General features: G+C 40.9%; 1 protein-coding gene across 16 annotated transcripts; it reads left to right on the top strand.

The window, feature by feature from the left end:
* Positions 1-7364: 7364 nt before the first annotated feature.
* pleca (plectin a) lies at positions 7365-116033 on the top strand. 16 transcript variants are annotated; one of them, XM_034236010.1, is made up of 36 exons: positions 7365-7521; positions 12778-12991; positions 75959-76020; positions 79551-79640; positions 80095-80130; positions 81969-82046; positions 82188-82280; positions 85743-85909; positions 88091-88206; positions 88348-88454; positions 88839-88958; positions 89063-89158; positions 89697-89824; positions 90424-90517; positions 90614-90768; positions 91391-91793; positions 92277-92354; positions 92527-92688; positions 92777-92881; positions 93968-94063; positions 94253-94378; positions 94561-94713; positions 95800-95954; positions 96048-96174; positions 96907-97090; positions 97267-97287; positions 97881-98038; positions 98568-98746; positions 98865-99003; positions 99086-99442; positions 99830-99913; positions 99991-100095; positions 100268-100366; positions 104084-107431; positions 108047-115026; positions 115127-116033. In XM_034236010.1, the coding sequence occupies exons 1-35, from the start codon at positions 7507-7509 to the stop codon at positions 114248-114250; spliced, it is 13854 nt and encodes a 4617-aa protein (XP_034091901.1). In that variant the 5' UTR covers positions 7365-7506; the 3' UTR covers positions 114251-115026; positions 115127-116033. The 16 variants fall into 16 exon arrangements, with proteins under 16 accessions (XP_034091901.1, XP_034091903.1, XP_034091902.1 ...); XM_034236012.1 differs by lacking the exon at positions 80095-80130; XM_034236011.1 differs by lacking the exon at positions 97267-97287.
* Positions 116034-119180: the final 3147 nt, after the last annotated feature.

The following is a 119180-nucleotide window of genomic DNA, read 5'->3' as shown; positions in this document are numbered from 1 at the left end:
CAATACATTACGTTTTTATTCATTATTACTATACAATACATAGATTAAGAATAAATGAAACAAATAATACAACATTGACCTACAAAAACAGATTTTGCAACCCTGATCTCCTCAGGCAGGTCTCTGAGGGTCTCGGGGCGCAGGACGGGCATAGGGTTTATACAAGGTCACAAAGATATCTTAACATTCCAGCAATACCATTTAAGAATGGATTCTTAAAGCAATATAATCTTCTTTTCTTCTTACACCTAGCGCTCACCTTGAACAGTGGGCTTCTTGTTTACATTTTCCCCTGCACACTCAGAGGCAGGACATAAAAACACTCTTTTGCTATTTATTTTCATTTGGCAGCACATTTATACGACCAGAATTTTGCTTTGCATCTTTATATTATTTATTTTTCTCAGGTCATTTACTTTTGGTGAGATAACTAAAGTTTAGTTCATTTTACCCTGTCTATGGACTGATTCATTATTAGTTGTTACAAAACATACACAAGACGGCGGGTAGACAAACCAATATAGACCCCCCATACAAACAATCAGACAAACAAAACATGAACTCGCAATAAACACCAGCGCGACAGCAAAGCTCTTCAGCTCAAAATTAGTTCGGATTTAAGAGAGATCTTAGAGGGGGTGGGGAATTATCTCCAGTGGGGCGTCTTCTCACGCCTCACCCTTGTATACAAGTGATTTATCGGTGCCTGAAAGCCATCCAAGAGCGATAACTAGCTTATCCTCTTGCGACAACCACTAGGCTATTTGTTTCTAGTGGCGCTGTGCCCCCCCGATCGGAGCCCACAGACTTTTTCCCTGCCCTTTCTATCCAAACAACAGCTCAGTTGACTGTAGTCCGTACGACCAGCCTATATATACTTGCTATCGAGTTCACCTCAAGGTGAAACACAGTTTGCCTATGCTTACTTGCCACTACACACCTCTGATCAATTAGCCTATAATTTTATGTATGCACTCCTGACCGCCACCTGCTCCAGGGAACCGTGGCGCATCGGGTGATGCACGCACTTCGCGCTGGCCGGTCTTACTATGAGAAAGCGGTCCTAAACAACGAGTGCTTTTAGACCGTCCCGTTTGAAGGACGGCGGTGCCGTGAGTTAAAGCCTAGACAAAAAAAACTGTGATTTTCTCCCTCTCAGCTATACTGCCCCAGCTCCACAAACACGGGGGAGGTATTTTTACACGCACTCCCAAGGCTGCAGCCGGAGCCGTTTTTACAGAGAGGTGATAACAGTATGGTATCTCTGGCTGCTTATTTTCAACTGCTATGTTTGGCCGCTAAAATCCTCAGAATCCGGCGATTTGTCCAATACAAATCTTTTACATTGCTTTCAATTCACACAGAAGCTCCACTTCACTGATGCCTTTCTTTAAGGTATCTCTAAACATGAGCTGTGTATGCTTGTATGGCACTTCCGTCCCGAGCAGCACACACAGAGGAAATCAGCCAGGACTGAGTCCCCAGACACTGATTCCCTGGGTTTATTATCCCCAAATGTTCATTAACCAAAACGAAACACAGCTGCTCAGTTTCACAGGTAATTTTAGGATACCGTCAATCACAGATTCTGATAAGGCAATGTCCAAATGTAGATTTGAAAATCACACTTACCAGAATCTGAAGATTTATTGGCATCCTGCCGACAACGCCAATTTGTAGAGGAAACTTCTGTGTAGCTATGCTGTGGGAGTCACCGACTCAGGAAAGAGACACGGTAGGAGCAGTAGCTTTGATGTCAAACACTGATGGTTTATTTGGAGTTACGGCCGGAGGATTCACATCACAAGTCCAAGAGCCAGAGGTTCTGACTTCACGGTAGAGTTGCCACGTCAATTCTGGAGAGCCTCTCTCTTGCCAGCCCATTTAACTGGTTCCACAGAGAGTCATCAACATGTTTTGATAAGATAGCTTTAGATAGTTTGGGCACACTAAGTTACTAGCTTCCGCCACTTATGGCCTTGGATATGTCATGCCCTGGAGTCCTCAGACAACAGAGAAGGAAGTGTCCCAGTGTACCCACAATACAGACCATCTGTGACCCAGTATTGACCGGTCACAGAATGGGAACAATAACATTATTGGCTGAAACAGCCTGTGTCCTTAAAGGAGGTAAACAGACGTCAAGGTTTGTCCTGTATGTCACATCTTGGCGTCTATGATAATTATTTCCCTAACACCGAGAACCGACCCTTGAGGGATACCACAGGTGTTTGAAAGAGCAAACTTCACATATAGGAGTAGATGTATTTGTTGTTCTGATAAAAAGTATTTTATCGCAATGCCTTTTCTTGACAGATTTTTTTTAACTATCGTAATTTTAGGTCTAAACTGACCAGGAGCATCCTTTCTCTTCTTCTGATCTCCACTGTTCTCTGGCTTCATAAAGTACTTGGTTGATGAGATTGGTCCAAAGGGTACATAGCTGGCATGAAGGCTTGCATTCAGAAATGATGGCACGTATAATTTTGGCTCAGAATGAGTGAGCCCAGCCCCCAACTCATGTGTGCCCATTTGTTTATTCAACAAGTAGAGGGACTAATAATGTAGTAGGACCACATACACAAACAATCCATCTATCATTCATGGTGCTGTGATTATGTAATAGCTTAGCATGACACTTTTTAATTAGACTTGGTACAACTAGGCCACATTTGGAGAAAAGACAACACTTGAAAAACATGACAGGATAAACTAATTGCAAGGCAAAAAGAGAGTTACATGATAGTTCGGTTTATTTGCATTTTTATGACAAAGTGCAGACAAACATACGATGGCAGACATTGGCAAACATATGCATTACACAATAGATGTGATTAACTAAATGTTAGCATGACTCTAACAGCAATTTATCATATTCAGATTTACACAAGGGGTCAGTTCTGAACATTTTGGTGAGCCAAGTCTACTTGGGAGAACATTTTGGTTATTTGTTTTTATTCATCGTGATGACAGAATATTTTAATTGCAAAAATACATAAGGTCCAATGAAAGTGTTATTCCATAACTTTTACCCACATCTAATGGCCATTTTCAGTGGTTTGAGTTATGTAGTTGACTTAGAGAATTATTTATTTGTCTTTACTTTAGGTATAAACACAGTATTATTAGCTACTTACTATCAACTCAAACTTGGAATGAGACGCTTTGTCAGGATTTAAGGCATTGCTCCAAAACAAAAAGGCAAAATGTAGTCTATTGAACCCCAAAAGATACTTTAAATTGATAAATACTATGCTGTTCTACATCTGGAGATACTGAATCACTTGCCTGACTCTTAGGCTCTGTGACCGAGAGTTGACCGGTCATAAAATAAAAAATAAAAAAAGAGATAACAGAGTCAGGGTTGGTTATAAACGTCAACAGGCGAAAAGGTTATATATCTTAGGAGTAAAGACAGAATTATTCCCTAACAATTAGAACAAAATTAGGAAAAGGTGTAATCTTAAAATGCCAGCAAAAAAAGCCACTCCATTTAACTTTTTTTTTTTTTTTAAATCCCCACCTGTTCACATGTCAAATATTAACCAAAAACAGAATTCCCTGCTAAGAAATATGTAATTGAAATTGAAAGAAAAAAGTGGCAGAAAATGCATATGGTAAAACAAACAAAAAAGTTAAACAAGATAATAATATGTTTTATTTTATATTGTTATATGTTAAAAAAGCTAACTACACACATATTCCCCAAAATGTGTTTAAATACTGCTTGAATAACTGCCAATATTAAAGTTGTTGAGCCACCAGCAAGCTATACTGCGAAATGTAGTTTTATATTGTCCATTATTCCCCAACACTGTATGTAGGCCTAAGTGTATGAAATGTAGGCTATGTTTACTATGACAGCAGCCATCTGTTTCCACATACAGTCTATGCTTGCACATGCAGGACCAACACATCCTCACTCCCAGGTCGGCCTATGTTGACGTTATGTCAAGTCCCCTGTTGGCTTTTTCCAACGCAAGGGGGGGGGCCTTGGCGTCCATTTTCAACGCAAGGGGGGGGGGTCTTAGCGTCCATTTTCAGCTTTCCGGGATGTCCATATGCTTTTATGGACGCTCATGGAAGCACGGCATTCGTTTGTGTCGGCTGCCCTTAAAGGCAATGTGAGCGTCCATTCTCATTGGATAACGGAGAATTGTACACCCGGAAGTAAGTATTCCCCTTACTGTCGATTGATTTTACAGTGATATCTGCACTACTCATCGACTAAAAAACACCAGATTATCCTTGTTAATTACACAACATTGATTGGTTTAAATTGTGTGCAATGCTTTTGTATTTTTCCCCTTCGATTCGGAGAAACAAATGTTTTTTCGGAGTAAAGGATGGCAGAACACTACACTACCCAGAATCCCCAGCTATCGTTTGGACTACACCATGTGCTCTGTTTGACAAACCCCGTGATAGTCCTCAAGCTCTGTGATTGGAGAGTGTGCTCCGAGGGTTACGCCGAGCCTCGAACAGCACTTGAAATGGGATGGAATCACGGCAGACTGTACAAAACTGGATTTGAACGGGTCCACCGCGTCCCCCCTCCCCCCTCCCCCACCCTGTCCCCAGAACTACAAATGTATCTAATAATAATAATAAATAATAATAATAAATAATAATAAATCTATTCTGTTTCGCAACATGTTCTGTATCTATGGCACGTCTCTACTGGGAGTTGTAGTTTTAAAAGACGTTTTCGTATTTCCCATAATAAGAAGTTGCCAGTATTAAACTGTGTACATCCCTGGAGGTTTAGGGGATAGGAAACACTCACATTTAAAACATATAATTAATAAATGGGTGAAAATTGCTTGTGCCCATAATGGGCAGCATTAATATATATATACACACATGCCAGCTAAGGTCAGAAGAGCTTTATTTAACAGCTGGTCTTATGTTTGTGACCCCTGTTGTTAATTGATAACATTACATTACATTAATTGATAAGCCTGAAACATGCACTTGTTAAGGTTCAGAGGCACATTTAGCAAATATGGCAGTAGCCATCGATCAGCTTAAGATAAGATATACTTTATTGATCTCAAGTTGGAACATTTGCGTTACATCAGCATGTGTAACAGTTAAATATGCAGTGGTGTTTATTTGTAAATCATTTAGTATAATCACACAAATTCTGTGTTTTATATTCAACAATTCTGTGTTCTTTATTTATTGATTGTTCAATACCTGACAAGGTCGGAGATGAAATATCTACATACATCTTATAAGAGTATAATACATTATGTATAATATCAGTTAAAATAATTGCTTCAACATAGTTAACATTGCTGGAGGTACGCACAAATATTGATAGATGTCTTGTAATGCACTATTGAGGAACCTGCGACCCAAGTTTTTCATTCAATGCATAACTACACCATAGTTGTGTAGGCCTATATGATATGTCAATAAACCTTAGAAAATCTTGAAATGTTGAAAGGGATGTGCAAAATAGTCATTATATACAGTCTTTAATTAACTATTAGTAGAGAATAACGAGTAATTAATATACTTTATAGGGATCCTATTAATATCTAATAATAAAATAATGAAATGCAATAACATGCTTTAACCACTAGGTGTCCCTTTATATCAGCTGTGCACCTTTATGGTGTAAATACAGCCTATCTACCAATTGGATCAAATATAAAAGTCAGCCGAATTAGTGTTGATACTGCAAGGAGACGTATTGTGTGAAAAGAAATGTAAGATGTTGTTTAATGGCTGATATATTTATGATCCACGTCACGTTTTCAGTTCCTCATGTTTGTCTAGAAGTCTTCTCATCAGGGCTATATAAATACAGAACTACGGCAGATATGTAATATTTAATGCAGCCGAACCGTGTATTACCATGCCATTATGTGATGACTTCCAAAGAGAAAAGCAAGCACACTCGGAATAAAGTATTATTGTATTTTTTTTTAAAATGTTTTCGGTCTGTTTCCGTTATTTGTTAATGACGATGTGCTGTGAGATGTGAGACTGGAATTGCACAGGGGAAAATAACGTAGGCTATCTTTAGATGCGGATTTTGTTAAACTAATATGTTTGCGCTGTGGACCAACACTATACATTGACGGGGAAGGGGGTAGCAATAAAGATAACACCATTAAATAGTTACACAACATAACAGAAATAATATCGATAGCAGCGTCCCTAGCAACCACCTTGGTAACAATGAAAACGTTATGGACGCAATTTCCTGAAGTAATCTTCGTAATAACTAGCAAATTAATGATCATGTACATCCACTGTACACATAATCTGAAATAACAACTCATATTTCTCGTATCAAATGACATCAAACCGCATTTTAATGTCCAAACTAACTTTAAAATAGGCATTTTCCATCGAGAATAAAACGAAGTTCGGCCATGTTTTTTTTTTCTGCAGGGGAGAAATTTGAAGAACACGTGACGTCAAACAGAGCACATGGTGTAGTCCAAACGATAGCTGGGGATTCTGGGTAGTGTAGTGTCTTCTGCCATCCTTTACTCCGAAAACATATTTGTTTCTCCGAATCGAAGGGGAAAAATACAAAAGCATTGCACACAATTTAAACCAATCAATATTGTGTAATTAACAAGGATAATCTGGTGTTTCTTAGTCAATGAGTAGTGCAGATATCACTGTAAAATCAATCGACAGTAAGGGGAATACTTACTTCCGGGTGTACAATTCTCCGTTATCCAATGAGAATGGATGCTCACATTGCCTTTAAGGGCAGCCGACACAAACGAATGCCGTGCTTCCATGAGCGTCCATAGAAGCATATGGACATCCCGGAAAGCTGAAAATGGACGCTAAGGCCCCCCCCCCCCTTGCGTTGAAAATTGACGCTAAGCCCCCCCCCCCCTTGCGTTGGAAAAAGCCGACAGGGGACTTGACATAACGTCAACATAGGCCGACCTGGGAGTGAGGATGTGTTGGCAGGACATGCTGAACTCAGCAGTAATGTGCTGGCGCTGCAGCATCCTGAAGTGTGAAGTTCAAGGTCAGATTAGGCTTCAAAATATAATGGATTAACGATATGAGCTCCAACATGAGCACAAACGAAACGTAATAAGTTAGTAACACAGTTCAGAATGTCTCTCACAACATTTACATAATTTGGGTATAATGCGTGAAGAAACCTGTGCCTCCACTCTCTGCTGTCAGCCTGATCTGAGCTCTGTTTCCTTGCGCACCGAGCGTGCAATCAGATCTCTCCTCTCATCCTCTTCCTAATACGTGCCTGCTGTTTAGCGACAACTTCACCCGTGCTGTTGTACTAGTATCAGGGAGGAAAGCAGGCGGGAGGAGCAGCTCTGCAGCCCGGATCAGTGCAGGTCTGACAGCCGGGACACTGCAGGACGCAGGCGCGCCCCCGCTGAGCTCGGGATGCTGCTTCTCTAACTTTCAGCGAATGCAACCGGGACAAATCAACCGACAGCACCGCTGCTATAATTTGATTTGTATCGAGTGTTCACAGGGACTCAAACTGCAGTCATCATGGATATTTTAGACGTGAGTAAACCCGGAATACACATGATTCATAATGCATGTTTTGCCGCAGCGCCGATCGTGCTATTGACAGGACTGAGTGTCATTGAATACACTGCAGATTAATAAAAACATGATCTATAGGCACTATGAAAAACGCGATGGTGTAATTAAAGCATGTTTCTAACCTGTGTAACAGCAGGTGAACCTCAGGTCTTCCATCACTGCGGCTAAACAGCATGATGTCAGGTGCGGCATTGCAGTGTAGCCTAACTCGGTGCTATTTTGAGTTTTTTTGGGAAGAATCCAGACAATCTGTCAAGTGATGATCAACAGATCCAGTCCTAATGAAGTCCATCAGTCGTTCACAGTTAGGAGGGTGGAAGACAGGAGCTTCAGTCAGCTGTCAATGATTCAGCTGTCAGAGTCTCTTCATTCCTGCACACACCACTGAACTTTCTTCCATTTCCAAGTCCTGAGAGTTTCAGGAGCTCCTCAGGGTTGCCTGGTGACACGGATCAGCCTGATGCTTTCTGCTTGCTTGGGTGAAGGCCATACAAGAATGGAATGCCAGTCATAATAGTAATGTGTGTTAGACAGGAGGGTGGACAGAAGTAATGTTGTCATTGGAGATGTTTATTATGTAGTTTTTTCAATGTCAGAGCAGCAGATATTTGGGTGCTTAAATTGAATAACTGAATAGAGTTCTGCAGTACAGGCATGATTTACTCACACATTTCCCCTTCTTGACTGAGTTAAAGCATTCTGTATATTGAGGCTACAAAACTGATTGTGATAACATTCAGCGGCCCCTCAAGGCAAACCTATCTTCTGTGCGTAAGAGCTATTTTCAGAAGTTGTGAATTTTTAACATGTTATTTGTAGTGTATGTAGCTCCAGCCTTATATAACCCAGGCTGCATTTCCCTGAAGTTTCCATGCAATTTCTTGACATTTTATAAAATGCTTAATCATAGGAGCAGAGCTGAACAGCAGTATAACAGACAGGTCAAATGGTGGCTAGATGCCCATGTCTCCATTAAGATCAGTCAATACACTGCCACTGGAAATGTGTTAGTGTCCTACTTTCAGAGGCTAACACTGTTGAATGATGATGTGACATATTGAGGTACGGCGTGATAAAATGACTGACAAAACTTTTTTTGTCAAGTTTTCTGAAAAGAAAAGTTCCACACAGGTTGAGTTATCATATGTCACTTTCCTTTATTACTTAATAGAACTGAATTAGTGCAACACTATTGGTATTTAGGCAAAAGGTTATTTAAAAGCAATTACCCAGAATTACAGCTCAATCCTAACCTAAATGTGAACTGTATCTAATGCACATGTTTACACTACTCCTGGGACTTTGGTCCTTTGTGCATGCTGTCCAATCAGAGAGGCTGTGGCGGAGCAGCCAGCGCCCCTGTGGGGAGCATCCTGAGTGCTGGATGGTGACTCAGCTGAAAATAAGCGTGGTGACGTTGTACAGTTCATCCGCAGCACCTGCCGTTTCTCACAGCAGCTCTCTCACTGAGTCAGGTCTCAAGGATTTAGGTGAAAAATACTCTGTCTGATCACTTGGCTGCAACCTTGAGCTTTTGTCCTGGTTACTGCACATTAGGTCTACAGTACATATAGATGTTCCACATTTCGGACTGGGCAATATTTCAGTTTCATCATTTATTAATGTACTCTAGAATCATATTTTTGAGTGTATGACTGTGCAGTTTCTAATAGTTTCTCATATGGAACAGAGGATCATCTTAACTTGCCTTGAGCATCAATTCACATTATAGGCTAGTGGGATTTGGCAAGCATTACATTTTGATATATTTACACCCAAAAATATGTTATGAATATCATTGTATTGATTTCGACTGCCATTAATATTTAGTTAGGCTATAGATATGTATTAATCGATAACAAGTTTTTCTTCATAGTGATGTTTTTAAATGTCTCGTTTTGTCAGTCCGAAAGACAAAGATAGAGTTTAATATGATATAAGACATTTGTTTCAGTAAATTAGGTTATATATTGTCCCTTACAGCTCACACTAGTTTTGTATTATCACTATTCAAATTAAACATGTTCCAATATTGATAGGCCATACCAGTGTGAATATGATGTTTTTTTAATTCTGGAAATTATTAATAAAATAGTGGGGGTTATAACGGAGAACTAGATTTGTTACAACACAATTCACAATAACTGCTGATATTTTCTAACCCTTTTTCTGTTTACCATGGGTCAAGCTTTAGTGTGCTTGTTGCTTTAAGAGAATAGCGCGTGTTGTTTTTAGTCAGATGTTAAGCTAGCTTTTCACAGCAGGTGTTTCTAATTAGTAAAATAAACCAGCCCAAAAAACGTACTAGGATAACCTAGCTTGTCCCCTTTAATGATAAAAAGCTAACTTTTGCTGCCAGAAAGAAAAATATACTTTGAACGAGCCGAGTCCGAAGGTTTTAACCGCAAAATGGACTATAGAACTGTCTGTCAGGCGGCGAAGACAACTAGGCTATGTCACAGATAGTCATGGACGGTAAGCCAAAAACAGTAAGCAGTACAGTTAGCTAAATAACCGTAGGAGAAAATATTCGCGGTCCAACAACGTATTCCTTCTGTGTGAGAAAAAATGACAAAAAAACAGCATAACTGTTAAAAGTTAGAAACCCTGAAGCCATATTTAACTAAACACTTCGTTTCAACGTTAGCATGTTGACTAGATGGTTCAAGCATACACACAAAACATAACTTCTCAGAAGACCAGTAATTGCAGTCTGTAAACAATATTTTTGTGATTCTTTATTCCTGTTATTGAATTCTTATTTTCCAAGTTGTTAATAAAAAAAAATCGTAACTTTTAGAAGTTTGCTTTCATGAATGTGTCATGAAGTCAAGCAATTGTATTGCTGTAAACATATAACAGGCAATTTCCTTTCTTGTATGCTTGAAAATGTGCTAAACAGGAAAAGTTTTTCCTTTTTGTAATTTCTAGCAATTTAACCTGGCCTCGGTGGTCTGGTACCTACCTCTAATATTTGGTAGTTAAAGAGCCTGTGACAGCATCCCAACAACTGTTGTGCAATGAAATATTGGGCTACTAGTAATCTCGAACCGTCAGTTTAAAAAAGAAAAAGCGATACCGTTCCGTTAAATATCAATAATTTCGAACATCGCGGGAAATTCCTTCGACTCATTTTGAAGTTTTGGGGGAAGCCGGAAGTGACGTCAATGCGGGAACGCTTCACTGTGCGGCGAGAGAGCCAAACACGGACAAAGTGTGTTGTCATGCGTAGAAATTGTGAATTACTGAGTTTAGGCACGTTAATAACGTTTTAATGAAGTTGACTACAGTATATTCATATTTGTCAGTGCTTTCATGTCAATTCGGCGAACATAAACATAAATGATCGTGGTGAAGATGATGATTACATTAGGATTAAAAATCGGTAGTGAGAGCTGCTGAATTTCCTCCCGTAGGATGTGATATAAAAACAAATCGATTATTTTTGTAGTTGTAAACTCAAGTGGATGAAACTACATGAATTAGTGCTTTCATGTCAATTCGGCGAACATATGATACATTAAATGATCGTGAGAATGATGATTAAAAATCGTTTGTTTGAGCCGGTCTGCATTTCCTGATGAGAAAACAAACCGATGCTTTGTGTAGTTGTAGTACACCAACACAAACGTGTGTTTTTTTCACCACAATGTTGGAGAAATTAATGGATAAAATGCACGGATTATTATTATTATTATTCCCACTCCGATCGGGACACTAGGTCCACCGTTTCCCCGCAGCGAGGCTCCCTCCCCCCGTTGACAGTTTACGTGGGCTGGGTGCAGTGGCGGACTGGCCATCGGGACGAATCCCGATGGGCCGGTACCGAAGTGGGCCGGTACCGAAGTGGGCCGGTACCGAAGTGGGCCGGTACCGAAGTGGGCCGGTACCGAAGTGGGCCGGTCGGATAAATCACTAGCACATCCCCCATAGGCGGCGCGTGAGGCTCAGGTTTGGGAAGGCTAAATAACTTTTTTTACCTGACGCTGCCTGCCTCCGGCGTCTATAGAAAAGAGATCAACTCAGTGTGTGGAGTTTAAATCTCTCAAGTCATATTACAGGATAAAGGAAATACAGTTTAAACTGCCGTATGCAGAGAAGACGCCGACGTGTCGCACTTATCATTCATATCACATCATCAATCAGATCATCGATCATATAATATCATAATATATCATATATTTCCTTATCTGCCGTGTCTGGCCGTGCAACACTTACAGTGCCACATACTGTATGCAGAAGTATTATTTATATTATAACACATTATGTTGACGAAAACACTCGAGTCAAATGTAATTAAAGTCAGATCCACTCGTGTCTTAGACGTGAACGCGCTCTCAGCTGGTGAGAGAAATCCTGGCTTGATTTACCGAGTTGATAACCAGCGTCGTAGGACCGCTTAGCGAGATCTCGTTTGTTAGTTTGTTGTTATTAGTTAGTTTGTTACTCAAACATATCCAGGGTCTGTTGAACTGGCTTCGTAGTACAGGGCACAGGTGGCTGGCAGCGCTAATGTCAAAGACACACACATTGCATTATATTTGTATTTTACCAGGATGCAGTGACACAAATATTTACATATTTACATTTACTATCTACAGCACCCGCCGCCCCTGACATCCCCCACTCCCCCCGTTGACAACTTACTAGCGGTACCGAAGTGGGCCGGTCGAGAGTCCCGGGATGATTTTTAGTCCCATTCCACCACTGGCTACATGACCGTATGATCGCCCATATTGACGCACCTAATTCCTAAACTTCTAACAGATACAACATAAACCGATCCTTCAGCCTCATATGAGCTCTCAGACACGTTCAAAATGAAACTGTCTGAGCTGTCTGAGCTTGCTGCTGTGTGCGCCATCGTGCGTTTACATGCAGATGCTGGGATCCTGAACGGTGCAGCTGGAGCGCTGTGCCCGCAATGACGTCACACGTAATTTGGCGGGACTTGAAGAATCCCCGAGCAGATCCAGAAAATGGTCAACATTGAAGGGCAGATTAATGGTTATCAAAGTACAAATATCCAAAATCAGTTCAGTAACGGTTTTCAAGGGGACAATATTTACTCAAATTGATGGGTTTGGATGATGGGGGAAACTCGTGTCACAGGCTCTTTAAATTGCAATAACTTACAGGAACCTTCCTTTTGATCTGTTTTGAGAGGTTCTCTGACTCCATGTTCCTACTTTTCTTCTCTCCATGTCCATCCAGACCATGGAGGAGGTGAAGGACAGGCCCAAGAGGAGGCCTCTGGTCAGGGCTGCTTCTGAAGAGAGCTCCAGTGATGTGGGCGCATTAAGTTACACTCCGTCCCCCGGAGACACGCTGCCCTGGAACCTGCCCAAACACCATCGCATCAAGCGCTCCAAGTCGGCCTCTGAAAATGTGTTGGACCCAGCAGACAGGGCCGTCATCCGCATCGCAGGTACGATGTTCACGTTGAAGGGAAAAAGAGATCGCAATGTCTATTAAGGAGAGATCTTTATGTTTGTGCAGTAATTCCTGCTCAGCATGTACTGTAACACTGCTGCTGTAACCAACTGTTATGCTGCGACTATTCTCTTAGGAAGCTCTCCTCAACAGTCAATCGCATCCCTTTTTGTGGCGGCTTTGTTATAATACTGATAATTGTGATGGATCTGTGATCCTCACTGCAGCTGGTCGCATGTTTTAATTGTATTTCATCTACTCGCCATATCAACTGTTGTCTAAAATGTACACTTTAAGTTGGACCCTTGTTTTTTCTGTCAGTGCTGACTGCTATTGACTGACTGCTATTGACTGACTGCTTTACTTCTGAGGATGTGTTGCATATTATGCTGACAGTTTGTTTTTGTGTTCTAGGCAAGTGTTTTTGCTGTAGTCCTGCGTGATGGTCATATTCTGGTGTTAGCATTGCCAGAAGGTTTTGCTTTTATGCTTTAATGATATATTTACCTATTGGCAGCAATTGCATTGGCATTTGTGAAATTAGTAATTATAGTGGCAGACCAGAGTTTACCTTTGTTATTTTTGGCAGGTTAATTGGTGTGTATTGAGTTGAATTGGTGGTTAGGTGCTTCTGTCCACATTGATGGGCTCATGTGGTTAAGCAATGGTAACATGACACATTCATATTTATTTGTTCTGCTATCTGGGCTTCATTGCTTTTGTCACAAACAAAAGTGGTACCGACCCATTCACATATTCTCTGCACTATTTGTATGCAGTGAGGCAAAAGGGACATCTTTACTCTAATGTAATGGGTTCATGCGATTCATGTTTTGTGTTTTATACTACTGACATTTGCACTGCCAGCCTTAAATGTATACTAATTTACTGTTGATTTTTCTGTCACTTATTGACAACAAAACAATGTTTCATAAGATGATCAATCTGAATTCACAAGACATAGTGCCTGTAATGAGAATATCTACTATTGTGCTTTACACTACCTCAGAGAATCTTTGAAGCAGTTAAGAGACATATATTGCATAACACCTTTTCATTACCATGATCTCATTAAGCTTATTTACTCCTCATGGGGGGTTTCACACTGATCGTTCCACTGCTCCTCTATTCTCTATCTGAACACTGAGACACTCAGAAGACGTTACCTGCTGCTTCAGCACTTCCTGTGGTGGGTGTAGAGTCTGGTCTGCTAGGGTGGGGTACTGCAGCACAGTCCTGACTCCTGTGGCAGGGTGTTATTGTCTCTGCACACACAATAGCAGCAGCAGGATTGTATGACTTTCACTTCAATGTCCTTCTCATGACTTACTGTACGAGCCACAGCCCCCAGACGTGATGAAAATGCTGGGGTCTGATCAAATATCAGAGTAAGGCGTCTGTAACTATGTTGTCTCCTTGGATTGCTGCCGTAATGGCTCTAGTCTATGATTAACCTTGTGAGACACATGTAAACACGGTCGGAGCTGTAGCTTTATCTCACAACAAATGGAGACAGGATGACTTGTTATCAAGCTGCAGACACTTTGATAGGCAGACAGTGTTGGTTGATACGTTAAATAAGACGTCAGTAATGCTATATCAGGTAGGGGTCTATCGTGCTTGTTTATTGATCAAATAACTGTGAGTCTTCACAGTTGCTCTGTTGACATCAAGTCATGGTGATAAAAAATACAACACACAATGCTTATTAGAGAGAAACACTGTGATACTGTCAAGGTCAGAAGAATTGTAAAGAGGAGGGGGGTGAATGATCCTGGTTTAGCATGACCTTTATCCTAGCTGTTTCTCACCAGGGTACTGCTGTTCGCCTCCCATTTCAAACCCAAATCTGACATTCAGTTTTTGTTTTTTTACATCACTAAGTTAAAAAGGTAACACACTTGCTTATTTTGAGCCAAACCATGATGTTTTACTAAACCTAACCAGTTCTATAGTTACCTAAACCTAACCAGTTCTATAGTTACCTAAACCTAACCAGTTCTATAGTTACCTAAACCTAACCCTATAGTTACCTAAACCTAACCAGTTCTATAGTTACCTAAACCTAACCAGTTCTATAGTTACCTAAACCTAACCAGTTCTATAGTTACCTAAACCTAACCAGTTCTATAGTTACCTAAACCTAACCAGTTCTATAGTTACCTAAACCTAACTAGTTCTATAGTTACCTAAACCTAACCAGTTCTATAGTTACCTAAACCTAACCCTATAGTTACCTAAACCTAACCAGTTCTATAGTTACCTAAACCTAACTAGTTCTATAGTTTCCTAAACCTAACCAGTTCAATAGTTACCTAAACCTAACCAGTTCTATAGTTACCTAAACCTAACCAGTTCTATAGTTACCTAAACCTAACCAGTTCTATAGTTACCTAAACCTAACCAGTTCTATAGTTACCTAAACCTAACCAAGTTTTGTTGCGGTTTTCTTTTGTCCACATGTTTAAAACTGCAACTGTAATGATCTTAGCTGGGTTCAAATCTTAGTGAGATGATGGTTTTTAGCGATGCTAGCATCACGGCTCTTAAGATGACAATGACGATCTGTCTGTGCTCTTTAACCTGTTTGGAGGTGCAGGTAATTATCTGCCTTACGGGGTCAGAAGCATCAGCACATGTTTACAATGATATTAAGAACACACTGTTGCAAAAGGCTGGTTATATTTATGGAACTCTGATCTAGTTTCTTAGTGAGAGATAAACCATGACTCATGCTGTGTCAGGCTCCACAGTGTGGGAGAGGAGTGTAGAGTTATTGCAGTACCAGTGAATCTTTCAACATTTCATAGAGGAACATCGCTGAAGTTTAACTTCACTGAACACAGACCAAGATAAGGCTGAAGAGGAGGGCACAGAAACTTGGCTTTTTTCTGCTTTTCTGTATTAGTACTCCTTTTTGTTTTTGATGTAACTATTACACTTATCTGGTTCTTCTTGCTAAATTAACTACACAACTTACCCACACTTTTTTTTTCTTGACATAATTCAAGTTTATCTCAACGTTAGACAAAATGCTCAACTCTTCATTGAAGAGAAACATGTCTTAATGTCATGCTGTAGGTTCTAACTTTGTTCTGTTATTAAGGATCACTAACTGGACTTAATACTTTTTGTAGGGTCTTCTCACAACACATTCTGATAAAACAGCTTGTGGGGCTTTGTGCACTTTCTGTCAGAAAATAGATTTATGGATTCCATTGTACAGTCGTCACCATGACTACTTGGGGCCTAAGGATATCTTTGGGACCATTGTGCGACTGACCATTTGTGTCTTTCATTCAATAGTTTCTTGTTTCTTTCCAGAGGCTTGTCCTGTCACTTCCACCGAGCAGTTTCTAAATAATAAAGATATGTAGGAGATTTGTTCCTACACTTAATGCATACCCATTTCAAATGAGTGTCTTCAGTAACATGCTTGGTGCACTCTGATCAAACTCGGGCTCATGACCCAGGAAAGGAGAGAGGAGTTTGTGCAGTATACACTGTGGACACAAGAGGACAGTATACACAGAGAAAGTGCAGCAGAGCAATGCATACCTGTATATCCTTATTTCCTCCAGAATAGTATCTGTTTGTTCTAACTTTGTCAGTACATATATTTAAATGACTCACAACTAAATATCTTTTTAAATAAAGATACATGCAGTCTGTCTGTATGAATTCTTTACAACTTTGTTTACTTGATTGAACTTGTCTTGTAATGTCATGTTCACTAACATGAAATACTTTATTTTGAATGTGAACTTTAATGTAAATCATTAACCCCTTGTTTTCCTTTGGTTATATTATTTTTATTTCTTTTTTAAATGTAGGGCTATTTATGCATTCAATGTAAGTGCATAGACAAAAATACATGGATCTCATGGATAAGATCTATGAAGAGATTGACTAACACTAATTCCTGGCATTAGAACATTAATAATGCTAATGTGATGACAGTAATATATTACACACACTATAGCAACACTGACTGCATCACAATATGTGATAAGAATTCCGGGTGCCAACTTGTAACCAGGCAGGATCACACAATTCAGAGGATACACAAAAAGCATTCGATGACTAGTGAGGGGGCGTTCGGATCCTTCCTTAGATGTGTGGTTGTTTTCTTTTCCGTAAGCAGAGAACAGAAATGAGTGGCACAGAGTCTTCAGTTTGGTGATGTGTGGGACGGCTGCTTGGCCCTGCGCTCAGTCACTGCAGCCAGAGTAAGACCCGTACTACTGGGGCAGAGAGAGATCCATACATTTGCACTTCATACAACAATATCAGAGCCAACATGTTCTGTATGCTGTAAAAAAACAACTCACAGGATAAATAATCAGGCCCTCAGTGTTTAATTGGCTTAGTGTGTTTTACTTTATAATATCTTTGGAGTGTTTTGAACCTTTTCAGTAATTACAGGTTGACTTTCTGTAGACTGTCTTTTTTCAGAAATGTTCGTAGTGGCTGTCACTTAAGGTTCAAAGAGTTTCACCTTTTACTCCAAACAAGGCACTGCCGTTTTTTCCGCATTTTTCTGCATCAAAATCAAGATAATCATAATTGTATCGATAACATAGTTTTCTCCCTATAATATCGCTATTATAGTTTTTATCTGTGAAAATCTTAAAGATTTGTTTATATGAAAAATCCTATTTCTCCTAAAACATAGCGGATTAGGTAAGTGTTTATTATATTCAGTGGGTTAAACAATTATTGAATTTATACATATGTTCATGGTTTTATCATTTAATAACTCACTTGTTGAGAAACACTGCAATTAGTTTGGTGCCGCAAAGTTGCATACTGTAGCTTAAGCTTTACATGATTTCTCGGGTGACTGAGGATGTTGAAATATTTGACATTCCTGACGTGAAGGATTTGTTAATGTACATTTAGCAATTTTCAGTTTCATGAAATTCTTCTTTGACCCCTAATCCCTCTGAAGGCTGAGAAAACAAACTCCCAGCTGTATGAGAAAGTGATAACACACACACGTGCTCAGGCTGCGAGGATATCTGCAGTATGTTGTGTCTTACTCTGACTGGCCTGACTTCAAATGGTGCATTATGTCAAACATTGTTCATATTATATTTGTTAAGCAAGTAAAGATTTAAAAATGTTAACATTTTTTGTAACTTAATCTGTCCAAAGAGTGCTGCAGTGTTGACGTATGTCTGTAGGCAGACCCAGAAGTTAGTCACAACACATCGCTTTGCTTACAGAATCGCAATACTTCGCAAAAACTGAAATGGTTGAACCTCTGTCACTATACGTTTCATAAAATCATGTGCTTTCCAATACACACCCTGCTATCAACAGCAAATAAGCCCATCTATTTTCAGATGGCATTTGTCAATGCATGAGTAATTTTGTGTACAGAATTCATGCACTATAATAAGCCTTTTCTCAGGGCACGCATTGGAACATGATGCCTGGTGGTTGAGCTGCTTCAGAGTCTGGTCCTGGGACACAGCGCTCATTAATGTTATCTGTCCCATCTGCACTGCCCCTGTTATAGCAGGTCCAGAATCACTCTCTCATTGACTGTAGCGGCTAATCAAATACATTTGGCCCAAGTTGCGCCCAATGGCATGGCCAAAGGTGTGTGAATGTTAGCTTATTTGAGCAAGAAACATTGCCCCGTAAGAATGGGGTGTTCATGGGTAAATGAAGACTTGTAGAATGTAAGGCGCATTGAGGGGTCGTAAAGACTGGACAGAGCGCTATATAAACGCAGTCCATTTCCTATTTGAATGATTCAAAGTACATTTCCTCAGGAAAATCTCAAATGTTCCTGTCAGAAGTATGTACTCTGTGTTTCTTCCATGTGCATCCCGTTTTTCTTGGCATCCTGATGTGCTATTGTCACGGCTTCATCTGAGAGGCTCTGTGATCTCTCTGAATGTAACAGTAGATGTGTTTACTCCTTTCCTGGCACTTTACATCACACTGATTGAAGAGCGCGGCCGAAGAATCAGACTTTGTTCTGGTTCTTGCACAATATAAGAATAATATTAATTGTGACAGCTAACCCAAAACAAAAAAGAATATCCGGCAGTAGCTCAGTCAGTAGGGGCTTGGACCGGGAGCCGTAGGGTCACCGGTTCAAGTCCCCGAACAGACCTAAATATGGAGTGTGGCCTGCTACTTGGAGAGGTCCCAGTTCACCTCCCGCCCTGCCGTGGTGCCCTTGAGTAAGGCACCGGACAACCCCCCCCCCCCCCCCCCCCCTCACTCCCATTGCTCCCTGGGCGCTGTAGCTGCCCACTGCTCCTAGTACTAGACTCCTGGTACTAGGATGGGTTAAAAGCAGAGAACACATGTCACTGTGGGCTCTGCATGTGTGACCATTAAAGAGGGTTTCACCCCTCCCTATTCTATTCAGAGAAGGCCCGAACAAGTTGATTGATCTTGTCAGAGGATAAAACAAGTTCATTATATATTTGAATATAAGCAGTGCTGCATATAAGCTGCAAGTATTTTGAAGCAATCGTTATGTCATGTGACATTTGAGTTCACAACATATCTCTTTTTTTCTGAACGAATAAGAAGTTGGTTCAGAAAGTTTTAGCTTTAGTCTCTTTTCTGTGAATGTATTTTCTCACTTAAGGTTGTTTATCTCCAAGCTGCTCCATTGTTAAGAGCAGCACTGAAGAGGTGTGGTTCTCTGGCATTACACTTTCCATGCTGCCGTCATTCAGTTTAGGGAATATTACATTTTTAAAGCTCTGAGTCGTACAGGATCTTCTCGGCATGCCTTGCCCCAGTTTCTCCAGCAGCTGGAACTCAAATAACCCCATGCTGCTCCGTCATTTGTTTTTTCATCGAGGTAGCCATGTGTGTCTCTCTATCAGGGTTGTGGCGTGTGTGTGTGTGTGTGTGTGTGTGTGTGTGTGTGTGTGTGTGTGTGTGTGTGTGTGTGTGTGTGTGTGTGTGTGTGTGTGTTTAGGAACTGCTGTCTGCCTCAACTGGCATATATCTCTGACGTATGTGCTTGCCTCTGTGCCTTTAAGAGGAGGGTCTGATATCCGTGTGTGTGTGTGTGGGTATTTCTCAAGCTGAGGAGGGGAGTGGTGGTGGTCTGGAATGAAACCTACAGCTTTAGGGGGAACACTGTGACTGAGGAAGAAGGTGGGGACAGACAGATAGGTGGACACACAGCCAGGAGGGCTTTTCATCACCACTGAAGGGACACAGAGTCAAAGAGTGCCAGTGGAAAGTTTAAAAGAAAGTTTAAAGAGAAAGGAAGTTGCCCTAACTCTGAGTACCAGCCAGGCCATGTCCATGCCCATGTTTGCCCCGCGTCAGAGGCTGGCGGAGGAGCAGGACTATGTGCAAGCCTTTGAGAACGTCAGAGAAAAGTATAAAGGTAAAAACACCCGCCTCTTCTCCTCTTTAGTGGCTTTCATTGTGCATAACTGTGCATACTATGATGTAGCTTGAATTGGAGCTTGGGTGTGAGTTAGTGCATGCTCCAGTGACTCTAGTATGGTGTCTTACTCACCAGCCTTCATTGGTTTCATGGTGATTTGTCCTGTAGTATGATGTCTCTATTATCTATATGATATACATGTGGTCTGACTCCCAGGCATTGGACAATGAGAACATTTCTTGTCCCTGTTATCCTGGCAAAATAAATGCAATTCACAATATTATCCCAACAATCATCAAAATATGCTCTAAACTCTAAAAGATTGCACTGAAATAAATTGAAATAATTGTACCTTACAAATATGTTATTATTATTTTACGTCAGGATATTCACTACAATCTTGAGCATTCATTGCGATCAACTTACTGTGAGTGTTTTATAACGATCCACAATAAAATGGCATAATATATATCCTAAAATAGCGTCCCGTCTCCACTGACATTTTTGAACAGAGCTGCTGGAGCCATCGTAAAGTTCAGAATCAAATCTTATCTGTTATTATTATCGCTGGAGCAGCGTCACTTCATCCACGCTACATTTGAAACCATAGCTTCCTCTTTGGTGATCTGTAAGAGCTCAAAGACAGATTTCTCTCTGAGAGCAGGTGGATGAGCTTTGGCCTTCAGATCAAGCAATTCATAAACAAAGGAGTCCTAGTCTGTGTCCTCTTCTCTGAGCTGTCAGCCTCTTTGACATACAGGGGAATCACTGGCATTGTGGGCAGAGAGAGGTGAGACATCTGGCCCTGGGTTGAATGGCACAGGTCCAACAGTGCACAACAGTGATAAGGACCACCAGCCAGCAAGGCGGCACATCAGAAGGACATTCACTTGATAATGTCCGGGTAAACCATGACATTATCACTTTCAAGCCATGACTCGAAAGTGATTTTCATATCAGCAAGCAGACACAGAAAAGCCAGATTAACCTCAAGATGCTCCTACAGATCTTTTGCTTACCGGATTCATCATTCTGAATTGAACCAATGCAAAACCTGAGAGGGAATCCTGACCTCTGTGGTTAGTTTCATAAATTTTTTTTGACATAAGGAGGCCTATAAAGTTCTACCGTTTTGAAATGCTTCTGTTGCAGGCGTGATCTCACTGACCCCTAAAAGAACATAGCACTCAAAGACAGATGTACAAAATGAAAGCCCTATGCGGTGGACCATCATTGCATATGTTAGAGCTGCACTCCTTTCTGCAAATCATTGTGCAGACCTATATGCATGCTTGTTCATATCAGTGTCATTATTGATTAATAATTTAAATAAAATGTATTTGCATTTGTAGACATAATTGTTTTCTAGTACTTTATGCACCAACTTATTTTTATTGGTGAATTAGGAGGTACAAAATATCGGGAAAGAACCATTAATGTTTGACCCAGCGGCCTCTTGCCTTTTATGGGTCAAAGTGCAAGTAAAGGCAGGTGTACTACAACATCTGGAGGGGGTTTGGGCTATGACACAGGCTGACAGTAACAGCTGTGCTCTCCTATTCTGCTTGCCATTCATATACAGTAGTAGGACATCATTGGAAAGCAGCTGTTTAGAGCCACAAGTAGTTTGAATGCCTTTAAGTATGTCTGTGTGAATCAAAGCTATGCATTGTTGTTGAGAGGCAGCATGGATGTTCAGAACATCTCTGGTTAAAAATAGGTTAGAAGTAAAAGCCTCCCTAAGGATAAACAGGCCTTGTCTTGTGTCTATGTTTGGAGCAGTAACCATCCATTCCCATTCGTCTAGTCCTTCTCTTCCCATGCGGTTGCCCCCTGTGCATGTCACTGTGGGAAGAGCTCCTGCTGTGTAGCTCTGCTGGCAGCACTCTGCTGCTCCAGGCCTCCGTCATATCCTCCAGCCCCTCTGCCAGGGTCCCGCTTCCTCTTATTCTTTCCTAATGTTGGTTTTTGGCTTGATGCTTTTTGTTTTAGATAATTGTACAACCACACTGATTGTAAAGTCTGGACACATCAGGATGAAATGGGAGCCAACGGTTTATGGTGTGAAGCTAATGCTTTTTGCGCTAAAAGTGGATTTATTGTTTAGAGATTTGTCATTAAATATCAGCCATTTCTCCAGGGCAGTTGCATAAGTCTGCATGTGTGTGTGAACCGGAAAATGAAAGTATGGCCCCCTTAATACTGTAACCATGATGTGTCATAAGAACAGGCTGACACATGGAAAGATTTCTCATTCATTTTAAGTTAAACTTCCAATTGTAGTTTCATTCAGGAATGAAGAATCAACCATAAATAACACTGAGCTTATATTTCTCATTTATTGTAAGCAGGTATAATTATTAGTATAACTGCATGATTTAAATTGTTATTAGCGTGCTCTGCGGACATTGATGAATTCTCTTCTATTCTTAACACCTGTGTTGACGGTTCAAAATTCACAACACTGGTGAGAGATATCAGGTTCTTCCAAAGTATACCTCTTGTACAACTTGTATTAATCACTGGGGGGTTGGATATTTATTTCTAAACAAAATGGCCTCCCATTAGACGGGTTGTTAGTCTTGTCTTGTGAGGCCCATATGCATAAGTTATCGCAACAGGTGGAAGTCCCTCGAGCATGATACAGTGTGTTTTGAGTTATAATAATTACTGAGCAGATCTATTCGTGTAAAACACGCAGCTCTGTAAATACTTACCGCAAATATTTATCCCACGAGTTTACTCTGTCAGTCTTCAAGTTATTCTAGTTGAAAGACGGACTAAAATGACTTATGACATTTAGCTCAATGAGATGTTGCTAGGCAACCACAGTGACCTCGCCTCAGTGAAACTCAGAGGAGTTTGCAGTCTTTTTTGATTAGTCTGTGGTTTTTGAATATCCAAGAACTCCAATTTAAAGTCATTTACTTTTTCTCTATGTGTCTTACAAAATACATATTGAAGGCAGAAGACATTGAACACAAAATCAGATAGTGAAGCCACCTGAAAGGTGCATTATTATGCTCATCCTTTGCCTCTAACACACTTTTCTTTCTTTCCCTTTTTGCTCATTTGAGCTTTCAGATGAACTGTGACAGGTCAAACATCACAATGACAGCATCCTTGTTTTTCATGATCTCATCTTTGTGTTTGCTCTCTAAAGCAGAGCTCTGTGATTACATCTGTGTCCAGTGTCCCACTCCCACTTCTCAAACACTCTTAAATAAGCAAGTCCACTGGGAAACCTGCAGCTACAACAGACCTTGTTTTTGCATTTACACACTGCTGTGTGTGTGTGTGTGTGTGTGTGTGTGTGTGTGTGTGTGTGTGTGTGTGTGTGTGTGTGTGTGTGGTGTGTGTGTGTGTGTGTGTGTCTATACACACACCAGAGTTCCCGTTAGCCGGTAATTACCGGATTGTGACCGGTAAAATATGCGGAAGTCCGGCAAATCTAAATCTCTCCGGTCAACACGTCCGGTACAAATATTTTTCCCTTAGCGCAAAAAGTGTATTCAAATAAACAATAAATAGATTTTTGTTTTTGTTTGTTTAAATTAAATTATCTTTTGTGTTAATAGGCAAGCGCACTGTAGGCCACGGCATAATGTGGAACGAACCCGTTACATTTGTTTCATTCAGTAAGATAAAGTGGGCGCACAATAACAACAGGACGACAGAGAGATGAGAAAAATCGGACATGGCAAAACAAGCTAAGCTTAAAATGATTTCTTTAAACCAAGCAGGTCTAATGATGATAATACAGACCATGAGATGGCGATACCGCCTGCTGTCAATGAGACCGCAGATGCCTTGGCCCCGGACAGAAAAAAACAAAAATCCCGCGCGTTCAGACCCGAATGGAAAGATAAATTCACCTGGCTGAGGTGCGACATTATAGATGGGGAAGAAATTATGTTCTGCTCGCACTGCGAGAACTCGGGGAGAAAGAACGGGTTCACCAAAGGAGCAACAAATATGAGAACCTCTGCGCTTATTGAACACAGCCAGAGCAATGAGCACATTTTGTCAGTGAACACAATACCACAACAAACCGCAATGAAAGGCCACTGTGAGAGGGCGAATGAAGCGTCCAACGTGAAGCTATGTTCTCAGCTAAAAGTAGTGTTTCACATGGCTAAAAACGACATTGCAGGTAATCAGTATGCAGGGTTGACTGAACTACTACGAGAAGTGAAGGCTCCTGATTTTGTCACAGGTGATATAATTTACCGGCACAGTGATGACTTGGAAAAGGCCATAGATGAAGTCCTGATTAAGCAGCTGGACGAAAAACTAAAAAAGAGTGACTTTATCGGAATAATCATTGACGAGACGGTTAATATCACTGTGGACAAAAAGCTGATAATATACGCCAAGTTGCAAATTAAAGGAAAAGTGGAGACGTGTTTTTTGGGAAACTATGATGTTCTCTCCGGGACAGCACAGTGTATATTTGACAAGGTGGATGAGGTGCTCCGCGAGAGGGATGTGAAACTGTCAAGCGTCATTGGCCTGGGCTCAGACGGGGCTAGTGTAATGATGGGCAAACGTGCTGGAGTTGGTGCTCTTCTGAAGAGAGAGAGTGCGTTTTGTATTCAGGTGCACTGTGTTGCCCACCGAGCTGCGCTGGCCGCGCTAGATGCTGCAAAAGCTGTGGACCAAGTAGGAGTTTACAAGCGCACAGTATCCTCTGTGTACTCATTTTACAAGCACTCAGCCAGCAGGACCAATCGCCTTCGTCAAATGACAGCAACGCTCGGGGATGAAGATGTGAAAAGCCTAAAGCAGCAGTGCGCTGTCCGCTGGTTATCCTTGCACAGGGCAGTGGAGGGTATCAAGCTAAACTGGCCTGCTCTGGTGAAGGAGCTACATGAAGAGGCTGTTGGAGGAAATGCCCAAGCAAAAGGCATCCTTGGTCAAATCCAGCCATACTGCTTTATCGCCTGGACTCACGCACTGGCTGATGTGCTACCTGTTATGACCAAACTGAATTTGGTTTTCCAGAAAGAGGATGTCAATCTGGCCACAATCCGACCAATGGTTCACGCATCAGTTGCGGCACTCACACAGTTGAGGGATTCCCCCGGTCCCGAAGAAGAGAGATTTCAGGCAGATTGCCAAAATGGCATGTACAGGGATGTGAATGTGACACACGCAGATGACCGGTCCCGGCAGGCTTTCAGTAATGTCCGCGTACGCTACATTACACATCTTATAGATGCTTTACACAACCGCTTTCCTGAAGAGTCCCTGAGTATTATCACTTGCTTTGACGTCCTTCTGAACCCATCCCGATACCCAGATGCACAAAGTGGTAAGTAGGCCTTCCTAAAATGGTGTCACAAGTTATTTAAATGTGTTTATTTGCGTTACATAAAACAATTCATTATTTCTCCGTCCCTTCAGCTCTTCAAATATACGCTGAACCAGCCCTCAGAACCATTATTGGTCATTTTGGCCAAGGGATTGCCAGCGAGGATGACTCAGCGCAAGCCAGTGCCCCTCTCATTGATGCCACAAGCGCCCACAGAGATGCCATCCCCGTGATGACAGCACTCCGCGGATACGGAGGCTTGCATTTCTTAACGGCTTGCGAAGTCCTCGTAAGAGATTTAAGCAACATCTATCCTGAGTGGGCCACACTGGCCAAGATAGCATGCGTGATCCCAGTCTCCAGGGTGCCGGCAGAGAGAGGATTCTCTCTACAGAACAGAATCAAAACAGCGCAGCGAAGTCGGCTCGGCGAGAACAAGGTCACACGGCTCATGCGCATTGCCAGTTGTGGAGAGACACTCGGGACCTTTGATTTTAAATCCGCAGCTACCCACTTCACAGGTCTGAAACAGCGCAGAAAGTAGGCTAAAACATCATAAGCTAGGCATTTTGCTCTAGTTTTGTCAAAGAGTTTGTATTACAATTTGTTTAAAGGCTATTTGATAACAAGTCGGCAGCTGCAAGCTTTTATTAAAATGCTCACGACAGGCCTATACTCTTTTAGTTTGTGAACAAATAATAATCGTAATGTTTTATTTTATCCGACTATATGTAGGCCTAAAGCTGAAGAACATGGGTTTTTTGTTTATTTTATTATGGCTTGCGTAATATAGGCTATATTTATTTATTTTCCGTTATGCACGATATCGGCAGAACTTGTTTGAACTTTTATTAAAAGTAACTTTTCAATAAAAGATACATCTGAATGCCTTGATTATTTCATCCTTAATATATAGAGTTGTTGTCAATTTGTTTTAAAGCTCAATAAATAACAAAGAAGACCTTTGACCGGGAAATTTCCAATTTGTCCGGAAGATTTAAATCCTAACGGACAGGGTGACCGGCACACATTTTTTCTAACGGGAACTCTGACATACACACTTAACTTCTAAGCCGCAGCTTCCACAGAGAACCCCCCCCCCCCACACACACACACTTTGCTTCCAGTACTTCCCTCCGATCGGTTTCATGCAACTTGATCTGGAATTCCAAAATAGCAATAGTCCCAGTTGTGCATGCATGCTGTGCACATATAAAATCACTTGTAAGCATGGATACTGAGGTTGACTTTGGGATTTGGTTGCAATAAAGTGCAGTTTGTTTTATGTCTAAGTAGAAGATATTTGAGCATCTATCAGATAGATAGATTGTAGGGATAAAATCCTTATATATATATATATATATATATATATATATATATATATATATATATATATTACATTACATTTAGCTAACGCTTTTATCCAAAGCGACTTACAATTACCGATTACAGGGACATTCTCCCTAGTGTGCCCTTGAGTAAGGCACTTGCCTTACTCAAGGGCACACTAGTGGTGGTGTTCCTGGCGGGATTTGAACTCACAACCTTCCGATCTTCAGCCCACCTCACTATCCATTAGATCACCATATATATATTCATATTCATATATATATGAATATATATATATATTTATATATTCATATTCATATTCATATATATATGAATGTGTATATATATATATTCATATATATATATATATTCATATATATATATATATATTCATATATATATATATATATATATTCATATATATTCATATATATATATATTCATATATATATGAATATAAGAGACCAGAACAACTTTTATTCAGGTTTGTGTAAGGACTATAAATGGATTGTCATTAATGGATATTCATTTGAAATTGAGGAGAATAATCGTATTTGCTCCCTTGCTGATAGTGAGAGTTATTTGAGAAACTGATGTCGATAGAGTACTAGCTGGAGCCAGGTGATGGTTAACAAAGGTAACAAGTTTAGTGGATAGTGATTTTCGTTTAGTGATGGTGACATGATGTCATGGGGGAAGTAGTCTTGTCTAAAGCCTAACGTTAGTTATTTACTTCTGGCAATTACATTTATGGCAAGCCACAGATGTTATTCCTGCAATACTCCGAAATCAAATTGCAAATGGAGTCATTGCTTTTTGTTGCTGGATCCCTTGCAATGCTAACTTCCAGGTTGGCCTACACAAACACTTCATTTGCTGCACTCTATATACCGTACAAATGTACGAGAGATTGGTGTCACAATGCAGACTTTTTATTGGCCAGGAACATTAACGTTAATGCTACTGGAGTTTGGCCATTATCTTAAGTTCTAGGTAGCAAATTAACATTATTGATCTTTGTTTATTCCCAAGGTGTTGTTGAACAATTCCTTTAAACAATATCATTTTTACAGAAAGACCATGCTCCATAATCAAAAAGCTTTTTTTGGCTTCTAGACTGTAAAGTTTGATGGATTGGTGTAATTATGTGTAATCACTGCAGTCATTTATTATATATTTAAATGGTGTGTGTGTGTGTGTTTATATGTCTCTACATGTCCTGTTACCCTCAATACTTTGAGCAGCCTTTCAATTGACTGTTTGTGTTAAGCCCTGAAGAGCTGAGAGGCTCTTATAGTGAAATGACTCCTAATTTAAATTAGAAGGCCACCTACTGCACGTCTGCTGTTAGCTAAACTGTCAATCATCTGCTGACATAATCTGATTAGTATCAACACGCAGTTTAATGTTGGATTAATCACATTATAAGTTCATAGCAGTTGGAAACCAATAAACTAATACATCAGACTAAAGCTGTTGACAGCTTGGCAGGTTTTAATGGAAAATGTGGACGATGTTTGAGCAGCAGTTTTTCAGTCATCCATCATTCTTCGGTCTCTCTCGCCCCTGCAGGCTGTGTGTGTCGAGGCCAGACACTGGACATAATGAATACAGTGTATGCCGCTTGTGTATCCTTCTATGGTCTCTCAGTTTGATGACCCCTGTTGAGAGAGGACATTCTCATATATTATCTCTCCACATAAATGCACACCTACAATCCAGCCACAGTGAGTGAGTGTACTGTAGATTACCCAGGATGCTGTGCTGCAGCAGGGTCCTCTCACCTGTCTGCTACTTCACATGAGTTTGTAAGATGACCTGTTTGCTCTCTGTTTGTTCACATGTGCAGCTGAGAACATGATGTGTGTGCTTGTGTATGAGTGATTGGAAAGGACTGTATGACTGAACTGTTTTAAAAATATTGTACCTCCAAAAATGTAGCTTTTCTTAAACCAAGACAAATGCTTTGTTTTCATATTTTCTTCTACTTTGACTATTACTTAACAAATGAATTGCATCTTTAAAATGGATCGTTTTGTACTATAAAATGAATGACTAATTACAAATACCTGTCACAGGTAACTTCTTCAAACGTTTGATATAGAGTGGTGCATTGATGACGTTTCTCTGTAAGCCGACCAGGACCTTGTTATCATCCCAAGGGCTTCCTCGACAGGATTTCTCCATTGGATTTTGAAATATTACAGAAATTAAACTGTTACATCTTTTGGCAAAAACACGATTATGATACTTTCAGGTTTTGTTCCGCAGGATAATCTCCACAAATTGACAGCATGCACTTTGTGATTTTGGAAGGCAAATGTAATCGCCAGATAAATTAACTGCAAGTTAAAAGCATCAATCTGCTGCACTTTGAGAGCAAAATTAGGGACTAAATCTATGGATACATCTCTCAACAACACCCATATGAAACAGAACTGTAAACAGATTTACTTTTTCTTTATGCATATTTTACAAATCACTCCCCTTTTAAACTGTATTCTTGTGTTACTGTCCTATAGTATGAGTTGGAATTATGTCATACCTGTTATTCTCTTGTTTTTTATAACTATAATGATCATATAAAGGAGTGCCTTGGAAATACTTATTTACATAAATGATTACCAAAACGTTTGAGAGCCACTACTTAGACTAAAGTGAACTATCTAAACCAGGGGTTCTCAAAGTTTTGATGAGTGAGGGCCAATTTAGGTACCCAATATTGGATTGAGGGCCGCCCAAGAAAAAACGGAACACAAAATAATTCCAAAACAAATCCTTTCTTTATTGTACTAACCAATTATACATACAATATACATTAAGAACTTGCAGAGGACACAAAGTTGGGTTATCTACAGACAGTGACTAGCTAAAATCGCTAGCTAACTCCCGTTTCTGATTCTGATAACTTACAACAGATTTTCCGCTTAACCGCAACTCGTGAGATGCCTAGTTGCCATGCAACCAGTAGTCTAGCAAACTTTCCACAAGCTGTCATTCATAATTTAGGAATGACAACCCAGGGGGCGCAGTTTTACCATTCTTAAATTCCATTCTAATTCTTACTAGATACAACCATGGAGGATTAAAATATAACGCATGCATTTCAGCGTGTCACATTAACTATCGCGGGCCGCCAGAAATATTTCCGAGGGCCGCCATTGGCCCGCGGGCCGCACTTTGAGAACCCCTGATCTAAACCCTCAGAGAGTCCTTTACCTCACTAAGCTGTAGTTATCAGCCTCTCAGTCTGACAGGAGAGGACTCTCCCTCCACCTCTTTAATAACAGCGCCTTATATCCGGGTGCTAGTGGAACACGCTTGTGAACTGTTAGCGACGGAGCCTCGCAGCGTGGAAACTGTGGCGCGCATCATTTTACAACTAAAGACACAGCTACACAAAAAACGCAGCATGTGTACGTCTCTGAGAATCTGCCTTGCTACAATGTAGCAGTGAAAACATGGTACGAAGCACTGACACACCGCTCTATAACGAGTGGCGAGTGGATAGACCGATTCACGGACTTTCTGCATAGTAAAAGTGGGGGGTCTAAACTAATTATTTTAAAAGGTGGGGGAGACTTGTCCCACCCTCATATAATGGCTGCGACGCCCATGCATAACGGGCTAGTATGCACTGAGAAATGATCGCTAATAGCCATGAGAATATTCAGAAATGAAACAAAGGCCACAGTAAAGAACCTGATTGTGATCCAATAGGCATAGTACACGTCATACTGACACCACCAACACCTTAACATCAGCAGTGGATCCAAACGTAGTGAGCTTTTCAATCAGGGTAGATATATTGACCCTGACGCCGGAAAGTCTTTATATTGTTTCTGCAGTAGGACCAGTTTGGCCATGGTGCCATTTCATCTGGCAGTATTGTATTCTTCACATTCATTCACTGGGACAAAAACCCTTTTGATGGTTGATGACATCAAGATGTGATGAGTTGATTTACTGTGTCTCTGGTTCTTTCTCTGGAACAATTTCAAGTCTGCAGAGAAGTGCAAGTCCAAACCATGAACCATGTCAAGGGAACTCTGCCTGGAGAGGACGGAGTAGAGCTTCTGTAATTGAGATGGGATTTGTGTTAGAGTGGAGGATTACCGTCTTCCCAAAACCAGGGAGCCAATAACAGCTGACAGTAATTATGCTACCAGACTATAACATGCACGACAAGTTATTTTAATCTCAAACTCTATCAGAAAAGATCAACCAAATCACATGGTCTTCCTCATACCTTTGTTTAGATGTGGTTGGAAGCCCTTTTTTAAATTATGATTTGACATATTATATGTCATTAATTGTTATTTAATTTTCTATTATAGTTGTGTATCTTTTTTGTTGTAGCATATTCAACTAGAAAATGTAGTGAACTGTTTTAGAGTCAGAGCTGTGTTAACAATACTGTTGTCTTATTGCTAAGGGCAATTAGAACAGGTAACTACTGTATCTCATGCCTGAAAAAAGAGTCCATGTGGTGAATCCCTATTATAATACATCCATCTATTCCTGCTGTCTGTTTTACAGTTTTACAGAGTCTCAAGAGAAAGAAACAAGTAGAAAGAGTTTTTTTAACGATTAACCTCAGGTGATTAAACAGTTTGAAGTCAGTGTTTACTTTCCCACAGTGTTTGGAGTAGTGGGGTGGTATTGACTGACACTATGAAAGGATGCCTTTCTAATCTGCCTGTGAGGGTGATGTCACCGGCAGAGAAATAGTGTCTGGTCGCTGGGACATTTCAGTTTCCAGGATACATTCAGATGCAAACTGTCATTTTCTCCTGCCACAGTGCTCTGTGCGGTTACACTATAACAGATTGGGAGTAGCTAGAAATATAGACCACATTGAGTGATTGTACTCTGAGCCTTCTTTATGCCCACATGTGTCGATTGTGTGTATTGATTCATTTACCCAAGTGCCCCCTTTTAACCCTAGCCTGGGTACTACTGTGTAGTATTAGGATACACAGAGACCCTGGCCTCACGCTGGTCTTTGGGGGTAGAACAATGGTGCCAACACCCTGGTTCTGGCATGCTACAATAAGCCAGACTAATGCCAGGAATGTCAGTAGTGAGCTAGCTGGCATGTACTCCAATTTTCAGCAGGGTGCCTGAGTTTTGGGAAGCACTGCTGCCTGTCTTTTCCAAGAAACCCTGCCCAGAGCTACTGCTTAACCCTCTCTCGTTAGAGCAGTAACTATGAGCTGTGGATCTGTAATTGTTATTCAACAATAACAACATTTATATGGATTTTGTCTCACCTGATTAAATGTATCTTAAAGGCTGAGAATGAATGAACTTGCATCTTCCTGTAGGCTATAAGGGTCCCAGTAGCTCGTTCTGTAGATCTTGCTGGTTGAAGTCCCAGCTGTTAAGTAATGCTGAAGTGCATGTGAGTAAGGCAGTGGGCCCTTGGAGCTGTATGTAATCGCCTCCCACAAGTCCTCCGCTGTGGGATTTCTAAAGGGTGAATGATTCTATTCAAATATTCAACTTTAGATGCAATGCATATATTTATTTTCCTAAGTCGAAATGTTCAAGGTTCATTGTGGTCAAAGTAAAAACAAGACTGACAAGTGAACAGTAAAACAAGGTTTAAAACACTGCACACATGAGTCACCCAGTGCTTGATGTTGCGAGAGTATTGTACGAAGTATTGTGCATATTCTTACTTCTGGATTCACGTCTTTCAATGGTTACAGTTAAACTATCCACACAGAATGTTCGTTTTCTTTTGGTAATAAACTGTTCCTCTGGCTGACTCTAGAACAGCCTCTAGTGGGTATCTGTCAGTGCTACAGAGGGTAAAGAGGCAGCCTGAATGTGTGTCTTTAGAAGTGGTAGATCTGAGGGATAGTGGGCCTCACCATACATTTTTCATCTTGACAAAGTTAGTGCATTCCTCCTGTGTTGGTGTACACACTGACACTGTTAAGTGTTCTCTTTCTTCTGTCTGAAACACACACACACACACACACACACACACACACACACACACACACACACACACACACACACACACACACACACACACACACACACACACACACACACACACACACACACACACACACACGCACACACACACACACACACGTTACCCTCTAGTTGCTCTCTTAAACCTTCTGTAATAGTGAATGTCAGCCTCTGGTTCTTACAGTATGGCCCCTTTTCCGGCACGTTGTTATGTGGCATGCATTTCAGTGGATATACTGTATAGTAATTCAAATCAACCGGGATTTGGACAATTATAATCATTTATTTACATATAAAATTCACAAATAATATGCTCTCCTCAAAGCCACAATAATCAAGTAATCTTTAGGCACTTAATTCAAGCTCAACTGAAACAAAGGAACTCACCAAAACCATCTTTGAGTCTTTCTAATGTTCCAACACTGACTCTGGTTTCTGCGAGTTAGCGTGTGATTAATGTGATTACCTACTCTAGAGTTGGCCTCACAGGGATTTCATGCTGACACTAAAGATGAAGAAACGTTCTATTATTTTTGTCCATCAGAACATTTCTTCTTGTGTCATTTTGCTTATAAACTGTTGAATTTGCCCTTTTTTATGTGTGAGAGGAGCAGGGAGTGGCAATCGTAAACAGGTTATTTTTAGCTACAGGCAGTTAACTCCCTGAGACTAGGTTGTTGTCTGTTATATATGTGTGTGTCGATGGGCTGCACCAACTGTTCTTGGAGTTTGATATCGCTTTAATGAATCTAGATTCTAGACAGCACTGGAAGGCACCAACAGTAACACCTCCTCCCCCCAAATAGTGGCTGAGAATGGTACACCACTACAAAGTGTCCTGGTACTACTCCAACTTCTAATAGTGGGAAGGGGCACATCCCTGAGAGGGGTGCAGGGGGTGTATCAGGTCCTCTGATTAAGAGAAATGAGACTTTTAACTGTGTCTCAGATTGAGTTCCGACACAGTAGTACTGAACAGCTGCGTGAAAAGAGAAACATAAACTCACCCCGGTGTGGAGTCATGTGGCCTACCATGGCACATGGTGACATTTAGCAACAAAACTTAATTTTGTCTGTCTTTTAAAATTCTACAATTGCATTATGGCCTTTTATCATGTGATATTTTTTTAACTGATTCTAAGAAAAGAAATTGCACAAAAACTTAATTTAGCAGTGTCTAGTGATGGGACAGATATTACACGGTTTTATTAGCCGATGTATCAGATGGCTTACACTTCCTCTCTGATAGTTGGCATCAATGCCTGTATTCTGAACGTACCAAGATATACATATTATGCCTTAGAGTCTTCTTCTTTTACAGTTGTATGAACTAAGGTAAACATGAATCAGTTAATACTTTATGTACATATACAAAATGTCCACCTCCTTTTCCTATCACTAATGACAGTATGTTTAAACAAATATTTTTTTGTAGACAAGTTGATGTTTCAGGTGTGGCCTGACAGCTACTGCCTAATGTTTTCCATCATTGGTCATCACCTGGGGGCTTCTTTCCTTTGGGGTGAGCCCTTCACCCTACTCTTTACTGCAGCTGTATTTTCTTCACCTCTCTGCACACAGCACTGATCTCAGCAGGGCTGCCCCTAAAGTCAGAAATCACAGAAAGCGGCTCTAGGGCCATTTAGAGCAAACCTAGATCCAATCACAGTGCACCACCTCGGAGTAAATGCAGAGTTTGGGGGGAAAAAGGGATTAAATGCAACTATTTGTATTGAACAGAAAAGTGGTATAACAAAACCAAGAAAAATAGCCCCTTCGTACAGCACACACTTTGACTTGTTATCTAAATAATAACATTAAAGAATGTTGCTGTATTCCGTTCAGCCAGTTCCCTTCCAGGGCTCACTGGCACTGAGACAGCCACACCTAGATGGAGAACATCCATCAGCTCTGTGTCAAAATGTCTGCTGTCAGGAAGGTTGGTTTCTATCATCCCAGCATTTTTTGAAATTCACAGTTTTACTGAAAGAATGTACATTTGTCAAAAGAGTCATGTTTGCATGTCATTGCTTTCTCCCAGGTTGTTTACCGCCTGCAAAGTGGTCTACCAAGAAAGAGTAATACAAAGGCTCATAAGGGCTGATTCTGGTGTGAAGGGCCATTATTGGTTTTAGGAATTGCCCTTCTCAGGAGTAAGGCTTTGAGAGAAGTCTGTCTGAGAGCCTCACATTGGGGAATAACAGACCTCTGTTAGTCACAACAAAGTGAAATATTTGATTAAACAGTATAAATAGGAAAAGACTGCATGTTTTGTTCTTTTACAGTATTGAGGAAGTAGACGCAAAGGAACATTTGGATAATTGAATCAAGTTTGACTGTCACACTTTGATCTCTTTACAGTAAATACATATATCCCAAACTTAATATTGAAATCTGAGGGGCTGTTGTCGTCATTTGAAGAGTTAATCTCTCCCCATTCCTCACCCACAGAAACAGTAGTCAGTGTTCATCTCCTCCCTGCTGCTGCTGTAGCTGCCTGAAACTGGATCTGTGCCGACAAGCATTCATTGATTGTGTGTGGATTGGTAAAGGAGTCATTACAGCCCTCCTGAATCATTTCTCCACTATAGCACACGACTGTGCTATAGCCCACGGCTGCAAATATATCAGTAGTGTAATGCAATTTGCAATAGAGGTGTTTTAAATTGATACTTCGGTCTTACTCACACTTGAAGTATTTATTTGGCAGCTGATTGGGCACAAGTACAGGATGAATAATTACTGTGCGAGGTCAGAGGCAGGCTGTTGAATTCAGCATCACGCTGTTAGAAAAAAAGAAACAGTAGGATCACGTAAAGTTGAAAAAACTAGCTGAATTTACAAGTTGAACATCTACGATGGAAAAACTTGCTTTTGTATCTGAAGAATTTATATATAGATCATTTGCCCCCGATTATTTAGTTTAATGCCTGTTTTATGTTTCTTGCAAAGGAGGCCTGGTTTAGTTTCAGGACATATTTAAATGCTGTTATTGTGATTTACTGTCTGATGGGTTTGCAGGCCAAGTGAAATATTTCAGCTATTTATCTTTTATAATAAAAATCAGCTGTCAAAGTTATGCTCTTTGGATCAGGAGAACATTTTAGACAGGTAGTCAGAACATAGCAATGTTTATTGAATTGTAATGGATGCTCTTTAAAACCTTTGCACTCAAGATGTCTCGCCACGGAACGATTCATTAGGAAGAAGACGGACCATGAGCAGGAAATGGCATTGACTCTGAAACTTGAACCGGTGTGGAGCTGTGGCCCTGAAGCACGGGACCACATGAACATCTGTCCTATAGGAGTGTGGAATGAATCAGATCACATGAGGTAGCTGGAGCTGATATTGTGGGATTCTTCTTTATTCCAGAACGCCTATTTAGAGGACACTCACCTACATGTGCACACCCGTCACCACATGAACTCCCTTGTGTTTGTATAATATTTTTATAAATATGTTCATTTTTTTGGTGCCTTTCTTGCTTTACATTTTAATATCTCATGATATTATATTTTATCTGTTTATCGCACATTTCTATTTCCTATGTTTATAAGAAAAAAAATATATACTTATATTTAATTCTATAGTGGAACAACTTTCACAAAACCAAATTTCCCCCGCAAAAAAGAAAGATGTTCTGCTTCTGATACATTTAATGTAAATCACGCTTTTCAAAATTGCACAATAATTCGTGAAATGATGAAACTCCATCCCAGTTCCAGTGAACTCCATGAAACTATTTTGTTAAGTTTAACGAAAAAGATTAAGGTTAATGTTTAAAACGTGACTCAATAACGTCACATGACAACCTCCTATGGCATGTTGCAGCATTGTCGTTAAAAACAACTTAACCTTGGTTTCACACGGGAATCAAACAGTGGTTAAAGTCCAGTGCTTGACAACGTATTCCGTATGTTGCCAATGTTTTCTCATGACTCAAGGCTGACACATGAATAGTTTGTCGTATTCAAACCAAACAGCTCATACACCTGCACGATCCTCACGTCTACACTGAACAGACACAAATACACCATGAGTTATTCTCAGCTTCATCAGCCTGAATAAAACGGCTGACTCACCCTCTCCTTTCTCCGTATAACAAAGTATAATCCTATTACCAAAATGTGCTGATTTAGACGAGGTTCTGTGGATTGTGTTTTCAGTTACTCATGGATTTTCCCCTGTAGTTGAGCTGGCTTTCCTCATAATCTTTTTCCTGACTGCTGTGTCATCTTGCATTGACACATCAGTTTCTAAAAGTAGAGACAAATCATATTTGTATCGATCTAGCTTGACTTTATGACATTAGCTACGACAAAGATAACTGTTATGGCTTTAAAGGGGCGCTCTTGTGCTCATTTTCAGATTTCATATTCATATTTTATCCCTCTACTACTGTGACATGTCTCCATGCTCTAATGTTCAGAAAGCTCTTTCTTTTTCACCCTCTGTCTGACACCAGAGCCCAGTCTGCTCTGATTGGTTAGCTGTCCGGCTCTGTTGTGATTGGTTAACTGCTTAGAGATGTCCCGCCCCTTAGCCTATCACTTACAATGTGTCGGAGTGCTACCCAATCGAAGCGTGTGTTACATACTGTGGTCACTGTGTTAGGGAAGCAAACAAAGGAGTCACATGGAGTTTCAGGCAGGGGGGGGGGGGAGAGAAACTCCTTCTGGAGGAACTTAGGGATTTCTTTGCCTTTACAGACCATTTAAGTGCACACAAATCTATAGAACACACTACAGATAAGAGGAAACCACAAAGAGCATAATCGGGCCCGTTTTAATATTAGGCACTAGCAGATCATATTGGACACTTTTATTCTGATCCTTTTTAATAAAATAATTTACAATCGCAATGTGTTATACTTAGTTAAATTCTGCCAACTAGGAATTCTGAGTTTCACATACTGCACACACGTATTGTTATATGTTTTCCACTTCTGGTCAAAGTCTTAAATGTAGAGGCTGTTAATGTATTCATACTTAGACAGCATAGCAATTTCAGTATTGCTGACTTCAGACACGACACAGCAGAGTGCCAGCCAGTCTTTGGAGGATTGAAGAGACTGCTGAGTCAAAGGCAGCATAACCTTCATCTTCTAAAATAACACTGTCGAGGCTCTAACAATGTAAACCTTTAGTTGTGTATTTTTACCGCTGGATTGGATCGTTTGCTTAATATCTTTTTTTTAACACACTCAATTTAAAATGTGTGTAATTTGAAGTTCTCATTAGCTGTCATGGGAATGTAATTCAATCTATCTCAAAGTGCCATCATTTCATTTCATTCTGATTGCAAAGATTAGTTAACTAAAAAAGTGCTGTGTCATCTGAGCCCCTCCCTGAGATCCGAGGTATCCTCTGCAGCGCTTTTCATTCAAATAGAAAGGCTTTTAGTTTTATAGTGAGAGGTAATGCTGAGTCACTGACGCCATTGTCCTGAGGGAGAAGGAAACGTCACTTACCCTGATTTTATACTTTTTATTTGAACAGATATCTAGTTTTATAACACCACATGTCAAAGTAAACTGTTTATTTGTATCTCCTAGAGACCTATAGAGTCATATTTGATCTGGGAATGAACATGAACACTTCTCATACAGCACCAGTTCAATCTGTCATCATTTCACACTCTGCATTGACTGCTTCCCTTCAGCTGTACACACTGTTGTGATGTGATGGTGCAACCTGACTGTTATTGGTTAAGGCGCCTCCCTGAGCACCACAAGGATGGGACGGGACAACATCAGGGAGGGGTGAGACTGAGGTGGGAGAGAAAGGAGGGAGCTCCTTCCTTTCACAATTTCTCTGCTGACAGTGATTGTGTGCAAGCCGGCAGGAGAGAGAGGGAGAACAAAAACACTAAGCTGCCAACTTCTGTGGCAGCAGCGGAGCGGAGAGAGGGAGAAACAGGCTGCAGTTAGCGGAGAGACGTTAGCATCCTCAAGCCTGGGGTTTCAGAGCTGACTCGTCAGTTTGCAGACACAGTGAGCATGGACCCTGGAAGATCTATCCAGCATGAGATCAGCTCTCTAAAAGGTACTCCTCACGCCTTTTTCAATATCTAGCGTATTCTGGACTGCCTTGTTTTCCCACGATGGTGAGGACGTCCTCATCGTTTAGATGCAGGCTGAGGAAAAAGTTCAGTTTTGAATGGTTTCAGGGCTGTCGGGTAAAATGGAGGTATCATAATCCTCTGTTCTGTTGTCAGACATGCTCTTTGTGGATGAAGAGCTTTTGTTCTTCTTTGTGTCCAGACGTGAGCAGAGGGATCAGGGGTCAGGGGCAATGACTGTGCAGAGAGGATGTGTTTTACAAGCTGTGGGGCTGCTGCTGCTGCTGCTGCTGCATGCGGCACAGTGATTGCGTCTGCGCCGGGTGATGCAGAGTGACTGCTGCTGCATCACCGCGGTAACAGCAGGGATACGGCCGTGCTTTGCCCTGCCCCTCAGTCAGAGATAAGAGTGTTCAGCCTGGTCAGAGGACAACATCTGCAGGAAATATGTTTCCATCTGTTCTGCTGCTCGTCAGGCTGCAGCATGGTTAGATGTTTCCTACATAGTGTTTACATCAGCAGTGTGCTCCTCCCACTCCTCTCCCTTATAGGTATCCCACGACCTGAATGTCTCAGAATCCAGTTATACAATCCTTTTCAGTCTCATTACGTGCAGCTAGTTCTCCATTCGGGCTGCTTGATATTAAAGCTCAATACTATTGACCGCAATATGTCTCTGACAACGATCAGAAACGTTCCAATGCACGATCAGTTTCACAAGCATTTTATTATTGAGATTGGAGCCGCAACTCAGTTTTATTATCAAATTAGTTTGGCAATTGTTGTTTAGATGAATTGTCTAAAATGTCAAAAAAGTGAAAGAATCCTCATGACTACTATCTCCAATGTTACTTGAGGTGCCTTGTTTTATCCGACCACAAGTCCAGAACCAAAACTATTTAGTTTAATTGGATATAAAACAGCAAAACAGCAGTTTTGTCATTGATCCTTTAATCATTTCAACCTATATTTTCAAGGTTCAAGGTTCTTTATTGTCAAACTAACATTTCCACAGGCTTCTCCAACAATGCAACACAATAATACAGATAAGCAGACAATATTAAAGCAATATTAAAGTATATTATATTAAAAGTAATACAAAAGAAAAATAGTTCTAAAAAAAGTGAGAGAAAAAAAGTGGAATAGTGCAATACGAGTCTATATACAAGTTATTGGATATATTAGATACATAATGACTAAGTAGCAGATGAATGTTATGAAATTGTTTCAGCAGTTCAGTTGTTTAACAGTCTTATTGCCTGCGGGATGAAGCTGTCTCTGAATCTGGTGGTATTAGTCCGGATGCTGCGTAATTTTCTATTACTAGATAACATTGTTGCATATTTCAGACACTTTTTATTTACTTATAGGGAAGTTCTTGTTTGTATGTAAGAATATTGATTCTGTTCAAATTAAGAAAGTATTGTCTAAAACTCTGGTATCATACTTTTTCTAATAATACCCAACGCTTTTCTCCAGGGTTTGGTATTATGGTATGTTGCTTCACTTGCAAAGTAAGGCCAATTCTGTTTTGAATCAAACTCTTAGTCTTATTATTGGCATGCACCCAACTGTGTGGATGTTCTGAGTAAGTTCTGTCCCTAAGGCCTCTTAAATATATTCACATACTGCTCCTCTCCTTCCAGCTATATGTCATGCCCTGCAGGCACCACGGTCTGCATGGTTGGTATTTCCAGACTAAGTTATTAAGATGTTCAGGCCATTGAGAGTGCTTCATTTACTGTGTGTCTGTGACTCAATGTTCAGCATACTGTATATGCACATATCTCACTAAGTAAAGGATTCACAGCACACTGACTGACAATTATAGCGACAGAAAGCCTCAAATTTGAGGCGACAGAACCCAACCCAACTAGTGAGAGCCAAAAGGAGTGAAAAAAAAAAAAAAGCTGTTCTGTGTGGACTTGTGGGTTATTTGGAGTATTTTTGGCGAAATGTGATCAGACTTTGGAGCAGCTTCCAGGATGGCATGGGCCTTTAAATGATCCTGGAGAGGGATCTAAAGAAGTCCTCCTCACTCAGACAGGCTGAGAATGTTTTCCACAGAGCTCCTGGGACAAAAGCTCCCTCGCTTCACTGAGCACTCCCAAAGGAGTTCCTTAATATGTTAAACACTGCTGCTTACTTAGTGAAGCTCACTTCATTTGTAAGCATGTCGTCACCTCAAGACCATTGCTCCCATTGTGCGTTCTTGTCAGCTATTTCCAGGCACTTGGTACAGAATCAGCGCCTTGACACAAGAGCCTGTTGATGCTCTCCTGTGTGTGTTGGGACAAGCGGGGCCACTTTTGACACATGGCTTTGATGACTCATTCCTGACAGTAGAGTTCACCCTTTAAAACATCTTGATAGTCTTCTCACTTTAACCTTGGTCTACCAGACAGCTTTGGGTTCTTGACCTAGATATTTCTGAGCTCATTTAAGGCTTATGCAGATCTCTGAAAAAGGGCCAAAGAGCTGAATTTGCTGAACTAACAATGAACTCATTTTTGTTACCGGGGTCATTCAGCTGATCCTTTGTCACTCCAACTTATCATTGTAACTCAATCTTGAAAATGACTCGGTTAATAATTTCGCAACGATGTCATCACTATCACTGACATGAGCCATCATGAACGAACTTATGCTAATCATAAATCTATCCATCATAAATCTATCGATCATAAATCTATCCATTTATGATTAGAAAATATTAAAAAAAAAAAAAATGTCTTTTTATCTTTTCAAATATAATTGTTTAGAATATCTTAGGCTCTCAGAGAGGGCCTAGAGGGCCTGATGGCTCGCCACTGATGGAAGCTTTTCTTTCTTATTTACTTTCTTACTTAACTCTGAAAATGTATTTTCTTTTGTTTAGCATTCTTCTGTGTCTTACCTGATTTCTGCATTGTGTTATCTCCAACTTCTCCAACTCAACAGTGCACTACTGTGAGTGATGCTTCCTGTATGTTATATGCCTGCTTGAAAGTTGGGCCTTTCAAGCAGTGCAGGTTCAAACCAGCCATATCCAGTTAAAAGGAAAGTCAGGGCAGGGGTCAGTGCTCTTGAGCTCTGGCGGTTTAGTGTCAAAGTGGTTTCCTGACAGTGGCAGGTTGTGTTTTGCAGAGCTACTTCAATATTTCACACAGATACTCAGAAAGTAATTGATTAATTATAACACTTAAAAGAAGCGTTATAACATTATATATACAAAAACATGAATACAGGAGTTCTTCCCAGATGAATATGTTCAGGGGGAAACAAGCATACAGTACACATATAAATAATAAAGCTGTGTTCTGCTTATCAAGTTCAGGTACTAACAATGACACTAGTCCTTTTTGGAATCATTCAGTGGATTCCCTTTCTCACAATAACGGTGATACAACCTCGTAGGGATTGCCTTTGTTTGAACTGGAATGAGAGTTATGAACGGTGCACACGCCACAGCTGACAACCAGTTTGCTAATGAGCTCTGCAGGTGATTCTGGGTCATCAGCTGTTGTTTCCAAACCTGCAGCCCAGAGTGAAAACCGTGTGTCTATAACATGAACAGAGACAGACAGGAAGTGCTTGCTATTGTCGGCAATACCATGTGATATTGTTTTGACATCACTTGTGATTGCAGTATCAGTTAGACAGGTGATAACTAAGCTGTAACAAATCCATGTGTTTTGGTGATATTTGATATTGTTTAATTTATTAGATATTCAGATAAGGAAACTCAGAACCAACAACAGAATATAGCTTTAAGCAAATGCTTTCTAAACACCCAGTCACCTAAAGGGGTTAGTCCTGATGTTTAAAGGGGAGATTATATGGCCTACCTATCCATTTAAGTGTATTGCCTGTAAGCTTGGAGGATCAGACACCAGTAACAGCTTAGCATGTACAGCTGTGTTGAGTGTGTCAGCATAATGTAATTTAGAAACATAAAAAGAAAAGCCCACCGAAAAAAAAAAACAATGTCAGTTTAAGTGTACACTTCATCAAATGTTACCTTGCTTGCATAACGGTTATTTTCACTTGTATAATTGTATGACTTTGATGTTTAAAAGGACTAGTAAACATTAACCACGCCACAAAACATCTGAACTATCCGTTTAATGATCATGAGGTGAAAATCCTTCTACTGAAACTATTGATTGCAGCTTTCCGTTGTACAGATAAACAACATGTAGGCTTTCCAGAACCAACTTAAAAGCAACAACATGATTGGGGTTATTATGAGGTTTCCTCATGACCTATAAGTATATGGTTTAGATTGTAATCTCCCATTTAGTGATGAATAAGTATCCCACTATAATTTGCTTCCTTATTTCCCCTCAACATCCCGTACATGTGTATCTGCAGTCGTGCTCTGTTTGATCTGCAGATAACAGTCCAGCATCACATCAGCATTTTCTTTTCTTCTCTACTGCTGCACTTTTGCTGGCCAAGAATATCCCAGCATATAACGATCCAATGCAGGGGATACATAAGTGGCTGCTGTATTTGAGCGGTGGGGCTCATAGTTCAAAACACTAAATATGCTTGTGAAATGGACATCTTTCTGTACATTTGTGATTCTTGAACGCCTGAACTGGCCTCATTAGGCGTGTCTGCTGCATGTTGGTGATGTCTGTGTTTCATGCTCAGATATGGAGGGATCACATGTCACTCTGCCTGTATCTGGAGAAGCAGTATTAAGTTGCTCTCAGATGCTTCAGCTGCTATTTGAGCTGAAGAAATTGGTGCATGGCCATGTTTCAGATTCCTCACCTGTTTCTGTGCAGCCAGGGGTAGTAGTCACTCCAGATGGGAAAACCACGTACACTGCATGCAGAGACATAACAACACCAAAGAGCTTGCCCCACCCTAATTCAATTGAAATCAATATGTTTCAGGGGATAGTGGTGGTCTAATGGATAGTGAGGTGGGCTGAAGGTTGCGAGTTCAAATCCCACCAGGAACACCAGCACTAGTGTGCTCTTGAGTAAGGCACTTAGCCTTCAGTTACTCCAGGGAGAATGTCCCTGTAATCGGTCATTGTAAGTCGCTTTGGATAAAAGCGTCAGCTAAATGAAATGTAATGTACAAATTAAAAATAAATATAATTACAACACATTTCCATTGTTCTTATCAGGTCTACTGAATGTTTTAGTGTCCTTCTGCTTGTTTTGGTTTTACAGCCGAAACGTTATTCTTATGATTCAGTTTTATAAATCCCATCAACAATATTTTCGGACAAGACATCTCAACGTCAATGCTTTTTTTACCTTCCTGTCCGCGCCCCTAAATACATTTATTAGCTGTATCAAATAACAACAAAGACTAAGAGTATTTGTCATGCGTATGCCCTGTTTATGTAGATGAGTCAGATCAGATCATGCTTGTCATGGCATTCCAGAGCCATTTTCAGGAACTTGATGTGTTCAAAAATCAACTCCCCCTGTTCTTAAACTTTGGATAAACTGCACACTGTATAATTGGAGTTTTGCCAACATTCTTTAATGCCATCCAATTAAACTCCTTATTCAAGAGTAATACAAACGCTCGCTTGAACTTTATCACATTAACTTTGTCATTACCTACTCGCATATTCTTGTGAATGCCCAATCTGTACTGCGTATATGCATTGGGCAAGAAAGTTTTAGATTACCAGCTCCACATTGTATTTTTCCGCCAAGTGTGCAAGCAGGAAGCCGTTTTCAGCAAAACAGTTCTGATAAATGTAGTTTACACCATCTGCGGGGAACCAAACAGCAGACAAAGTTACCACTAACATTTAGCAGCTAAAGAGCTACATTGCTTTGATTACGACCTACAGTAACCGAGAGTGGATATTTGATCCATATGTATCTTTGGCACATACATATCTGTTGCATGTTGCTAACAGGTTTGTCTTATCAACTTAAGACAAGTAATATGTTGGTATTAAATACATTTACTCTCTGCTGCTTCTGCTGCCATAAAGTGGCCCAAAAAACAGCTGATGACCCAGAATCCCCTGCAGGGCTTTTTAGCATCAGGCTGTCAGCTGTTGCATGTTCAGCACTCAAAATGTGCATTTCTTAACTTAAGGGGTGTGTATTTTCCTGTATTACGGGTTTTAGTAAGAAAACCTTTCCTAATACACACCCCTTAAATGAACATTTTAGAAAAAGCGTAGAACTAACAAACCAAGATCGATAAGAAAATTAGGTAATGCAGTAAACAGTTTGAGTAAACAAACCCCTAAAATAACAAACACCACAATGACTACACTGAGGTGCTGTTTACACGGGAACAAAACGGGTTGTGTCCGCTACTTTTCTCTTTCGTATAGCCCGTTCGTTCACACGAGGCCGTAACGGAACCGCGGAAACGGACCCCTCAAACGATAACGGGTCCCAAGGTGGATAGATCTGCGGACGGAACGCTCTGGGGGGGGCAAACGGCTCCGTATGTACGTCCTATACGATCATTTCCTGATAACGATGAAGCCATAGCCCTGCCTCTCCCCACCTCTGCTCACTGCTGTAGCATGGTCAGTAGCTTGCTACAGATGTTAGTGCAACATCTAGAGCTCCTCTACCACAACCATCAGCAACAAGTGGACATGGAGAAACTACATGAACTACATGTTGCTAAATCCACCGCGGAGAATAAACAGAAGGCAACCATGCTCGGGGATCTTCTTCGCTGCTTTTGGTGTATTTTGTGGCGGAAGTACAGCGCCACTTACAGGCTCATATGTATACAGCGGGTCGAGCGGTCTCGTGTGAAGGGACGCGTTTATTGAGCCGTATCCGTGTGAACGGAAGACTTTTTTTATATCGAATTTGGTTCGTTTGCGTTTAGTTTGCATTTGTGTTCCCGTGTAAATGGGCCCTGAGCCTTGATACTTGATCTGAGGTGCATTATGGGTCAATGCAGGATTGGGATAGCATGGATTACAACAAGCCCAATATGAATCTGGGCACTCAGTCTTTGTTTCTCATATTCTGTTATAGGTGTATAATTCAGTCTGTAAGAACTGATTGTGTGCTCTGTGTTGGCTCAGTAATAGTAATGATAGTAGTGAGTGTAATCCTGTTACAGTTGTCAGTGAGTCTGTCAGTCATGCTGGTTTAAAAAATCTGGCCACAATCTTAGCGGAGTGTCCTCCTAATTTAGCTGATGTGATTACATAGTCTCATTAACCCCAGGTTTCCTGTAGTTCAGTAGAGAGACTGCCTCTGTACTGACACATCCTCTCTAATCATACACTCCCTCCTCTAATCCTCCTCTCGGGGGGACATGATTACACTCTCCATGCTTTGTTTGGTTAGGGCAAGGGGAATCGGCTCAGGAATTGAAACCAGGTGACTCTTAAACCACTTGAAAGACAAGCTTTAAAACACAGTTGCTTCTGGGCTTGTAGCTGTCCCTGCAGGGGACTGTTAGTGAAGCTACTGCAGGCTGATGGCAGAGTTGGTGGGGGCCTTAATGAGATTGCATTCACAGAGTTAAGTACTATGAAGATCAATGCTACTTCAAAAGCCATTTCCATCTGCTTTATTTGTCTTTCTTTAATTTTGCCCTGAAGGGTTTGTGGTCTTCTCATTAATCTGCATCTTATAGCATTAAAAGCATTTCCAAAAGGTTTTGTTGGCACTGTTCAATCCATTATCAACTACAGTAACGCACAGTGTTTGTGTCAACACCACTCCCATTTTAAAGTGCTTTCTTTTTTTATACTAGCAGTTATATTTTTGGAACAGTAACTATTTCACTTTAGGAGAACTGCATTTTTGCTAAATTTGCCTCTTTCTCTTGTGTTTTTTCTTCTAGGTAAGTGGCTGTTCCTGCCTTTAAAACTGTTTGTGGGTTTGAGTTGTGGCTCCCTGGGGCCAGTGGTTGCTGCAGGTGGCACAGAAAGGGTGAAGTCCTTCTATGTGCTAATTTTTTTTTTAAAGTTACCTGTTTTTGTAGCCTTTAGATTTAGCAAACGTTGTCTCTTAGAAGAGAGTTTGATAAAATCTCATTCTCTGTAACAGTGTCTCAATACGATTATCCAAATGTCTACAATAGTCACATACCAGCTTTGTATGTGGATATGAATACAGTTTTTCATTTGACTTAATGATAGTGACTGGCGGCCTGTGCTGTGTTTGTTGGTGGCATGAGATGCTGCAGGATGTTGGTCATTATGTCTGACATGCTCTTTGCTCTGATGCCAAGGGAATCAACTGTAGCCTATCTGATGTGCAGATCAAGGCGATGTCTCTGTCTCTCTTTCTGTATCTCAAATTAAATCTTGAGCCCTTTGGTGAGAGGATTGAATCACGTGTTTTTACAGACCGTCTGCTTTTTGTGTGATATAAGGTCTGAAACTAATGATTATTTCATCTAATTCACCCCGTTTGTTTATCCCAATTTACAGAGCTATTCAGCTTACTTTCATTGTCGGACCAACGCTCCAAAAAGTATTATTTAGTTCACGATTAAAGTCAATAAAAAGTAGATTTTGTTGTTGTCACTTGACAAATCAGTCTAATAAATGTTTCAGCGATACAATCGACTTGCTGGTTGACTTGGGTGCCTCCGAAGTCTGATCAGATTTTAGATTGATTTAGAAGGCACGTTTAATTAGCATACATTTCTTTAAGCCCACGTCACACTGTCCCGAAATTGACACGATAAAGAAAATGTTCAAATGCGGCTCTGATCGTAACAACATCGGGCCATTCACGAGGGCATCTTAAGTAGGGGTGTAACGGTTCACAAACATTTCGGCTCGGTTTTTAGGTCACGGTTCGGAACGTTTTCGGTACAGCAGAAAATATTATCACAAAACATAAAATATTTGTTGTTTTTTTAAAATTATTATTAACCTGTGAATAATGTATTCACTCAAATAAATACAAAATATAATAAAAATAAACATTAAGGTGCAGCATTTCGATGAACTGAAGTAATCTGTATTTGAACTAGGGGTGGGCGATATGACGATATATATCGTTGTGACGATATTAGGTCTCCACGATATGCTTTTTCAGAGATATCGTATCTATCGTGATAAAAAAACTTGAAAAAAACTTGAAAAAAAAAAAACTGATGTGAAAGACATGCTCTAAAGCTGTCTAGTCAGGATTCAGACAGTATTGCACTTCATTTATTGTCTTGGTTGATTCTGTTGGCTTATATTTTATTTTATTTGCATGCATATGAAACGCTAACCATTCCCATTGAGATCATTAAAACTGTCATTTGAACGGCGATCAAGCCTGAAGCCACAGAGACGGACACGATCCCCTGTCCGGTTAGGGTTAGCCAACACACTCTCACTCCATAATCGTCCAGGAGCGACGTTTGGTCAGTGTCCGTGGCGTGCAGTTGTGACGCTCCTAGGCTCCTTCAGCTTCATAAAGGGACGCAAATAGCTTTCAACTGATTGCAATGTATTCCCATCTGCGGCGGGATTTGACGCTCATGGAAGCACGGCATTCGTTTGTGTCGACTGCCCTTAAAGGCAATGTGAGCGTCCATTCTCATTGGATAACGGAGAATTGTACACCCGGAAGTAAGTATTCCCCTTACTGTCGATTGATTTTACAGTGATATCTGCACTACTCATCGACTAAAAAACACCAGATTATCCTTGTTAATTACACAACATTGATTGGTTTAAATTGTGTGCAATGCTTTTGTATTTTCCCCCTTCGATTCGGAGAAACAAATATTTTTTCGGAGTAAAGGATGGCAGAAAACACTACACTACCCAGAATCCCCAGCTATCGTTTGGACTACACCATGTGCTCTGTTTGACAAACCCCGTGATAGTCCTCAAGCTCTGTGATTGGAGAGTGTGCTCCGAGGGTTACGCTGATCCTCGAACAGCACTTGAAATGGGATGGAACCACGGCAGACTGTCCAAAACTGGATTTGAACGGCTGGGGGAGCGGGAGGGGAAGAGGCTCTCCGTGCGCGGCGCAGGGGGCTATGACAGCGGATGGAGAGCCTCTTCCCCTCCCGCTCCCCCAGCCTCACCTACTGATTTTAATTTCACCATATATCAAGCCCGATCGATTTCACAATGTCAGCGCACCTCTGCTTTCGTGTTGGTAGTTCAGTCCGAGTTGTTTGACAAGCTAGTGCTAGTGCTACCTCAGAAAGTTCATTTGTATACTGAGCAACTGTGCCTTGAAGCCATATCAAAATGTTGAATTGTTCATTCAGGGATTCATTTCAGAAATAAAACCAGCTTGAAATGCTATTTTGGTCTGTTACTCCTTTTTGTTTTAGTTTCTGTTACCTTGTAGGTGCTTGTACTGTTAAGTAACTTGAAAAATAACCATAATAACCGACATGAAAAAATATCGTGATATATATCGTCTATCGTGATACTGCTTGAAAAAATATCGTGATAATATATTTTTCAATATCGCCCACCCCTAATTTGAACTGTACTGTACTAGCACCTAAGCAGCCAGTTTGACATTATGACTTGCTTGTCATTGTATTTTCATGTTGTTTAAAGAAAGATGAACTTGTCCACATTGCTTGCCGAAAGGGCAGATCTGCTGGCACTAACAATGTCTCCTGCTGTGGAGAACACCCTCTCGCTAGGGACAGAGGTAGCAGATACAGCCAGGTAGCGCTTTGCTAACATGGCAACATAAGGATATTTGGCGTTTGTAATAGCTTTGGCTCGGTCTGAACTTTCTGCGAGTGGTGGAGGCTTACATGCTAGTGGGAGTTGGGTTTGCACTTCAGTCTTTTTTCTTTTGGTACCGGTGATATTCACGTTCGGGTGATGCCTTTTCAAGAGTGTGCAAGTTTGATGAATTGCCAGCCGCGTAACCAATTTTAGTTGAACAATGCCGACAAACAGCTTTGGTTCGGTTCACCTGTCTTTGTCCGTCATCCTTGTACGTAACTGCGAAACCAAAATGTTCCCAAACCGGAGACTTCAATGATGCTGGAGGATTTTCGAGCTCAACTTTATCTGCGTTCGCCATTTCGACAGTTCCTCAAATTACTCACTAAATTTGAACGCATCCCTGTGACCAGCTCTCGAGCAAATTACTCTGAATGCTGCGACGCAGCACCTGAGATTACTTCCAATTTACCGAACCGAAGGGCCCGTACCGAATAATTTCGGTACGTGTACCGTTACACCCCTAATCTTAAGCCATCGTATGACCGGCGGTGGAGTTTCTCAGGCTCAGACAGCATCTTCGTGAGTGGTGGCAAAATATTTGGCATGCCAACAAATTGCCGAAACACCTTGCGAAGGTTCATTTTCGTGTTGAATTTGTGTGTCCATTTTGCCCTTCATAAGGCACTCGTGAGGCATCTTGTCAAATCGTGTCATCTTCGTCTTTACTTCATGTGATCATCGGTGCCATCGGGCATTTTTCGCTTCACAAAGACAATACGAAGGAAACAACAAGCTGCCCGATTGTTTTAGAAAGGAAACACGACTACGTGAAGCCCTCGCAATGCCATCGTGTAGCCATCGTATTATAGTATGATGACATCGAGATGGGACCACAGTGTGCAATGTTTCCTTGCAGATCGCTTCTCTGGTTGTTTTATTGCACAACAAAATCATGTAAACATATTATGTAAATAACCCAATTTGTGTTCTGTGAAACTGAAAAGGATATTACATTGTTTTTGTTACTTTCGTTGCAATTGTGTGTCCTAAATGTAATTTAGGTTAACTTCCTGTTTTATTTAGATGCTTTTATTTTGAAGGCGAGTTTACGCTGTTGACAGGAAGTTGTTGTTGCTATGGAAACAACATGATGGAGAAAACGTAATATCTTCTACATATAAAGACGGAGAAAGTAAAGAACAAAGTCTGAAAATATCAGTGACAATTTGTAGTATATACAATCCCAAGTTTCCAAAATGTAAAGTCTCATAGTACTTTAACATAATTGTTTTTGTTACTTTCGTTGCAGTTGTATGTCTTAAATGTAACGTAAATGTTGCCTTCGTGTGTGGTTCGGGCGCCATCGTGTGGCCTTCTATAGGCATCGTACTTTCTTCGGCTGTTGTTTGGCCGTTGACCAAGTTCGGGGCCATCTTCGTGCGAAATTCACAATTCCATATTCGTGTGTCCATCTGGTGTCAATTTCGGGACAGTGTGACGCGGGCTTTACTGACAGATGTTAGGACCTGGACACTTATTTAAAGGTTTCTATTGTCGAGTACACTGCAATCTCTCTCTATTTGGACACTCATCACTGAATATCATCTTATTTCAAATGATTTTATAGAAGAGACTTGTTTTGAAACAACATTTTGAACCACGCCTTGTTGGTTTTTATAAAAATATTGAATAAATTGATTTATTGATTCACAGACACTTTTTCTTTGCAGCAAAGCCTGCATGAAGTACCTTACATTTCCTACCATGATATGCATTCTATTTTTTGCAATCCAAAGTGAGTTATATTCAAACACCCCTCCTACTGAAATTGTCAGTAATTGTACGTTATAAAGCCGTCGTCCTTGTGCCATTTCCAGAACTGTCCTGGCAATGAGATGAAGTTTTAAAAGCTGCAGAGGCAGTTTGTTTTCCAGCTCTCACCGCAGGCACAACAGCCAACAACAGCCAGCCCCTGCATATAAAAAAAAGCTGCTTTTTCTCTATGATACCTCTTCTTTGACACTCTACTATCACGCATTTGGTGGTGTAAAATCTGGGAGTGATCTAGAAGGGGACGGAAGAGGGTAGGGGAAGCAGTGAAAGGGTTTATTCTAAAGTAGCCCCTTTCACACTGTCAGGGTACTGTTTATGATGATTTATAGGACTCCATTAATGTCCCCCCCCCCCCACATATCATGCTGACATAGTAGCCTCAGAGTCCCCGCTTGATCAAAGAGGATTTTAGCTACGGGGGTGTTACTTTGCCAAAGTGCCTTAAGTTTTGTTGTTGCTTATCTGGCATGCAGAAACACCACTGTTGCCCCACAGTGGATTTACTACCCATTACCCTAAAGTCCCTCGAGGCAGTTGTACAGAAAGTTTCTTCTTCATCTGGTAGTTTATTAGCGCCTAAGACATTGTTCAAGGTCTGAGTGTAAGGAGATTTCATGAGTTGTGAAGATTGTTGACTGAGGCCTGCAAGCCTCCATGGAGAAAAACGAACGTTTGACCGTCTTATCTGCACGCAGACCACCCTGGTTTGTGTTTCAATTAGGCTTTCAGTGCCATTCTGCATCACGGAGAACATTTCTTAAATATTATTTTAGTTTTTTAGGGAACAGTGCCGTTTCTAACAGTCCTCATCTGCAGGAGTATGCCTAAATGACAGCCACAACAAGAACATACCAATATAAACTTTATTTTTGAACCTTAGAGCTTATCTCCTTTGGCAGCTTGCTAGAAATATTAAATTGCTGCAAAAGGTTTGGTGTAGTACTCTCGTTTCTTTGCATCAACTAGAGCTTAAAGGAACACCCAGTACTCTGCTTAGATTCACAGCAGTTTCAATACATTCCACCAGTGACCCAGGGCCACAAGAGAATGTCAAAAGTCAAAATGTTCATAGAAAAAATGTGAACAACACTGCTGTCTAATTGACTTCTTCTTGAGATCGGTATGCACAGTATGTATTGTAAAAAATCCTTGCCTGCAGCAGAGCTTCTGGGTAATGTTGAAAAAGTGGTGCAAATAGCTGTGTGTAGTGTAGAAACTGTGGGTTTCAGACATATAGTAGATACTCAAATTATAAGTATTCCTTTTAATAATTCAACTTCTCATCCTTGTGTTTTTTTATCTTGGGATTATATGTATTTCATAGCCTGGAGGGGAATACGTGTGTCCTCTTCAACATAATGTCAAAACCAGTCTGCGCTCACCTCATCCTGCACCCACACTGCCAGTCTTTTGATGTTTTTATCATCTGCAACTTTTGGATGGTCACTAATGGTTGCCTGGTGATGAATCACTGAACAGCTTTCACCTCCAGGAAGAGTCTGTCTGTTTTTGGGTTGCCAGTAGCAATGCTATCTCCTCTGACCACTGTTCTGGACTCGTGTATTTACTCATATTTCTGTAATGTGTCATGCTTCCATGGTTACAGGCATTTCTGGCCGACCACACCCTATCATGGGTTTTTTGATGACTCACTGCAGTGGCCAGTCTGACACACACGCACACACACACACACACACACACACACACACACACACACACACACACACACACACACACACACACACACACACACACACACACACACACACACACACACACACACACACACACACACACACACACACACACACACACACACACACACACACAACACACATACACACACACACAGAAACTCTCACATTTCCTCTCTTCTGTTGCCATGGCCTGGTTCCTCTTAATCACACAGTTCTCTTATGATTTCATTTGGCAAACTGGCATCTCTTGCAAAGTTAGCTGCTTTCTAAGTCATTTTAACTGTGATCTTTTAGAGAAAGTGAGTCCTGTCACCTTTCCTCTATCCACAGTGCAGCTGCTTCATGCCTCCCTGAGACGCCTCGCATGGTTTTTTCATAACGTCAGGGGTTCAGCCACTTTGATGCTGTGAGCATCCATTAACTGCTCACACTGACAGCCATTTTACCTCAATCGCAATCTAGACAGCTCATGTTCCAATGCTTTTATACTGAAAATCACTTATAGCCTCACGAGAGGTTTGTGCAATACTAACTGCTGAAACCCTTTTGCTCCTTCCAACATTCTGTTGAGGATTTCATTTTGTATGGAGTTTGTTTTATGAAATGCCCCAAAATAATCATTTCACCAGCATTGCAAAGAGGTAGACTAGAGTAGAACATACATTTCCATTCAAATCAACATATCAGGATGGTCATTTGTATGGAACTGTTGCCATTCTGTGTGTGCAGCATGCCAGCTTCTTCGGATTGCTGTTCTTAGTGGTACTTTCATTACAAATGTGTATGTTACTTTTTTGCCTAATTTTTGGCTAAAACTGTTAGCTAGCTAACTATGTTACATTTCCTCTAACTCCTAATGTAAGTTATAGCCTATCTTTTCACAATATATATTTCCATAGGCATATTGTTAGTGTCTAAGCTATCATGTCCTAATCATTGTCATCCTAACTGTCTTGTAATGGCACTACTTTTTGAATGAACCATATCGAAAGTAACGTTTTTTCTTTTTTTCTTAATATTTTCCAATTCATATAAATGTCCATGATTAAGTACTATCACAAACTAGCTTCTCATCAGAGATCTTATCCGAGTGAGTGTAACACTCTTAACTGCCCCTCTTTCATGTCTTGTCACCATAACAATTAACAACCACCTTTTCTTTTAAAATGAACACCGAAAACATGTCCACACTTGTCAATCCATGTTATGTTTTTTAATTCCAATAGCAAACACCTTGCACCACGACCACCTGACATGACCTGTCACCTTGCAGTCTTTCAGCTACTTCTTTTGCCTTTTGCAACTTGTCAGAAACAGAACAGCATGCTGCTGGTGAATCAGATTCAGTATCTTGCTCCCTTACAGACAAGGCTGGTTTGTGACTGTCCTAGATGGGATAAAGTCACTGTGCACATCTGACTGGGACCTACCGCTGTCCTGTGGTTTTCTAGGGACACAACTGCTTCTGTCTAACAAGGCTTCTTTGTGTGTTGCGAGGATAAGTAGAAAGAGCAAGACCTTAAACGCCCAAACAGAAGCCTACAGTACTGGTTACTGATACAGTTTTGCAAGGAATATCAGCAGATGATCAGTTTGCCCTGGGAGAATAACGTTTTTGTTTTACTTCCAGCGAACATGAGGCAGGCACCAACCCCAGAACAGAGAGAACATATGAGACGGATGTATTGGCTTTTGTTTCACTGTAGACAGTTGATCGATCAGCTTCTTGGATGCATACTAGATTGTTGCAGAATAGTTTGTTTAACCAGATGAGCTTGTACTTTGTTTAAGCAATACTGCTACCACCACTTTTCCCACTGCTCTGTTTCCAAATGTCAAATGCAGAATTGCGTTTAACGACTTGGAAGACAACCATATAGCTTGAATGACTCGCTATGAAGTCTGTACTGGAATGCAGGGAGCATTTCATCTTCCAAAAGAGTTGAATTGGTTTGTTTTTGAAGCAGCCACTGTCACTTTGTTCTCCTGTCGCCTGCCACTCCCACCATGGCAAAGAGCTTTAATTGAGGCATAAAGAGGGACACAATAAACCAGCTTCTTTATATGTATCCCGGCAAAGCTATGCATGCTGGGTTTCTTCATGGGTTGCACATATGGCCCTGGGGCAGCTGATCACAATTACAAGAATGTTTTTTTTTTTTTTTCATCTGGTCTAAATTTGAGGTTTCAAATATATTTTAAGATCACGCGAGAATGGCTAGCACCATCAAAACCACATCTCTACCGGTGGACACAATTCTACTATTGCAAGGTATTACATTGTCATGTCACCCATCCCTAACACAGCATATTAATTCCCATTTGGTTAGTTGAAACATTTTAAAAACGTTTATATATAACTTATACATTTATTATCGTGTTATAGCCTTTGCTTTGTTGTCTTTGGTGTTTTAAAAAAAGGCTTTATTTTAGAGCAGAAGCTGGAAGAGGTTTGACGTAGGTACAGACAGTTTCATTTTTCTGAGATGTGTTGGTAGTAACCAAGCAAAAGTCTGTTGTTGCCGTGGTTTTGTTTGTTCTAAAGCCAAAGCACAGGTGATGAAGAGCACATGGAGATAAAGTCTCTGCCTCATAACCATCACAATACAGGCTGCACATTTTTAAAGGTATCACAAAAACAAGTTTGCACGGTGAGAGATCTGTTTTCTTCTCCCCTAATGTGCCCTGAGATTTATCACACTTTTAACCATCCCAGCAGTCAGTCATGATTATGATTTGTGATTCCTTCTTCCAGATAGCTTCACTTATTGCTTCAGTTTATCATTCCTTGCTATTAAAATACCATGGAACTGGCAGCACATCATTGCCGAGTATGATCTGCCGTGGAGCCTCGTCTGGAGCAAAGATTATTTGCAGTGATCGTGGTAACGTTGCCATGTCCCATAAGGGTGTGGTTATCTCTATCTGCAGAGCTCACAGTGTGCTCAAAACGTATTTGTACATTGTTTTAAGTGGCGTAGACACAGAGCCCCTATTAAACTGTAAGCATTATTGACCAATGCTGTTCAAGCCAGACCTGGTGTCCTTGCTCAGCTCTCCTTGCTCAGCTTATTGCCTCTCCTGCATTCTGTTGCTCCCAGGTGCTTGTTGTGAAATATTGCTTCAAGTAGAGAGCAAGGAATCTGTTTCACATTCATTTTCCTTGACAAACAGGGTGACAAACAAAGGTGCTTTTCATTAAGAGGATTATAAAAAACGTTTAATTATTAGAACGGCTTGAAACTTTCTAAACTTTACAGTGCATATAGAGATGTTCTACCAGATGTGCAGAAGTTCTCATTTTTCTCATAATTGTTCCTGTATTAGCTGTTATGCACAGCCTGGGACTCTTAATGTGAAATACAGAGGGCACTGTAGCCTGTCCAGCAGTGGCTCAGTCAGTGGGGGCTTGGACTGTGAGCCGTAGAGTCGCCGGTTCAAGTCCCCGAACGGTCCTAAATATGGAGTGTGGACTGCTACTCTGAGAGGTCCCAGTTCACCTCCTGCCCTGCCGTGGTGCCCTTGAGCAAGGCACCGGACAACCGCCCCCCCCCCCCCACACCAATTGCTCTCCGGGCGCTGTACACTAGCTGCCCACTGCTCCTATAGACTCCTGGTACTAGGATGGGTTAAATGCAGAGGCCACATGTCACTGTGTGTGCTCTGCATGTGTGACCATTAAAGAGGGTTTCATCCCTCCCATTCTATTCTGTTCTATTTATTCAGACATTTTCTTCAGAATGACATTTGAGCAGCTGTCAGAGGAGGGAACACCTTATTTAAAGGCAAGTGGGGAAAATCCCCATCCCCTGCAAACATTTTCCAAACCTCCTCTCTGTATTTATAGCCCTTGTGGCAATTTCCAATGGCGATCATCCCAAAGGAGGTTGAGTAACAGAGAAGGAAACACAGGCACAACTGTCTTCTCCTCAAGGAAAGAAATGACTCGATGGCTTTTCCATTTCAGTTTGCAGAATTGGCTGGTTGGGGTTGTGGGATATGACTGCTGGGGGAATGTGGGTAGGCCAAAGATCATTGAATCTCTCTAGTTTTCGTCTTTCCAAAATAAATATAACATCTCTAACACAAGCTATGATTTGCCATAGCCATATTGTGCATCTTTGTGCTCAAGTAGACACGTTAAATCCACCAAACCGTTGCTTCTAAAAGTGGTAGACTTGCTGCAGCGCTGCTGAGAGTGGGTTGTGTGTCATCTCTGCTTCCTATCAGATAAACCTTTTATCTGTTGCTCCCTTTATCTGCTTATCAATGCACTTGACCTGGTTTTACAAACAGAGCATCAGTTGTACACCTATGTTATCAGTGTGCACTGCGATTCAAAGTTATGTGTTATGAATCTTTACACCAGACAAAGCACGTTTCTGACTATGCTTCAATATGACTTGATAAAAAAGCAGCAATCAGGAGAAGAGCAAAGCCTTACATTCTCATGCTTTTTGAAGGTGGTTTAAGTTCATTGTAAAATAATATTTCTTACTAATGTCATTTACTTCCCATAAAGAATGTATGTGTTTAAGTCATTTGGATATCAGTCCGGAATTTGTATTTGTGTCGGGATTGAAGAAGTCAGAACAGTGCATCCCTACACAATTCTTTACAAAATTCCTCTTCTGATTTTGTAAAAGAAAAATAGAATAAATATTGTGTCAATATCTAAAAACAATGAATTACTGCACTAATAAGAATCTTAGGTACAAAAGAAAAACACTCTTGTGATGGTTGATTTGTAATGGTAAACTATGAGTATTGAAAATATATATTGAAGTTTGAACATAGCAATAGTGGCTAGTGTGCACATGTTTTTAAGAAAACCTTGGCTAAAGCTTGTTCCTTTGTTTGATTGCTTTGTATTAGTCATACAAATGAGATATGTTAGATGGATCTGGGTTTGTAGCAGTAATGCCCATTAGCCCCGCAGGGCACAGACCTTCTCTACCCGGCATTCTTTCATCCTTTGGTTTCTGTCTTCATCCTGTCAACACCCCCCCCCCCCACTTGAAATCTCCTCTTTTCTCATCATTGCCACACAGTTTCTCTTTTAACTGGGGAATCAGGAAGATATGAGTGGTTGTGAGCCTTGCTGTTTCTCCATGCCAACTCATGATGACAACTTGGTAGATGGAACTGTTGTCAGTGTCGAGAAAAACTGACGCAGAAGAAAATATTTTTGGGTTGTTTGTGAAATGTTACTGCATGCAGAAATATCTCAAAACGTCATTCCTCCAGGAGGTTAAAAAGAAAAGCCAAATTCAAAACAGAAGCTGGTTTGTTAATGCCCTTATGCGATCTGAGGACAATCTACAATATTCTCTTTTGACATGGTGTCCTTGTGGCCAAGAAGGACAAGCGTCCACAGTCCATGCCCTCTGAAGTCACAGGGGTTACCAACCTGAAGGTGGTCTGTGCCACTGGCTCTCTCAAGTCTAAGGGCTGTGTCTTTTGCTTGGAAACACGCCTGTTACTATCTTCCAGACGAAGGGATTGCATACCTACAAGATTACATGGACCTGCCTCCAGAGAACAGACCTTCACCCCTTCAACTTGTTAGTCACTGTGTGTATTCTGATCATGTGCATACAGTTTATACAAGTCCCCACATTGCACAACCCGAGGCCTCCAATAAACTTCAGAGCCTAATCCAGCTTGGTGATGAGAGCTTTCTTAAACGAGACAAGGAGGAGAGGAGAAGAACTTTGGGTGACAGAAGTTCAAGCAAAAGAAGTTTGGGAGCTTCCATCCCCTTACCAAAGACAAAGCTACCAGAAATCCTGACTCACTGAAGGAGGCCAAGCCATCCCTTTTTTTAGACCCTTCTTCTTCTATTGTACCAGTATTCTCCAACTGTCTAGGAAGTCCTGCAGACGTTTGATATGCAGGCTGTTGTTCCCCCACCTGCTGCTCTTTAAGAGTGTGACTGTGTGGAGTTGCAGTAGGCTACGTTTAAGGAGCCGCAGAATAATTGATCTTAGTTGTGAGGAGAAGAGAAACCTCAAATCCATCCCTGAAGACACCTGGAGAGATAATACCTGAGGTTGAAGATGCAGTAGTTGACTGGCAAGCAATATCTTTGTTGGCGTAGCCCATCGAAAAAGAAAAAAAAAGGTCGCTAAAGATGAAGGTGTTTTTGAGGACATGAATGTGTTGACTGAAGAAACCTTTGGTAATTTGAAAGTGATGTTGAGACCATGAAACAGCTGAAAGTCAAGTTCTTCTTCTTAAGTCTGATCCCAACCATCAGCAACACCCCCATCAACAGCCACAGAAAATGTGGTTGATTATAAGATAAGAAAAAAACAAAACAAATGTATTAACCCTAAATTGAGAAATGTTTCATTTCAGCACTAACTGATATAGAGGATACCAAGAAAGATGTGGACAACACCATAACAGCCATCTCTGAGTTTGATTTAGCTTCAGAGACCTTCTCTGAGGAAGGGTGTCCCTGTAGTCCCTTCAGATTCCAGTTGTTTCCCATATCACCTTGATCCTGGGAGCTTCCTCACAGAGGACCCTGGGGAGGATGTTCAGAGGGCCTGACTTCCTGGAGAGTTTGAGCTTGTCTTACTCCTCCACTTTATTTGTTTCCTTCTCTTTCATCTTGTCTGCAGTGGATATCCGGGCGTTGCTATGGGTACTGCTTGTGTCTGGGAGGTTAAGAGAGAGATCATTTTTTATTTTTTATCGATTGTGCAGAATTTTTTTACACATTTACTGTTATTTCAAACCTACCGAAATGCAGTTTTCCATAAGGTTTACTGTATGTACATGTAGATTTTGTTGATATGGACTTTACTCTGCCATCTGCTGGGGAAAAAGTGATCTGTTTGAAATACTGTCCTGCTACTGTTAACGTGCAGAGACCGTCCACTTATTCTTTCTCTTCAGAACATCAGGAATTTCCCAGAGTTCCTGTTTGAAATATTTCTAAAGCCACGCACCCACTTGATGTCGATTAATACTTCTGCATAAGCTTCCGATGTAAGTCCCAGGCTTTACCTTAATATGCAGCCTTCCTCTTAGCTTTCCATTGTCAGGGCTGATATATGACTGAGCAGAGGGACTGGGGAAATGTGAGTCCTATTAAACCACACTCAGCTTTTCCTGCCAGTGCCTCGGCATAAGGGGCGAAGCAGTCCAGATGGGAACATGTGGCAGTTGCTACCTTTCATCTGCCCTTCAGTGTTTTAGCCCAGCCTGCAATGAACGTAAACTCCAACATTTAAAAAGATCATACTGTACTTGAAAGGACCAGCCACAGCAGCACTCAGATTCACTAACCTGCTGTGTCATAATACTATGTAATGCATTTAGTATAGGATATAGAAACCACTTGAGAAACAATGGAAATGAATTACAAACGAGACTCCATGGAGGCTTTGATTCAACACGGCCAAGGTAGGAAGTCTTCATTGTTGAACAGTTCTGTCTTCTTACCAAAAGGTGTCAGCACAGAAATGCTTTATGGTGAGTGTGAGTCTGGACCAAGGAGCATGAGGCAGGTTTGGGTGTGGCTCTCATTGCAGTGTATTCGAGGACAGTCCAGGATAGGGGCTTTGTGTTTGTGCTAAACATGTTGTTTGAAGGATTCCTAAGATTTCTCTTTCTTTTAAATCCAGAACTGCACCCTTTTTGTCTGGTTATTTATAATCCCAGATGTGCACAGCGAGCGTTACTTTAGAGAAAAAGAGTTCAGATGATAGTTTATAACTTTACCCAGGAGACCTTGAGCTCCACATACCACCCGCACTGCCTGGCAGTGTCTGGGATCATGTTCCATGGTGTTAAATGCAGAGGGCAGCTGGAGGACCCTGACAGGCTGCTCCACATCTTTCTCCACTGCATAGTAGTGTTATGGGTGAATACAAGCATCGCAGTGAAGTACCAGGCCTGGTGAGGCTCAGTGATGCACAGCTGCATATATAACATGCCTTTAGGATACACATGTTGCCTTCAGTAGAAGCACACTTTATACTTTCTGGGGATTATCATTTTCCATGAAACATCTTTCCAGTCCAAGAAAAATAAATATATATTTGACCTGCAATAATATAAACAAAGTTATCATATTTGAGACTGGAACCAGGAAATGTTTCGCTTTTTTTTTTTAAATAAATAATTAAATGTTTCAAATCAAATAGGTCTGTTTTTTCAGCACTGATTATTTGTAGTGTTACATGAAAGATACTGCAACTAGAGGGTATAGTACAGTTAAATCCGAATGTTGGACAAACAGAAGCAATCATTGTATACACAGATACTACTGTATAGATGTGTGCTTAGTATAATACATTAGCTACAAATATGCTTCATTATCATTGTTTTCTTATTCTTTCTGGTGGCATATGTTCCAGCTCCCACTGTTTAACTTTAAATCAATTAAGTAGTCATACATTATTATCCTTATCCTGTGGATGGGGGGGGTATATTTAAACTGTCCAACTTTTCCATGGCTTCCACAGAGAAGCCTTTGTTATGGTAGCTTGCTGGAAATAAATCTTGTTTTCCGCTCTTTGTTTAAACCCTGTAAGAAAATGTGTCCCAGGGAGTTTCTGCAGCCCGGCACATGGACTCAATCCAGTGGCGCTCGTCAGAAACCACCACGCATGAGATGCTGTTTCCAGAGGAAGCCTCACAAATTAAGGCAAACTCGCAGCGCTGTCTAGTTTTCACTTCCCAGCCGTGCCTCCGCTTTTCTGTTTTTTTTGGGCTTTTTTTAGCACGCCCCCCTGGTTTTCATCAGAACACAATGTCGTGAGGTCAGATCTCACTTCCTGGCAGTTGAGTTTTTTCTCTAAAAGTTGCGAAGACGCTCGCTCAGCAAAGATGGACTTATGCTGCTGTCGCTGTCCGGGACCACCAAAAGGTAGGCTTGCCTTTTACAGAAACTTATCATTTTAGACTTTGTCTTGTGGCATTCAAATATGCTACAACTGGAATCAATGAAGTAGAATTGAATCCCTTTCATCATGCATGTCACATCAGGACAGTGCCTCTCCTAGCATCAGCATCTTTTTGGTTGTAAATTGCTAATTAAAAACCTGTCTGACATTCTTCTCTTGACTTACCCACTTGTCACCTTTGGGAAATCTTTGCCATTCGTAATAGAGGCATCTTACTGAATACTGAACTTTTTGTACCTGACGGACTGTTTTTTGGCTGTGAAGTTCTGTTTTATTGCCTCCATGTGGGTATGCAGAGTATGTATCACAATATGGGAATCATTGACCAAACACATACCATGTGAATAGAGCGGGAGGGGGCTGACTCCTCCCATGAAGGAGTGGTGGAATGAATGAATTCCAGACATCTGTACTTCTCCCTCCGTTTTATTCCCTTTTCTCAGTCTTCACGGTTCATCATTTCCAATTTGAGCTGCCAGTTTCAAAGGCTTTGGGGATTTGTTGGCGTTTTATAACTGGGATCATATAAGGTCTCACCCAGAGTGATCTGCCAACAGTTCAGATCAAAATCTCTGTTCTGTTGCAAGTGAACTAAGACTCTGTTTCCCACTGCTATACTTTTGAGACAGCTTTCAATTGAGTCACTCTACTCTGTCATAATGTGCCTTAACAGTTTATCAAAGGCCAGCACAATCCCCAATTAAAGGCACAAGCAACACATTAGTGTTGGTAGAATTGTTTAACAAGTTTTGCTAGCGTTTTGGCCCCTTTATAACGTTTTCCTTTTTCTGGGTTGCCAGAAAATCCGTCAAGGCATGTACATCAGAAGACTATTCTGAATTGTCCTCCGTACATTCAAGGACCCTTTGCTAATGCAAAAGACAGCTCGAGGTCTAACTTCTATCTATGGCCTGCTTTACGAGGCACGGCTGGCGTGTGGCATTGCCTCCGATGTGTGATCATGTCACCGGTCCTGGTGTTAGGTTTCCGCGTGACACTGTTTCTGAGGTGCACACCAACTTATGTTCCGACAACAGACACTCTGGCAGATGCCATTCTGCCCGCAGCAAGAAATGGTTTTGATGTCTCTACAGTGATGTAAGCTGGTATTGTATGGGTTATTTTTGCTGTTTCAGTTATTAGAAAAAATCCTTCAAGTGTCAAGGGCTTCTAGTCCTTGCATAGTTCCATACACTCAGATAACAATGCATACAAAAGCCATGTTGCTGGGAGAACCAGATGAAAAGCGTAGAGAGGAATTTACTGGTGACACAAAGCTTGTAAATATAGATGAATAACAGGTTTGAAAATGTCAAAATCATAAAAAAGTGGTGTCTGTGTTTTCCTTCAAGACTTTTCAGTGTTTTAATAACTTGCCCAAAGAGAGAATGCAAAGCTCTCTCTGATTTTTAGGGTTAATTCTAAAGGAGAATATAAAATGCTTCGTGGTGAAACAGTATGCAGTAAAATAGGTCTCTGGGAAGTTTATAAGACATGTTGTCCAAGCATAAGGAAGCAATTATCATCTAGGGGAACATAGAGAAGTTGCATAATGAGGATGAATTGATAGTGGCTTGGTATACTGCGCAGTGGAAACATAAAATGAGGAGCTATGCCTTCAGTATAGACATTTGTAAGGGAGGGAGGCCTTGGATGATCTATGACTCGTAAAGCATGGTGGAAAATAACTTTTGGTGGGTAAAAGAAAATAATATGGTAGGGTGAATGAGTTGGAAACTTTGACAGTGGCTCAAAGTGTACTTCCCTCGTACTAAGTTTTCCTTATCAAGACTGACTGGAGAGAGTGTGTGTGTGTGTGTGTGTGTGTGTGTGTGTGTGTGTGTGTGTGTGTGTGTGTGTGTGTGTGTGTGTGTGTGTGTGTGTGTGTGTGTGTGTGTGTGTGTGTGTGTGTGTGTGTGTGTGTGTGTGTGTGTGTGTGTGTGTGTGTGTGTGTGTGTGTGTTACACAAAACAGCCTCATATATTATTAACTCCTGCAGATAGGGTGCAGCGAGTGGGGAAAGCAGCGAGCCAGTTCCTCTAGCAAAACCAGCGGAGTCACTTGAGCCGTCAAGGAGGACAACACTTCTTTGTGGCAAGTGGCTCATGCTGGGAAAATTAAAGTACATTTTGAAATAACTAGTAAGAAGAGGAATTGTTAGAGTAAACTATAGGGAAAAAAGGGGGAGGGAGGGAGAGATATCGGCCACTTCTGCCAGAGGACTGAGTCACAGCGGTGAGAGGAGAGGGAAGGGTGCTCTGCCAATCTTCTCTCTTGTAAAAAGTCACGGACAACTTGGCTGCGCAGCTTCTTTTAAAGTCCAGGATGGTACCGCACCCCTAGCCGCACACCCCCCTCCCTCCACTCCCCCTCACCTTTCAACCCCCCCCCCCCCCCCCCGCACCCTCCCATTCCTCAGCCCTCCCGTCGGTCTTCAGAGCCTGGGACTCTCCACTTTATACCAGGCCCGATGCCGGCAAGCCCCCCTTACGTGTTCCCAGCCCTGGTGGTTGTGGGCCATGTTGTTACCTTAATCCTTGCCTGGCAGTGGAGAGTACGGAAGAAGCAAGGTAAGAAAACTCATCGCCGCGAGGCTCACTTTAAGAGAAACAACTGTGCCTTTCAGAGAGCAGATCAAAGGGTTTTTTCTGTGCAAATAGCTTCTGTTGTCGTCCGTCGACCCTGCTCCTCTCTGCTGTGTTTTTGTGGCGCACACTCCTTCTCCTCTCTTCCTCACACCCCCCTCTTTCTGGGACTGGGTTTCCTGTGGTATGGATGTGTTACAGTTAACCCTTTAAATGCTGGCTGTAATGTGATGACGTCGGAGTATTCCGGGGGTTTCGGTTTAGTCAGAGCTCTGATGTGCACATCTCAGCATCAGCTTTCTCCTATGCTGGGGTTTTTCCTTGAATAGTGTTTTTTTAAATTGCTTCATCCAAGTGCTGTCTAAATAGAAACGCGGCTTCAGTTGTGTGGTTCCCTTAAGGTGACTTGATGTGAGATTAAGCCCTTAACTAGTTGGTGTTTACTCATGTATCAATAATCCAGTTCTACTGGTTTCTTGGAATGGTTTTAAAGCATTTGCATATCCTCTTCACGTCCAAAAAATGCTGACATGGAAAAACAATTCATCTCTGTTTGACCCACGGAAAAGCCTCAAGGTTACCTGCAGGCACCAGTGGCTAACATGTCACCAGACACACCTCACAAAGGCCCTTTTGTTACTGTTGACACAGCCTTGCACATTGGCAGCTGTCAAACACACCTGCAGGTGACACACCCAGAGTTAAATTAGAGGATGTCTCAGTCTGCAGCTCTAGGTAAGGTATTTTCCTTCCTGAAAGCATTGTGAAAAACCAGTTTGGTCAACAGACACTTGAAAACAATTCATAAAATGTACTTAGGACAATGAGGCAGCTTAAAACATTAAAGTAGCCTCAGATCACAAAACCTCTACCTGCTTTACACTTCAAGTGTTTGTAGTGTCACACATACTCAAAGGGTTTTGGTTGTTTTGCTAAACTGAAGGCAGGCACTGTCTTTTCCCTTATCGCTCCCAGTGGTCTGGGTCTGGTAATAAACTGCACAAGGAGGACACACCTCGAGTAGATAAGAGAGGTTTTCAGAACACTGAGTTTATTATGACAGCATGATCATTTTTTATAGCAGTGTCAAGTCATCAGCGAGAAAACAGACCCACAAACTTTCTCCCAAAAGGCTTCGTATGCCTTCAAAAGTAATGGAACAAAAGCAAGAAGCATTTCAAACAGATTTCTCTTGATCAAATAAACGTTGCCTGGAAGAGTGGTTTGACTGGTAAATTGCGGGCAAACATTGCATTGCAAAACTAGGCTGCACGCTATCTCTACCTTCCGTCAATATCCAGCCGATTTGCATTTGAAGAGATCTACTTTCATCTGTGTATCTGCCGCAGTGCAGACAATAGGAGCACACTCCTCATATTCCCTGTGCCCAGAACTTTAATGATGTATTTTCAACAGAGAAGGGAGATGTGGCTATTGATTTTTTTGTCTTTCTGCTTGTACTGGACCCTGAATGTAAACAATGACCACACTTCCAAACATCTGCAGTGTCACGTGTCGGATATTAGGACACAGCTTGTTTGACTTACAGCTATAACCCACACGGCAAGGTGCCTTTGACACAGTGAAAGTAGGTAAAAGGGATTTCAACCCGAAGCCAGGTTTAAAAAAAGCTCACACAGTGCCACACATGGCGTCCGGCTAATGGTAGTAAACTCGACACCGGGGACGCAGCACTGTGTATCCTGGTTACAGTCATAACAAACTGCCAGAGGTCTAAGGTTTCCCTTCACGAGGCCTCACGCTGATCTTTAGGATCTCTAAAGGATCTCTCTTTAGTTAATTACAGTGATTAACACTAAGTGATTATCTATAAATCAACTGTTCTTAGTTCTGCATGAGGCTTCTTTTGATTTTGATCTCCTCCTCAACACTATACGATCTTGAGATTTCCTTTAATGATTTACTGCAAGGCTTTCTGAAGATCCAAAAGCTCTGTTTACTGCACAACATTGAATATGTTTAATCCATTGAGGAAGCCACACCCAAATCTGCTCCCATGTTCATGGAGGAGCCACCAGACTGGCGTTGGTTTCTGCTAAACCACATGCTGCATATAGTAGGGCTGAGTTTAGACCTTGACTGGCCGTTAGCAGCTGTGACTCACTTCCCTGTCTACTTTCCCTGTGGCATTAATGACCGTCTTTAGAAGGGGGGATGGCCTGCTGTGTTTTAACTGAAAAAAAACATGCAGTTATTGAGCTGTTGAAAGAAAGTACGCCCACCGTGCCCCTACATGCCCTTCACGATAGATAAAGTAACATACAACACATTATGGTAAACCTAGCTTGTAGTAAGGCTCGTCCCATTGTACTCTGTGAGCCCATGCTGAGGCTGGAGCTTGGCTCTGATCTGTGTTTATGTTCAAGGGAGGAGGACCAGTAACGGTGTCAAATGGCACCAACTCCTGCAAACATTCAAGCAAATGCATCCTGCATCAATCTTAAGTATTCATTATTTTAAGATTAAAGACTTAACTGTGGAACATTTTTTGTGTCTTTAAAGAATTCTAATATATGCTTAAGTCATATAACTTGTGTCTCTGCTCTGCCACATTATGCTGTTGCAGTGTTTTGATCCTGAATCAAGCAGACATGTTAGTTATCATTCCTACTTTGAATATCGTGAGAGATACAAACCGGTTTTATAAAACTGACATCCACATGAACATTCAAAACTACATAAAGGCTATAGCTAATAAAACAGAAATAAATGTGGTTTATTCCCATCTACCAAACTTTAAATGTTTTGTGCCAATATAGTTAAAGGGCCCTATTAGGAATTTAAACATTTACATTATACATATTTGTAATTTGTGTGCCTTCTGTGACATGTTTACATGATTTAATGTTCAGAAAGTTCTTTATTTGATCTGTGATGAGCCCAATGCTCTGATTGGTTAGATTGTCTGATTTTTTTTAAAGTGCAATAAATTGATGTTTTCAAAGTCAATGAATAATCGTATTTAATAATCGTGATATCAATATTGACCAAAAATAATCGTGATTATGATTTTTGCCATAATCGAGCAGCCCTAGCCCGATTGTTACATCTCTCTGGAGGGAACCTTTCAGATTTGAGCCTTTGCAGACCATTTACATGCACAAAAAAACAATAGAACACACTACAGGAAAGGGAGGACCCTAAAAGCATAAAATGGACCCTTTAAAGGCAAAAAATGAAGTCGGCTAAAGAAAATCATATAGGCACACGGCACACTATGTGTAACAACCAGGATCATTTCTAAATAATAATTACATATTTTTTTAAATAAAGAGCTACGTTTCTGTGCGTTTGTAACTAACAGTTCAGACAATTTACATATTCTCAATATTGTTTAAACTTCTCTGACGGGACATTTACAGACGACTGTTTGTACAAGTTCTGAAGTTTGGTTGTTGAAAAGCTCTAGATGTGTTATTGTATTAACTACATTCCAATAGCCTGATTGTACTTAATATGAAATATTTACTTTCACAATGTTTGCTCCCTTAACTTGAAAATAGGCCAATGTGAACTATTTCCACATGTTGCGCTGAGAAAAAAAAAGAAACCACGACTCCTACATGTTGAGTTATTTATTACCCTGCAGCTGTTCTGCATGCTGGGAAAGTGATCATTTATTACCCCGTGCTAACCTGCACTCTGCCCTGTGGACAGCCTCAGAGGGACAATAGAAAGGAGCGTCACTCGCTGTTTGTAATAATCAAATAAAATGCGTCTTCCCAGAAGTGATCCTCGATTCTGTTTCGCATGAGGGGACTTGGAGGGGTTATGTAACGTGGGAAGAGGCGCAGATGCTAAAATAGGGATATCGTGTGGTCCTCGGCAGCACACATACAGCACTGTTTATTTCGGGGAAGTCCCTCTCAGGCGCGTTTCAATGGCACACATCTTTATAACACTCTTTACGCACGAAGGCGAGCAGGATGGAGCAGAACAGAACTCCGCTCACTAAACAGAAGAAAAGTGGGCCGGGCTTGTGACAAAGTGTCTGCAATCTGACACGACCCTGTGTTTGTGTGTCCTCCGTGTGGCTCGGGTAGGGGAGAGGGGAAAGTTTTGAGGGCTGGTAACGATCAAGAGAAAAACGCAAAGGAGGGGTTGTTTTCTGGAGAGTCCTGAGCTGTTGCTTTACGCGCGGCACAAACACACGCCGGGATGGCGGGAGTGGAGGATACGATGCGCGCTACGGTGCCGTCCTGGTGCGGAGGCTTGGAGCTGGAAATGATATACCGACGAACTAATTACATCCACGAGATGAGCTGCGGGGAAGTGGGGCCTCTTCTGTACAGCAGGATGTGCTGCGCAGGTAGGTCTGAGCCGCCGTCTCCATCTCTCCGCGCCTGTAAAAGGAGGACGATGTGGTGGGGAGGGGCTGCTGGGTTACTGTAGTGATGATGTTAACCATTAACATGCCTCCGCCCACTGTACAGAAAGCCCGGAGGGTCAAAAAAGCTAGGAGCGTTGTTGTTGTTCTATTTATTAGTAACTTTTATTTTACTTTTGAAGGAAGTTGACACAAAAAACATTTTGTTTATGTAAGTGATGGCAACATCTTGTTTACCTCTCCTCTCGTAGAGAACACTGAACTGTTCTAAAGGGCTGAAACTAATATTGAACTACAGAAAACTCAGCTGCAGCTAATTTCATAATCATTCCATTTGTTAAAGTATTTCCACATGCAAAAATGCTCCCCAGGAAAAGCTTCTTAAATGAACCTCTTTAGGCCTCGGGTCTGTTAGATCAAACAAGTTATTTAAATATGTAAGCCTTGGCTCTTGGAATGTTTTCTGATAACTAATTAAACCAAATTATTAATAGATTTAACAAGAAATAATTACCATATTAATCAAAAATGATAAGAAGATTGTTATGTGCAGCTTTTGGCTAACAAAGCATTTTGATGGTGTTTAATGGTCTCTTTCTTACAACGTCAAACGGAGGTGTGCATAAAGAGGAAATATGTGATGAGCTCTGATGTTAATACACTAACAGACAACAACTGCGTAAACATTCAGTCTGGAAGCAATTACAACATGTTTGTTCTACTCAGCCACTGATTATATGAATGTCTATATTTCCATGGACTTTTAGTTTAGGACGGAGAAAAAAAGGGTTTATCAACGCAAGAGTCCTCTGGAGGTTTGTGGCCAAAACCACTGCTCTGTAAACATCACGCTGACCAACTCACAGCTTCTGTGTGTTTCGGCTGTGTTGTCATGGCAACCACTCACCCACAAGTCACTCTCCCCACATGTGTAAGTGACTGTCCATGAGTCAACACTGCTGGGCTCCACTGGACTTGTACTTTCTTAGTCTGTCTGTCTGCTTCTAGTTACACTTATATTATATATATATTATATATAATATTATAATAAGATGATCATTGATTACATATATGCATACTTTTCTTATGTTTTGTAGTGCAGCCTTTCCAACAGAAGAGGGAGACAAACTGTGTTGAGCAACAACCTCATCATCTTTTTAATTGTCACATGTGAAGATCATAAATCCAGGAATGATCTAGTCTCCATATTTTCATAACCACAAGAGTGTAAACACCATGTGTGGCTAATTACAAGTGCCTTAAAATGTTACTCCTATTGCAAAAGTGACTTTCAGTCATCAGCCCTCTTTAATTATGGAGAGAACACACAATGTGGGCAACATTGAGGACACAAAAATGCCTCAGTGTTGTTGCTTTTTGAATTCATGAGTTTATTATCCATCTGCATTTTGTAAAAAGATACATTTTTCTCCTTTAAACACCTGAGTTTATTTCAATAACAGACCGGGCTTAGTCTCATCTGTGTAGCACATGCTTTTATACCGTCTTCACTGCCAGGTTGGATCTGCCTGGATAATTCCCTGGGGCTTTCATTCCTCACCTTAGCACAGTTCTTCCCTGATCTGTCCAACTCTCATACCATCATCCCTGCACCATAACGCCATCACGACCTGCTATCCAGATGATCCTCGCTGTTAGTTAACATTCCTGTCCTCGCTGGGACTGCCACCGCATGCTGTCACTTGCACAGTTTAGCAGGCAGGCAGGTTTGTTTGATTGGGGTGGTGTTATCTCACAGAGGCGGCTCCCCCTGTCTGCGAGGAGGGTGGGCACGCCCTCAGGAATGCACAGACCTGTGTGCTTCTCACGCCAGAACTGTCATCGTAAAACTCCTATCAGCTCGCACTGCTCGGTTTATCACTGCATGTGATCAGAAACAGGGAAACAATCGACACGGTAAAGCACTGTGTTGATAGGATATTTGAAAGTGACCTAACTGCATCACATTAAAGGCACTTGATACTTATTCAACATTGCACAAAATTGGGTTTCAAGTCAAAAAATGAAAACTCATCAATCAGCTGACCTCAGCACAATTTAGTATTTGGCAGCCAATGATTTGTACAGCAATGCAAGGAAACAATATTGTAAACAAATACAGGCTTTCATAGACACCTTACATCCTACATATAGTTTTTCAGCACCTACTGTATGCCTAGAGTCAAATGCAGGTCTACTCCTCAAGCCCCGACAAGCCACCTCCCTGTGTAGGCATTCAAAAAATCCCTCTCTGAACTCTCTTATGTCAGTATCTGCACAGAAGATAGATGCTCCCAAGGGTGAAAGGTGTTACAGGTATTCATGGGACATTTATGTGCTAGGGTGGAGGTGAGAGCAGCGGAATGCTTAACTTGCAAAAACAGCAGTGCTGTGTGCAAACCACACTATGCATGCACAATATTACATTACATTGCATTTAGCTGACGCTTTTATCCAAAGCGACTTACAATAAGTGCATTCGACCAACAAAATACAACTTGAAGAAAACAGAATCATATAAGTACATCAGGCTTCATAGAGCAAAAACATTTCAAGTGCTACTCAACTGGCTTTAGAAAAGCCAGTCCTTTATTAGTATATAAGTGCTTCGTTAATAGTTCTATCGCTCGAAGTGGAGTCGAAAGAGATGAGTTTTCAGTCTGCGCCGGAAGATGTGTAAGCTATCTGCTGTCCTGATGTCAATGGGGAGTTCATTCCACCATCTTGGAGCCAGGACAGCAAACCCACGTGTTATGGATTATTTACAGTTGATCCCAATAACAGAAAAAGATAGCTAATACCGATGATTGATGAACCAATCATTTCACATTTTTGTATTTTTAAAATAAGTTAATAACCTGTACTTTATACGCACTTTAGGGGTCTAATCACTTCTGATAACCACTATCTACTTCTTCTCTGTATCTATTGGCATTCGGAAACCCAATTTAAAGGCACATGCCGCCACATACTCATTTTGAAAATGTTTTAGTTACTAGCTCAAAAGAAGCTAAGATTAAGATAACCAATAAATGTAGGATTTTGTATTTTGAAAAGAATATCATATTCTCTCGTTTTTGCACTCCAAACTTTAGAAATACTAAGATGTAATTAGCAGACATGGATGATTAAGTATTCCAAAGCTCTGACCTAGCCAAACCAAACTCACTGACATTAATATTGTTGTTATATTTATACTGTATTCTAAAACTGGAAACACAAATACAACCAGTTCTTAAATATCCTATAAGACTGATTACCAAAAAGGTTTTTGTTGTTGTTGTTGTGAAACAAAGGTCCACACTGGAGACGACTTGTTCTCTGTTTTTGTAATTCAGCACTTTGTTATTTAAAGGCAAATACCACATACTGTACTCTGTGAAGTGTTTATATGCCCCCTCTGTTAAGTCAATGAAAGTGTTTGGCCTTCATATCTTCGGACGATCATTTATGATCTATAATTCAGTTTCTGGAATAATACATGATAATACCATTTCTCATTCTCAGCGGTGAGTTATCGTGACAGTGTATATCGTGCATTCCTAGTTCGGAGTGTTCATTGGATATCATGTGTACAGCTGAACAGACGGACTGAAGTTATATTTACATGAAATAGAACAATTCTCCTTTTCTTGCACCCCTCATGCACATTGACTCACTCTGTCCAGTCCACTCCAGAGCCACAATCGCTGCTTTGTGTCTGGGATCATTCTGTGCAGCAGTGTGGTTTCTCTTTTTCAACGTTTTTCACTAACTAGCTCAACAGAAGCTTTTATTCAGGATTGACCGAATATAAATCCAAGTCCAAGCCAAACACTTCAAGTAAAACATTGCAGGTTGTTCTCATTAGCGATTTTTAAGTGCTTCTATTCTTCCTGCCACTCGATTCTCTGCCATAGACAACCCCCCCATTCCAAAACAAACCCTGGCTGTCTCTCTTATGTACGGAAACAAATCCTCCATGCCAGTTCTTCCTGTAATTGTGTCCTGATGGAGGCAGAGGGCTCATGCTCGAGGGTTTCATGTGATTGTACCATGTCGAGAAATGGCCGCGGACGTTGTTTCCACTGCCTGGTCTCCTCTGTGTTCAGGAACAGGACTCTCTTTGATGATCTGTAGTGTTCGGTGCAGCCTTCAGCTTCAGACACAACACTGGTGACTGCTAGCCTGCCCGTGTGGAGTTCAGTTGGAGTTAAAAGCTTTCTGTAAACGTTGGTCTATAAGAGGCAATGTCCCCTTATTCAGAAAGTCCTTTTAAGAACATAAGTTTGGGCTGCTGCATTAGTCAGTGGTTAGAGTGGCTGGCCCATGTACTGGGGCTCAGTACCCAGACCCAGACTCAAATCCGGCTATAGCGGTCGCTTTACGCCTTTCGTCCCCTCTATCTCCCCCTTTCAAAACTGTCCCTCTAATAAAGGCTAATCTGGAACCTGGAGTTTAAAAAATATATATATATACGTTTATTGCAAAGTTATTTAAAACACACTATGTGTTGGAAAAGCTCAGTTTTGGAACCTAAGGTCCTAAGATGCCCCGAGTTCAGGCTCCTGTTTTGGACCTCTGACCTCCCTCTGAAGATACTCTGTCATTACTCTTGGCATTTTCATTAGCAGTTGTTCTAATGCTGTTGTTAAAGTTGACTGCGGTATATACCGTACCGAAGGTTTTACATTTGAAGTAAACAACCATTAGCTACATTTTGCCATCATTAGAAAACAATTATAATGCATTTAATGACAGTATTTAGGTCAACTGTAGAACATCATTACACTCACAAAAAAACGAGTATTTTTGTCAGTTGTGCAAGACATATGCAACGTTAAAAAAAACCCTCTCCTGTCTCTAAGTTGCTCAACATATCCTAAGTGAAATATCAATGCAACTGTAAAAGACATATGGTGGTTGAGGTCTCCATATCTGTGCATTTGTATGTCATCGGTGTTGGTGTGGTGCTCAGTGAGGATCTTTCATGAAGTGTGGTTTGATGGGTGGGGTCGGGGTGTACATAACAGGGCTGGGCCTGGGGGGAGAATCTTCCCTCTCTCTCCACAGATCACTGTAAATGACAGCTTCTGACAACATAGCCCGCAGGCAGGCATTTTGCGAGGGCTGGAGAAAAAAAAGAAATGGGAGCATAGAATGTCAGAGAAGCAAAGGGAGGAAAAAAGGGAGTAAGACTCAGGAACTGAATCAGTGAACACTCCCACTTAACTACAGGACTGTGGAGAGGGTTTCAGGCAATACGAAGAAGTGGAAGTAGACAACAACGCCTAAACCTGCAGAGGCTTCTGATTTGTTTGTGATTACTGCGATAAGGCCAGCACAGAGATGGAGCGCAAATTCCAAAACTACTCCTCCGACAGTGTGGGGAGTGACGGGGTGTTCATAGAGGAGTCCCACTACCAGGGGATGCTCAGGAACATGGATCACAGGAAAGGTACAGTCTTTCATCTTTACGTTGTTGGAGTTTCACTGGCATGGAAGTCTTCTGTATTTCCCTTCAAATCGAAACATAGAAAAAGAGCAATTGAACGTTTTTAGATATTATAAAGAAATGTTATAGTTTAATGTTTAAATGATAGAATCGACTTTTGTTTGCGGTGGTCGTCTGGCTCTCTTTTATCAAACAGGCCACACCCCTTTTATGCGTCATGGCTTTTTACTCTTTTTATTGGTCAACTGTGCTGACACCCAAACCCATTTTATGATGAAAGATCAACGATCATCTGACGAATGAACCGAAACATGTATTAACTTTATCTTTCTTTTGTTCACCCTATCAAACTCAGCTGCGGTCAGATGTGTTAACCAGAAGAGGCTTGAAAACTCAATGATGAAGAGATAAACATGTTGTCTCCTTCAGTGTGACACTTGCAGTTATGTCACAGCCATAACGGGATGAGCGAACAATAATGTTCTTTGGGGAGAGCAGATATCTCTCACCTCATCTCAAAAGATTCTTTCAGGGGATGAAAGGAAACACCAATAGCTCTGTCTGCTGCTCAAGGCTACATGTCAACCAAACACATTCTTTTTCAGAGGGATCAGGGAATCGTGCTTTTCTGTCTCAATCTACTTCTTTTAGCTCGTATATTCCTATATTGTATTTAACTGCATGAAGAAACAAGAGAGTTTTTCTGCAGATTCATCCTAGATACAAAGCCATGCATTCAGTGGGAAATGAACCGGTATCATTTCTCTGCTTTTGAGGTTCAGTTCATTTCTCTGTTTTTACTCCTAACTGGTCACAAGCGTGTTTGTGAGTCATGGGCACAATGCCACCCTGATGCGCGTTGGCACCAGGAGATGTCGTGTTCTTTGGGTTCTCTGTTCCCTTTTTGTCCGAACACTGCATCTGTTGCACAACATAAACATTACCTGCTGGTATGTTTGTGATTGACATGTTACATGGTGGAACATGTTTCTGTAGAGGTGTTTAACTGTTGACCATTTACGACACGTTACGACTGTTTTTAAAGCACATAAGAGGGAGTGCAGTCCCTTTCTGTGTCACCTGAAGCGTCTTTTAAAGTTTCTGTTGGCTTCCCTTCATTGTTCTGGTTTCTTTCATTTATAGGACTTTCTCAAACTTTGATTAAATAAGGAAATACAAGTTTTTTCACTGAAGTTGAACTTTAACACTGTTTTTGGATGTACAGTACTAATAATGTTTACTGTCTAAAGCAGGGGTCATTAACTCATGGTTCTTGACCCCACTGAGGGGGTGACTTGGTAATCTTAGTGGTTGTGAGTCAGCTTCCAGCTGGAAGCTTAGACATTGATAAACCGGTATGTTTTGGAAAATAATCACTGTGTATGTAATGTATATATGATTTGTCGTAAAGAGAACTAATGCATGGACACATTTCATTAAACTGAGTTTCTGTTTGATCCCCACAGATGAACGGGACAGAGTTCAGAAAAAGACTTTCACAAAATGGGTCAACAAGCACCTGATGAAGGTAAGGTTCACTACATACATACTTGTGCATTATATTTGTTGTAAAATGATGTAGATTACAAAAGTAGCTTTCATTTGGAGCTCAGAAAACAAGTTGTCCTTAAATGACCCTAAATGTTGTTTTGTTTAAGTCAAACTGCAGTGGTTACTTTAATGTCCCATCTGGTTACAATATGCCTAATTGCTGAGTAACCTTGAAGCAACAACGGATAAACTGGAGATGGAACGAAAAGCTAAATCAGATTTCTGTTCCCTATGCCTTTATTCCAAAAAGCTAAACTCTTTTGAAAGGTGAACAACATCGTAAAAAAACGCTCCTCCACACATGCTATTTGTGTTAACTGTGAGGGGGTGAGTCACGACACCTGGCCTCGCTTTAGAAAAACAGAGGCATTGTGGGCCGGCCTGCTCAGGTTTCACATCTGGGCTCCAGACTGTCAGGGGCTCCTCAGGGCTCCTCAGGGCTCCTAAGGCTCCTCAGGGCTCCTCGGGGCTCCTCTGGGCTCCTCGGGGCTCCTCGGTGCTCCTCAGGGCTCCTCGGTGCTCCTCTGGGCTCCTCGGGGCTCCTCAGGGCTCCTCAGGGCTGGGGGACGGGAGGCTCCACGTCTGAACTGCTCTGAGTTCAGGCCAATGCTAAACATGTGATACTGTCAGGAAACACTTGTAAAGCATTCTGCCCCACGACCCTTAGAAATGAAGCACTTCCTACTTGTATGCAAGCCGATGATTGTTGTTATCATGTTAAATTCTTGTATGTCTGTACTGTTTGTTAAACAAAAAGAGCAATTTGAGGACTAGCTTCTTGAGCTCTGGGAATCAAAGAATCCTCCAAATAATCAAGAATTAATTAACATAAAATAAAGTAAATCTTTTTTTTTCTTTTTCTTTGCAGTTAAGCAAAACTAATCTTAACAATTTTCAAGTTCAATTTTTTGACCAATAAATATTCACTTTTATTTATTACAACGAAAACAGACCAATCTTACAGTTGGAAAACAGGAAATAAAATGTGGCTTGAAAATGACTACTTAATACTGAAAAAAAAACAGTGGCCGATAAATAATCTGGCAACTAATAATCCACCTGTCGTTGCAGCTGTTGGTTTTTAGTAACGTTTTTTGAAGAGTTAAATAATAATAATAACAATAGGACGAGGAGCCATGGGGGGGACAAAAAAGGAAAACAAATAAGAAGATAAAAAAGAACAGGCTGGTCACAGAGATATGGAGAGTTCACTGAGACTGAAAGCCTTGACAAACAGATGTGTTTTCAGTATATAAGAGATTCATTCTCACAATATGGTGTCAATGAAAATGTCATTGTCTCAAACATTTCTATTTTTGGAAAACACTTTGACACTAACAAGAGGACTAAAAGGGATCTTTCTATGTGACACTTTACTTAAAATCCCACCGCAAATAGCTCCTGTTATTCTATGTTATCACAGCAGAACGAGAAGGAAATAATGTTCAGTTTCATTTATATAAAAGGGATCTCAGGTTTCAAGCAATTATAGACACTAGTCATATATATTACATAGAATACAAGTTGTTTGATTCCTGTTGCCAAAGTTTCCAGGGTATACTGTTAAAGTAAAGATACCGCTCAGCTGTACCTGAAGTGTCCAGTTCTGACCGCTGCTCTGCAGACACTCTCCGGTTGATGAATCCCTGTTTTGACAGGGGAATCGGAGTGTGTAAAACTGTGAGGAATGTCCTCCGTGTGTGACGAGGCCTCTGTCCCAGACGGCTCACTGGCTTTTGTCGACACTCGTTGTTTCTTTGTCTAGAAATCCCCCAGATTTGGCTCTCATAGAACTTGAGCGGGTGTTCGATGTGGCTGCCCTCGAGGCATTTTGGACTTGTGGTCACAACAGAATCATGGGATTAATGTTTGAGGGCCAGGAACACTCCACTATTATACTTAGCTGTCTCAAAAGTGCCATCTACTGTAGCATGTAGCATTTACGTCTCTAGATTACGCAGAATGGAAACCAGATGTCCTTCTGTGTTTATTCAAGTTGTATTAATACCAATGCAATCCAAACAAGATCAGAAGCAAAGGAAATGAATACTTGACAACAGTTATAAATCGTTTGTTGGTGTACCAGTCAAACCAAATGATTTAAAATGAGGAAATGACCAACAGTCTTTGTCTTTAATATCAACCAGCGTCTGCATGTTTGTCTCTTGTCCCCCTCACTCGTCCGAGCTGGTTCATATCTTCTCTCATCAAACTGTTTCTTCTTTCCATCCTTCATCCTGTACTTCATCTTTTCCTTCAGCACTGGAAGGCAGAGGTAGGTGCTGTCAGTGAGCCGAGTGCTGAGTGGATATACATTCATTTCTGCCTGCATGCCTGTGGAAACACTTAACCCTCTCATCGAGATTTACTTAACTTGTTTGGTAGAGAAAATGAAGGTAAAGCACATTCTGACCCAAAAACAATTGAAAAAGTATACGTTGTTGCAGACCAATACTATTTTTCAATGTTTAACTTTCATACTAACAATAGCATCGTTTTTCTATGCAGTGTCAGTTAAATAGATGAGTGTACTCACTTTGGTTTTCACCTCTAAGAAAGTAGCTTAGTGGTTGAACTGTTTTTTGTTTCCAAGTGATCGTAATGTTCCTTTCCATTGCTAAAGAGACCTACCTACCTCTTACAAGTAGTGGAATTAATCAATCTTAGTAGTTTTTTCTCTCCAACATAAGGAACTAGATGGCTCTCAGGCGGCAAGAAAATACATGAAAAAAACTCAACAGTAATATCGGTATTTCTAGAAATCATGACCAATTACTAAAGAAATTCCACAAACTTTGTTGTGAGCAGTTTCATTCAAGAACTATTTTCTGTTTTCAAAACTACATCCGCTAACCGCATTATCATCAACCACATCATCATCATCATCATCATCATCAACCGCCCATCTTTTCATGGACGCCAGGCCATTTACAGCAGGGGCTCCTTTCCTACTTGGCTAACATGTAACGTTAGCTTAGCTAGCACTATACAAGCACAAGCTTCTTATGAGTAGATGATGCTTCTTTCTGGGCAATGATACTGATAGTGGATTGAATTCTGTTCCTACTTGAAACTGCTCACAAAACTGTCTGTAGAATATTTGGAGAAACTAGGTCATGATTTTGTGAAAAGTACATTTCTGTTGAGTTTTCATAATGTAATTCTTGTTGCTTTGAGTTCTATTTTATTAGATAGAAAGCAGACATCTCTACGGTCGATATTTAGCACAAAAACAAATCTAGAGAGTTGTCATTGTGTGTTCAGTTGCCCTTCCCTTTTTAAGTTGCTTTAATTATTTTGACGTGACACAGTGGGATTCAGTGGAATCTGTCTGTGCCTCGAGTGAAATCCATGTCAGTGTTGAGATGGTAACCTGTTCCTGTGCTTTGCAGTGTTTGTATTGTGTGTGTTCACCGCTGATGCTCACACTCTGGGAAAACCAATGAATTAAAAAAATGGTTTATCATTGAAGAAATGTAAGCCTTGTCTCCTCTCTTGTGTCCACAGTCCCAGAGACACATCACGGACCTGTACGAGGACCTCAGAGATGGACACAACCTCATCTCCCTGCTGGAGGTGCTCTCCGGAGATACACTGGTGAGACCTTTGACCTTTAAGTATTTGGACATCTGCTTCAGCTGTCACCCTCTGTCCTGTCCAAACACGTCTAATTGTTCCTGCTCCCTGTCCCACATAATGTGTTCTCCTGTCCAGTACACTGGGTGGAACATGAACTGCTTATCTGAGTCGAACATTTCTCTGCTGGGTCTCTCGTCTCCACTCTTGCATGTGTTGACTTCAATTCTTCCAAGGTTGTAGGACATTTCAGAACATGCACTTTTTTACTTTACTTACCTAAGCACTGTTTTTTTGTGGAACACTCATTCTGGTGGCTTTACAACACTAATTTTCATTCTTTGCTTCCATCTTGTAACCTTTCCGCACTGACTTGTTTGACCCCTGGTTTTTCCTTTGATCTAACTCCTGCTGACCTTTGCCCTGACCTCTTCCCCCTGTGCTTCCTCTCTGTGCGATGCTCTTGCTGGGGTAGCCGAGGGAACGGGACGTTGTGAGGAACGTGCGGTTGGTGAGTGGCGCCTGGACTGTGGGCGTCAGGCACGGCATGTGTCACCACCACAGGTGGCTGCTGGGATGTGCATGATGATAGTCACACTCCCTGCCTCGTCTCCTTTGTGTGTCGACATCGCCCTCTTCCATTTTATCAGCGAGGCGTCCAGCCTGGAGAACAGAGGCGCAAGTGTAGCTTTAAGAGGAGTCATTTCTACCGTTATTGTTTATTAAGGGCATTTTGTGGCTGTGATTTTTCATATTAAAAGTTGAATATTGACGTCTTTAGAGTAAAAAAAAAGAAAAGAAAACACTTACATAAAGAAGTAAAGAGCGGAACCAGGACAAACAATATTCTTATAGGAGCATACTATATATCCAACATTTCAGAACTTGCCACAACACTAGGTATTTGTTATACAGTAATTGACAATATTCGCAACCATCTATTCATGATTCGTCTTCTTGATTGAACTGTCTTTCATAAATCCAAGGCTTTTCATCGTCGTATGCTTGAATACGATATAATGATTATATAATTTTGATAATAATCAAATAAACTAATGTTCTGCATTACAAATAGAACATTCATTGTCTCTGCTAGTTAGATATTTGATTACACCTTGTTGAATTGACACATTGACATTGACGGGTATAGAAAAGTATAGAATCAAGTAAACACCAGTTTAAGTTTAGGGCTTGAACATAAACACGACTTTTACGGTCAATAAGGTAACCTTGCTGTGTTAAAAGCCAACGTGTCTTCTCGTTAATCTGATACGCAAACATTTCCCAAATTGGGATCAATAAAGTACATCTTATCTTATCTTATACGTTGACTAGTTATGCGGCGAAGCTTCTTATGGACTTGAAGCTTCAAATGTGGAGCACCAATGCATGTCATGGCCATCAATGCTGGGGTCACTGTCTCATTCTGGGTAGGTTTAGAAACCGTAGATGCTTTTATGGATTGTGCTCCAGTTTTTTATTGCATTTTGGAATAGTGCAGAAAATAAGATCTTTGACAAACACACATTTATGATACTTACACGTTTTGTTCAGCAGGATTATCTCCACATAATTGCAATCCCCAGTAAAACGTTAGGCTATAGACGGACTACATGACATTCACATGATTTCACGTTACCACCGCTAAGCTAAAGGCGGCTAATGTTCGCTGACTCATTTAGCCACTTGTTAGCAACTGTCGTTCTAAAGATGCATAGAAGCTTTGGACGTTCTCCAGTTGGGTATCTGCAGAACAGATAGTGATCTGTTAAGCTTTTGTTAACCAAAGACCTTATTTCAGGTATTTAACCAAAAACCTGTAAAAAAAAGAATTGACTTCGAGATGAGGGAAACAGAAGTGGTAAAATGCTAACTTATTCCTGTGTTTAAGGAACTTCGTGCACTATAAGGTGTTTTTATTGTAATGAATCAACTATTTTTATTTTCAAAGTGTTATTGTGTAGGCCTCAGAGGAAATGAAGATTGTGACTGATGATCGGGGGAATCACTGAGATTGTGTATCATTCATCATCATGCTCTCACCTGCAGGCATCCTGGCTGCTTTGTTTAATGCACCTCAGGGTCAGATCTGGTCTGACCAGACGCTTTGATCACAATCACGCCGAATTTGAATCGCACTTCAAATTTGCTACAGTTGAATTTTGAAGTTGTGGTCATGACTGTTAAATGTTTTTGTTGTTCTACAGTAGAATAGATATTGTAGTAAGCACAAAAAGGTGTTCCTGGACACTGAAACACCTGTTCTTCAGTCATGGGGCCTTGCTGTTTATTCATCTTTAGTCATGTGCTCCCTCCTCCTCATGTTTGGTGTCCTCTCGTCTCTTGCAGCCACGGGAGAAAGGTCGTATGCGCTTCCACAAGCTGCAGAATGTACAGATCGCCCTGGACTTCCTCAAACACAGACAGGTCGGTAATAATGACATTTCCAATACAAGTTTTTTGATCAAAAGAGCATTTATATTTGACTGTTTTCCTTATGTCTTCTAAATCTTCACAGTTTAAATAAACCATAAGACTGACCATTAGGTTTAATTGGTGTCCTTTCAGGTCAAACTGGTCAACATCAGGAATGATGACATTGCAGATGGAAACCCAAAGCTGACCTTGGGGCTGATATGGACCATCATCCTTCACTTCCAGGTAATGTCTAGCACTTTTAAAGGCATGTTTAGCTATACATTGCTGTTTTTAAGGCATACACATAGCCAGTACAGAAATGAGTGTAACAAATGTAGCTATACATTGCTTCAGTTAAAGGGGCCCTGACATGCTTTTGGGGTGTTCCCTTCCCTGTAGTGTGTTATATAGCTTGTTGTGCATGTAAATGGTCTGCAAAGGCTAACATCCCGAAGTTTCCTGCACTGCCCCTTTAAGGCAGTGAAGGAAACTAGCACATCAAATATTGGACACAAACATCTGTCATTATATAAATTTCATTAACCTGCTATTTGCATGTATTTAAGTGGACTTACTCATATTTCCTAAACTACATTTGGTGTTTATGTTTTAAACTGTACAGTTTTTGCATACGAAAAATCCTTCCACCGTGCGAGTACAATGCGTTTCATACAATTTGCTTTGATTACATTATAATTAGGGTTCTTCCGCAGCACGTTCCCTCTTTTAGCTTCAATCATCTGCCCCACTTCATCCCGATGTTGACACAGCAGTGTGAGCACAGTGGACTCCAACAGCCAATCACTTCCAAATGGACTTTATTGAACATTTGGCAGCATTTTGCACCTTTATACACAAATACCACCGCTTCCCCTGTCCTTCAGAGCACGAAGACTAAACACTGAAAAAAAGCTATTCATTCGTTCTGAAAGAACAGTGCTCAGTCAGTTTTGAAGTCTTTTATGACTCTTTCCTCGGTTCTGCGGCTTACAGTCTAACAATCTAAATAAAGGGGTTTTCTTTTATCCGGATCTCAAATGTAAACAATTTAAAATTCTTAACACATTTGAGGAAAGCATTTGTCAATGAGCAGATGTGTTCCTCATGTTGAAGAGGCGTGTTTGGAAGATTTAGGGGGAAAACAGTGGGAGTGCATGGAGATTCTTTGATGCTATAATCGGTATGATGGTTTTGATGTTAGTGTGGGATTAATTTTTTCCATCCAGTGTGACTCAGTCATTCCCACGAGAAAGCTGGAAGAGGACGTGGGCGTGACACATCAAAAACTCCAAAGCTTTAGAGAAAAACAGATTTCCAGCTATTTATATGGTTTCAAAAGTTAACTATTCCACGATATCTAACTAAAAATCCCATTCAAGCAATAAAAGAAACATTTCCGTTTAAGTGTACTGAGTCACCAGTCAGCTATTCATTGTACGTTCCCATACCCATTTTGTTTTGGAACATCCTAGTTTTCACAAACAATGGTGAATTTCCTCTCTGCTCCCCAGGTGCAGGTAACAGTTTACTCACACACAGGTGACCAGTATAAATCATGGGCCTGCTGCGTGACAGAGTTGAGATTCTCTAATCACTTTTTTTACAAAATCTGCGAGGGCGGAGGTCCTGTTTCCAGTCTGAGTCACTCGGTGCCCACGTCCACGCTGAGCACCCGGGTTTCCCTTCTGAAAGGAAAAAAGCAGAAGGAAGTCTTCTTTTTTCCCTCCAGCAGCTTTTCCTGCAAAAATACATTCTTAGTTCTGACTCACCGAAAACCCCTGAAAATAGTATATTATGGTAATGAAAACCACACTTCTTAAGTAAGAAACTCTGACATTTATCACGACATTAAATGCAACCTTCACTTAATGCATAATATGCAGCTTATTTACAGCAATTTTATTATACTTTCTGGATGATTTCATGTCTTTATATGTGAATACAAATCCCAAATAAGAGATATCAAGACATCAAAGACAAACTGTTGGAATGATTGGAGACACGGGTCACTGGGTTTGTGCTCACAATTGAAATTGCAAAGTAAAAAAAACAACAAATAACTATTAAAATGTTTCCTGGAATTGTTCTTGCAACTTTTTACGACATGTGCCTAGTTTTATAGAGAACACCGCCCATCTGGAGCTACATGCAGACAGAAGCAACTCCAAGGCCTTTTCATAAGTACTGTTTGCATGTCTCATAGATATGGGCCAGGCAGCCACTACAGTGATGGATTCATGCAAAATACAAAACATTGAGTCAAACAGCTGCATTATTTGTGATGTCCCTCAGTGTCAACACAATGCTGGGATTTACCTTAAATTAGTATGATTATGTCTTTATAAACGGGGGTTATAAAGTATACATACATCTCAAAAAGAGAAGAGATAATTCATTACAGATTTAACTATTAGCTAATATTGATTCAAAATGTTTATATCATCTTTTATTCACTTAAAACTACAAGATAACTTTAAAACAAAAGTTAAATTGTTGGGAGATTTCTTTTAATAGTGTGTTCTTGTGACTCAGAGCCAAGCCTCGCAACTCTTAAAGAATAGCAATTTGCCTGTGGAGGTTCTGCTACACAGTCCAACATTCATTTTCAGCAGCCTTTTATTTAGTGAGGTTTTTTTTGTTTGGAAATGTATACATTATAACGGTGTATGATCAGTGACTCATCGACATGTTGCTGGAAAAGAACTTGTGTTTCTCTCCAAAACAGTGAGTGTTTTGTTTCTTTGGCCTCCAAGTTAAAGTGCTGCTTGGTATTTGAGGTTTGAAATGTGACTCATGTCAAATCTGGAAGAAATCAGCGGGCAAACTGGAAAATACGTTTTCCTTCCCTTCAACACACACTTCAATCATATTCAATACAGGAATATCAAAGTAAAGGAAAGTCATGTGCAAGGGAGAGAAAAGTCCTTTCACCATGCAAACGGTTTCTTAACTGAAAGGCAGTCAGGGCCACTTGGGGTCAACATATCCTATTTCCTGAATTTGGAAGTAGTTCTTCCTGCTTTGGTGTACAGGAGTTGAAGTCGTGATGTGAAAACATGGACACTTTTTAAAAGTTCACATCAATATCTATATATCAACGATTATTGTTCCGAATTGTGAAGCATTCACCAGCGCTTTCTCACTGTGGAACTACTGTCAGCAATAGTTCCGACATCACACAATGCAACACTGTTTAATCTTGCAATGTTAACGATGATGAACATATGGAGTTCTTTCCAATGCTACACCCTTCTACCTCATTTCCTGAAAATCATGCCAGTCCTTTATTGTGCTAAAAACCAAACAAACAAAGGGATCGACCCATCAATAAAATGTCCTACGGCGGATATATATGTAATATAGTCAAATATTCTGACACGATGTGTTCGTGAGTTATTTAAGATGATTAGTATGTGTTCTACTTCCATTAATATAAATGTATGAATGAAGGTATTCTGATTCTGATTACTTTACACTAATTTGGAAGATTTTTGCCTTACAATTAAAAAAAATCATCAAATTAAATCAAACATTATTTATATAGTACTTTTTATACAGAAAAGGATACAAATATAACGTTCTTAACAAACCAAAAATAAAAACAATACTACACCCCCCCTTTCCAGGTAATAAATAACACATAAGTTAAAGAAATGAAATGAAGTTTACTATCACTGCTGACTTGTTGTAACTTCTCCCCTCCAGATCTCAGACATCCAGGTGAACGGCCAGTCGGACGACATGACGGCCAAAGAGAAGCTGCTGCTCTGGTCTCAGAGGATGGTGGAGGGATACCAGGGTCTGCGCTGCGACAACTTCACCACAGGCTGGAGGGACGGCAAGCTGTTCAACGCCATCATACACAAACACAGGTGAGGCACTGATGGAGGATAGAATGGCTCTAAGATAAAGTATGCACTTGGATGTCTTAGAAAGAAAAATTACCCTAAGGGGCAATACTTAGAATTGAATATAGATCTGATGCATAAACAGCAATAATAACTTGCAAAATGGTATTACACCTACCTGTATTACGACAGTGACACAAAAGGGTCATCTAAGAAAGGGATGCCATGGAGGTTCGTTGCACGAAGCACTTTTCCATGGGAAATGATTTCTGGTTGGAGAAGCTTGCCTGGGCTTGGAATCCTTTATCACCATAGGATATGAAATGTACATACATTTTAAAGGTCTTCTCTGTGACCTTTTTTTGCATTTCAAGTTGCAGTACCTTTTATTATTTATTGCTGTTGGTATTTCATTTTACAGAGGCACACCTGACTTGTCAGGACAAATGTGGTTGGTTATTGTAAATCAAACATCGAGATAAATGCTAACTCAGACCTTAACTCTACAGCTCAGTCTTTCATTGCTTTTGCAACTGTAATTGCATATCAATTCTGTTAAATGTTTAATTGACTCTTAAAGATCCATTGCAACTTAATTAAATCTAGCCGCCAACATAAATAAACTATAATCAGCCGCCCTCCAAGCCTGCAGTATTTCACGGTTTAACACTCAAACCATATCTTTTGGTTGGAGCGCCACTCTTAGTCTTTGCACCTGCTAACACAGACAAGCCCCGCAGGATGGCTCTCCACCACACAACACAAAAAACATGTACAGCCTAAGCTGGCATCATTAAGTGTGAAAAGAGAAAGCGTTCTTTGCCATTTGTGGTTGCATTACACTCATTTGAGGAAAGGTTGCCCTGGAGGTAAGCTCACTGGAGGCTTGGCAGGTTGCAGCAAAACACAGGTGCGCTCACTGCTCTGCCTGAGAGTGTCTCTGGGTGGAGGAGGAGCAGGACGAGCAGAGACTGAGCAGCTGCAGAGAGGAACCTTAGGATGTAATCAGGAGCAAGCAGCACAAGATCCAGTCGATATTCCTCAGAAAACCTTTTTTTTTCACAATTTCCACTGCATATCCAAGGAAACTTTTGCGTTGCTACAATGTTGAAACTGAAGAGGAGGTTTTCATCGAAGAGGCGTTTGAACAGCGCCTCCAGCAGCACGGCGGGCTCCGTCAGTGACCTGGAGGATCGGGTGGTGATGCTGTGCGAAGACATACCCAACGAGAACTCTTTTGACTCGTGCCGAGGCTCCACCGGCCCCGGGGCCCGCTCCAGTCGAGGCTCCCAGAGCAAGGAGCACGACTCAGAGCCTCACATGGTGCACCTGAGCAGGGACAGACTGTCCAACAGACAGGCCTGCTTTGTGGAGCAGGAACCCCCCCGGCCACACAAAGAATACTACATCCAGAGAGTTATGCAAGTGTATGGATCATTTGGTGCTTTTTAATCAGAATGTATTTATTGGTCCCGCAACCGGGAAATGTACATGATTACAACAGTAGAAGTATAGTGCAGATAAAGGAAAGAGAATAGACGTGCACAACACAATAAGTAAAACAACAGATAAGAACACCATGGTAAAAAATAGCAGTATATATTTTTTAAGTGATCATATAACATTAATGAGGTAGCTGGTACTGTTTACGGATTGTAGATAAACTGAAAGAAAAACTAAGTTTTATATTTACTGGCATTGTTACTCAGAACTTCCTCTACGTCCTGAATGTTATCTTTGCTACAGTATCTGTAGGCATGATATGTATTTGCATCCTCTGAGCCTGTGCCTACATGTTATCAAGCAGTTACCTTCGTGGCAAAGTGCACTCAAAGGCCAGGTGTTTGTTTCCTATTGTATAAAAAGATGGAGGATTGTTAAGATTTCTGGCAGTGAGGACTCCTGTTTTTGCTTGCCCTCTCTGGAATCAGGTGCATACTACTCATGACCAAAGGGCCTCAAGCAACATCAAATATGAAATAAGCCACATCATTATTTATGTTTTACCTGGCAGCCGTCAAAATGGAATTTCTGCTGTGGGGTAGAAGATAAAAATTGCAAAAACATAGAAGTAAGGGAGGATGCCGGACTGTAATTAAGTATATCTTTCGCTGACATTTTAACTGTCCAAGAAAAAGACTTGACTGACAGTAACTGTGTAACAACCTATCTCCACTTACCCTCTTATGCTGTTTTTGCCCGCAGGCCCACTCTGATTGACATGGGTAAAGTGTACCGGCAGTCCAACCAGGAGAATCTGGAGCAGGCCTTCAGCGTGGCCGAGAGAGACCTGGGCGTCACCAGACTGCTGGACCCCGAAGGTGAGAGCAGTCACATGTTCAATACCTCCCTGAAAGCCTCTACTCAGGGAATATTAGAGCCTGTGTGAATTGCTTTTTCCAGCTTCCAGTTAAAAAGAAATAACCATTTAAAAAAAACATTGTTATTCCCTCCCTCTGCAGATGTTGATGTGCTTCACCCTGATGAGAAATCCATCATTACATATGTCTCCTCTCTGTACGATGCCATGCCCAGGGTACCAGACGTTCAGGAGGGTGTCAAAGCCAACGTGAGTCCTCCTCTTCCTCTTCCTCATCGTCAGTTCTTCTTTCCTCTAAATCACTGCAAAGATATTTCACACCAGAGAGAAGGAAACTATGAACTTATGAAAGATATATTCTTAGTAATATCAATATTTTAAGCATAGCTTAAATGCCATTGATCAAGGGTCCAAGTGTATCAAAGCAATGAGGATTGACAAGTACAGATGACCATATTTCCACACACAATGTAAGTACAGTCAGCCTTTAAGCCATGACAGTATAAAGACATTACAGCATTAGGTTTATAATCCCTTTACGAAGAAGATTTGTTGAAAGAACGTGTCACAACAACAATAGCTTCAGAAATGCTGTGTAATAAATCAAATATTTGTAAATGGTCTGTGTTGCAGGAGCTGGAGCTGCGTTGGCAGGAGTATTATGAGCTGGTCACCATGCTGCTGCAGTGGATCAGACATCACATCATGGTGTTCGAGGAGAAGAAGTTCCCCAACAGCTACGAGGAGATTGAGGTGAGGGGGTCTGGGCGTTAAGACCTAAAGAAACATTTTTGAACAGCGAAATGACACGATGACAGTGCCGATGAAGCGTTCTCATTCATCTCTTTTATTTGCAGGTTCTTTGGCGTCAGTTTCTGAAGTTTAAGGAAACAGAGCTTCCTGCGAAAGAGTCTGATAAGAACCGCTCCAAACACATCTTCAAATCTTTTGAAGTGAGTTCCATCAGCAGCTACACTCCATAGGCATGTTTAAGTATAGCCGTGTTTGCAGTATGTGCTGAACATGCTCAGACAAGCAGGTACAGGGTGAATTAGTATTCTATGTTTTATAGTGCAGCCTTGTTTTCCACTGCCATTTACAGAATAAGACCTGCACCCACCTACATGGAAAAAGACAGGGGTGTTATGGAATCTATCGATACAACCTTTTCCAAGTGCCCAAAACTCTCATAACTGATCAAAAATGTGGGCTCCATAATGCTCTACTGTACCTATTACTTTTTTATGTTAAAGAGACTTTTAGAGACATTTGAATTTGATGAGGTGTCACTTTTTGAAGCTTCGTTTTTTTTTTTTTTGTACTCCAAGGACCGTCAGAGTTATTCTGTTGATGTATCACCACAAAATTATACCATATGAGAATTCAAACAGATATTTTTCGGACATTTTGTGAACAATATGATAAAATTATGAATTGATCATTAAAAATAACAGTTAGTCAGTTTCAGCTAATCTGTGTCATACTCTTCAGGGTGCAGTTCAGGCCGGTCTTGTCAAAGTGCCTCCCGGTTACCACCCCTTCGACGTGGAGAAGGAATGGGGTCGCCTGCACGTCGCCATCCTGGAGAGAGAGCGTCTCCTCAGGAAAGAATTTGAGAGGTGAGTAACACCACGGCCCAAACCTCATCACATGCTATGTTGCCAAAACAAAACCTCACATTTAAAAACCACAAGAAATATAAAAAACTATGAGAAATGAATCACTACTCAACCGCTTACTGTGTGAGGATGACTCATTTCCTTAAGAAAAAGTCCACTTCGGCAGAAAAAGAAAAAGAAGAGATGAAACTGTGTTTGTGGGATGGAAAGTAAAAATCACCAAAAAAAAAGACCAACACATGACAACCGCCTCATTGCCACGGAAACCTCGCAATAATATGGTCATCTGATAGTCACTAATACATTTGTCTGTTTAATCACAAGATTGCCAGGGCGTAGCTTTTAGTTTGGGTTCTGTGGAGAGTTTTTAAAACCTCATCTTTACTTTAGTGGACAGACAGAGCTCTAACATGGCTTTCATGAATCAGGGATATGCGTTAAAGCATATATTGCGCCCAAAGACAGAGTAAGTGCTTTTCTTTATTTGTTACTTTGTCCATGCATTGTAATAAATCACTTCACATTAGGCTGAAATGTGTAAATAGTCTACCTTTTATTAAATGTGTTTGACCTTTGTCCTCCCTGCCCTCCCTCTGCAGGCTGGAGCAACTCCAGAGGGTCGTCAGTAAGGTCCAGATGGAGTCGGGGGTGTGTGAGGAGCAGCTGAACCAGGTGGAGACTCTGCTGCAGATGGTGAGACACAAACATCTGTGACAGACCAAATCATATACGATGAGTACAAATGGATTTGGACCACATGCAGAGCTGTAACCTGTGTCTGTGCTGCAGGACATGAGGATGATGAACTCAGGGAAACCTGCTCAGCACACCGCAGAGATGGAGGCAGATCTGGAGAAAGCAGAAGGAATGATCCGCTTCCTCTTCAATGATGTTCAGCTGCTCAAAGACGGGCGCCACCTTCAGGCTGAACAGATGTATCGCAGGTGACTAGTTTAGCTTATATCATTGCAAATGATTAACCTTTGACATGAGGACAACTAATTCATCATTTTGTTATCACTATAGTGCTTCAGTAATGGGTTCTATTAATACCTTTCTTTTAAATCTAAAAGTTTTTACGTGTCTCAAAAGAAAGTTGTTGTTGACCTTTTGATGGGACATTAAACGTCCTTAGATCAGTCCGCCTTTCGCTTAGCGGTGGTGACGTTAGACTCGTGTGACATACTGTAGGTGGAGTGTGTTGCTAAATAATCCAGATCAAATGAAAGAGTTAGTTTGGATTTTTTGTCAAGAACAAGGAAACTGTTCAAATCCGGGTTGATCTACAAAAACACTTAAGTCCTGCAGAACTCTATTCATCTATTCATCGACTAATTTACCTTTTTTTATGAATTACTTATGGTTGAATCAATAATATATCACTGTGGTGAAATGCCTAGAACCAATAGTCTAAAGCCCAACAATAAATTGTATATAAAACAGAGACATTTTTTTGTTGTAAATATTTAGCATTTTTACTTGAAGACATTTATTTCATCATCAAATGTATTTCCTGTGGACTAATTAATGAATAAATTGACATTCTGTATTTTTCCCCGGCTCCAGGGTGTATCGTCTCCACGAGAGGCTGGTGAACCTCCGCAGCGAGTACAACCTGCGCCTGAAGTCCGGCGTCACCACCTCCCAGATCCCCATGACCCAGATCCACACCTCCCAGATCCCCATGACTCAGATCCACACCTCCCAGATCCCCATGACTCAGATCCACACCGCCCAGGTCACCACCCTGCAGCAGGCCCCCATGAGGGTGAGGCCCGAGCTGGATGAAGTCACCATGCGCTACATCCAAGATCTTCTGGGCTGGGTGGAGGAGAACCAGCGGCGGGTGGATGACGGGCAGTGGGGCTCAGACCTGCCCACCGTGGAGTCCCAGCTGGGCAGCCACCGCGGCCTGCACCAGTCCGTGGAGGAGTTCCACTCCAAGATCCAGAGGGCCAAGGCCGATGAGGTACAGACTGCTGACATAAACATGAGGAGATGTTTCAGATAGAGCAGAGAGGTGTTTTATCTGGGGAGGTAAAGAAGCATGGTAATATGGTTCAAGAAATGTCAAAGAATCTCTACTCAAACCGTAGATACTTTTATAAATGAAGGAGTACATCTGACAATCACCCATGCTAGTAGCATGGGTGATTGTTATTTTCTGGACTCATATTGGCAAGTGGAACATTTTATTTGATATGAGGATTTATTGTTATTATTTTATTTTATGTTTTTCTTTTACTTAACCATCATCCATTTCTTTATTTAGTTTCTTTGTAGGTTTGTATAATATACAGTTATCGTGCTGCTATTGTGTAGAGAACTCTACAAACACAGTTCATTTTTAACGGATCAACCTAATAGAAGTATTTTTTTTTTTTATTATAATTATTGCTACTTTGACTTTGACATTATTTTTAACATTTCTTATTTCCTCCCCCTGTTCCAGAGTCAGATCTCACCTGCCAGTAAAGGTGCCTATCGCGACTATCTGGGAAAACTGGAGCTGCAGTATGGCAAGCTCCTGGTAAGTAACAAAAAATGCAATAAAAGAAATACAAAAAGATGCAGAAATCTTGGATAGACTTTTATATTTTTTGTTCAGCAGCCAGTAGAAATTGAGCTTTCCTAAAGCCATGATGTCTCCTCTGTCTTTCTGTCCCTCATATTGCCTCATTTTGTTTTGTCCTCTCTTGCAGAACGCGTCTAAGGCCCGGCTACACTCCCTGGACCAGCTGCACGCCTTCGTCATCGCTGCCACCAAAGAGCTGATGTGGCTGAATGAGAAGGAGGAGGAGGAGGTGAACTACGACTGGAGCGAACGCAACACCAACATGACGGCCAAGAAAGACAACTACTCGGTAACAGAACAGCGTGATGCTCTAATGAGGTTTACTCACAGACCTTTCTAGTGCTGTCCTTCTGAGTTTTCTTCCCTCTTTGTTCCAGGGTCTGATGAGAGACTTGGAGCTCAGGGAGAAGAAGGTGAGCGTCGTCCAGGCAACAGGAGACAAACTGCTGAGGGACGGACACCCAGCCAGGAAGACTGTAGAGGTACGATTATTATATTTATCTAGATAGCTTGACTACTAGAGCCTAAATCACCATATTCAATTGTAGTTTTATTGGTCTTTAAAGTTATATTTAATATAATAAATCCCAGATGGAGTGGGATAGACACAATATCCAACAGAGCCCCATCCCCATTTAAGTAATACTATGCTGTTTAGTCATTATTAACACATTCCATTCTATAAACTCTTTCATGAATGTGATAAAGGGAAGTGAGACTTTTAGTAAATAGTATTTTTTTTAAATGGTTTTAAATCCCAGATGTGTGGTAAGAAAGAAATGTAATAATATATGGGTCAATTATTCTACATCATATGTGGGGGAAACTTCTGAAGCAATAGGAGTCAGGACTCAGAGAGACACGAGGAGAGCTGGAGCTTTGATGGCAAACAATGACGGTTTATTTGGAGCTTCGGCCAGAGAATTCACAAGACATGTCACGGGCCACGAGTTGACCACACGGTTGAGATGCCACAATCAATTCTGAAGACCCTCCTGTAGCTCCAGGTTTTAACTAGTTCAGAGTGTAATAATCAACATTCTTCAATAGAGAGACTAAACAGCTGAGGACACTGAATCACATTTGTTGTCGCTTATGGCTCGGGGTCATCTACACCCCGAGAAGGATGTGTTCCAGGTGTCCCTCAACAATAACTATCTCTGACCGAGAGTTGCCCGGTCACAAACTGGTAACATCAACAATATGCTAGGGCAGCCCCTCCTTATGGGAGATAGCGGCTGCTCAAGGCTGGTCAGCTGCGTCAGAGGGCAAAAGGTAAACATGTAGGGCGAAATGATTCCCTGACATCATATATAAATTATTTCAATAAGCATACCATTTCTTTGCACAGCCTCTTGTATAAATATAATAAAAGAATAACAAAATATATTTAATATAATGAGTATAAGGTCTTTTGAAGAAATTATTTAATTCCATTTAGGCAGTATCAGTCAGCTAAAACAGATCCAAAATCTTCTTTTGCTAAAATTGTAGATATTTTTATTTTGAAATGTTGACATTTGGTATTGTTTGTCCTCCTCACTTTTCTCTCTACACCCCCTCCTCAGGCCTTCACTGGAGCTCTGCAGACTCAGTGGAGTTGGCTCCTGCAGCTGTGCTGCTGTGTAGAAACCCACCTGAAAGAAAATACCGCATACTACCAAGTATGTTTACTAACTTACACAGCAGGACTTCAGCATTTAAAAACTGTCTGAACAAATATGGGGTCAGGTTACCCATTAAGAGTCAAAGCTCACCTGTTCATCAGTATTTATGTTGCAAACCTTTCTGTTTTTCGTTGGGCAAGTTCTGAATGCTGCAACTTAACCTCTTCCAATTTCTTCCTTGTCCAGTTTTTCTCTGACGTGAAGGAGGCAGAGGACAAGATCAAAAAGATGCAGGACACGACGAAGAGGAAGTACACCTGCGACCGCTCCGTCACAGTCACACGGCTGGAAGATCTCCTGCAGGACGCCGCTGTGGGTTCATGATATTGTTTACATGGCAAACACATCAAGACACTGTTATTATAATGTGGAAAAGTGCAACTGGGGAACATATACAATATCTGTTGATTTAAGGGTGAAGAGGGTCCTTGATGGAGTAGAGATAGCTGTTTGTTCTTCTGTTAACGCTTTCTTGTACTCTGTGTACTTCACAGGATGACAAAGAACAACTGACTGAGTTCCAAACCCACCTGGAAGGCCTGAAGCGAAGAGCCAAGACCATCATCCAGCTGAAACCACGTAACCCTGCCACCGCCATAAAGGGCAAGCAGCCCATCCAGGCTGTATGCGACTTCAAACAAATGGAGGTAGGCATCGAATGGTGTTTGCATTCAGGAAAAAAACAAAACTCAGTTCATGTTCTTAACCTGGAAGTTGGCATGGGATTTTTCAAGCATGGGACTTTGAGATAAGTGTTTAGGACTTATTCCTGCATCACTTCTTTTTCATATAAACACACATTCTGCCAGAAGACATAGGTGTAAGGGAAACTTCTGTGTAGCAGCAATGCAGTGGGAGTCACCGACTCAGAAAAGAGACACGGGAAGAGCAGGAGCTTTGATGTCAAACACTGATGGTTTATTTGGAGCTTCGGCCGGAGAATTCACATCACAAGTCCAAGAGCCAGAGGTTCTGACTTCACGGTAGAGTTGCCACGTCAATTCTGGAGCGCCTCTCTCTCATTTAACTTATTTAACTGGTTTCGCAGAGAGTAATCAACATATTTGAGGAGATAGTCTAAACAGTTGGGAACACTGAGTTACTTGCGTCTGACACTTATGGCCTCAAAGATTTCACACCTTGGAGTCCACAAACAAAGAGAAGGAAGTGTCCCAGTGTACCCACATCAATAAACAATATGTGGTCATAGAATGGGAACAACAACATTACGGCTGAAGCAGCCTATCTCCTTAAAGGAGATAACAGACGTCAGGGTTGGTCATGCACGTCATATCTAGGAGTCTAGGACAATTATTTCCCTAACAATAGGAAGAACACTAATAACTCAAATATAATTAAATTAAAGATAACAGGACGACACAGATTCAATTGTTAAATGTTCTCGACTGCACATCAAAGAAGTTCTAACCAATTACAAGCCTCATGCCCTCCACTTATCTACCCTTTGAATTGTATTATTACCAAACTCTTAAACACTGATTTCCGATAATTCTTTTGGGACATGCACAGAAATTATGCATGCATAAAAATCAAAGAAAACACACATTTAAAAGCAAAAAGGAATTGTTAAATAAAGTTGATTTGCCAAATTCCTGATTGAATATAAATGAGTTGACTTTTAATGAAGGCTATATATCGTCAGTAAACAGCAGTACATTACAGGGATATCAGTAGCAGATGAAGTCAGTCAGACTGGTGTGTTTCTCTCTCAGATCACCGTCCACAGAGGAGACGAGTGCGCTCTGTTGAACAACTCGCAGCCTTACAAGTGGAGGGTGCTGAATGATAAAGGCAACGAGTCGTCTGTTCCCTCCATCTGCTTCCTGGTTCCTCCCACCAATAAGGACGCTGTGAACAGTGTCGCCGGGTGAGTTAAGATTCACCCGTATTGATTCCTAAAAATCTAAATTCACATGCACAGTTTGTCAGTGAGTGCTAACCTCCACCTTCCCTTCCTCAGACTGGATGGAAACCTGCAGCGGCTGCACACCATGTGGCAGAACATGTTCCTGGACATGAAGAGCATGCTGTCCTATCAGTACCTGATGAGAGACATACACATCATCAAAACCTGGAACGTCACCATGGTAACGACACAGGATATGCTATATGAGAGAAAGAATAACACGCTAAGGAACTGCATTTGGGTTGACATACAATCCCTGAAGAACAGCGACTTGATTCAATTAAACATCAATGTAAAATGCTACCAAAGTACAATGGTGCATTAGGGCCATGTAAGGTAAAGAAAATACTTTAATACTTTAAATACAATAGTAACACTGAGCTGGGAAAGGGGTAATATTTCACAAAAACAACTCAGAACTTTCAATATTAAAGTCATGAATTTACACGATATACAGTATATGCTTATGGTTCCTTGTAAAAATACTATTTTGGACTGTGGGATTCACATTCAGTAAAACTGGAAAAAGTCAAAAAGCATAGTAATTTTGTTTGTTTGTACCAGTATACCTGATCCTTTTAATTCCTATAATAATATGTGTAGCATATGGATCAGATGAAGGCTACTTTTACTGTTCCTCCTAGATTTTTACATTAAATAAGATTCATTTGTACATAATAAGTATGAAAGCTGGTAAGTACTAAGTAGACAAAAATGACTTTTAAAAAGGACAAATTGACAATATATTTGTGTTGATTGTTTGCTAGAGAAGGAGAAAATGATTTGCTCTACACATACAGAATTCCTAAAAGTACTGGAAATGATTGATTTAAATAAAAAGGCACCGAGTTTTGTGATTTATATTTTTGTTTTCACAATGTTTATAACATGCATCTTCCTTGCACCCTTGCAGTTTAAGACCCTAAGGGTGGAGGAGTACCGTCTGGCCCTGAGGAACCTGGAGCTGCACTACCAGGACTTCCTGAGAGACAGCCAGGACTCTGAGACGTTCGGGGCGGAGGACCGCATGCAGGTGGAGTCCAACTACAACAAAGCCAACCAGCACTACAACACCATGGTCAGCTCTGCAGAACAAGGTGTGTACTGTTCACTTTCCAACCTGTCCCCAAACATGATCAACATGGGTCTGATAGGGATGACAAGGCACATTCTTTATTCATTTATTTAATTTTGACATTTTCTCATTGAATAAGTTCTCATACATTTGTGATGGTCATTTGTGTGGAAGTTGACTGTTGGATTCACGTTGCAGGCTATGTGCCCCCCAGAGCAGGTAAGGTCCACAGTTACAGTCGCAGCTTTTGATTGGCTGATCAGGAATGTGTGTGAACGCTGTTGTGTTGTCATTTCTTTTTTTATTAACTTAAATCACCTTCATCATTCATCATCCTCACTGATCCCGGTATCCCTCCTAACTTCACTCACCGTTGCCTTCCTCTCTGTGTGCATGGTTTCACTGCAGCTGATCTACAATCTTTATCACTGAATGATTCAATCAAATAACTGATTAATTAACCACACGAATAATCATGGGACCATTCAAACATGTACAGTGTGACATAAATCCATTAAAAAATCTAAGTATGTTATTGTACTAAAGTTCTTATTATATATTCATATTATTGTGTTTGAAGTACTATATAGAAATGTTTAAGTCAAAATGCAAATGATTCTTTAAAATGTCCTGTTAAAAAAAACTAATACTGTGCCTGTTGGAATATGGCATGTTGTATGCAGATTGCTAGTTATTAAAACCTATAGCTTACACGCAATGCAAAATCTGATTTTGATCAACATCCGGTTTATAAATCCAGAGTTGGAATTTTCTGCAAAATAATAATGAATATTCTATTTCAATCCAACCAGGAGAGCAAGATGAGTCGGTGTGCAAGACTTACCTGACGCAGATCAAAGACCTCCGCCTCAGGCTGGAGGGATGTGAGAACAGAACAGTGACACGCCTCCGCCAGCCTGTGGACAAGGAGCCTCTGAAAGCCTGCGCCATGAAGACTGCAGAGCAAATGGTAAGAAACTCAGTTTAAAAACATGAACACAAAGTCAAGAAGGAAAGGGAATGACCTAAATAACCTAAAGAGTTCCTACTAGAATCAGAATATCTGTATTGCCATAACACTAGGTACAATGGAATTCCCTAACCCTTCTCTCAATGCAGTGAAAGTATGTGAACAAATAAATAAAAGCAGTTATCAAACCAGTAGTAGCAGCAAAGAGAAGGCCCTACTTAGATCTAATTAACTGTAAATATACATATTAACAACATTTATAAATCTACAAAATGTACATATATGTTAATAAATAGATGTTAAAATAGATAAACAAGAAATCTGTGTTTATATGAATGTGTGCTTGCAGTCTTTGAAGGGTGGAGGTGTTTTTTTAGCATTGTAGTGCTTCATTTACTTAGTTACTATGTTTAAAACTCTTGTAATATCTCGTAACACATCCCAACTAAACCAAAAAAAACGATAATACATGCAAACATATAGCTTTAATAATGGGTCACTAAACCATCTGCCTTTTTCTCAATGACAGAAAGTCCAGTCCGAGCTGGAGGGCTTAAAGAAAGACTTGAACTCCATCTCTGAGAAGACGGAGGAGGTTCTGGCTTCTCCACAGCAGACTAGCTCCGCCCCCATGCTGCGCTCCGAGCTGGACGTCACGCTGAGGAAGATGGACCATGTCTACGGCCTCTCCTCCGTCTACCTGGACAAGTGAGGCTTTGTGACTCCTAGCACATCCTGGTTATTTCACAGCTGGATTTGTGCCTTTTTATTAATGTGTTATGTATTAATGTGTTATTTTATTAATGTGAACACATCTTGATTACAGGCTGAAGACCATTGACGTGGTGATCAGGAACACTAAAGAAGCAGAAGACGCGCTGAAGACTTACGAGAGTCGTCTGCTTGATGTTAACAAAGTTCCAGAGAATGAGAAGGAGGTGGAGGAGCAGCGTAGTCAGCTGAAGGTATGTTTCTTTTCATAAAGACAGTCATTTTAAATATTGAATTGTATAATCTTGATGATAACTTGTTCTTTTTGCGTCACAGTCAATGCGTGCCGAAGTAGAGGCCGACCAGGTTATATTCGACCGCCTGCAGGACGAGCTGAGGAAAGCGTCGACCATCAACGACAAGATGACGAGGATCCACAGCGAGCGCGACGCCGAGCTGGAGCATTACCGTCAGCTGGTCAGCAGCCTGCTGGAGCGCTGGCAGGTCGTGTTCGCTCAGATGGACATGAGGCAGCGGGAGCTCAACCTCCTCGGGCGCCACATGAACTCCTACAACGTGAGCTACGAGTGGCTCATCCACTGGCTGGGAGAGGCCAGAAAGAGGCAGGAGAAGATCCAGGCTGTGCCCATCGGAGGCAGCAAGGCTCTCAGGGAGCAGCTGGCAGAGGAGAAGGTATTGTTAAGAACATGTGTGTGGGATAGGGAGCCAGAGTCAGTATGCCCTCTGGTGGTCACACTCATGGGACACATTTAACCATGTCTTGAATTCCTATGAAACTCTGGATTTTTATTGTTTTACTGGTTTTTTTCTATATTTCTTATTAGGTCTTAGCTATATTTTGTTGCATTTTAAAGGAGTCTGAGAATTAGCGGTTGTGGATATGACTAAGAGAATATAGAATCTAAAAATAGAGTACTGAAGTCTCATAATGATTAGAGTAGTAGCTATGTTTTTTCTTCTTTCTTCATAATTTTTTTTGAATGCGCTGTTATTTCAATAACAACATGTTTTTAATATTTGAGTGTTGTCTGGTTATAATGGTTTCATTTATTTTTCCAGACTCTCCTGGAAGAGATTGAGAAAAACAAGGACAAGATTGACAGTTGCCAGAAAAATGCAAAGGCTTACATCGATTCAGTCAAGGTGTGTACTTATATTTCCAGCTTTACAACAATAAGGTTTTTTTTATGGTTCAATTAACCTTTTCCTTCTCTTTTTAGGATTATGAGCTCCAGATTTTGACTTACAAAGCCCTCCAGGATCCCATGGCATCTCCTTTAAAGAAACCCAAAATGGACTGTGCTACTGATAACATCATCCAGGAGGTACGTCACACATGAGAAGAGCAAACACCTCAAGTTCAGTTTAGTATGACTGTCTGCTCATAACAAAAAGTATTTAAATGTTATATACATAATCCTGGGAACAAAATGTACTATAAAGAGTGAGACACATTGATATAACATGTGTAAAGTAAATACACTGCATCTTTTCCAGTATGTAACTCTGAGAACCCGCTACAGTGAGCTGATGACTCTCACCAGTCAGTACATTAAGTTCATCACAGAGACGCAGCGCCGCCTGGAGGACGATGAGGTAAACACACACATTAACCCTGTGCAGCAGCAGGTTCCTGTCAAATAACTCTAACACAAACAATGCAACTCCTATCTGTTAACTGAGTGATGTATGGGAAATCATTTGTCATTAAATAATACCAAAATGTGTGCTTAAGAAAATCTCAGAGATTATTTACAGAGCCTTCAGTGGTGAAGCAAACGGTGTCAACACATCATATCCCCCCTACAGTACATGTCGCTCATTCCTCTGTCTATTTAGTCAATTCATGTCACATAGTCTGTACATACGACACATGCTGCATCAGTTACATTTTACACTGCTTGATTACGTCTTTGCTTCTTTATTTCCTCTTGAAATCACACACACTTGTGATTTCTGTTTGGCTACCTGCCTTCTTAGATATGTTTTTTTCTTCCTTAGCTTTTACTTTGTTCCCCCTTTTTTTCATTTTCTAACTTTCTATTGTATTTGATCCCTTTGATCTGCTTGCCAGTGCTTTGTCATGATGAGTATTAATCGCACGCTTAAGAGATGAATTTACCCCCAAAGCACCAGGTATTTCAAAACATAAAAAAAGACCCTTTCTGTTCATGTCATCCATCTCTTCATCAGGCTCTTTTGTATAGTCAAAGGAAGGTTCAGGGCATTTAGGAGACCTTTCATAATTGTAAGATATAATTGTTTCTCTGATCAATTGGCATCAGGTTCCTGTAAGCATGATCTGCCTTACTAGTGTAGATGTCAACGTTTCATCGAAATGTGCAAGCCAGTTTATGTAATTATTTTGTCTTCATTTAATTATCTGACAAAAAGGCACTCTTTAAGGACGTGTATTTTTTATCAATACTGTTAGGGGCTGCAAATCATGATTAATTAAATTAATCTTTTAGTATATTAAATCAAAACTTATGAAATTATTCAAATCACAATTTGCAGTTACATCTTAAATATGTTGTTTTATTTGTCAAAAAGTTAAAAATAAAATCAGAAATTGCAATTGGAAAATGTTTTTCACTGTTCTGCTTTTAAAAGAAATATATTAAGATAACTAACAATTAATTTGAGTTAAGTAACAACTATTTTTCTTATCGACAGAATGACCACTTGTTTTATCTTCAACCTCAGATTTCAAAAATCAAACCTATCGAGGATGTTGATGCAAATATACCAGCAATAACCATCCTGAACCAGATGAATTATTGATCATTATGAAAGATTTCTAAAGTGTTGGACCTTCTGATTTGTACACAATGCAATGCCCACTTCTAAAGAGTAGAACTCATGTCTTGATGTTATCTGTTGTCAGAGTTAAATGTACCCTGATCTTGGATTAATGTCTGGTCACTTTCATTTTAATCCAAGCTTTCTTTGTGTTACATCAAATCATGCTGTGTTTGCTGCATCACTATATGCTATTCTTCCTTATTTCCTGCTTATATCCTTAATGATTTTTCAATCAGCTGCTTTAAACCAGTTAAACCCCACGGCCCCGCGGGCTGGGGAAAAACGCAACACCTTACAAGAAACAGCATCTGAGGGCTTCTTAATATTTAACAAACTATGAATGTGTCATACCCACTTAACGAGAACAAACTCAGCTTTCAGACAATATCAACCATTTTTAGCTAAACGAAACAAAAGGGTAATAACAAAGGCTCTGAAATGCTAACGCACTTAGCACAGAACTCAAGGTAAAATACCCTTATTACTTATCGGATCTGCATAAACAAGATATCGATTAGCAAACTGAGATTCCACAGATTCATCACTGAGCGATCAGAACTCGCGGCGAAACGACAACAAACAACAACAACAAAATGTGCTTTACGGAGCCAAAACGGCTAAAAACGTCTTACCTTTGTTGTTTTCTGATCAAAAGTTGTGTTCAATGGCATTAAAACGAGAAAACCGCTACTGAAGGTTAATCCATAGGTCAATCCAATGTGTCTGTGTCACTTTGAAATGGTTACTGATAATCCATCATTCCATTTGTATGTCAATAATGGAGATTTCATATTAGCTGCTACAATAGCTAGAGTGTATGACAGCTTCCGGGGCATTCTGGCTACGCAGCACTCATTCACCAATGGGTAATGTTTGGATGGATTTTAGGAACTTCCCCTCGATTCTATTGGCTCTAACGGTTAAAAAGAGGTGTCAATCATCAAAATGGACCGAGGGGGGCCAGAGATATGGAAAATGCACCCAAATGACCCCAGAAGTGTTTTTTTTCTAAATCTCTCTAAAAAGGTCAAATGTCACTTGTTTTGCATCAATCTTGATACAGGGTACTTATTATATGTTATAGTTTGGATTCCTAAAGCTTTTAGTCTACTATCCCATCATTCAAGGGTGGTTTTCACTATAAGTAATGATTTTCTTTTTGGACAGACACTATAATTTACATTTTCTTACCCTTTCTCTTTTCCTCCGTACCCAAATCTTTTAAAAACGGGGGTACAACGAACGGACACAGATTTGCTGCCGATATGACGTCAAATCGGCGGCAGACCCACAGAAAATTGCTATCAGAAACAATGCCTGACGTGTTTTGGACGTAATCTCGTCTTTGTTTACATTAGCAAGCCTCGCTAACACTCAGAGCTAACCTGTACTGTGTAGAGCACATGTGTTTTTAAAAAGCAGGAAATAAAAAAAGGAACTCACCTTGTGATAAACCCGCAAGAGAAAAAGCATTTGAGCTCCATACTGTTTCAAAAATAATCCTTGATATGGTTTAGAACAGGATGGCGTTTCATCACAGCAGAATTTAACTTTATCTCCGGTAGAATTCTGATCAGGCATTAGCTCCGCCTCCTCTTTTTTTTTTTTTTTTTCAAGCTAAGGACCGAAAATCCGCGTTTTTCTAACAGGGCTTCAAAAGAGAGGTATGAGCAGTATGAGGCATGGCTACAATGGGTGATCTGTTTGGTATTTTAAGCAAAAAACTTCACAGACATGTTTTGTATATGTATGGCCCTACAATATATGTTTTTCCAATATAGCATAATAGGTCCACTTTAAAATAAAAACATTCTATATTGATTCTGACTTTTCTACATCCAACTCACAGGTTTATCATTGCTTTGAGAAAAAAGATTATTAATTTACCCCTTTTAGAAGTAAAGATATAGTCAATTGTTCTGGGAATGTCATTTTCGAGCCTGAGGCCTGAAAAACAGGCTCAGGACTCAACTGGTTAATTTAAGAATGTAAAGATTAAGGAAACACAAATACATGTATAACCCTAAGTATCAAATAGTGACTGAATTATACAAGACTGTTCCTTTAGAAACCCAAATATTAAACATTTTATAGCAGCAACACATTCCGCACATTTTAACAAAACTTGTACTGAGTATGAAATCATTACGATTACATTCACCTAATTATATATTGCTCAAAAAAAGTCTTTACATCACTGTATATATAAATATTGCCAGGTTTTATTGTAGCTTATATTAAACAAAAAATAAATTGAAATACCTCAACTGCATGAAAGCAAAGTGAAGTGCTGTGCTGTAAAGTCAAGTGTCGTTCTGTGTGCCACACATTAAAATAACCTGACAATCATTTCCCAATACAGTATTTAAAAAATGTAACTGTAATATATTCATGTATTTACATATTCATGTACCTACATGTTTTATTAATATTGAAATGTCATTTTGAAGTCTAACACCTAACATTTTCTCAATTTCCTTTACTCCCTTTTTGCTTCTACTAATACAGAAAGCTTCTGAAAAACTAAAAGAACAGGAGAGGAAAAAGATGGCAGAGATACAAGCCGAGTTAGATAAACAGAAACAGTTAGCTGAAGCTCAAGCTAAGTCTGTGATTAAAGCAGAACAAGAAGCCCAGGAGCTGAAGTTGAAGATGAAAGAAGAAGCCAGCAAGAGGCAAGATGTTGCCGTGGACGCTGAGCAACAGAAGCAAAACATACAGCACGAGCTGCATCATCTGAAGAGTCTGTCAGAGCAGGAGATCAAGTCCAAGAGTCAGCAGCTTGAGTATGCGCTGGTCAGTCATACCAAAATCGAGGAGGAGATCCACACAATTCGCATCCAGCTAGAGATGACAATAAAACAGAAGAAAACTGCTGAGTCGGAGCTACAGCAGCTCAGAGACAAGGCAGCTGAGGCGGAGAAGCTCAGGAAAGCTGCTCAGGAGGACGCAGAAAGGCTCCGCAAGCAGGTGGCCGAAGAAACTCAGAAAAAGAAAAATGCAGAAGACGAGCTGAAACGTAAATCTGAGGCAGAAAAAGAGGCCGCCAAGCAGAAGCAGAAGGCGTTGGATGACCTGCAGAAATTCAAAATGCAAGCCGAGGAGGCAGAGAGACGCATGAAACAGGCTGAGGAGGAGAAACTGAGGCAGATCAAGGTAGTAGAGGAAGTGGCACAAAAGAGTGCTGCTACACAGCTGCAAACCCATTCCATGTCATTCAACGTGAAGGCAACCAAACTGGAGGAATCCCTCAAGAAAGAGCAAGGCACGGTCCTCCAGCTGCAGGAGGAAGCTGAACAACTCAGGAAACAACAAGAGGAAGCTAAGAAAGCCAGGGAGCAGGCAGAGAAAGAGCTTGAAACATGGAGACAGAAAGCCAATGAGGCTCTCCGCTTGAGGCTGCAGGCCGAAGAGGAAGCCCAAAAGAAGAGCAAGACTCAAGAGGAGGCAGAGAGGCAGAAAGTCGAAGCAGAGCGGGATGCCAAAAAAAGGGCTAAAGCTGAAGATGCTGCTTTGAAACAGAAGGATAATGCAGAGAAAGAGTTGGAGAAACAAAGGACATTTTCAGAACAAGTAGCCCAGCAAAAGCTCTCTGCAGAACAGGAGTGCATTCGACTGAAGGCTGACTTTGACCATGCCGAACAACAGAGGGGTCTGTTGGATAATGAGCTCCAGCGTCTGAAAAAGGAGGTGAGTGCCGCCGAAAGGCAGAGAAAAGTACTGGAAGAAGAGCTGGCTAAAGTCAGAAGTGAAATGGATTCTCTTCTGAAGATGAAAACTGAAACTGAAAAGAAGACGATGTCCAACACAGAAAAGAGTAAGCAGCTTCTTGAGTCTGAAGTTTTGAAAATGAAACAACTTGCTGATGAAGCGACCAGGCTGAGATCAGTCGCTGAAGAGGCGAAGAAGCAGAGGCAGACTGCTGAGGAAGAGGCAGCCCGGCAGAGAGCGGAGGCTGAGAACATCCTCAAAGAAAAGCTGGCTGCCATTAACGAGGCAACTCGCCTGAGGACTGAGGCGGAGATCGCTCTGAAAGCTAAAGAAGCAGAAAACGAACGACTGAAAAGAAAAGCCGAGGACGAAGCTTATCAGAGGAAGCTGCTGGAAGATCAAGCCGCTCAGCATAAACATGACATACAAGAGAAAATCATTCACCTAAAGAGCTCCTCTGATTCTGAGCTGGTGAGGCAGAAAAGTATCGTGGAAGAAACTCTGAGGCAAAAGAAGATTGTTGAAGAAGAAATTCACATCATCAGGATCAACTTTGAGAAAGCATCCAAAGGAAAGTCTGATTTGGAGAATGAGTTAAAGAAGCTGAAGGTTATTGCTGAGGAGACACAGAAGAGCAAACTCAAAGCGGAAGCAGAGGCCGAGAAACTTAAAAAGCTTGCTGCAGAGGAAAAGAAGAAGAGGAAGGAATCTGAGGAGAAGGTGAAGAGGATTACTGCAGCGGAGGAAGAGGCGGCTCGACAATGCAAAGCCGCCCAGGAGGAAGTTGCACGCCTCGAAAAAAAAGCTGATGAAGCAAATAAACAAAAAGAAAAGGCTGAAAAGGAGGCAGAGAAGCAGGTTATTGTGGCCAAAGAGGCAGCGCAGAAATGCACTTCTGCAGAGCAAAAGGCCCAAGAGGTTCTCAGCAAGAACAAGGAAGATAGCCTTGCTCAGCAAAAGATGAAAGAGGAGTTTGAAAATGCTAAGCAACTTGCCCAAGCAGCTGAGAAAGCTAAAGAGAAAGCAGAGAGAGAGGCTGCCTTGCTCCGACAAAAAGCTGCAGAGGCTGAGAAGCAGAAGAAACGTGCAGAGGAGGAAGCTGCGAAACAGGCCAAAGCTCAAAGAGATGCAGAAAGACTGAAGAAAGCAGCAGAGGAGGAGGCATCCAAGCGAGCAGCAGCTGAGGCAGAAGCTCTGAAGCAGAAAAAGCAGGCAGATGCAGAAATGGCCAAGCACAAAAAAGAAGCGGAACAAGCTCTTAAGCTGAAGTCTCAGGTTGAGAAGGAACTAACAATGGTTAAACTCAGACTGGATGAGACTGATAAGCAAAAAGCTCTGTTGGATGAGGAGCTTCAGCGAGTCAAAGGGGAAGTGAATGATGCCGTCAAGCAGAAGGCACAGGTGGAGGAGGAACTGGCCAAAGTTAGAATCCAGATGGATGAGCTTCTTAAACTTAAGCTCAAGATTGAGGAACAAAATCGAAGCCTCATGAAGAAAGACAAAGATAAAACACAGAAAGTACTTGCGGAGGAAGCAGGGAAGATGAAGAGCCTGGCAGAAGAGGCTGCCAGACTAAGTGTGGAAGCTGAGGAAACAGCCAGACAGAGACAGATTGCAGAGTCCAACTTGGCTGAACAACGGGCACTTGCAGAAAAAATGCTTAAGGAGAAAATGCAGGCAATCCAAGAGGCAACCAAACTGAAAGCGGAGGCACAGGAGCTCCAGAAGCAGAAAGATCAGGCACAGGAAAAGGCTAGAAAACTATTAGAGGACAAACAGCAGATCCAGCAGCGCCTTGATAAGGAGACGGAGGGCTTCCAAAAGTCATTAGAGGCTGAGCGGAAGAGGCAGCTTGAGGTCTCAGCTGAGGCAGACACACTGAAACTGAAGGTGAAAGAGCTCAGTGACGCTCAGTCAAAAGCTGAAACCGAGGCGAAGAAATTCAAGAAACAAGCAGATGAAGCAAAAGCGCGCCTTAAAGACACTGAAAAACAAAGCACAGAAACCGTTGTGCAGAAGCTGGAGACACAGAGGCTGCAGAGCACCAGAGAGGCTGATGGATTGAAGGAAGCCATCGCTGACCTTGAGAAAGAGAGGGAGAAACTGAAAAAAGAGGCGGAGGAGCTACAGAACAAATCAAACGAGGTATTTCTTCATGAAATAAAACAGATAGTCAACCGACACACCCCTTAGAGTCATATCAGACACACTACGGTATGTGTGGAAGCAAATGTAACATTTCATGTAAATGGCAGAGACTTAAAGTAACATCCAGCAATTGATATGAATGTCATACAAAACACAATACTACAGAGTTAAAATGGTCACTAGGGAAAACATTGAAGAACTTTTTGGGAAATACTTTTATTCCCTTTCTTGCAGCGGGTTAGATGAAAACATGATATCTCTCATATCTGTACGCTAATTATGAAACTACTGTGAGGAGACGTTAGCTTAGCATAACGGGGAGACGACAATCCTGGCTCTGACAAGTTCAAAGATAGCAAGATATCGGATGTTGTTATCACAGTTTCTTACTTTGGACAGAGCCAGGCTAGGAATATGTTCAGCCTCTATGCTAAGCAACCGCTAACTGTTACTTCAGATAGCATGCAGACACCCCAAAGGGATCTTTCAATCTAATGCTTATTTAAAAAATGTTGAACTATTACTTTAAATATTGCTTAGTTACATGCAATTATTGTTATTTGCTTTTTGCTTTGACAAATAACTGATTTGTTTCTTCTTCTTTCCAAATAGATGGCGAACACCCAAAAAGAACAAATAGAGCAACAGAAGGCCATTATACAGCAGTCCTTCATCACAGAGAGAGAACTGTTGTTGAAAAGAGAAAAGGCTGTTGAAGATGAGAAAAAGAAACTCCAGAAACAGTTTGAGGATGAAGTGAAGAAGGCCAAAGCTCTCAAAGATGAACAAGAACGTCAGAAAAAGCTAATGGAAGAGGAGAAAAAGAAACTACAGGCCATTATGGATGCGGCGGTTAAAAAACAAAAGGAGGCTGAGGCAGACATGAAAAACAAGCAGACAGAAATGGAAGTGCTTGAAAAGAAAAGGCTTGATCAAGAAAAACAGCTGGGAGCAGAAAACCAAAAGCTCAGGGAGAAACTTCAGTGTCTTGAGGGTGCCTCCAAACAAAGTGCAACCAAACAGGTTGCCTCCAAAACGATTGAAGTGCAGACTGATGTGGTCCCTGAAGAGCAGTTAGTTACCATGACCATGGTGGGAACAACGAAGACAGTCTTCAATGGCTCTGTTGAAGTGGACGGAGCGAAGAAAGTTGCAGAATCACCGTTTGCGTTTGATGGAATAAGAGAGAAGGTTCCTGCTGAAAGGCTTCATGACATTGGCATCCTAACCAAAAAGGAATTGGACAAATTGAAAAAGGGCAAAGTCTCAGTGCAAGACCTCGCAAAGACCGATAAAGTAAAATCTTGCCTTCAGGGTCAGAGCTGTGTGGGAGGTATCTTGACTCCATCCAAAGAGAGAATTAGTGTCTATCAGGCTTTGAAAGAGAACAAGATCACTCCAAACACTGCCACAATGCTTCTGGAAGCTCAAGCTGCTTCCGGGTACATTGTAGATCCAGTGAAAAATAAACTTCTCTCTGTGGATGAGGCAGTTAAATCCGAGTTAATTGGCCCCGAGCTGCATGACAGGATGCTCTCTGCAGAGCGAGCAGCCACTGGCTTCAAAGATCCATATACTGGAGACAAAATCTCTCTCTTTGAGGCCATGAAGATGGGCCTTATTGAAAAAGAGCCGGCCACAAAATTCCTTGATGTGCAGCTTGCAACTGGTGGCATTGTTGACCCGATCAATAGCCATAGAGTGCAACTGCAGACTGCATACAAGCAGGGTCAGTTTGATGCTGACATGAACAAGAAACTCACTGATCCTAGTGATGATTGCAAATTATTCATTGACCCAAGCACTCAGGAGCCACTCTCCTACAAACAGTTGCTTGAGAAATGCACAAAGGATGCAGAGACGGGACTGCTGATATTACCAGTAACAGAGAAAGCCACTCAGAGTGAGAGAACATACACAGATCTGGAGACTAAACAAGTGTTCAGCACATCAAACGTCATTGTGCCTTTTGGAAGGTTTAAAGGCAAAACTGTCACCATTTGGGAAGTCATCAATTCTGAATATTTCACCGAAGAGCAAAGAAGAGATTTGATTCGCCAGTACAAGACAGGCAAGATCACGGTAGAGAAAATATTTAAAATTGTCATCACTGTTGTGGAAGACAAGGAGAAGGAAAGTAAAAATGTGTTCATGGGTTTGAGGGCACCAGTGTCTGCCAGTGAGCTGTTAGAGTCTAAAATTATCAACAAAGACTTGTTTAACAAGTTGAGTAACGGCAAAACAACAGTGAAAGAGATCTCTGAGATGGAGCCTGTGAAAAAGGCTCTTCAAGGAACACCCAGCATTGGTGGACTTTTGAATGAACCAACAAAGGAGAAAATGCCATTTTATCAAGCTATGAAGAAAGAATTACTGTCACCAGAAACGGTGGCGAACCTTCTTGAAGCTCAAGCAGCGACTGGTTTTGTAATTGATCCCATCAAAAATGAGAGGGTGACTGTTGATGAAGCTGTTAAGTCGGGTCTTGTGGGCCCCGAGCTTCATGAGCGTCTTCTGTCTGCAGAGAGAGCCGTCAGTGGCTACAAAGATCCATATACAGGAAAGAAGGTGTCTCTGTTTGAAGCCATGAACAAAGGCCTCATAAAGAAAGACCATGGCATGCGTTTGCTTGAGGCACAATTGTCAACAGGCGGAATTATTGACCCTATTAACAGCTATCGCATCCCTCATGACCTTGCCTGCAAGCGTGGATATTTTGACGAGGAAATCGGTAAGACATTGAACAAAAACACTGATGACACAAAAGTGTTTTATGATCCTAACTCGCAAGAGGATTCAACCTATGCTCAGCTTATGGATACATGTGTCACAGACAAAGAAACTGGACTCCCATTGCTTCATCTTTCAAAGAAAGCTGCTAAGCCAAAAGAAGAAAAACAGATTACAGAGGCTAAGACAGAAGAGGCTTTGAACCATTCGACTATGGAACTGGACTATGGCCCTTTCAAAGGAAGAAAAGTCACAATATGGGAGATAATACACTCTGAATACATCACTGAGGTGCAAAGATTAGAGCTGATACGCCAGTACAGAACGGGGCAAGTTACAATTGAAAGGTTGTTAACGATTGTGATAACAATTGTTGAGGAAAAAGGAGACAAAACAAAGGAAGAGGCTTGTTTTGAAGGCCTAAGAGCACCAGTCACTGCTAGCTCCTTGCTTGATTCCAACATCATCGACAAGGCTACATTTGACCAAATCCTACAGGGTAAAAAGACACCCAAAGAAATAAGTGAAACTGATAAGGTACGGAAGTACTTGCAGGGCACAGACCGTGTTGACGGTATCACCATGGAAGATTCAAATGACAAGCTAAGCATATATCAAGCCATGAAGAAGAATGTTTTGCAGCAAGAAACTGGGCTTGCACTACTGGAGGCCCAAGCTGGAACTGGTTTCATAACTGATCCGGTCAAAAATCAAAAATACTCTGTGGACGATGCTGTGAAGGTTGGAGTTGTTGGCCCAGAGCTTCATGAGAAACTTCTCGCCGCTGAAAAAGCAGTGACTGGATACAAAGACCCGTACACAGGCAGTAAGATTTCTCTATTCCAAGCCATGAAGAAAGAGCTTGTCCTGAGGGAGCATGCCATTCCTCTCCTGGAGGCTCAGTTTAGTACGGGAGGTATCATTGATCCAGTGAGCAGCCATCGTGTTCCCAATGATGTGGCCATTCAACGTGGCTATTGCAGTAAACAAATGTCCAAGTCCTTCAATGAACCCTCCGGTGATGTTAAAGGCTTCACTAATCCCAACACCAATGAAAGTGTTACTTACAAGCAGTTGGTTGAGAAATGCGCAAGAGATGCCACCTCTGGTCTGTGCTACCTGCCTCTGTCAAAGGTTGAAGCTCCTGCTCCTGTTGAGAAATGTTATCAGTACACAGAGGAGCAAGCCCAGACAGATCTAGCCAACACTCAAATTGAGATCCCTCATAAGAGTTTTGCAGGAAAGACCATGAGCATTTGGGAAGTAATGAACTCAAATATGCTTCCAGAAGAAGAGAGACTGCGCCTCATGGAGCAATATCGCTCTGGGCAAATCACAAAGGAAAGAATGCTAATCATCATAATTGAAATTGTTGAACAGAGGGAGACTCTGAAGTCAGAGCAGGGCATGTCATGTGATGTAATCAGAAGAAGAATAACTATTGAGGAGCTATACAGTGCTCGAATTATTGACTTGCAAACGTATAATCTCTTAAAACAAGAAAAGATGAGTATTCGTGAGGTAATGGAAATGCCATCAGTCAAACAATACCTCTTTGGTACTGGTTGTATTGCCGGAATCTTGTCAGTCAATCCACCAAAGATCAGCATTTACCAGGCTATGAAGAATGGAAAGATTAAGCCTGAAGTTGCCTTGACTCTCCTCGAGGCACAAGCAGCAACAGGATTCATGATTGATCCAGTAAAAGATGAACTCCTTACAGTTGATGAAGCTGTACGCAAGGGGCTTGTGGGCCCTGAACTTCATGACAAGCTTCTTTCTGCTGAAAGAGCAGTTACAGGTTACAAGGATCCATACACCGGGAAAGTGATTTCTCTCTTCCAGGCAATGAAAAAAGACCTTGTTCCTGAGGATTATGCCTTGAGGGTTTTGGAGGCCCAGAATGCCACTGGTGGATTCATTGATCCTGAATACTACTTCCGCCTCCCCACCGATGTTGCCATGCAGCGTGGATACATCAACAAAGAGACACTTGACAGAATATCTGAACCTACTGAAGATGTGCTTGGTTACATTGATCCAACAACAGATGAAAAACAGTCCTACGCCCAGCTACTGAAAAGATGCAGAGTTGATAAAGAAAGTAATTTGCGACTGCTTTCACTGGCAGATAGAAACCTCCTCTTCAAGGGTCTCAGGAAGCAAATCACTGTACTCCAGCTGCTTCGTTCACAGATAATCACCCAAAAGACATACGACGAACTCACTGAGGGTCTTATTTCAGTAGAGGAAGTCAGCAGAGATGTGAAAAAATACCTGGAGGGCACCAGCTGTATTGCTGGTGTGTATGTAGAATCTAGCAAAGACCGTCTGTCTATCTACCAGGCAATGAAAAAGAACATGATCAGACCAGGGACTGCCTTTGAGCTCCTTGAGGCTCAAGCCGCCACAGGATACGTTATTGATCCTATCAAGAACCTGAAACTAAATGTCACTGAAGCTGTTAAGATGAGTGTTGTCGGCCCAGAGTTTAAAGATAAACTCCTCTCAGCTGAACGAGCAGTCACAGGCTATAAGGACCCTTATTCTGGCAAGATCATCTCATTATTCCAGGCCATGAAAAAGGGCCTCATTCTGAAAGACCATGGCATTCGTCTGCTAGAGGCTCAAATTGCTACTGGTGGAATCATTGATCCACAGGAGAGCCATCGCTTGCCAGTTGAAGCAGCATATGAACGTGGCCTCTTTGATGAGGAAATGAATGAAATCCTCACTGACCCCTCTGATGACACAAAGGGCTTCTTTGACCCCAACACTGAGGAAAATCTCACCTACCTGCAGCTGATGGAGAGATGTATGACAGACCCAGGAACAGGCCTTAGTCTTCTGCTTCTGAAAGAGAAGAAGCGCGAGAGAAAGACATCATCCAAGTCTTCTGTGCGCAAGCGTAGGGTCGTCATCGTCGATCCAGAGACGGGCAAAGAGATGTCTGTGTCTGAGGCATACCAGAAAGGGCTCATTGACCACCAGACCTATATGGAGCTCGCAGAGCAGGAGTGCGAGTGGGAGGAAATTACCATCACCTCATCTGATGGAGTTGTGAAGTCCATGATCATTGACAGAAGGTCTGGGCGGCAGTATGACATTGATGATGCACTCTCAAGAGGACTGATTGACAAGTCAGCTCTGGATCAATACCGTGCAGGAACGCTGTCCATCACAGAGTTTGCAGACATGCTTTCTGGAAACACGAGCGGCAGCAGATCACGTACATCCTCCTTTGGCTCCTCTTCCTCTTACCCCATGAGCCCAATACCTTCTATAAATGTCCCAGCAACCACATGGAACGACCCTACTGAAGAAACTGGCCCTGTGGCTGGAATCTTAGACACAGAAACCCTGGAAAAGGTATCCATCACAGAGGCCATACACAGAAACCTGGTGGACAATATAACAGGTCAAAGGCTGCTGGAGGCTCAGGCATGCACAGGAGGTATTATCGACCCAAATACTGGAGAGAAATTCACTGTTGCAGATGCAATGAACAAAGGGCTTGTGGATAAAGTCATGGTGGACCGCATCAGTCTAGCCCAGAAGGCGTGCAATGGATTTGAGGATCCCAGAACCAAAGCCAAAATGTCAGCAGCCCAAGCTCTAAAGAAAGGCTGGCTGTACTATGAGGCCGGACAGCGATTCCTTGAGGTCCAATATCTCACTGGTGGTCTAATTGAACCAGATGCTACTAGCAGAGTGTCCATAGATGAGGCAGTGAAGAAAGGCTCCTTAGATGCACGCACTGCACAGAAGTTACGAGATGTTAGCGCATACTCAAAATACCTTACATGCCCTAAAACCAAGCTTAAGATCTCCTACAAGGATGCTATGGAAAGAAGCATGGTAGAGGAAGGGACAGGCCTGCGATTACTTGAAGCCTCATCCCAATCCAGCAAAGGCCTTTACAGTCCTTATAGCGTCAGCGGCTCAGGCTCCGCCTCTGGGTCACGTTCTGGCTCAAGAACTGGCTCCAGGTCAGGCTCCAGAAGAGGCAGCATTGATGCCACAGGTTCAACAACTACTTTCTCTTCCACTGCCTATAGTTCGCCAAGCTATGGCCGCCGATACTGATGGGTAAAGGAATGATTTCCAAGGGAAGGATACACTATAAAGCCACATTGCTCACCAGATACTTCTCAGTAGAGTAAAGACTACCATTATTCTGCTCTGCATGTGGTTGTTACATGACTTTTAATATTTCATTTTCTACAAGTTAAATATTTCTTTATTGTATTTGTCACATTTACTTTAACATATGTGTATGGTCAGACTTTCTAATTACTGTACTGTAAGCAGCATATGCAACAGCTGTTTTTTTCAAAAGTGCATATAATATTCTTTTGGTTTATAATACCATAAGCATTTACTGTTCCACAAACAAGATTCTATTTACGATATTGTACTTGGTGCACTATAACTAAAACTGTTCATTACCATTAGCCTGACTGTTAAGGAGAACCAATTGGGTTTTAAAAGATATATTGTACATGTGTATATTTCTGCAAAAACAAATGTTAGTTAAAGAAAGATAAATGACCCCCTGCAGAGCAGAATAAGGATTCTCCCCAAGATGAAAAACACTAGAAGTGTCTGCTTTAAGAATGCCAAGCTTCAAGATCTTTTTCTGGACTAAACTGCTGCCTCATATACTCTTCCAATATACTCCATTCCCAGTTGTCTGTCATATAACCTGGAGTAACAGCAACATCCTAACCTTACAAAATGAACCTCCAAAGAGCAATCTACCATAAATGGAAGAATCATGTATCCTATTATAACACAATCCGACAGATCCAACCTCAAGACCAACACAAACAAGTCCCTGCCTTTCTGAGCACTTTAAAAGGGTAGGTTTCTTTGTCATATCTGATTTTAGTGTGATTTCTTTGTATGTTATATTTAGTGCCCATAACGTTGTTGTTCAATGTTTTTTTTTTTCTGTTCCAGATTTTGTCTTCACAGTTCAGTTTGTCTCTAGCTCCTTCTTCAGATGTCTTCCAGAGACCTGTGGCATCCACTTGGACTGTGAAATTCACTGTCATCAAGGATTGTATGCAACATCACAGAAAAACACTCGCTCATATGAAGATCCTCAGATTCATTTAACTGTTGACCATTTTGAAACTTGCATCCAAACTCATTTAAAGGCCTAAACCATGTAAGTGCCTGCGAAATACTCTAAAACTCTCTAATGTGATGTTGAGTATTGTAAACATGGTGCAGTGGTTACATTGGCTAATGCATGTCTGAGAGAGCAATGCTACCCATAATGGAATGATTACTGTATTATCAGGTAAGCCTTTTACAATCAAGTCCACTGCAGTTTCTTTCAGCGTCATAAATATAGTCGTCACACAGGGCTTAAATATATGGTTTGAATGTTTAATAGCTAAGATTTAGAATATTTGAATAATGTTTCCCTACATAGACGATGTCAAATATGTACTGTACATTGATCATTATCTCGTGCACTTGCTAAAAGCCATGAATAAACATTTCTTTGAGAAAGATCTTTAAGCTTCGCCACCAGACCCAGTATTTGTATTTTCCACACAATATACTTGTTTTGATTTAAATCTCCTTTGAAAGCAACACACGTGATCTATATCATTTTATTTTATTACGCAATATTTCTGCTTTGCATGATTTTACTAACATTTAAAAAGGTGCAAAAACAAAATAGTTATATCCATTTATGCATTTGTTTTATTATTACGTTTCAAAAGGTTTGAAGGATGTATTTTAATGATGGTTGTCAAGCCTTGTTGAAAAGGGTGTATTTATAATAAAATGGTGACAAATAATGTTATTGTAACACCTTACGCTATGTAAATAAAGATGGAAATGAAAGGTTTTTTCTCAAGTTTATTCATTTTCAATGAAATCTGATGACAATAGATAATAGTATGGTTATTTCAGATAATAGATGAATAGAATCAACACCTATACTTGAGGCTCCTGCATGTTTCCTTGCATTATTTCACTGTCTAAAAAGAAGCTACCTTAAAGTTTATTTTGCCATTCTGTATATGGCAGCAGAATATCAGAGAATGAATATCTGTAAACAAATGAAGTATTTAGATACAGTATGTCACTCATGTAAAGGTCATTATTAAAACTTAAAAATCCTCCATTACAAGTAGTAATATTAGTAAAAGTACGGACGTATTACCAGACAAATGTACTCAAATTATTTAAAGAACTTATTGGGTATAATATCCCTTGGCAGTGTGTTTATGTTATATATAATAATAATTGCTCTTGCAGAAGTTCAATGTATTTACTGCACTGAATTTCAACATACCTACAGAGTGTGCTCAGGGACAGCACATGTTGTGTTCATTTATGTCACAAAATGTGTTACATGCCCCTAACACACAATGTGCACATTTTACACATTGTGTGTCATAAATGCGTAACCAAGATGAACACACTCATTTGTTATTTCTGCACATTTTGTGTTATATTTCTTTAACCAGAATGAACATTTGATTGTGTTATATCTGCACATTGTGTGTCAATGACGATTACTGGAAGTAGCAGGTGGTGGATATGGTTTTTATTCAAAAAATCAAATACAAGAATACATTCATTGGACATTTATTTACAAGGATTTCATTAGCACAATATTTCATTAAGAAAATAATTTTTAACATTTAAAAACATTAATATTTTTCTAATTCATCAAATCTTGACAGACTAGATAAAACATAAAATCACACCTAAAAAAACCTTATACCTTGGTTAAAACAAACTTAATCTTCAGCAAACTATTGTTGCATAAACATAACCGTCATATCAAGCAGATATGTTATTAAATATTAATATTACATATACAGTACTGAGTTTTATTATGGAAATACCAAAACATTTGAAGTCTTTGACATTGCAATGTGTTTCCATCCAGCTGTTATCATACAAATATTTAATTTGCACAATATTTCATTAAGAAAGTCATTTAAACATGAGAATTTTAAAACAGATCAGTTTATGAAAGCCCACCTAAAAAAATCTTATACCTCGGATTCAGATAAAGCTTGTCAGTGCCAAAATCCGAAAGTAGATCAAGAGGTGTAACATCAGCAACATCGCCTAATGTTATCATTTCAAAGTCTTCAGTTTCTTGCATAACGTATGCAAAGAAATGATCATCAAAGTATTGAACTTGCAGTATTCTAAAGAGAGTGAAATGCCTCACAGTGGGGTATAAGTTGAATCATTTCCCCAAAGAAGTGCTCCCCTTGATGCTGTGCTTTAAGGGGCAGTGGTATGTCCTTGGGAAGCCAAGTTAGTAAATCCCATTCCTTCTGACAATGCATGGATTTCACGAAGATGCCAGATACGTTTTTTTATCTGTGTGAATTGTGAAGGGCATTTTGGACAAGTATACATATTGTTTTGATTTAATTAACAGACTTTAATTTAGAGATGAGTTCCAAAACCTTTGCTCTCCGGTTTGTTGACATTGGTAGGCCGTAGAAGAATGAGAACACAGAGCTGAGTGGGGTTGGGTAGGCCAGGTTGCATACCCAGTAAAGCTTGAACAGCTTGTCCACAGCACATCCCAGGCCTTCATCCAAAGGAATGGCAATCTTGTCAGACTTTGCCACAATGACGTACTACTGTGACCCTCCCCTTTGATGTCCAATGCAGACAAGATGTGGCTGTATGGTCTGTCCTGGATCCTGGGGTGCATCGAAGAGGGAATCTATAGAACTCCCTGCCTAGAAATATTGAAATATTAGAATTAGTGATTTCATTCAGTTCATCAAAAGCAACTCCTAAACTAGTTAATTATAACCAAGTATGTGCATGTTGTTTTATATTGACCTACTGACTAAAAATCACATATTTTAACATTAAACTAAACATACCGGTACAAATTCCATGAGTTTTGTAATTGCAGACTTCACGCTACAGCGTGTTGCAGCAACAGGTGGGAGAAGATGAGTTAGTACAACAGCATGGTGTAGCAGTTCTCATCTGCAAATGAGAATCAGGGTTGGGGGATTGGGGAAGAGTAAAGTAATCATTAGCATATTAAATCATTTTCTCCATTTTTTTTATAAATTCAACAAAACATTTGTAAAGGCCCTGCATACCCTCAGTTTGGTTTTCCATCCCTTCGATCAGAGCTGTAACATCGCCATTCCCCTTGGCAGCTAAGCCTTCAGCTTCGGCATGATGCTGGCCGTATGAACAGGTCCCCCTTACCATCAAAGATTTTCTCCAACTCTGTATCAAACTGGGTGGTGGAAAGACGGAGACAGTTGATACAGATAAAGATATAATGACATTATTAAAATGACAAGACCAGTATTTGAATCTAACATTTGTTAAACGATCAGATAATAAACTTGATAATTGTATGAGAATGGGTCATTGTGTGTACGGCACAGCTGTGATCACCAATGCACAAATGCATAAAGATGCTAAAAAAGCCTACCAGGGTTGGTATATCCAAGAATCGTGGATACTCTTGGAAGATTTGGTTAATGGAGGGTGAATGTTTGGATATCCAGCTTCTGCGCGATGTGAATGTTTTCTGCATTGCTGACTTGATAGATGAAATGTTTTCTGCAGAAGGCCTCAGCTTTTTCATCAGGTTGATACATTCTTTGATGTCACTATCGTCCCCTTCGTCCTGCACAGAACTTGGTCCAACATCTCTGCTTCTCTTGTGTCTCCTGTAACGCCGCTGAACTTCCTCCAGCTTACGCCGCATACTGCGAAGTCTCATCTCCAAAAACCCAGAATGTGAAGCTGGGTCATAGAGATGCTCCTGAAATTAAAGAGGGGAAAAAATAACATATCAAATGAAAGTTGATTTCATAACGAAGTGGTGAAAAATTTAAGAGGATATGACGAAGCAATATACATTTTATTTTTGACCAACCAGCTGCTTATGTTCAGAAGTGAAATCTAGAACACACTAGTCATTGTTAATCACTGTAAGTTCAGGAGAGGTATATGTAAATACGAATATTACCAATAGGCAGCC

The sequence above is a fragment of the Gymnodraco acuticeps genome, unplaced genomic scaffold, assembly GCF_902827175.1.
Source record: "Gymnodraco acuticeps unplaced genomic scaffold, fGymAcu1.1, whole genome shotgun sequence".
NCBI classification, from domain to species: Eukaryota; Metazoa; Chordata; class Actinopteri; order Perciformes; family Bathydraconidae; genus Gymnodraco; species Gymnodraco acuticeps.
Note: the sequence above shows the minus strand (reverse complement) of the source record. Positions and strands in the feature narration are given on the sequence as shown.

Excerpts from the sequence above, each read along its gene's own strand:
- pleca (XM_034236010.1), top strand. Across the intron at positions 89,825-90,423 it reads CTCAGGAAAGAATTTGAGAG|GCTGGAGCAACTCCAGAGGG; the intron begins GTGAGTAACACC and ends CTCCCTCTGCAG. Across the intron at positions 91,794-92,276 it reads AGAGGGCCAAGGCCGATGAG|AGTCAGATCTCACCTGCCAG; the intron begins GTACAGACTGCT and ends CCCCTGTTCCAG.